The sequence below is a fragment of the Athene cunicularia genome (genome assembly GCF_003259725.1).
Source record: "Athene cunicularia isolate RWA chromosome 7 unlocalized genomic scaffold, athCun1 chr7_part1, whole genome shotgun sequence".
Taxonomy (NCBI): Eukaryota; Metazoa; Chordata; class Aves; order Strigiformes; family Strigidae; genus Athene; species Athene cunicularia.
Window position 1 is genome coordinate 4,225,645 of NW_020799107.1, and position 144,179 is coordinate 4,369,823.

Consider the following 144,179-nt stretch of genomic DNA (forward strand, 5'->3'; position numbering starts at 1 on the left):
ATTCATACATTAATACAAATATTCTCAATATTTGTATTAGTGATCTTTAGCTCTATTTCCATGAAAGCATGTTTGTTGATTTAAATGGGCTATTCTGCCTTTTTGTTCTCCCTTCAAACACAACTAATGATAACCATCAGAACAACTACCTGTCAAAACAGATAACTTTAAAAACATACAGAGAGTGTCAGCTATTCAAGGAGCAAACTGTCAAGGTGTGTAGGATAGGAACTGCTGGAGTGACCAGGAAAAGGGATGAAGCATTCTTACGTTTTGGTAGGAACCAGGCCAGGCAGGTATGTGGGCAGAGGTTGACATTTGACCCACGGACCCTGTGAATGAAAGAAAACTACAACCTCAGATCACACTAGGACAGAGCAGAGATGCAGAAGGGCTGACAGCTCAGCCCTGCCACCCCCCCAGAGCCTTCCTGCTCTCCAAGCGGAGGCATGGTGGGAGCATGCAGGAGGGCCGGAGCATCTCGGCTGCTGTCTCCCGTCTCTCAACTCATGGGGCACAGCTAGCCACCACAGAGCAGCAGATTTTCTTTAGCACATGACAATCTCCACCCAATGAAATGAGCTGCAGTCAGACATTTTGACTAGTTAATAAATGAAAAGTATGACATCTGAAATAAATTAATGTAAGAACTGACCCATTCATGCTCCAGAACACGCTCTGGAATGAGATAAACCTACAACAAAAACACTTCATGGACCTTTAGCCTTTGAAATGTAGTGCATCCAGAAGTTTAAGGATGTGCAAGTTTTGAGCTTTGAAAAATTTTCGTAATAAACAGACCTTGGAAATCAAGTGTGGTTTTTAATTCCATTGATTTTTATAACAATAAAATTATATATTTGAATATCAGACGAGAAACTTATTTTCTTAATGAGCAGGACAATAACAGTTATATTTTTCTGCAATCTTGCAAGTCTATTTGTATCTTTTTATGTTTTTAGCATATTCTCTTGGACTAGATTTTTTTTTCTTAATTGTCTTTGACTCATCTACCTGAACCTAAAATTCTTTATCTGAAAAACATTACCTCCCACCCAGTTTATCTCACAAACGATCTTTTACAAAAATTCAGCTTAAGGTGTACCTGTCCTTTCTGTTTTTAAAAAATCTTTTTATACATAACATATTTTAAAACAATATAGTCATATATTTTATTATAAACTGGCCTTACTTTCCAAAGGTTTGGTCTGTTTCATGAGATGGCTGCCTCAGAAAGCATATTTAGCTGTCTAAGTTACTTTAACAGTTGTTAGTTATCCATTCCCCAATCTCTGTGTACTTTGGGAAGTACAGGGCCTGGACTGAGTCGTAACTATTCAGCTGAGATTTTGAAAAGCAAAAGAACCACCCACAAAATGACCAGCCAGTTACTTCAGACACTGCTGCAGCAAAAGCAGAGAGATATTAATCTGTCTGCTAACCTTTCACTGTTCCACTCATATAAGCAAATTTCTGACAAGTCTAGGAACAAAATGACTTTACAGTGAATCTGTACGTTCTTCTGCATGTGATCTTCCTGAAGGACACGTGGTTATTTAAAAGCTGTTTTGATGATTTTGAAAAATTTATGGCCGATGTCTTGACTGAAAAACTGCCTGAAGATTTCTTTTATTTGGCATGTATTTTTGCAACATTTCTTCATAAATTTAACTAGAACAGAAATAATGTACATAAACTCAGGCATTATTCTAACTCACCTGGATAAATGGGTATTTTTGGAGCTGCAGACATATGCATATTCAGTAACGTGGAGAAACTTTTCTGTTGTGCAATGGATGGACGTTAGTTAATCCGAAAACAAATTAATACATTGGCTGATTAGTTACAGAGTGCCTTATTAAAATCAGGGTGAAAGCAGGATAGGAATTTGAATTGGATTGAATATCTTTGAATTCTCAACATTGAAAACCCCTCTGATAAGGGCACACAAAGCTGAACACTAATTATGTAGGGGAGTGTTTGCAAAAGTGGTTGCACATTTCTCTGGAATGTTTGGATTGCAATTCCTTGATCCCAGCCACATCTGCCTTTTCCATTCTGGGCTGAGCTTTACACCTCTGCCCTGTTCACTGTCCTGCACTGTTTTATTTCTGTCTTCAATGTTCCTATTTTATATTTTCTATTCAAATAACCGAAACAAAAATGTAACTGATATTTTTCAAGAAAATATTACTAATGCACCATTTCCTGCAACCTTTTCAATAAAAATATCCCTGGTATTTTCTAATTAGAAAATTTCAGACTATGGTTGACTGAGTTTTCTGAGCCAGTTAAAAAATCCAGGTAACTAGATATCTACACTGCATCTGCAAAATAAGCTTCTGACTATGCTGGCATATATAAAACTATGATTTTAATTACTATGCTTAAAAATTATTTTTTTCCTAAAAACACTCATAGTAGTATGTGGACATAAAGTTAGTCATAACTCCTCAGTTTCTGTTTTCATACTTCATCACTCTGATCTTCCCTAATACTGTAATCTTCAACTGGCCAAACATATTTTTTCTTACAAAACATTTCACTGTCTTCCTCTGCAGTGCTAATTATAAAATGCTCCTTTTAGTACCCTTATCTAACTCATTAACAACTACTTTCCAGGCTTTTTTTCCTAGCTTCTGTGAAATTAAGCAAAAAAGCAAGGTTTAGACACAACTCTTTCTGCATGTCTACAAACTTCCCACTAACGCTCCTCTCTTTTCTGGAAGTCTTAATTTCAGAGAATCACAAAAGTGTTAAAGTCATACAAAAGCTCTCAAAAAAGTAAGACATTTTTCTTAAAACATATTTTTTTCTTTTTCTGGAAGAAGTGAAAAACTTTTCTTCTTGACCTCTGTATTAAATAATATGCATTTTGTTATTGTACACAGCACCCCCTTTACTTTCTGAGTTCACATCTACTGAAACTATCATCAAAGCCCCCGCATAGTCAGCAAAACTGTAGACTGCATCAAAGAAAACAATGCAGTTTATAAAGTCCCATGAAAATTGACACACATGGAAAGTGTGCTGCAAATTAAGTTGGGAAGACTTGTGCAGAAAAAAGTTTGAACCTTCAGTGTTCTGTTTATCTGATACTGAGGCCTCAGTGTTTATATCAGTCTGTGTTTACAATGGATTTGTGGACATTAGATTAGATAGCAATAAGATCTTTAAAAGCCTGGGAAAAAAATGAACAGTTGGCTTCTAATTTCTAGAAAACATTTAAATTGTCAGTAACTTTCAATATTGTAATGACTACTGAATGTCTGTTATAAATAAGGTGAGGCAAACAAGTTGCAGCTGCCAAACTAAATCAGTTCAGAATTAATCACTTTGGGGTTTTTTAGGTTGGTTTTTTTTTTTTGGTTTTTTTTTTTCAGCTATAGGGTATTCTTTTTCCTCTAGGGCTTTTAAAATAGTTAAACAGAACTGAAATGGAAGATACAAGTGTTAATAGGACACAGTATGTATCCGTGTTAGGCAACTGATTTGGTGGATAAACAGCAAAACGTAGAGGAGAACAATTTCTGAGATCTTGTATCTTTACCAAGTCTTGAAACAAGGAAAAGTGGATCAGAATCCCCAGAGACTGAACAGACACTGAACAGCTAGAGAACTAATTTAATGTTTTCTATATTTCAGAACATATCAGTTGCAGTTCATTTACAAATATTTTAAGATGCAGTAAAGATGAAAGAGCAGACCCTGGGTATCTATGCAGATATTAATATACTAAAGCATTTGATTCCTCTACAACTTTGTAAGCATAGCAGCAGAAACTTTGGACCTACTATGTGCCTCTAGCTAGGAAAAGACATTAATCTTGATTATCTAGAAACCTTATGCTCAAAAGGATTTTAAGTAGCAAACTACCATGATAGTACTTACAGATCTTCTGAGAATCCTTAAGTACCGTGTACCTCACTACACTGATGAAAGGTTTACCAGAGCCTGGTTTTGAGGAACAAATCTCATTAAGATTCTAGAGAGAGAAACATAGTAATTATAAATCATTCAAAATCCAAAAAAGCTTCAAAAAGTACTTGTGCAGGAAATGAGAGCTTAATCATGATTGAGATAGTGTAGGAGATGGCCCATAGAACCTCATCACCACATTGTTATGACTTCTTGAAGACAAGAAATCTCTGGTCTTGGGACTATGTCAATAAAGACAAAGCTCTGGAAAAAGAGGGAAAAAACCTAACAAAACAACAAGCAGGAGAGAGAGAGAGATATCTTCATGTTTCTGAACAGTATAAATTGTTAATTTCACCCTTTACCGTGTTCTTCCACCTAGAGAGTGAACTATGAAAGTTCTAATGCAAATGAATTTGATGACAAATTGAATACCACCTTAGCAAAAGATTTCTTGGTTTCAATGTAATTTTAAGCCATAAATACTGTTTGTGGCCCCAGTCTGAAAGGATAGCATGCAAAATCTCCCAGTCTTTATATTGGCTACGCTGAACAAAACGTGCAGAATCTGCAAATGAGACACCTTTCTCCAGAAAATGTTTGTCTAAACTGATAAATCCTGCTTTGTTTTGTACATGGCACAAAACACTGATAGCCATTTTAGACTGTGCACTGTAGTGCACAATCATAAGCTGGCAGACGGGTAAACTAGATGACCTAATAAGCCTTTTCCACTTGTAGTCTCCAAGATTATTTGAGTATACCCAAGACAGTAGTCTTTTTATTAAAATGCCACCTGCGGATGAGCTTGTTTGGAAAATTATTAATTTTTTTAAAAGAGAGGAATAATTCTCCACGAAGGCTTGTGACCTGTTGACACAGCACTTGATGGCATCCAGAGTAGTAGGCAATGTCTACAACAGGCAGACCAAACCAGAGAGCTGTTTTGACTACAGCATTTAGCAAATCTAATAAATATTTCCTCTCTTTACGCCAGGGATGGAATAACAGAGAACAGCATGACACATCAACTTTTTCAGTATTCAGTAATCTGGGTAATATTTTGTAATGGTTCACATAATATTTGATGTAAATGCAATGCTCTCCTTTGCTTTAATATTTTTTATTATAAATATAGACTTTTAGCATACTGTTACATGTGGAGACCAGACAAAATAATCCTTTGCTAAACTACTTGAAAAATTCTATTAAAATGTTGCTTTCTACATCTCTTCTTTGTAGCACGCTAGCAAGATGAAAATGAAAAAGTATCAGATAGACCTTTCAGGGATTTGTGGACTATTTATATTTGGAGTGTAAAATCAAATTAAACTATGTGGTGACATTAGCTTAATTGTTTTACTGGAGTTCCTGAGCAACTGCGCTATTCTGACTGACATCCCCTCAGGATGGCTGCTGGTTGCGTTCTTATGGCCTGGGTTAGAATCCACTGATTTAATAATTTCTGGAACTATTACATGGTAGATGCAAGTCTGTTTCTTGCATGGTACATATTTTGCTTCTCAAAAGAAATCTAGCTTACCTGGAACTTGGCTCATGTTTACTTTGGATGTTTTTCATTGCAAATAGTGATGTGGAAATTTTTGTTAAATAATTTTGAAACTTTCTTAAATAAAATTCCTTCTGTCTTTTTGTGTCCCCTGATTTCTGAGTAGTTTCAACCACTATCATGTGCTGATGTGAGCTTGCTAACACTTAAGGAAGGCTCTGCCTGGCACACGTCTCTATGTGAAGTGGAGGCACAGCACTGAGTGAAATCCCTGAAAGTTTGATGGACATGAGCAGGCCACAGAAAAATGTGAACAGTGTTACCATACTGTGAGAATAATAATATTTCTTTAGGTAAACATGCACTAGTTCAGTCAGACTTTGTGCCATAGATGTTTTGTTTCTCTCAAGACTTCCTACCTGCTTCCTGCCTGGACTGCATGGTTGCTGAGGAAATAGTGCAACAATTCTTGTTCCAAAAGTCCAGCGTTTTACTAAAAAGGGATCCTTAAAATCTGCTTGTGTCCAGTACGTTCCACTGATAATACTTCCACTTTCTACTGCCTATGAAGTACTTGAAATATGAACTGGATGTAATGGTACTCCAACAGTCAGATCTTTCCTCAAAGACTGGGCAAAAGAAGAGCTGCTAATGTTAGGATATGCTAGAACTCATTCTGTACATGATTTGGCTCAAGTGAGTGAGTGAATAAATTATCCAGCACTATCATTTCCATTTCCTCCGTGCTACTTTTTTCCCCACAATACTGTAAACCAAAAGTCTGGTAGCATTTTTCACATGCAAGCTTTATGACATTCAATTACAGCACCATATGCTGCTGGCAAGAACAATAATTGTCACCAGTGACAACAAATGGGTTCCTTTTATTTTTTTTTTTCAGATCCTAACACACAACTGCCTGTTTTTTTAGTTTCTGTGCCATCATTGGGCCCTGTGGAACAGAATCTGGATTGGAAGAGGTCTGTGTAAAGCCAGTCTTCTCAGATGGGGCCGTTCTGCAGCTGTGAGCAGCTACAGATGATGATAATGCACAGTGTAGAAGTATCCTCCATGTAGACTGAGGGGTGGGTTTTCAACATTGAATACTACGAAAGAAGCAGCCGCTGCTGCTTGGTCTGGCAAGAAAAACATTTACTAACTTAAAAGATTTCTAAAAGATGTTGATTTAGAAATCAAGGCTCAAAGTTTCAAAGTAGTAGGACTATGTGATAAACTCATGTATCCTATAAATATAAACAGTTAAATTATGGCTGCTCTTGATGAATTTAAGGCAACATGATGTGGTCTTAAAGGATTGTAGTTCTTAGACCACATGTTTTCTTAGGGGATGTGAGATACTACCTAAGGGAAAACATATTTCCTGATGGCGTGGGTAGCATTAGATTTTATATTGAACCTTTTGTAAAGCTGTGTTGTAGAAGCCAGTAAAAAACATAACAACTCTTAGCTTTGCTAGACAGTACTGCTCCTTGAATTTGTATTACTTTCTTTGTTAGAGAATAATTCTCCACAAGGATGGTTAAGGAATAAGATTTCATAAGCGTATGTTTTACACCAGAGACCATCTCAGTGTTTCTTTATGATCGCTTAGGATGTAAGAGTTGTTTATAGAACAGTAAATGAAGTAAATGAACATTGTTACACATTATTACATGGGTACTTATGTACCTATACCTGCATAACGGGGTAAAAAGACATGAACTAATCCAATGGGTGATATTGCAAAGCGTTAAACTGAATATCAGTATGACAGAAAATGAAAGGAAATACCTCATCTCACTTCTGATGCTTGAGTCCAACCAGCATTACAGTACATGTGGGTACTTTGGGAGTAGATTTAAGCAACTCTAAACCAGAGGTGATGGTGGAATGACAATTTTACAATGGGAGAAGAGAATATGTAACCAGCAGGGAACGTCAGAGTATGCAAAACCCATTGCCTTAAAAAACAGCTGTTGTCACAACTCAGTATTAACTAGTTATTAAGCTTATGTCTGTCTATCAAAAGAAATGGACCTAATTTTAAAACACATGCATGACATAATCAATAAAAATGCCCAATTCAGTGCCTTCTCCTCAGGCAGTTTGGATATCAGTTTTAAAGCAAAACGTACCCACCAGTTAATTGGTAAAGAAACAGAAGAGACTCTTAACTAACTTGAAAAACAAAGGCTACGAGTCCTATGAGTGGTTGACTCCTAGCTTAACTACTTTTTTGGAGCAGGATTACTCTACTGTGAAAAATGCAGGGGCTTAATGTTTCCATAATCTCAACTGCACATCATTTAACCAAAGACTTGGTTAGAAACAAAGAAAACAAATAAAGAAAATCATCATTAGCCCTTTAGTCCTGTACAGAATGAAGAAGAGTATGAAATGGGTCTATTCAAATAAATTAAAAGAACAGGCTGAATTTTTTTTCTGAATTACAGACTTTGGAATGAATTAAAATAACATACTGTGCATATTTATGTGGTCTGCGTCTCGTTCCCTCTGTCTCCATAGCAAATTTTGTCTGCTGTTGGCTTCTATGCAGGCAAACTACTTCATGTCCTAAACTGATGACACAAAGTCATTATTAAAAATGAGTCTCCTATTTTCTCCAAGAGAAAGAGCTTCAATTTTATTCTGTTTTTACTTGTTCTGATTTCTGAAAATTCCTATAATTGTGGAAAAAAACCCCATGTGTTATTCCTATCTAAGCACACTGATAACAGTAGGAGCAACCTTTTAAATGCCCTGGTCTTGTTCTTCTCACTATTAATTGTGATGTATGCAAAGCCCTACAAAACCTATGAATTCAGTGCATGCTTTATTTTTGCAATCATAGATATATGGTTACTACATTATATAGTTACGTTCTATGGTATAGAAATATTTTTTTTTTCTGCATTTCCCTCCCAGTATTCCCTGAAACAATCTGCTGCCATGACACTTTAATTTCAATTTTAAGAACTCAGTAACAGGAGGGACTTCTTCACTGTGCTTGACAGACATCCAAAAGGTTGAATGCTTGTTGCAGTAACTATTGATTACTTATTTATATTTTCACGTAGTCCTACATTTGGCCAGTGAGGTTATTAACACTTGTAAATTTAAATGAGCTGTAAATACTAGATGCCTGGAGATTTACAAGAGAAATCTCCTGATTGATAAGTATCTCTAGCCAATTGAGGCTAACATACAGACTAGCATTCTCAGTGTGGCCTTATTTCATGAAGAAACAAACATAACAGGGAATCCAGGTCACAGATAAGAAAACTGTCCCTCTCCTAGGCAAAACAGCATTGTAAATATGTGATGTGATACATCCAGGTGATGCATTATGGTAAGAGGTGTTTCTACAGAATTATCGGGCAGTTGTGATTTAGCACTGAGTTACTTAGTCTGACTGCTGGCATACCCCATGTTCTTTCTCTCATTGAATAGGTTATGCGGTTAGAAGCACATTTAACTTCACTTAACGCTGCCCATTTAATGATGAATCACTGTGTATCAGGAATTGTCTACAAAATACGGTTGCATCTCTTCCTTAGAACAGGAACGTTATTTTCCCCATATTGGATCAGACTAAAGGCCTTTCTAGCCCCACAGTCTAGTCTGAGTGGTGACCAACAGCATATCCCTTGCAAAGAGTGTTAGAGCAGCGCAGTTACGGACTGATTGCTTCTGGTGATTTACAGCTAAGGGATATCCTAAGCCACAAGTGGTGCTTTGTGTTTAATAGCTTCCAAATGTAATTTTATATTTTCCTCCCTGTAAGTCCTCCAGGAGAATTCAATCCCATACAAACAGCATTCGGAGCATCTCATGGCAAGGCCCATGGCCTTGGCAATTTGAACTGTGATGTGTTGTGTGAAGAAATAATCCTTTTGTGTAGTCTGATACTGATATTTGCTATCTTCATTAGGTGCCCTCTAGCTCAGGGCAGCACAGAATCATTCCTTATTTATCTCTTTCATTCTTCTCATTATTTTATAAAACACTACAAAAACTTCCTCCAAGTAGTTGTCTTTCAGTAGTGTCTTTCACTGTTGGTCAAATCGTTCTCTAGACAATGTGTGATCTCAAAGCCTCCTCTGGCAACTGGAGACGAAGGTCAGAAATTGCTCTGTGCTCAGGCAACAGGGACCTAGAGAGAAACAGAATGTCCCCCCTTCCTTTTCCCCAAAAGAATCGAGCTTGTCACCATGGTCACTGCTTGATAGACAGAAAATTGATCATCATGCCAGGAATGAGAATTACCCTCCAACTTTTGAGATAAACTTAGAATTTATCCAAAGCAACAGTGAGGGCTGGGTCATAAATGAACACAGAAGTGCCAGAACATTTAATATAAATCATACCTGAACTTGTTCATTTCAGAATCATTTCAATAGTTCCTCATGACTGTTTTTGTTTTGTTTTGTTTTAATTTGGGTTTTTGTCTGTTTTGGTTTTTTTTTTTTTTAAATCAAAATATTTAAAAATTAGAATGTACAATTGCATAACCATGACTATTTGAAATCTTTATGTTGCATAATGGTTCTAACCCTTTAAAAAACGAAGTAAGCAGATGGACAATTACTAATTCTAATTACTAGACAGTCCCAAATATTTTCTTTTGCAAAAATTAGCAGGTTTGGTTATGGTTGTTGAAAATAATTGGGCTGAAAAGGAATCATCCAACACACTCATCAGAAGATACGAAAACACAAACAATAATTTTCTGAAAAGTAAACCTAACAAGATTAATTTAATTGTTGCCTGCTGTTTATTTCAGCATCATTTAACCAATTCTTTCATTCTGTTCCTTCAAAATACTTGCTAATTTTTCATTTTTTGCTCAACATTTAAACTTCAGACCAGTTATGAGCTAGAGCTTCAGGAAACTGCACTAATACCGAACGACAAAGCTGGGTTGTCATCCCTTCTGTTTGTGCGTTGCCTCAGATATGCTTCATCCATTAAAGTGCTGTGTTCATAAAGGGATATAGAGATTTCAGATCCAAGCCTCATCTGCTGTAACGCTGTTCCCCATTTCAGGCTGTACTGCATACGCTGGCTAACTGTTTTCTGAGAGGTTTAAACACCAAAATGATATTAATGCCATTAATGCCAAAAAATGGCCAATTTTAAGGAAGCACCAAATCATCACAGGCTGCAAAAGCATGACTCAACACAAACAAGTCAGCCAGCTCCACATCAGTTGTGCTAGATTTTTCTACATTTGGCAAATTAGAAATTAGGATACACAGGAAGAAGGATTTCAAAATGCTCAAAGAATAATCAGGCTCATATATCTGTTGGTACATGGGGGTTTTTAATTATATCTTAAACACTAAGATGTGTAGTTTTAGAATTGCTTGTTCTTCCAAGGTTGTCAAAAGTTCAAAGTTGTTTAAATGAGCCAGTGCTCCTGCATTTTGTATTGAGATTGCCTACAGAAAATGCAACAGAAAACTATGCTTATTGTTCTCAAAACTGAAAAATAGGATAGGAAATTATTTATAGCTGAGATTAGGAAAAGATGCCATAGGAATCTGACAGACAGAAGGCTTGAGCCTTGCCTTCCAAAATTGGAAATAAAAGATCACAATACTACAAAAATGATACAGGAAAGAAAATGTACAGAAGACCCCCACAGGAAAGGCATCATAACACAAGTCTTCCGGTTTTGTGTGTCTTAAACACAGGGAATTTATTTGCAGGAGCAAAAAGAATATTCAAGATTACTATACATTATATGAAAACGGAGAGCCCATCACCACAGGGTACTGTGGCAGCCTTAACTCCCACTTTTTATAGAGACACTTACTCAGCTGCAAGGAAGTTTAGCCTTACAGGTTTAAGCCTTAGTTGCAATGTGGGTAAATAGGGGCAGGGAGATTTTTGAAGCCTGTAATGCTAAAATAGTCCAAAAAAAAATTTCAAACCATCTCTTTATTCTATATGGGCTATTGGAATTTAATGTTAATAATGAACACGAAAAATGTCTCTGGCTTAAACACATTCAAAAGTTTTCTGTGTTAACTTTTAGGAGAAGCCTTTTACTCACCTTCGCCTTGAATTCTATTTCTCAGGTATAGCTTCTGGTTTTGTTTCTCTTCTCTGTCTACGGATTAACATAGCAGGGAAGTTGCACAGATCTTGTTTGAGGTTGTCTTGTTTAGCTTTCCCATATTTCCTCCTAATTCTGTAAAAGCAAGAGAGGTGTTATGGTTAAACAAGGTCCTAGTTCAACAAAGTTTTTACACTCAATATTAAAATACCTGAATAATCCCAGTTAGGTCAGGACAATCTTTCACAAAAGTGCTCTGCATAGTCTAAATCCCTACCTTCTGGATTTTCACTTAAACTATTTAGGCTAAATTTGACATAATCTGTTATGCTAAATTTAATACTCTACATTGAACTTGTATCAGAATGTGAACCATTCTATGCAAAAAAACCCCAATATGTACTGAAAGAATGGGATTAAAATACTGGTGTCATGATGTGGTTTCACTAAATATTGTTAGATGTATCAGTGACAAAACCTGCAAGAAGAAACACAGTAGCCCACAGGATTACTCTGGTTTTTGTGTGTAGATAGCACTTACCAGGCAACAGTGCTGGACTACAACATTAACAAGAAAATTATCCCTTTAAGCTCATGCAGACATTGTTTGCTATGTATGACACAGTTAACAGGAAAATACAAGCACATAATCTAACCACTAAAAGATGTCTTTTCACATTATCCTTTACTGTGTACTGTAACAACAAGAGACTAAAAAGGAGTCTAGGAAAAAGTACTGTGATAACTATTAGTATGGTAATTCATAAATGCACAGCGGACTGCATGGTCTAAGGGTCTTAAGGATTTCCCCGTGTTCCGGTTTAGTAAGTAAGTGAAAGAGAAAAACAATTAGTGGCAAAGACATGAAACCCTGTGGATTTCTGAATGGCAAATGAACACCTGAAGTACAAAGCTTGCTAACAGCAGACAAAATATTTTTCCTCTTCACTTAGTCCAAGGTTTTTTGGAAGCATGTTTTGTGAAGGCCTAGATGCTATTTGCAGAGACCAGAAGGAATGAATGGAAAGGTCAGTAATGTGCAGCAGCAATAGTTTCTTCTGAGAGCCTCCTGTTTTGGAGGACTCATTACTCTGCTCTCTCGATCACAGTCTTTTAAATCAACCTGTGTCAGCTGCATGGCTGCCTTCCATACATTCTGGCTCTGTAGGAACAAGGGTTGGTTGACTTGCCAGAGACATGAGCTAAAGTGTGGGAAGGTTTGTGTCCTATAAAATAATTCAGCTATGCCAGAGAAAAGCAATAGCCAAAAATCAGAGGAGTCCTTTTTTTTTTTTTTTTTTGGTTTTTTTTTTTAAGTGAATAGAGCAGTGAAATACCTATTGGACAGGCTAAGAGCCCTTTATAGCCTCATTCATACAGAACTGCAAGGCTGTGATATGGGAAACTCTAGCCACAACAGCAGTGCTCCAAATTATGTTGAGCTACTATCCTTATTCCCTATAGTGATGCTCCATTTTTATGCAGTGAAGGTAACAGCTAAAATTAAATCAGTCAAAAATATATTTTAATAATGAACCAAAACCTCTGCAGTATCATTAGCCTTCTATGTTTTATTAGAGGCTAAAGTAGAAAGGCTAGAACTGCCATAGTGATCTTGCATTGTCTTTCAATGTGACTTCACTGTAATATCTCAAGTATACCTTGCTCTTTATTTTGCACACAGTATGAATTTTGTCTTTGCAAGCTTGGAAAATATAAAGTATATACATATATGGATTCTTAAAGCATTTGAAAGACAAAGCTTATGTACCTCCTGAACAACTTCAAAAACTCAGAATTTTTTTCAGAATACCAGAAGGAGATTTATAAATAAAAATAATTTATTTCAGAAAAACAGGCAATTCCTTCTACTCTTTACTAAGTAAGGTAGTTTTCTCAGCTAGAACTCTGTCAAGACTCTTTCAGAATTACATTTAACAAGAGAGTTAACTTCCCAAGTTAATAACTAGAGTCTGAATGTGTCAGATACATACATCAAAGGTATGGTCCATCAAAAACTAGCCTAAGTTAGCTTAGGTTCCTGAAAAAAAATGCTTTCAGAAGAGCATTCTAAACATAAGGAGAAAAAGAGAACTTTAAGGAGGACAGATGTCTAAAAAAACCCCAAAACCAGAAACAAAGATAGAGCAAAGGAAAAGAGACAAGGAAGCCTGAATTATTCAGAGGACATATTTTTTTCCTTTAAAGACTTCCAAGAGTAAATTCAGTCTTCTACATTAGTAATCAATGGGACATCTGTTAATTTTTGGCTGAGAATATACAAAATCAGGACAGCAGAAAGCAAGTAGAGACAATAAGAGGAAACAGAACTAAAAAAGTTCACAAAATATGTATCTAAGTTTGAACTAACACTGTGGAATAAATGAATAAAACACGTTTCTTCTGTACTTTATAGGTGATGGGTGGACTATAACAAAGTATGCATAGAAGATACATTTAACATTTATAAACTGCCTTAAAGAATTTAGTAATGAAAAGAATTTTCTCATGAAAGTACAAAAATTACAGCATAGTTATTTTGAGTTAGTAACATAATAGTCAACTGTCCCATGAAACTCTGCTGGAAGTCCAATTTCACCTTTTCTTAGTCTGCATCTCCTCGTGCATGATCAAAAACTGGGAGAAAATAAGTAAAACTTTGTTGCATGCCAAGAAAAAGGAGATCGTGATAGGATAAAAAAAATCTTATTTGCACTCATGTCCTTGCTTAAGATATAGAGCTAACTTCCCAGTAAGGAAGGATGAATGCAGTACCCATCTCAGCCTGACAGCCAGCAATTCTGAGTGGCTCAAACTGAACCATAGTTTACTGTAAAAGTATGTAATGGCAGTGAGCATCTAGTGTCTGTCTCACTTTACAATGAAATGGAATACCTGTATGGCTTCCCTAACCTGAGCAGAGCCAAGCTTCTGCCTGCAAATCCTTACCTCTGCATGGATTTCCACTGACATCATTGGACTGCATAGGTAATTGTCCATGCAAACAGATTTATCTGCGAGTTATAGGCCAGTCTGCTGGGTTGTCTGGTTTGCTCTATTCATCTGGGAGTCTTTTCAGTTTTGGATATTAAACTTTGCTGCTCAGTCCCCAGAAATTTTCCCTTCTCATTCCTCTCTCCAACTGACTGCTGATTTCTTGGGATGGAAAATGCCGGAGAGGACAAGATTTTCTGACAGTCACACTTTGTGAAGCAAGATTTTGGCTTTATCCTATTACCCACTGAAATCTTGCAACATATGTAAAGGAAGACAAATACATAAACACAAAGAACTAAATTCAGATTTAGACTTTAAAAAAAACACAAGTTGAAGAGCGATGATAATCACTACAAAGGCTGTTTGAATACCTAGGTTTTACCATTTCTGTTAAAAATCAGCCCTGAAAGAAATTCTAGTCCCGTTGTTCCTTCCTGTGTTTCTAGTAAAGCAGTAAATCAGAATGTGCTACTTGGAAAGTTAGTTATAGAAGTCCAGGTTATTTGATGGCATTTACAGAGATGTGGCTCATACTTAAATTATATACTGTATTTAAGTATTTAGAAAAGAGAGATTAATGCGATGATAGGTGATAATTATAAGCAGTATTAAAAGAAAATGGTATTTGAAAACAATAATTCATTACGATTTCCATAAATTTGGAAATCAGTCTTCTAAATGACAAAATAAGGTATCAAGAAACCTTCGTATTTCATTTACGCTTAAAAAAAAAAAAAAAAAAAAACTTCAGGCATGCTTCCTTCTATTTACTTGCAGATAGAGTGTCCTAATGACAGAAAAGAGAATAGAAATGTTTGCCTTTGAAGATTTGACCAGTTTTACATTCCCAAGTATTTTGCATTTGATCTTGATTTGTGATTTTGGAGGGTAGGATGCTTCCAAAGTATTTTCTTCGAGTGCTTCATTTCTGCTCTAGTGGATTATCACCACAGAGTTCTTCTGGTTTCTCACTGACACTGATAATTAAAAGTAGGAAATTGGCGAGCAGTAAAACTAATGATACATTTCCTTTATGGCTGTACGTCTAGAAGGAAAGAGAGAAAAAACACTAGGAGATAACCAGAATCTGGTTCTGAGAGCCGCTTCTGTTGCACAGATCCTTGCACGTTCCTTGGATAAATACCTGGATCAATCCAAATACTTGCCTGGAAGCTATGACACTTTTGTCATTCGTGGAGACCCTGATTGATTCTTGTCAGCAGCTTAAGTGTTATGCTGAGTAGACCACTTTAAAGCAGAAATGTCTACTGTGTAAGAGCTGAAGTTCACCTCTTAGAGATAAAGCAAAGAGTACTTACATGTCTTCATGCTCTGGACAGTATCCAGAGTGTTGTGGGTGTGTGGCTGAATGAGGTTCATGCTCCCTGTGGCCGTACTGCCAAGGGCTGCTAAAGTAACGTATGCCTGCCCTGGTAGCCCTCTCTTTCTGGCATAAACCTAGATGACTGCTCTTCTGCAAGTGCTGCTGTTTCTGTCTCACTTCCATTTGGCCTACACGTTATAGAGACTCAGCTTGCCAGATTACAACTCTGTGCTGTAAAAGTGTGTTTTTTACATTAAGTTGCTTGGCCAAATGTGTCTGTCATTCTCCAACCACGATAACTCTTAAAGGTTAAAAAACCAGAGAATAAAGCTGATGGTTATTTTGGCTGATGTAAGAGCTTTCCTATAGCTTTGCAATGGTCACTTTTAATAGCAAAAAGCAGTAAGAGATGCAGTGACTGAGAAATCACGTGTAGAAGTGGACTTAAGCCACGGGATTCATGCCTGTACTATATTTCGGTTCCTTCCCATACAAATTTGAGAATATCTAGTTCTGTGATTCAGCTCATGAAGCAGAGGAGAGCAACAACTTCCAGCTCACAACACAACAGCCTACATGAAGATGAAAACTAGAGTCTGATCTCTTCTACCTTGCAGTGAAAAGGCTTAATGCAAACTAAAGTGGTGCTGCTAAGCATGAAGACATTGTGAAGGGTGAAGTTAATGTTCACATCTGTCCATTCCCACTTAGGTGGAAGTGAAAAACTGCCTCAGAACATCAGATCTGACAGAACTATGTTGTCATGAGGCAGCTCTATTAAAGCAGCCTGGTTTCTCCTCATGTTTACTTCTGATGTAAATTGGGGGTGGTGACCACTGAAAACAGTAGTATGAAATCTTAATTTGTTTGGGATACTCTCAGAAAAAAAGAATGTTTTTAAAGTAATGGAACTTCAGAGTATCCTTTTTTTTTTTTTTTCTTCCCAGATGCCTATTTTCACTCAGATACTTTAAAAATGTTGCTTTGTCTTTGCTCATCTTCCATCTTGCTTCAGAGGAATTCATAGGGCTGCCTAGAGCCAAACATAAGTCAAGAAGCCTCATTTCAAAGTGTCATTGTAATACCAAGGGACACTAGCTACTGCAAAAAAGTACAGTTGTTAGTATTAAAAAAAAAAAAAAAAAGACAGATTCTCAGAGAAAATAAAATTTTCAATTGGGTTTTAGTGGATATAAGCTCTGAGTATTTAGGACATGAAGCCTTTCTGGTTTCACACAAATTTGACCACCTAAATAGGATGGAAGTACTGAAAGGATGCAAATCAAAGCCCTTTTATTCCTTTCTCAACTACTTATCAAGAAAAGATAGAGTGAAAATGAGAGAGAAGCTTGATCACAGTGTCCAAATACACCAGTATATACACCAAAAATCCACAACTGAACAAAATTACTGAGACAATGTAACTGTCAACATCATATTGTGTAAATAGGCAAGAGAAAAAGAAGACATTAAGACAGAGAGGAAGGAAGAACATTTAGTCACACTTAGACACTAAGTACACCTAAACAATGACCTAAATGAAATGGTAGATATACATGTTTTACACCTGAAATGATAAACCCTTATGTATGAATGAAGTACACTTAAAATTATTTAGTAAAATTGACTTTTGTTCCAAGTAGAAGGATATGAAATATTTAAGTGTAAACAAATAAGAAATTATTCCGATTTATTAAAAGCTTGCATATTGTGAGAATGAACCCATGTCCTACATGGCAGCTTTGAAACACATACTTACAACAGAAAGAGCTCACTTCAAGGGGAATAAATAATGAAAAAAACTAAACAGATTTTAAATATTATTGGTTCTAGGGATGAATACAAGAATTTTATTTTGTGCCCCTGACGAGATCTTTTCCAAACTGATACATAAAAAGAATTGGTGTTTTCTTCTCATAGCTTGATTTACCTAACATAGACTTTAGAAAAAAAAAATCTAGCAAAAGCATCAAAAAAGCGCAGAAACAGAACATATATTGCTTGAGGGAAATGAATTGATGCTGTAACTCAGATCAAGTAACACAAAGAGCTACAAAGGATCTAGGCAGTCACTTCTTTCACTGCTGGGTAAGAAAAACTCTCAGTGAAACTCTTTGTATCGGTGGGAAATCAGGTCCTAGGCACTTTGAATCTTTTTTTAATATAAATTTTACTTCAGACACTCATAAAAGATTTCATTAGTGTCCATGGACACCACTGAGTCCAAAATTGGACAAAAGGCATAGTGTGCAAACAAAAAACATGTAAGAGCTTAAGACCTGTAGCAAACAAATGATTATAATTGAATTTCAGTGGCAATGTCATCTACAGAAAGGATTGCTTTATAGGGACTGCATGAATATTTCTTTTAAAGCAAACAAATTTTCTGAAAATCAAATTCACTCACAAAGCTGAATCTGTTTATTAAGACTGATTTGGGCTATTGCCATTTTAAATGCCTGACAGGTGGATCATAACAATATTATTTAAAACAAAAGCATTAAAAACTATATAACTTAAGACGACATTGCAGTAACTTAATGTTCTTTCTATAAATGTTATATACATAGTGCATTACTTTTTCAGATCTGCTATTCAGAGAGAACTACAAACAAAAAAACCTTTTTATGCTAATGGACATTAGTGTCTCAGCAAAGGTTTCCTACTTGCACAAATAGCAAAGTTGTGGAGACTGTAGTAGGAATCAACCAAGAACTTTTTGGTGTATAATGATGCTGATGAAAGGACTGAGAAGGCCCAAGGCAGCCAATGGTGGAAGTTTCCCCCTGAGGAGATAAAACATGAGTCCTTTCAGGCTGATACGGAAATGGTAATCACAACTACAATGGTCTACCTAACACTTATAGTGGAGCTTTCTTAGAGCTTTAAAAAATAAACCTGTATGAACAGAAGTCAAGACTGTTCCCCAGCAGTATGTAAGTGTACTGCACACACGTTCCATGTAGGGATAGGTAACTCTTTTGGCCTTGTTTAAGTTACCACAACTATTAAAACTGGAAAGTTCTCAACTTCCAAGGACGTGTTATATATGCTCCGAGAGAGTGTGCTGCATGGGGCTGCCTTGAGTTTAGCTGTTCAGCTGTCTTAGTTCTTGGATCAAAATCAAGTCCAGGTAGAAAATAGGCTCTGATTTACCAGATAAAGGCAGTTCTGGACATGCATGCGAGCAATGCCCTGGGTACATAAGGATTTATAATGTCAAACAGAAAGCTAACGTACGTGTTAGCTGGTTTTTTAAATAGAGATTTGGTCCTACAAGGCTCAATTTACCTCAGCCTTCCTTGGGGTGCTAAGCACTACTTAACGGTAAGACTTACATTTTGATGCATATGACTGTGAGCCATCAGCAGAGTCAGTCAAGCAATGCTTGACAAAAATATAGCACCAGGAGAAGTAGCAGCAACTTGAATTTCTGGCACTGTTTCTATTTAGCTGATTTGATGAAAGTTTGGCCTCCTCAGGTCCTGCCAGCCAGTAGGATTCAGTACCCCAAAGTCTTCCATTCTCCTGACAGCAGAAGGCTAGGTACTGTGCAACTGTTCCTAATGGATAAGTATTTCCTTCCTATTTCATACAAAACTCTCATTTTTCAATCTGAGCACTAGAAAATTAATTGCATCACCTTCTGTTACAGGGTCATACAGGTTTTCGTCATTTTTGCATGCTTTTTCCAACGTCTTCTAAATTCTCCTTGCAATTTTAAAAGTAATATTAGATACACAAGCATATATAATACACAAATGAAAGAGACAAAACAATCTATGTTTATGATTTTTCAGAAATTTTCATGTGCTATTATCATATGACTCCGAAAGAACTCTTGCGCATACTCCAAATAGCTTATGCAGCTGGAACACACGAACAGAGGAAAGTCCAGTGTCATGCTTAAGTGGTGCTCGTACTCAGACCAGACCTTGCAGTGAAATTGAAAAACAGAGAAGTTTCTATTAGAACAGCCCTCATAAATCATACAGCCCTCTCAAACTCTGTTACAAGAGTTGCTTGTTCAGGAAGCTAAAATGTTTATTTAAAGGTGCATGCACATACATGAAAAATTCAGACCATAATAAAATACCCTACTTTATATCTTGCTTTGCTAATCAGTTATCTATGTTGGATAAAAATAAGTGTTGATTTACTTGTTGAACTTTGCTTAAGACATTCCAGACTGAAGCTAATACCACAACTAATACAAAATATGAAAGGCAAACTGAACAGATTTAAAAAAAATAAAAAGTGCTCAAGACTGCATTTGCTTCTCAAAATGATTCATGCAGAAAGTGGTATGATTCTTGAACTATGTTTTTACTACTCCTAGCCAAATCAACAATTTGCATTACTTCCAGTGTTCAGCATGTGAAGCACAGCACAGATGTAAGCCTGTCAGCTTTTCCAGTGCAACACACAAATATTTTCCTTCCAAAGAGAACTAGGTTCTTGACTCTGTCTTAGTAAGCAGACGTTATTCATTATAACACAACACAGCTGTAATTCAGATTTCATTTACATTACTTACTTTCAATGAGTCAAGCTGGACGTTTAGATGAACATAATATCATGTCCAGAATATATTTTATAGAAAATAAAGGAAAATTACTCATGTTAAGGCGTTCAAAGGGTTACAGAGGTGGCTTTCTCAGCACGCTTAACCTAACTGTATGTACTTAATTTAAAGATACTAATAATATTGTTTATGTATATGTCTAACACTGTCATGGCATACTGATTATAATGTTGAAGATTTAAGCGTGTTACCCGGTACAACCTTTACTATCACTGTGCAAACGCAAGGCTATTTCCTTTCTCTTGCCTCAAGAACAAGGAATATACTGGGTGGGGAATGATTTTGGTTTTGTTTCTTTTGCCAAAGGCTTATAATAACGATGGATAAAATGCAAACAACAGCAGAATTAGTAGTGAAATAAGTATAAAAGCTAAATCAATCTTTGCCTGTTAGATAAAATTCTCTATATCCATCAGAACATTGGGGACAGGTTTGTTAATATTTTTAGTACCTTCTGTTACTTCTACAACATAATATGTTGATACCATACGGTGGGTTCAAGATACTTTTTAGCTGTCCTTGAAGAAAACTGGAGCCTCAGCTCCATTAAAGTAAAAGTAAACACCCCTACCTCCTGCTATGGACCTTAAGTTGGAAAATCTGAATGAATTAATGAGGATTTACCCTATTTGTTTTGCGCCTAACATGACATCAGTATTTAACATTAAATAACACAGATAGATCTTAGCTTTCAGCTATTTTTATAATGCTTCTGTGCTCACATGCAAGTATCAGAGGATCAACTTTAAAATAATGAAAGACATAAAAGGAACAGGGATTTGAAAACTGCTTCAAAAACAGTTCTGAGAAGGTAGGCTACAGCACCCAACATCAACATTAAAACATGCACAACGGGGAGCAGTGGACATTATCTAAACCTAGAGCCTTGAGGCTCAAGATACGGCATATCATCTGAAAAACAGCAACCATCACAGCTGGTTAAGACCATCTGAAAATCTTTTTGGTATGAAAAAACAGTTATTACTTTCAGCAGGGAATTTGGAGGTGAGGACCAGGCAGCCTCAGCTTTGCTGGACTCCCAAAAGCACATTGCGGTTGCTTGCCCTCCACCTCCTGCCGCTACCGAAGGTGGCAGGGCTGGGTCTAAGCTGCCCCCAAAGCGTATTCCTGCCCTCCAGCAGTCAGGGCTCCCACAGTGCACAAAGCTCTCTGAGATGAGCACAGTACCATGGCAAACTTCCCTATGATTCAAGATAAAATGCAATTTTCATTCTATTTCATGCACTACATGTTCATGCACTTTCAGAAGGGGATGGAAGCCCAGAACAGGTTGCAAAGTGAGCTCAACAGACATCGTACTGTACTGGCTTGAAGCACAAAAAAATTAGGATTTTTGGCTGAACAAGGTCTAGGGAGTGTCAACTTTTCCACAGTACATCAGGCACCTCTTGGACTCAGTAGCTGTAGTATAGCAGCTATACTCATGCTATAACAGCCTCTCCCTCTGAACTGGTAGACACCTATTAGGAAATGCAACCCCAAGGTCAAGCAGTTCCACTTAAGTATCAAAGATGCTTCATTTAAAGCAAGTGGCATAGAAGTACACCTTTAATCTCTTTATGCCAAGGACAGTAGCTGCAGGCTAAGAAATTTGAGTGATGTTTCAGAATTATTCTGAAAAGTGAAAACCTGCCACAGGATATCACCTTCAACTGCATACAAATGTGAGCAATGTGTACAATGCAACAGATGTTCCTTCAGCTGTTCCAGGTGAGGGAAAGACAGAATTTAACCAAGTATGCATTACACCCGGAGGCTGAAGATGCTGTGGATCATCTCATGCATAGCACTTGCCACAAATGTGAAGGCTCACTATTAATCTCAGGAGGGACTCAGATGACTCATACTATCAGCAAGGATGTGAAAAGTGTGTAAGATAATGGTAAAGCCACACAGTATTTAGGAGAGACAGTAACTAAGACATGGTGGAAGCACCTAGGTTAAAAATCCATATGGCGTAATAACTATAGGTCAGTGAACTATAAGCTGAACTTTCAACTGAAACCCAATTCATAAATGGAATGGAAAAAAGGGTATGAGAATGGAAAATGTATGAGAATGGAAAAAATAACCAAACCCACAATTAAAATACCCCAAGCTCCACAATAAAATAGGCCAATTAACAAATTTATTACTTCTGAAAAAGATAATTAATATATTCTTTAAAGAGATCTATCAATTTGCAGTTTCAGAGGGACTTACCCTAGAGTATATAAATATTACTTTAACAGTGTTAATATAAATTTATGGTTATCTAAACAGATGTAGTTACCCACAAGCTGCTAAAACTGACTGTATGAAGTCCCTACTTTTGTCTTAACTAAGCAAAAGAAATTAAACTCTTCAAGACAAAGGATTTTTACATTAAAATTGCTTATTTGAATAATGCTCAACACCTGGTCTGTGCAATTCAGTCAAATATATATTTAGCTTAAATATATTTAAAACAAATCCTGCGCAGCAAAACCCTGAATGAATGCCCCTCAGGAGCTCAAATAGACTATCCATCCTATCTCCACTTAGACCTTAATTTTAATTTAAATATTCAAAAAACGGGGAGCTAACGAAGAAGTGTCATAACTGGGAAGACCAGCCTAAATCACACCCAAAGTCATTACACAAAATGTGCTATCCTTTGAAATCGTTAGAAAGAGTATTTAAGAGTTATATTTTTACATACTAAAATGGAACCTGTAAACAATCAAGGTTATTTTCAGAGAAAAGATTTGATGTGACATTACTCTTTGGTCTTTCCTGGCACATATTTTGAAATGTAAGCCTATAACCCAGCCTCACAGATTGGCAAGCAAATGTAAAGCATGCGGATACCTTTTAGGATTTAATCTCACATGGCCTCGTAGAAAGGCATTTTCCTCCTCTATATCTCAGGACTGTTTATATTTTCTCAGGCAGCTTCTGCAAACATCCAATTGTGATGGCAAGAAGTTGTTCCAATCTTAGAATGTGTTTACTTTTCATTCTGCAACTAATCAGTCTATGGATTAGTCACAAACCGTAGGGGATCTTCCCTCATTCTAGAAATCTACATATTCAGGAAGATTTTTGGAGGCTTTTTAATTATAAAAATTAAACAGGCTTAAGATTTCCCTATTCTCATTTAATGAATTCATTTGGGTTAAGTGGTAACCATCTGACTTTTTGTGTAATATAAGCTTTACATTTCATTCATGAAGATATATTGCCCTCCTGTTGTACTCTTGCAGAGACTGTACATTTGGCCAGTGGGTCACAACTAAACATTATATCCAAGATATGAAAAAATGGGGAAGAAAGGGTTCAATCACACAATAAACCGCTGTATTGGATCAGAACTCTGAATATTCAGACTTCCATCTCCAATAGTAGCTGGTATCACTTGCTTCCAAGGAAAGCATAAAACATTCTTGCAGAGCAGCTACAGAATTACAAACCATAAAATTAATCCTTCCTCCTGATCTATCATCACCAAGGCTTTGTTTATACACAATTATACATAATACCTTCAAAACTTTGGTTCTTTTGCGCTGTACTGTAAATATTTTGATATCTGTAACTTGCTTCTGTTTATGATTTTGCAGTATGCATTGCTATTGAAGTTTGAAGTATTCTGGGAAGCAAATAATTTTAAATTCAGCATCTTGGAAATGCCATTAGTGGTTTTTCTTGCATACCATGCTTATATATCTTAACAGCAAGGATGTGGGTGCTCCTAACTGCCATTTCAAGCATTGCGTGTTACTACGTTAAGCAAGGCAATTCATTCACTAAGAACAATGTTTAGAGCATGCGTTTAACACTACAAAAGGTAAAAATATTAATAATTTAATTTTTGTAAATAGACAATTCTCAGTGACAATGTAATATTTACCAACCCTCTAAAATTCCCAGGTCAACTTCTTTCAACTGCTTCTCTTCTATTACAATAAGCAGAGCAGACATGTTGGTTTAACTCCACTCTCTCCACCTCAGTTATAATGCCGCTGCCTTCAGCGTGCACTCCAGAGAGGGCTCTGTCCTGCCACTTGCACAAAAGATGTTAGGCTCCACAACGTAATAGTTCCTCCAGTTATATGTAAAAAATAATTTCCTCAGACTTCTTATTCTGTAACAAAGATACTGTTGCAATACTCGTTTACACAGCCATGGTGGAGAACAGTGAATAAATTCTGCATGCAAGTATGTCAAGCACAACAAAATTTCATGAAAGCAAATTCAATTCTTCCAAATTCAGGCACATTAAACCTGGTGAAATTTTACATACCACAGGAAAGGATAAAAAAGAAATAAAAAATAACTAGTTGAAGAGTACAGCAGTGCATATCTGCCTCTGTATGTAATGGCACAACACATTGACTAAACTAATTTACTTTCAGAGTTAAACATCCCAAGGAACCTATGGAGGCTATCAGATTTACATACCTGCGTACTTCAAGCCAATTCCTGACCTAAAAGTTGTACCATCAATTTTGTCATAGAAACATTTGGGCCAAGGACCCACTTAGCAGGCAGGTAAGTTGATAGTAAAGAAAGGAACAGGTGTAATATTCACTACAGAATATCTTCTCACAGAACTGTGGATCTCAAAGATGAGCCACCCTGAGTTCCAGATACTCGTTCTGGGTCTGATCTGAATCAGTGCCAGAGGTACCCCACTGCTTAAAATATTTGAAAGCTACGGAAATATATGGACAGATTTATATTCCTAAAGCTGCACAGCACACTGGGATCTTTTAAAGTAAAAAAATCATGACATTTCTAATGGGTATTCCTTCATTCAGAAAGAAATCTGAATAATCTGAAGTAGTTAAGAGATAGGTATTCAGGGAAAAGGATGACTCACTGCAATGGCATAATGGTTAGCTACAGCAATTTTGAAACTCAGAAGCTCTTAGTGATAGAAATCTGAGTGGTACTTTGTTTTTATTTCAACATATGGGATAAAATATAACAAGTTCGGTTTTACTCTTGTGAAGTCACTGATTCTCTCTTTAAAAATATTTTTCTATACAGTGTCATCTTTCTTTGTTCACATGTTGTGGCCTTTCTTTTCTTTGATTGGGTCTTTTTTCTTTTCTTTTTTTTTTTTTTTTTTTCTATCAAATTCAGTTTTTTTCTCAACGCAAAAATGCTATAAACATCCTCTCTGCCGATGTTCTAACCTGGACCCTAGTTGTTCCAATGCTTCTTTCTTTGCCAAGCTGTTTAGGCTAAAATGGTGTTGTAAGGAAAGTGTCTGGAGAAGCAGGGAATACATGTAGAAGCTCACCAGAAGGGAAGTGTCCCAATGACAGGTCATGCAGTCTATGCTTTTATCACAGTATCCTCGAGAGGCAGCCAGTATGCATCACGTAGTGACTGGAGAGAAACAGGCTCCATTCTTCCTCCCCTCATAATTCTTAGGGATATTAAATCCAAGATGCTTCTTCACTTATTTCCTATGGTTTAATATTCACACTCTCTTCTGAATCTCTCAAAACACTCTTTCATAATACAAAACTCTTCTGCACTTCTCCCTAAAAATTTATGCAAAAGTTTTCAGTTGGATCTTGTGTTTTTGCCTCTGTTTCCCCGTACTTCAGAATGAAACATCTAATTGCATGTAGTACACAAGTGTAAACAGCACTCACTCAACTGTCCGACCTGTCAGAAAGCTTCTAATCTAAGTGGTTTTAGATCCCCACTCACAATATTTTGGTGATAATTGCTTCCTTTTTTTCTTTAGTGGACTTGTTAGAATCCAGAGATTATGTATTTATCTACATATATTGCAGTGAACTATGATTGCTGCTACAGTATGCACAGTTAAATGTTAAGTCATGGAGGTCATGAGAACTTTCATCTCTTAAAGGAAAGAAGATGAATTCTGAATAGTGTTTCTGCTTTGCCATGTGAAACAAATTGTTTTTCTCAACAATTCTAGGAAATTATCTTTATGATTAAAGCAGAAAAATTTGCAGAGGCTTTTTTATAAATTTTAAATATTCTTATCAGTCTCCAAATTTAACTAACAAATAAATGGTGACACTGATAGACCTCTTGAAAGTGAATTTTACCCAACAGTTACATAATACCACTTTCAGAGTTGAACTGAAACATATAAATGGAATCAGTCACCCACACTGGCTAATTCCATTGACCTCAAGGGAATACAATGAGAAGATTAATTTCCTCCTCTAAAAAGGTAGATATTGTCCTTTGCATATGATTTTTTTTTTTTTTTTGTGAGTTTGAATATATTTCTATTAATAAATTATGGTGCCACAGAAGCACTAGATTTGATGTAAAAGCAAAAACAGAGTCCCCAGGGAAAGATAAATGTTTATATTGCAGAAGAGTTGCATGTTTGGTACAGTAGCATTTTCCTATCAGTATGAGACATTGTTAAATTTATGCTCTGCCTATTTTAGGACATATCTATTTTTATAGTTGCTTAAAAATAAACACTGCTTGTTTTCTATGGTAGAGAGAAATAAAGTAACCCAGAATAAAAGAATAGTAATTAAAAAGTCTGGACAATTTGGATTTAAATGTGTAACACTGGCATATCAACATCTGCACAGTTGGTTTTTCTTTTCCAAATTTGAACTTTTGTGCTGGAGAATCATATCAGTGTACCATCTCATGCACAAATAAAAGTCTCCATTCCATCTGAGCAATAAGAATCATACCAGGTAGGATAAAAATAAACAACTATCTATTAGATCTTTTGCGTTCTGGATTTGTACTTATGTAGAGTGGTGGTTGATTATTGTAGTTGTAGATAAAGATGTGATTCATGCTGCCCAGTAGATGGTTGGGATTTAATTTTTCTTTCACTTAGTTTCTAAGCATCACTGGCTGCATTCTCATAAGCTTTTGTGTTTAAAGAGACTAGGATGAGTCTTCAGTTTTGCTGAAGTACTCTGCTTTCTTTGCATACATATGACTGTTTTGGTCCACTCTTTCCATTCAAGGCTGTTATAGACTATTTAGATTCTACATTGTTGTATTCTAGTTTCATTATGAAAAATTTAATGGTTTGTCATTGTTACTATAATTTTCTTTTACTAATGTTGTGATTTTTTTTTTTTTTTTTTTTTCAAACACCTGTAGATAGACAGCCATGACTATCTGAGGGGGATGAAGCCCTGAATTCCAAAGATGTGTACCACAACAAATAAAGTGGAGACAGGGATTTTAAACATCTCATTTTCTTCATTTTATGCTTGCACAGCACTTGTGTATGATGGTAATATAAATCATGCCAATGCATATGTATGTGTAAGACCAGTTGTTTGGAAATATTAAAAATTCCTAATGGTTGATTATCTGAAATGAGCTCATCACAAAGCTACTTCAGCTGCTTTTGGCTTAGGTAGAAATGAGCCAGAGCGCTGACTAATACATGGCTGAGTTAAGATAGTTCTGAAAGGCTGACAGTAATTAGCAGCAGCACCGATGCTTTGTTCTTAGTTGGATTTAATGGCTTCCAGCCATTGTTAGGTGCAAGACGAACTCTTCTAATGTTGGAAACAGCTATGCTCTGCTTCTTTGCATGGATGCCACAGTCCCATCACATTTATATTATTTGTCCTTTCTTGGGTGCCAAATAAATGGAATTTCTGACTCATTTTTACACAATACCCTCCCCAGCTGTCTTTCATGAAACCTTCTCAGAAGATCTGTATATGTTTTCTTTTAAGCCATTATTTCCTTCTAAACTTCCATTAGACTTTCCTTCAGATCAATGTATCATAATTTTCATTATTGCAGAAGCTGTGCCAGTTTGATTATCCTCTTTAGAAAAATCATGTTGGTGTGCATTTCTTTGACCATTTTAAAAAAAATAAATAGTGATAAGTTTTGAAAACTTGACTCATTCCTCCACTCTTGCCACCTATCTTTTGATGAACCTGCATAACAGGTTTCTACAGATTGTCATTCTAGTATTATTTACTGAGTTTTACATCTATTCTCCCTTCCCTCTGTATTTGTCTCTCCTCCTCAGCACTGTCTGCAGGCTACACCCGTAGAGAGGTTGTGATGCCTGCCAATCTCTTGTGTGATAAAAGTTCTTAAACACAGGGCAACGACATTACCTCATTTTAAATTTCTTTGGGAAAGGTAAAAATTTTGGTTTATTTCAATCCCACTTGATGAATTCTGAGACAGGATCAAAGTGCTTTGCTGAGTGACACAGACACATACAGAAGAATAAGTCTACAGGCACCTGTATCTATTTTCTGACTGCTGTCCTGCTCGTGGCTTCACGGTCCTGCTACCTCTCAACTCTCTGGATCCTTGCTGACAAGGTGCAAGTCTTTCTTCACTAAGTACAAAATCCAACTAGCTTGTGAGAAATCTCAGAGGATGGATTTCTTGGAAATAGGGATAAGAGCAGAAGCACAGCAGCCAACAGTCAGACTGACCTAGCTTTAAAAAACTTGCATTTTACATGTTGAGAGGCTCTATGAGGTCAGCAGTATGTTGACTGTCAGCTAGAAGTAAACCATCATCTATCCACAATGTGAGAATATCTTGCAAGTGCTCCATGTCTACCTCTAATTTTATACAGAGTGGCTCAGTTTAAATAAGTCACTCATGGTTTTTAATTTATATTTCTTAACCTAATTTGCCCTTTATCTCATAAATATTTATCTTACCATTTATAATGTGTCGCAACAATACTCTTCAAAAAAAATGTTAAGCAAGGGAAGATTTTGCTGCTTGTGGTATTCGCAATCTACACTGACTTTAATGACACGGTGTTGTTTCTTAGCAGCATTTGAGTTATGTAAAGAATGCATTTCTGCGTCTCATGCTTCCTTGTTGGAATCTATTACAAGCAGTCAATGGACACAAAAAGTACTTTCTCTTGATCAGGGAAACAAATACTGTTGATGGAATACTATAGGTAGCCAAATCCAGGGCTGGATTATTCTTATCAGTACATTAATCAGCTTTTTTTTTCATTCTTTAAATATCCCAAATCATGATCATTCCATCACTTTCTGATGACTATTCCACCATCACAAAAACAACCCAAACTGCTTTTAAAGGGTATAAAAATCAGTTTGCTGTTTGTAACATTTGTATTTGATTCCTGAGATTGAAGCATTGATTGAGCATGAATGCTCACCACACTTCCATAGCACTCATTTTACCCTTGCAGCAACCAGAAAAGAACTTACAGAATATGGTTTTTGGCTGGCCTTGTGAAGATTAAAGTTTAGCCCATTTCTACTCTTGTCTTTCCTTTGACAAACTACATTCCAAGAAGCATAGCAATGCTGTGATAAATAAGGAAGCAATCAAGAAAGCATAGTAGAATTTTTCAAAAGAAGCAAAACCCAACTAACCTGGAAATGAAGCTCATACTAAAGAAACTTTTATTTCATGCAGCTGAGTTATAGTAGAAGATCTTAAGTTTTAATTGATGTGCTTCTCTACTGTTGTAAAAAAAAACATTGTGCATAAACACCAACTTTGACAAACATCTCAAATCTATAAACATAAACACCATAAACATATAAAATGAACTTGATTAATGTCAAACACGTACATTGCATTTTGTTGACACCCTTCCAATTGTTTATCCCCTACAAGATTTTCTCCTAGAACAAGGAAGCTTTTTTTAAGCAAAAGCCTCTTTTGCATCTAAGTTTTTCTCCTATATCAAGTTAAAACAAAACCCAAAAACAACAAAAAACCCCAGATGTCCACACCTAAAGTCAGGTTTAAAAGTCAATTTAGTACCCGTTTCCCTCTGTGATGCTCCTCACAACACAAGTTGAATGAAACACTTATGCTCCGGTTTCTAAAGGCTGTCTGGATCTATTTTTCTCCTGTTTCACACTACGTCTATGTGAATCTCTTTGCATTTTGAAATCAAAAGGCCTGACTAAATCAAAAGAAAAATCTATCAGAATAACTGTTCCAACAAGGCACACCATTACTGTGCTGCCCTTTGGAAAACTGAAGCTGGCTGTGCTGACCACTAGAGAATATTAGCAGGCAGATCTCTGTAATGGGGAAGCAAGTTCGACTTCACTGCTCCCACCCCCAACCTCAGCACCGTGAGGACAAAATGCAGGAGAGTGCCGAGACTCCCTGCAACCCGTCATACAGTGTCGCCCATGTCACAGATCTTCCCACTTCCCTGGCAGAGCTGTCGCGGGGTCAGTTTCTTGTGTGAGTGGCAAGGAGAAAGTGGGCGGCCAAAGGTTAGAATCTAGAGTTCACCACAATGGGACGTGAAATCAAAGAAGTTTTATGTGTTTTGCCTCGCAAAGGTTAGGCAGCTGTGCTCATATAGACACCTTCCCCAGTTAATAGTAGGGCTTCTTTTTCAGGGTTTGGTGTGTTGTTTTTTTTTTGGTTTTTTTTTTTTTTTTTCCTGAAACAGTGTCTTGCAATATCAGTTTTCATCATCCAGCCTCAGTAGGATGAATTCAAAGACCAGCTGCCAGCAGTTTTATTTCATTCTGGCCCACACCTAATCACTTTTTCATACCAATCTGCAAGATATATTCCAGCCAAGAAATTCAGGCCCAGACCTCTTGCCTTGAGCTACTTCAAAGGTGATTTACGCTTGTGTTTACACAATGGCTTCTGAAAAAAAGTTATGTTCCCTAACGCTATTGTTCTTTGAAAATGTATTCCAGCTCACTTTGCTTTTGTACTGAATTTCAATGCACAGATAAGTAAATGATAAGTGATGCCTGACGACCACAGCAGCCAATGGCTATGCAGGGTGGCAAGTTAAACTTGAAGGGTCTTGTTTGACAGAGTTTTAATCATCAGTCAACAGCTTTCAGAAGCTCCTATCTATGTAATTTAGAATTATATATGTAACACTGCACAGTTTCGTGAACATTCTTATCTCCTTTGTTCAAGGATATTTTCCTGACAATATAATAGTAGTAAAAAACCAGTGCAAGGCATAATGCATTTACGATGCTGATGCAGATGTATACATAATGTCTGAACACAGACTCACGGACATACACACACTGTACACCATAACAGTAGCATAATATTTATCACATTTGCCCCAAGTGTGTTATCACAAAATTCCACTTCTGGAGCTTTGTACAACTCTAGATCCTTACACTGAAATTATCTCTCTCTCACACTGATATGGAAGCAGTGGAATTAGACTTGTCTTCTCCAGAACAGTTCTGTCGCTTCTGAAAACAATGCAAAGGAGGATAACAACACTTTTTGTTTGAAAACCTTTTGCATCTCCAAGCAAGGGAGGCAAAGTGCTGAAATTAGACAGGTCATGGCGTAACATATTTCTTGAAAAATATGTTAGAAACTGGTGAAACTTTTCTTGTGAAAATACACCAAAACATGCTGAACACATAAACATCTGAAATACTAAGCCTGCACATTCTTACTGGGATTTGTCTCATGGTCATTACTCCAGAGACTCCATCTGTCCTGGAATCTGGCCAAGCATTCAACAGGGATTCTGGAACAGGAGCTCTGGGTTGCACTGGTCTCTTCAAAGTCGTGGCACTGGAAGGAAGTTCCCTCACTCCTGTATTTTCAGTTATTAGTATTAGTTTCTAGTCATTGTACTGTTATTCCTAATAATTATAGTTATAATCCTATTAAACTGTTATCAACACCTCTGCAAGTAAGGTGGTTCTCAGCTTGACCTAATTGATCTTAGTCTGTGCAGAAGCCTGATGAAGAGGGTTCCCATGTGCTTAAAAGTAAAATAAGATAATAAGAACTACTGAAAATGTAAGCTTAGCCCTGGATGTTTCTGTCCACTGTTCTTCATGCAAGTATGAAAAGATTTACCTAGACCATCTGAACCTATACTGGTTCTTATCAAGCAGCAGAGGGTTTTTTTCCCCCCTTTCTTTCCAGTTCTCTTTAAGTGACTCATCCACTAATGTTTAGCCACAGCTTTTTGTCTTTGCCAGAATGAGTTTCCATTGAGCAGTACATCAATGGGAGGGTGGGGCAGCGGGGGGAGGGAAAAGCTTAATGGCATCTCCAGATTTGTGTGTTTCATGCAAAAAACCTCACTGTTTTAATAATGGGTATTGCAAAATGACTTCATTTAGTTCTTTTAAATAGCATTTGCCCAGTTTTCAAAATCCAGAGACATTGTTCAAGAAGAACAGAAATGGGTAAAGCAAAATTACTTAAGTAAAATAGACTACACCTTAGAACCTTTTTGGGGGGAGTGGGGGTGCAGGGGGAGCATGGGGGGAAGGGAAAATTCATTAGGAAAAAGAAATGGATAAAACCTGAAATTTCATCACCTTGATGAGGTTACACTTGATGAGAATCACAGGAATAAAGGTTTTGGATAGAAATGCACAGGAAGAGAAAAAGAATAAAAGTTAACTAGAAAGCAACCAAGTTAAAGTTAGAAGACATTTGCTCAGTAGAAAATACCAAATACTGTGTAATGGAGAAACTGCTATCCTTATACACAGAAAAAGTCAAAATGGCTCACCGTCTGATGGATCATCAGCCTTCACTTGCTTTGAAATGCTCATACGTCTCCCCAGTTAATAAAGTATTTTGTGTAACAATCACAGTAAATAAATGACCAAAAAAAAAAGAAGATAAATTTATATAGTATCACATACATAATGGTCTAGAAAGCAACAAACTAACATTCTAGGTAGTAAAATTTCCATAACAAACGTTACTAAAAACTATAAATAATAGTTATTGATGTCAACTACCTTTATGCAGAACATTGCAAAAGAAGGAAAGTTTGAGGTACTTAAAAATTTGCTTACTGACAGGTCAAGAAATCAACTAATTCCTACAACATATCAGCATATAGCTACAGACTTTGGTTTGTCATGAGAATTGGGTCATTCACATGCAGAGACGGGATGTACCATTCTCAATAGAGGGGTATACAAGATATATCTGTGTAGCTCCACTCACATTATACAGCCTGGTGGTTACAGATGGCTAGGGATGAAATGTTTGAATATTTTGATACAGCAGCAAGCTATGGAGGAAGCACGGTGAGTAATCCCATATAGCTGAATTGTTGATCCAAAACATGCATTATTTGCATTTTAAAAATAATTAATAAAAAGCACATTGGATATAGTACAAATGTTTTCTCTAAAGATTGAAAAGAAAAATCGTAAGTCAATGGTACATTGCCAAGATATTCCAAACTAACTGATCATGTTAGGTACCAAAGCTGACATGAAAAAAAGACCTTATTTACAGGAGATGCTGCCTCCTTGAAGGTCAGCTTGCATAAGACATGAACTTAATTTTCTTTTTTCTGTATTTTGGGCTTATAAATACTTGCAATAGTAACAATATGCTGAACTTTTGTTCTGTTTGCAACAATTGGTCTTTATGAGAGTTGATAAACAAATATTGATATCTTAAATCTTAACATTTTATTGACAAGAATCAGGCAGATTTCTCTGGTTCAAGACAAAGGTAGGTGATGTAGCCCAGACATGTCTGATATAACTGAATCAGATAACGTATCTGTACAATACATTATCAAGGTTTATCCTTTATGAATATATTTGTAGCAGTAACATATATTACTTGCCTTCCAAACAGTAGATGAACTCTACAGTCCTTCTAAATATTCCCAGTATTCTCTTCTTACCTTTTTACAGTTTATTCCTCTTACTCTCCATCTTAATTTTCTGCTAAGTATTTAATTTGTAATCTTTTTCCAGTTCAAATTCCCTTGAATGGAGCACATAGCTTTTTCAAGTGGCATGGTCTTTAGCAAGAACAGTATCCTTGCAGAATACTAACAACATAGATGCTCTTTACATCTGAAACCCTCACCTAACATCTAAGCAAGACTCTTTCATCACGTTTTCTGCTGCAGTTAGAACATCTACAGCCCAAACACCTGATAGGCCACTTTCAGGGACAGTGCAGAACTTCCTGGTATTAACACCAGAGAAAAGAGACTCCATGCATGCTAAAGCCTCACAGTACTTGGGCTCTATTTCTACCCTAATCCCTCAGTGTGGAATCAGTCATAACACTAAGATTTCCATTCCAGTCTAATCTCTTATATCTAACTTGTCTTGATTTTCCCATGGAGATATATTTTCACACATACACACAAAACACCACAAAAAACCCTGTATAGTCTGCAGCTGTAGTGGAACTGTTTTGGAGAAAATTAGAACTAAGCCAAGCTACTTAAATCAGAAAGTTTGAAAATTAACATCTTTGTACAGAAAGTGGTAGTATTGGTAAGAAGAGTTTGCTAAAAGTTGTTAAATCATGAAGCTTTTATTCACAAATTACTTGGCAACACTTGCTTATGTCCTCTAGAAACGTAGGATTTCCCATTTTGCTGAATGTGTGAGAACACAGTAGCTCCAATTCTAACTATTAAAGTTAAAAATAAGAGTCTTGATCTGCCATAACTTGCACCTGTGCCATCCAGCCTATTCCAGTGCAAACTGAGGGGGCCTGCTGACACGCTTAAGGGCAAAGCTGTGGGTCTGAATAACAAAGAAACAGATCTGGACAGGCTGGAGAACGGGCTCACTGCTCTGTATCAGCAGAAGCATAGCGTAAGGGACTGTGTCAGTTGTTTTGTCTCGGCGCTGCTGTTGCACTATCACCATCTCCTGAGCCATGGGGTGGTGTAAGACTGTCGGACAGTGTCAACTGCCTGTTTTGACGCTGCACCACTGCTAAACTGGGCCTCAGTCTTCCATTGCCATGAAGAAGTGTGCCCTGAAATTTCCTTGAGAAAAACACAGCGTCTGCCCAAAGCTGGAGCAACTACATCTTTTGTAACATCTACCAAGCTGTGCTTGCATGCAGGGCTGGGGGAAGAAGTCCGAACGAGGAGGACATGTGGAGGGTAAAGGCATTGCTGGTCAACCTCCCCATCCTCATACGACCACCATGAACACCTGGGCATGCACGCATGGAGGAACACGGGGGGGGGGCAAATATGATAGTGAGCTCTGTGGAAATGGGCAGACTAATTGTGGGGACTGGGATGATAAAAGGACTGCATACTCTTCTCTCGGGGGGATTCCCCCATCACCTGCACTGAGACTGAACCAATGAGACACCGCTGGATTTGTGGTGGTGGTAACCGAGCTTGCTGCATCTCTTCCATTTGTTTTCTTAGCTGTTCTGACCTTTTCTGCTTCCCTCTGTCCTATCGTTATTACCTCCTTTTACAGGAAGAAAGTTTGAAAGGTTGTACTGCCTTTGACCTTATTTGTGTCTTAATCTTGCTCTTGGGATTGTATCGAAACCTCCCCTGACACTGGATCGGGACACATAGCCAGTAGGTCAAGGGAGGTGATTATTTCCCTTTATTCAGCTTTTATTAGACCACATCTAGAAAACTACATTCGGTTTTTGGCCCTTCCATTTAGGAAAGACTTTGGTTAAATTGAGTGAGTTCAGCAGAGGGCCAACACAATGGTCAGGAACTGAACCACTTGCCCTGTGAGGAGAGGCTGAGGGAATTGGGTTTGTTTAGCCTGGAGAAGGAGCAGTTTCAGATAATTCAGAAAATGGAGCCAGGCTCTTTAGCAGTGGTATATGGCGGAAGGATGAAGGGCAATGGGTATGAGAAAGAGGTCAGATTGGGCAAAAGGAAAAGCTTTTTCATTATGAGGATGGAAACATTGGAACATGGTGTCTAGACTGGTTACACAGTCTCTATCATTGCAAGTTTTCAAAATCTGTCTGGATGAAGCCCTGAGTAAGGGAGAAGTGTTGCAGTTTTCATGATGATAAGGTCTCTTTAAATCAGTGGGGCCTAACGATGCTCACTGACACTGCAGAGGTTAGAGCCCTCACTCAGCATAGCAGCTGTTTCTATGAATTACTTGTTATTCTTTATCAGCTGCGTGATGACTCTGCCCAGGTCACAGCACACATTTTTTTAATTCACATACTCTGGCCTAGCACACCACAGCTGGCCTGAGAACACATCTTTTACTGCAATCACAGAGAAGGAAAATTGTCCTCAGCTTGGCTGATGCCTATAAAACTTTGGTTCCAGATAATTTCCCTGGCTTGAATAAAAATTCGTGATTGGCTTTTACAAATTTTGTTTAGAAATGTACAAATTTGGTCGGGCAAAAACATAATGTCATGCAATTCTATTTGTACACAGGATCCAATGGAGGCCTCGCTGTGTTGGGACACATGCTATGCAGTCACGGACATGCTGCATGTGTATTTATAAGTACACAGAGTTCATCTTAGGCATTATCAGAAGATACAAATTTCAGCTACCTGTATAGTGAAAAAGTATGGATAGGTTTTTTTTAGTCACTATGGTGGCCCAGTGGACAATGCACAGGGAGAGATGAATTATTTTGTTTTCTCCCAGTTTTCCATAACTCATCTTTCCTACTTCTGACTTCTCTCTCCAAAATAAACCTTTTTTTTCTTTTTCTTTTTTTTCCCCCCATTTTGGAGAGCTTCTTTATTACGTGTACTATTGTACTGTAAAAAGATTGTGATTAGATTTGTCATGCTTACAAACTCTGAAATTTAAGCATAATTTTAAATGAGCCATGCTTACATTTTCTTTTCAAAATTGTACAAGTTATATGTAAACTTTTTTTTAAAAAAATTGTTTTCCCTGCTTTTGGCTGCTTTGTAAGGAATATTTGTCAGGAATTTTTGACATCAAGTGTTACAGTGAGGTAATTTTTTTCCTTTTAGAAAATGTTAGTTTTGAACAGGTTTTGAAAGGATTAGACAGATGAGATTTATATAACTACACACTATTGATTTTAAAGATAGGTAAACAAGAAAATTGAGGCTCGCTTTGCTTACTCATGCCAGATAGAGTAGTAAAATATTTCATATGTACATACAAGAGAAATGTTTTTGACTCATGGTGGTTCCACAAAGAAGAAGAATTTCCTTTGGCCTTTGAGCAAGAGCTATATTAAAGGGTTTCAGTGACTCTCTGTTCACTTTTTGACTCGGGAAAATACCATCACTCTATCTGACTGGCCAGCCAGCATAAAAGCACTAATTTTATTAAGTACCAACACAAGTACTTTTCCATAAAACTGTACTAAATCATTTAAGTCACAATAAGTAATGATAATTTAGTGCCTCTCTCTGTATATTCCTGATGATTACGACCACAAAGTCTTGTTCATCTGAAATGCAAAATACAGCTGCATTCTTTCCTGGTAATGATTCATCACTGAACATCTCCCAAGAGGAAAAACTATAGCTCAGTGGAATCAGGAGTTATCAGTGTAATCATGAAAGATCACTGTCATTCTGGAGCTGTAAATGTATTCTGCCACATTAAAGGGAAGACAGTATGTTTTACTAGCTGCAAGCATCTTGCCAGCAGATCATCTGTAATGTTTTGTGGCACTGTCTTAAGAACAGCTCTACTACAGAGCCTGTGCTTAATGCCACAGGCATAAATCCTAAGGCCTCAGGCAAGTATTTGCCCAATTTGACAAATCTGCAACGGTTTGAAACAAGAGATTCACAAAACGGTCTTCTGAGATTCAGAATGTGTTTCAAAATTGGACCAGGTAATTAAATGGCAAATGTCCTCTCTGGGCAGGGTATCTTATGGATAACGTGCCTAGTCCCACCCTGAGCACGTCCCACAAGATGTGTCCCACTGGGTTCTCAGCAAGCATATGACCACCGTTACTTAGTGCCTGCAGTAAGACACAAAGTCTATGCAACTACATTAGTCTTCAGACAATGACCTCTCTATTATATGAGAATGTTGGAAAAAGAATCTAAATTCTCCTGTTTTTAATATATTTGTAATGGTTATCAACAGTGTTTAAATCTGCTCATTTTAGTTCAACATAAGAAATCATACACTAGTCTATTTGTTCACTATTTGTGCTTATAATTTCCAAAGCAATGAAATTTTGCAGACTTTCATTTATTGATCTATATCCATTTTAGGCAAAATCACCATCATCAGACTGTTATCACCACAGCTGGACACAAGCTGAACTCTTAATGATGTTATTCTGTTTACGGGATGAAGCACTGGGTTCATTCTGGTGAATATAACTGCCTTCTCCTGTCATCCAATGCCTATCTCAGTGAAGAAATAGATAAAAATTCTATTCGCGTTTTTTATGTCGGGATGCAGCCACCTATGGCTTAGGAAGAACAGAGGGGTTTTTGGAATAAGGGGGGTTTAAATTTAAATTAGTCCCTCATGATTTCAGAAATTCAGAAATATGGAAAGTCCATCATTTAGTTCCAAAATTAGATGTTTAAAAATAAGAATAAAAAGGAATTACACATTAATTTAGAAAATAAATTCATGAATATATGCTTTTTCCTCTTCAACTTTATCTGTATTTAGGACTCCGGGTCACTAGATTAGTTAGGACAAGTAAAGGTTATGGGAGAAAAAAAAAAAATAGTGACAACATAGAAGACTGGGTAATGCTAAAGGATATTTTAAACTTTTTTTTTTTTTTTTTTTTTTTTTAAAAAAAAGAGAAAAATTTTATGCACAGAACCTTAACATAAGCAAAAGTTGTGCTGGCACAAAGAGAACACAAGAGGAATAACAATATAAGAAGGCATCATCTCACTTACAAATCCCTTTAGATGCTGCTGAACAGTTACAGTGTAGAACCCCAGGTAAGATTAGTGTCTTATGCCAAGCACTAGACAAGCCCTAAAATACCATCCTGAAGAGCTCACAGCATGGATTCATGTAACTGAGAATTTGAGTGTAAGTGTACAATTTCAGTTTTAGACAAAATACTGCAATGTCCATTCTGCACAAATCCAAAGCAGAGAAACAACTCAAATCTCCCCAAATGCTTATTTTTTTTTTTTTTTTTTCCCTCTACACTTCTATTTTTTCTTTTCTTGGAGAACACAACCCCTACAGTAACTGCATAATTAGAAGGTGCTTTCAAGAACTGTTGGAAAACTGTTAAATTTATTTTTTTAAATAATAAATATACAATGTAGTTACCAAATTGCAGACAACCCATTACATTAAATGAGAGAGTCTGAAGCAAGAAGCTGTATTCCCCAAAGAGTTACTGGAAAACACAGGAGCTAGCCATATACCCATTTGGGATCTGAAAGGGTTTGAAGTCCTTTCCACTGCCAGAAAGGGACTATCTGACAGAACAAATGAGGTGTTCCCTAGAAAAGACAACCACAATTAGTCACTAAAATATTTTCCTCACTATGAAAGAGCAATGTGGTTTTAAAATGTCCAACTGATAACTCTAATAATGGTTTGCTATTTGGAATATAGTTGGTTTTCAGGGAAACAAGCACAATAATTCGGTGTAAATCTAAGTTTGTACCACAGATGTTACTTGAGCAATTGTGTAGCAACCTCACAGAAAAACATCAGAAGTACTAGATTTAGAAAAAAAGAGTCTGAAAGCTTGCAAAGAGATGTTAAAAGCAATCTTGAATGGACAAACACCTTTCTATAGCATGGTTTGAGCAGAACAAGCTGCTGCCTTCAGAGACAGAAGGCATAAGTTGCTAATACCAATTTAATGTTTTATACACGTGACACTACCCCTGTTGTATATGGGTATTCCTCTTATCACCATCCTCACCATTTCCTTGCTGTTCCTTTCCTTTCCTGCCCCCAGAATATGACTTGGCCCTAGTGGTTTTAGTGAGAGTTTTGCCACCGAATTTAGGAACCACTTGGTCTTTCTCACCTTAAAATCTTTAGTAACTTCAGCACCACCTTTTAGTACTAGTGTTTCTGATGTCTGTTACTGCCTTTCTTACGTTTCTATCTAGCAGTTCAGATCCTAGCTAATTTAGAGCTCATTTGTAGAGAAAATTTGTAGAGAGAAAATGAATTTCCAATATTTGAGTAAATCCACACCCACCCTTTTAGAAAATAGAGATTTTTAAAACTAAACAAACACACTTCACCCCCTGACCTCAAAACCCCCACCCCCTTCCCTACTCTTCCTTGTTCCCAGGACCATAATTTTGGTGGAACTGAGGAGTCTTCTCCCTTTCTCTTTCCTTGTAAACCGAACATATTCTTTAATCTTCATGCATTTCTCACTGTCTTCACTCTCTAAATCTCTGCCAGTTTGTAAGCCACCTTTCCCTCTGATTAAAAATAGCTTCTCAGTCTCATGCAACTAAGCCTCTGCAGAATGTCCAAGAGGAAAATACTAAAATTCATTTTTCTCTCTCAACATTGTTAACATTTGTCTTTTTCTAAATCCATTACCATATGTATTTCAACTTCAGAGTTAAGCTTCTTATGCTTGTATACAAAGCATGCGGAACATGCCACTTTCTCATTACAGCATGCATTACTGCATTTCTGAAATGTAAACTGATAGATTAATGTTAATAATTTTGAGTTGTTCATATTTTGCATTAACCATCTCATTTCATATTTGTTTTAGAAGTCTATTGTTTTGGTTAATCTCTTCTTTATTTTGGCAGCTTTTCTATAAAACTTCCTTGCAAGGGTACTGTGAGATATAATTTGACTCTGTAGAATTCAGCATTCATTTGGATACATACACAGGAATTACTGCAGTAGTGATGATCAGCTACATCTCTCTCAAGCATACTTCACTTTACCAAACAACATTTTGTTCTTTTACAAATCCTAATTATTCTTCCCTTAGTCTTTATTTTTGACTGCTGAAAATTACCTGTCTGACAAATACTGAAAGTACACAGAAAAAGGTATCATGCTTGTCTTCTGTTTATGTTTCTTTTCCTCATGATGAGGTTTTGTAGCATTAATTTCCATGTTCAATCCCATGAGGAAGACTGGCTTTTCATTCTATTTATGTTGTCATCTTTTGGGGATAAGGGACAGTTATATTTGTTATTTAGAAAAGGTCAATTAAATCTATAAATCCTCTTGAACTACAGTGTTAAGTCCTGTATCTATTGAGCCCATTGTGTTTTCATCTCTGCAGGAAGCCTACAGGAATAGCTGGCATATTTTCCCAGCAAAATCCTGAGCCTTGAAATCTTGAACTTGGGTCTTATTTTAGTGATGCAGAACACCATTTCAGGTTTTCACAAAGAAAGTCTAAATTTTTTACAGTCTTGGCAGCCATTCCTTCTGAACAGCTATTACCATAATGGGTGACTTTAAATTTAGATACATTAAAAAAACCTGATGGCAAAGTTGCTCCTTCCCCAATACTTCAACTAACTTGTAGTTTATAGCTGTTTTCTTTCTTGACAAAAGCCATCGTTTGCTTGATGTTAAAGACAATGCTTCTACAGAAAAGTAAATTGAACATCATCAGCAAAACTCTCAGCTAGGCAGCTGCCCCTTTGCTTTCCCAAGAAACATAGGAAGAGGAGGAACTTCCAAGTGCACTTGGCAACTTTCAGCATGGAGCTAACAAACCAAACTACAACTTATGCAACCATTCCAAGCAAATATTCAGTGCAAAGTCTCAGTGATGGAATTTATAAAAGTCCTCACATCCTACATTAATAATAAGAGGTGCCTATGATCTGTCATTAGCAAAAAACATACAGAGAACCCGTTCTCCTGAATCAACGAGTATTAGAAAAGTTGTGCAATATGATCTATGCAACAACCTTGGTACTATCTTTACATTGATCTCAATTCTGCCTCATGCAGGAGAAATTCTATATCAGAAATCTTATCAGAAATCTGTTTAAATGGTGTTATCCTCACTCCAATTAATTGTTATCCTCACATTGTGCCATGTTGGGGCTGTTTGCAGGAAATTGCCGGTATGGTACAGTAGTATCACAATCACATTATCTTTGGTAAGCACTGCCAGGAAAGACAGTATCTGGCACAGGATTAGATTCTTGTCCTATATGTGTATGTTAATCCACACAGCAAGCTGGCTGATGCGCTGCAAGGAACCCCAATCCAGCAGCTCTATAGCTGCATTAGCATAGTGCTATAGCTGAGTTAAGGTCACCTGCCAGGAGCATCACACAACACCAGACAGGCTTCTGGCCAAAGACAAGCTCTGACAGCCAATTTGAGTAAGGACAAAGGAGTTCATGCCTGTATTTGCTAGTGCTGACATCCCTGTGCCTGGCATAACAAGTCTTCTAACACTTTTTTAACCTGTGGAATACTTCTATCCTCCTATCTCTGTGCAGAATTTTCAAAGAAAGCTCAGAATATGTGAAATGTTATTTGAATGGGTACCTAAAACTGGGCTGCTTCTCGGTAAGGAGACCTAAAGTATTATGGAAATAAGAATATCAATATTCATTTCAAGATATGTCCATACTGAATCTCTTCTATTTTCTCCCTTTTCTCTCTACCTTTCTCCCACCTCTGATGTATGACCCACATTTACATCGGGCAGATGTTTATGACTTATTTTCTTTCAACAATACCACCAACATAATTTTTTCTCCCCAAATATGTAGCAAAGCTTATATAGAAGTCATAAGACTCAGTTACACCTCTACTTAATAGTGCAGAGCAGGAGTGAAAATCAGGTAAAATGAAATATTAAATGTGATGGCTTTTACAAATATATAGAAAGTGACACAAACTCTTTGTTTGTTATTGGCAGAGGTGTTATTAGCAAAATAGCCTCATTTAGCTCTGTATGTTAAGACTGTGGTTAGGACAAACATTGGATGACTGCTGCATAATAGTGTCAAACATGTCAAGTACTATAAAGATTTTCTCATGGTCTTTTAAAAGAATTTTCTCATGATCTTTTGAAAGAACATCTGGGCTTGCTTATGCAGAGATGTTCAGGAAACACACAATTAGCTGTGTGAAGCTAATGAGCATAAGTTAAAGCATATTCAAGTTCCAAATAGGATCATCTGCAAGAGGATTTAAGACGTTGCAGTTCATGACCACTAATCCTCCACCAATCACTGAGTCATCCATAGCTGTCCTAAATATTTCCACACAAAGCTAGCTACATTAAGAAGAATCTTTTATTCCCCCTCTGGATTCTACTGATTTCCATAAAACAAGCTAAAGTCTCATCAGCTGCACTACTCAAACCACAGAATTTCACTGTTTACACTGGAAAGACTTACTCTCCCCTCTTTTGTAAAAGAGAGATGACTCACCAAGTCTGTATAATACTACCAGAAAGTGAGTAACAAGACATTTTTTATTGTTGCACTACTATATCTAGTCGTGACCCACATCAAAACCATTTTTCATTTTCTCCAGCAAAAGTAAACTTCCAAAACGAGGAATAGAACAGTCTTTACTTATATAAAACAACTATTTAACAAAAGAAAAATATGTACCCAAACCCACTCAGACACCAAGATTTTTGGCCTGCATTTTTATTGATTTAAGGACATTTTTCTTGTCATGTTTTTCTCAGCACAGCAATCTCAACAAGCTGGACTCAACAAGCTCCACTGAAATATAATGTTAATTTAATTATTTAATTCTGTGAAAAAGTCTCATGTTTTTACAGGGACAGAAAGAAAACCAGAATGCAGCAGTATCATAATGACATACATAATGACTAGAGAATACAATATTTGACACAAAACCCAACAAAGATGATGAAACTCCCCCATTTTTTCCAAGAGCCACTGCTTGGTTTTTCCCAACATGGTAATGCCACAAAATGTGGGGTTTGTTGCTGTTTTGGTTGTTTGGGGTGTTTTTGGTTGGGGATTTTTGTTTGTTTGGTTGTTTTTTTAAACAGCATGACTAAACTTTCCAGTTTTGCACCAGACATACAAGAATAATAAGTTTCCAAACCTAGAATATTATTCTTCCCTTTAGAATGGAAAAAAGATTGCTCCAACAGACACCTACAGTCTTATTAGACTGACATCAGCAATATGCAGGACTCGGGACACATTTTAAGATAATATTTTAATATGTTGGCATGAATGTCAAATGAGGTAGAATGAAACATAGACCTCACAAAGATATATTGCACTAAATTAAGGGGTTATCTTTCATAAGAAAAATGCTATTCAAAAGAAATGAAAATAAATACATCTACTCTTTCTAGATTCTACTGAAATATTTAATATTGTGTCATATAGTATATTGCCAGTTGTCCTTGATTTCATATACAGAAGTAGTTAGGAGGAGAGAAGTTTGGCTAAATGGGAAGTAAATAGCAGTACTGTTAAACGAGGAAACAGGACTCCCTAAAATGGTTGGTTATGAGACACATTTTCGTACTGTTAGCACTAAGTAAACTATAGAACTCAATGAGTTAAAGCTGGGAACATTGTCAGCAAATATGCAAAGCGACCTATCAAATCTGATATCTCAACAATAGGTACAGTAGAAATTGGACTAAACTAAATATAAGAAAATGTAAACCCATGCACTTCAGCAATAACAAGAATGATCTTATTAATTAAAACCAGAGGAGGATTAAAACCTGGATGCAATCATCAATCACAGTAGGAATATGAACCATCAACACCAGTTGATGCAGTGTTGGAAAATTCCCCATAATATTAGACAAGCAGAGTGTGGATTGTTCTTGTTTAAGAAGGATGAATTCAAATAAGGATAGATTGAAAGATTTTAGAATTATAGGAAAGCAGTCCACTATCTTACAAAATGAAACAAAATTTTGCTTGTTCAACCTGATGAAATAAAGATTAGAAAGGCTGTAATTGCCATCTAGAAGTTTATCAAAGGGATTACATAGCAGGGGGTGGAAATGATTAAAAACCAAAGATCTCTTTAGATATAAAGTACAGGTTAAAGCTATAACAAAAGGAAATGGGTGGAAATTGCCATGAAAAAATGTAACCAATCAATTCCTGAAGATTTATAATCATTAAGGGAGAGGGAGGGGAAATTTGATCCATTTGGGAACCATTCATTCCATTTTATTCATAGCAATTGAACAAATACATCAAGACTGCACTCGCTAACTGGAGTGCTTTTCTGGTCCTATGCTACATGCGAACAGCAGCACATGGGACTGCACAGTTTTATAACAAACATGTGAGTTTTCAAATTAGGAAGAGGTCCTGAGTACAGGAATGAGGAAGATAAAGGTAAGTTTTCTGGTTTGGTTGATCAGGAAAGTTCCCTTTTTTCTTATTCCAGTATTGGCAGATGCTTAAGTCTGTGACTTGTGTTCCAGATGACTTTTTATACATGCTAAATCATAAATCTCCAGAGGAAGTTTGTACTTCTCAGACTAAGTATCTTCTAAAATGAATTATTAATGTAAACAGTTTTCTTTGCAGAACACAGGTTTGACAAAAGGAGAGTATTTTACTAAAGTGAAAGCATATTGAAGATATTTTGGCTAGCTTTAACTTTACTAGGCAAACCTCTAAATAAAAAGGCCAAATACATCTCAGGATTTATGATGATGGTGGTCAGGATCAAACCATGAAATGACACCTTGCAAACAGTTTACCAACTTTCACACAATGAATCTGCTCTACATTTGGATTAGTGAGATGACAAAATTGAGGTTACTGCATTGATCACTGTAGTTGTAAGACGCTAAGCTTGTTAATTTACAGAATATTAATTTTTACTGATTTCAGCTGAAAAAAAATATTTGACTAACTAAACAAGATTATATTACTGCTGGTTCACGAAGTGACCACAGCATATTCAATTAATTAACTCAGAAGGGCAATGCATATAGGAAAGCAGACACTTAATTTCGGATTTGGGAGGCTGAAGAAACTGAGTCATTATGCTGAATATTACTTGCCAGATTCCTTGTTATTATATATGACCCTTGTTATGACGAAGTCAATAAATAACTCTTAACTTACTCTGACTAAAGATCCAATCATCATAAGAAAGATTGATATGTATAATTATAGAACATCAAGCTACTTTTTCAGAGTAAACCATTCACATTTGTTCTCTCTATTCCCGACTAAAATATCTTCCCACTGTCCGTCTTACAGTGTTAATTGCATATACTCTTTATTTTTAGCCTTCTATTATTTTCATCTATGTTTACATGGAAAATCTGAAGATTTTCTGTCTTGGATGATGGGTGAAAACCAAACACAATTTTATTATGAGGCAGAAAACCAAGCACAATTTTATTATGAGGCAGAATCCTGCAAAGCCATAAATGGAAATCAAAGTGGCTAAGCATAACAATTAACAAAGCGGCAATTCCCCAAGCTCTTAGTGTTGACTTAATTCTTCTCCCATCAGAAGTCACTGGAAGACAATGACTTCCTCAAAAATCAAACTAAGCCCACAGCAAGTGCTTCTATTATAAGACTACACTGAATAACATAGAGGTGAGTCTTATAATAGAAAGTCTATTCTTTCTCTGTTTATCCTGTAGCATTGGCACACTGTTTTCTGTTTGTTTACCTGTTCTTTTTCTCATTAAGGCCTTTTTTTTTAAAAAAAACCCCCATCAACTACTTCTCCACACCTCAAGATGTATTTTCATTACTTAGAACTCAATGACTGACATTATATTAGTCCTGTTACTGTTTTTTAGGTAGTCAAGAGAAACTCAGATGCTGTCCTATGTCAAAAATAAATAAATATTTTTTAAAATGCAGCTGCTGTCTGATTCCACAATGGTCAGCTTTTCCCAATAACGCTGGCATCAACTGCACAGTCTTTAGGCCAGCTTTTCCTAGGAATTGGAGGTATCACTTTACTGTCTGTCCTACAAACATGCATAGTACTTTTTTCTTTTCTAACAAATAATGTGATACTATACTTCACAGATATGTAGTCTTCAAGAGGTAACAAATTTTCTCCAATCGTCTCTATATAAGCCCAGTAACCACACAATTATTTAATTTTTATTATTTTTGCAGTTAGAAAGCATAACAATAGTCTTTTATAATGTGCTCCTACTTCTCAACCCCTTCCTCTTTGAGGTATGGCAGTTCTACCAATTAATAGAAGCTATTCTGAAGTCAGATAACACTGAAGTGAAGGAATAGATCAATAACTATTTCTGCACTGGACTTTTTTTTTTTTTTTTTTTTTTTTTTTAAAATGTATTTACATTAATAATCAGTCAGTGTCTTAAGAAAAGGGTATCAGTGATGCAGGTATCTCCCAGAGTGGTACGTGACTGGTGGCACTACTCACTCATAGCAATGACTTATTGTTTTTTCCAGTCACATGAGGTGTGAAAACTACAATCACATTCACTTAATTCAAAAGTATTCCTTCTCCTCAGTCTAATCTTCTGACTACTCTAAAATAATTTGAGTACACTAAACAAATTAAATTTGATAATATATCAATACTACTGGAAAGTAAAATTCCTAAAGCAATTGGAAAAGCATACTAACATTCAGTACTCATGAAAGCATCATCTTTGACTTGTTTGTAATGGGAGTGAGAGGTGTATTTTGGTATTGAGACTGAGGACAGCACAGCCAGAGGACTTTTGTGTAACTAACAGAGAAGTGACAGCCAAGAAGTGATAGTACTAGCCCAACCTAGCAAAGACTTCCAGTATACTGTTCTTAAGGTTAATTGACCTGGTTCATGCCTTCAGAACTCCCCTGATTTGGGGACTTCATGTAAATTTTGTGCGAGAGCCTCAAAATTCCACTTGGGCATGAAAACACTATTAGGAATGGAAGATGAGCATTTGCCATGATGGTCAATTTAAGGGGTAAAAGTCAAAGCCAGAAATGGATACCTTGATTTATGCTAGTCATGCTTTCAGTCTTGCAGGGCATACATGAAGGAATTTTAGACAGACTAGCACCTACGTTTTGCTTCAGTCAACACCAGTGAACTCTACTAAGGTGTAAAACATGAGAGAAAGCCACTATAGAGATTTTAGGACCTCTGGAGTCTAGTCTGTGGGTTGTTTCCAAATCAGGGTTACATGACATGAAAGAAACCAAATGTTCAATGTGGTGGAAGGCAGTACATTCAAAGTGATTGCACCATTTTTTGCTTATTTATTTATTTATTAGCTCTCTCTGAACTAATAATATGCAATTAGTTACTTCTATAAACAGTGAGTCATTAACTACTTCATGTGAGGACAGCACTCATAATTTATGTATTTTTGAGCCATTAATGGAAATGACTGCATTAATACTATCCTGCAGCTGTTGATGAATGCACAATAAAATGCCACATCAACAACAACATGACTAAAGATCTGAAGCATCAGAAAATGTTTGCCTTAGAACAGGGAGAGGAGTGAGGCTTAGGAACTCATCACTAGTAGGTTAAAAGACAGCTGTATACTTCTGGGCTGCTTAGGCAGCTGTGTATGAGCTTAAGCATAATTTTCTAAACAAAGAAAAATCTTTGGCTACTCACTTTCATACAATGTCTTAACTAGAATAGTAGGTTCCTTTATTATATAGACTATTGTCTATATTGCACAATCTTTTGGGGTTTCTCTAAGACTACTAATAAATGTTTCTTGAATGTTGCCAATAGGGTGGACTAGGATACTATTGTGCAATTCTGAACACATGAGAGACTAGAATATTAACATGGATAAACTGAAGCCTAAACAGGATTCACAGAGTTTATGTGTGTTACATTTTTGGTAATGCTGCTCATATGATCATTCAATTCCATTAATCAAAGTGCTGAGTCCTAACAGACACAAGAATTACATTGCTACTTCAGAAACAAGTTTCCTGCTGAGTTATTATCTGAAATTAAAATTCTGGCATTAAATGTAACTGTGAAAACAAGGATGTATTCTCAAGGCTTATTTATGTTAGTCACCATAACAGTCATTCTCCGTTATCTGCAATGGACAAAGAATAGTTTGCTGATAACCCTGCCAAAGGAAAAGAAAATCATTCCTGTAAAAAAAAAGTAAAGTACTACAGTATACCAGTGTGGAACCTCACATCCCAGAGGATTGCCCCTGAACAGTATTAGAAAGCTTTCTGACAGTCAAATCCTGCACTGCAATCCACTGAAAATTAAACGTCATCTATAATCAATTGTTAAAAAAAAAAAATATTTCTGTATACCTTCTTCTAGTGGCTTCCAAAACAGTAAACAAAGTGTTAATGAAATAAACAGAAAATTTCTTCTATTATCTATTTTTTGATCAGAGTTTAAAAATCCAGTATTTTCCAGAAACATCACATCTTCCTATATTTGTTTTCTTTAAGCCTTCTGTATCCTTCTGTATTTTTACAGCATAACTTTGTGTAAAATATGCCAAATAGGGCATAATTGCTTCTCTGTATAGAATATTTTGCTTTATTTTTACCTCTGTCAACTTCTATGTTTGCACAAAAATATGATCCTAGTTATTTACATTAGAATTCACCTTATTCTGTAGAATGAAATTGATTATTTATTATAACATTCTAAGTTGCCAAGGTACTCTTTGGCTATCACAGATTTATCTTCAAAGAAATATAGATAACATTTCTTAAGTATTTTTCTCCTTGACCTCTTATTTTTACTTATGTAAAAAAAAAAAAAAAAGTATAGTAGCTCTTGCACTCAGGAAGCTAAACCCACTTCTCTGACTTTAACTTCCCAGTGGAGTTATGAAATAATGGTCAGGGGCCACTATAGCACAAAACCTCAATTTTGCCAGGCCTCTCGGAATAAAATACTTCACCAAAATGCTAAGGCAGGTAAGCTAAGGTTTAGGGGATCAGTATTTGCTGCAAGATGTTTCTCCCTTGCCTTCTTCCAGTATTTACCCTTTCTCCCACATAGGCAGAGGAGCACAGACAATGAACACCAAAGCAAGGTGAGATGTCAAGATTATACGGTTCAGCTTCTGCCTTATGCAGAGGAGGAAGAACTCATGTACACAGAATCCCTTCTGCATAAACACCCAACACAAACATACTGAATATATGGTGGTATATCGCATCGTATTCTTCATAGAGTGCAAGCCTCTGCTTAATACTGTAAATTTTTTAATCTTGGCTTTTCTGAACAGAATTAAATTTGTGCAACACAATACTTTTACAGTCCTTGCAGAATGTATTTGCAATGTAAGATGAACTGTATTTCATCAGTATCCTCATGGCTTATGTACCCCTCTGATTTCAAAATTGTCTTGCACCTCTATTGAAGTTGAAGCTCTGCTCCTACAGCAGAGTGGGAAGTGCACGTGTAGCACACATTGAAGTTCTCAAGATTCAGCATCTCGGTAGGGAAGACTACTCACGAAGGGAAAGCAGATATATGGTTGCATTACTCCAACTTCAGTGGTTGTACAGTGCAGTTACAAAGCTGACATAACCATAATCCAGTCTTGAACTGATCTTGGGGTGGAACAGAGAGCTTGCTGGAGCACAGTGAGCTCTAAAAATACAGCAATCTGACCTTGGAGTTGGCTGTGTTGGACACATTAATAGTGTGCAAATGCTGCAGATCTGTTCTTTCCTTTTTAGAGCTTTCATCAGTCAAACCTTCATCAGAAATAAATACACAGACTCCATGCCCAAAGAGATGACACCTGGAATACCAGATATTTGGTTTCAGGAGAGAGGGGTTTCACATTAAAACACTGATTGTTTTTTCCCTTAGTGTGGAGATTTCTGCCCTGAACTAAAAAGTTTGTTGATTAATGGGTTGCCTCCTTGTCACTTTTTTTCCACTTTTATTGGTTTTAATATACATTTTTACATCATGCATCTAAAATTACTCACAAAATGTAATATTACTGAGATGTTGCCAGTTTGAATAACCCTTTTTATTTAAAAGGCATATTTTCCTCAAGGACAAGTCAGGTAATCTTAACACATGGAGAAAAAATAATCGAAGAGACAAGGAGCTTGCTAATGCATTAAAAGAAAAATTAAGTTTTGAACTACTGAACAGAGTGGGTGACAAGGAAAGAATAAACTATTATTTAAAAACTTAGAACTATAATTGATATATACATAAAAATGGAAGAGTAAAACCAAGAATAAAATCAGGCGATATGTAAGCAGGTTTTCCTTCTTTCTTCAATGTGTGGGACTAAACCTCTACCTTTTCAGCTATAAAGTTGCTGGAGGAATCAGTGTTATTTGTATGAGTAGTTTTGATTTACAGGTGCACTCAATCTAGATTTCTCTTATTACATGCTTTAAAACTTTTTTTTTTCTAATAAATTATTTCTGTATATTTAGAAAGCGACCTGGACAAAACTGGCCTTCCAGTCTACCTCACTATTTATGCAATATTATACAGGTTTTGGTTTGGTGGACTTGGGGGTTCAAGAATAGTCTCCTGAACAGTTACTAGTGAAAGATTGGGTCATTTTCTATTAAAAGAGAATCCCGCCACTTGGTTCTCTACTACATTTCTAAATTACTAAATCTCAAGTTACTAAATCTCTTTAAAGTTTGATTTGAAGACATATGCTTGAAATTTGAATCTGATTTCCTTTGTACCAGTGTAAATCCTAAATAATTCGAGGTTATTAAGACATCATTATCTTTAATGCAGTAAATAATGTACAAGACAAGCTAGAACTATTATCTCTTTTTTTTTTTTGTTCTTTGGTTGTTTTTTTTTGAACCATAACTGTAGCTGACATTATTTTGTCAAATATAAGGAAAAGAACTGTGATAATAAACAGAATAAGCAAGTATTTGAGATTATATGAGGAAAGAAAATTTAGAGGACAAGTGAATTGAGTTAACACAGTATTATTGCAGTTTATCAATATGTCACAAAACACATAAATATTATTTTGTACTAAAAACTAAGTAAAGTACTTCACATTCAGTATAAATAATAATAAGGTCATTAAGAAAAGGATATAAAAATATTAAATATTAGACATTATTAGGGATAAACTAAGCAATTTACATACCAATTATACTAACATAATATATATATGATCTCAGAATTCAGTGAGTTCAATAGCAACAGCTTCATGTTTACTATTACCATCCAAAAGTTCACTAAGTTGGATAAAATAGAAGGATACATTTTCTCTACAATACGTATTTTTACAAGGGTTAATTTAAAAAATAAGTAATTCTATATTTTGTTCTCATCACTTCAGTCCTACTGATTTCTTTGACTTTTCTTTCCCCCGAAAGCATAAGAGAAAAATAAACTTATTGAGCCATAGTGATGCACCTGATTCCTCTGAAAACGTGTATCAACCTAGCACTGACATCCACAAAGAAAATTCTGGAGCTAACAAGCTAAATACTCAAGTTAAACAAATACTTATAAGATTCACTGAAATATTTCTGGATGTCCCAGTTAACAGTTAAACCACATATTCTATGCTGTGATTAGCTGCAGTGGAAGAATTCATATTGTATTTCCAAGAGTAGCTCACATAAGTAAGTTCAGAGAAATGTATGCATTAAGAGCTCACATCACATCAGGTGTTCATGCATGATGATATTTAGTCAAGTATTCCTTATAACTCACATGTCAACATTCATAAATGCTGAATAAGTGGGATTAATGCTGTTGATGCTCTTAGAATGGATCTATCAAAATAAATTAGTTCATTTTGCAAATCTCTAGGTTAATTTGATGCTTTAATGCCTTGGAATTCATAGTATTTCTTATTTTGGAAGCCTTTCTACTGTCTGTGGACTACCTGTTCCACACAAATGCTACCTGAACAGAAGCGTAAGGATACATTTCACATAACTGAACTACCAGAAAATTTTACAATGTAATCTTTTTCACAGCTTAAATTTAAGTTCAGTTTGCTTGAGAGAAAAAGTGAACAGGCAGGTTTTTTTCCAGCGTGAATCAAACTAAGTACTGTAAAAAATGTTTTTCTCTGTGATTTCTGAGATCAAAGATGAATTTTCCTGCTCAGACTATTTGCTGAAGTATAAAGGTTTTAAAGCCAGATAGCAAAACCGACTAGGAGCATCTGAAAAGAGTTTTAGTTACTTTTGTTAACAAAGCCTTTGAACTTATGAATGATTTACAACATGCTAATATCAAATAATACAACACTGTTAAAACTCGGGAAAGAGAAAAGCTGAATTTTGAAGCAATGTGGCTGATTTCTCTTTTCCTCTGCTATTTGACTCGTGGAAGAAGGAAAGGCACCTCAGCAATGGGACAGTGCAAATCAGAGATGAATACAACTGCAGAAGATGACACAATGATGGCATTAAATATGATGGTAGATTGGCACCTGGCAGTGTAATGACTCATAGTATCTGATTTATTTTTTAGAGTTACTGAAGCGACTTTTTTCAAATGCAATAAAAATACATCATATATTTATCACGACATCATTCTTTATCTCCGTGGGCCCAACTCAGATGGATTTATTCAGGTTAAATAACACTTTATGTTCCTAAGAGTCCTTCCAAAAAACATTTGTACCAGGACTCAGTACTGCTCATCATGTATAGAGTAGTCCTTTACAAAAAATTAAAGGGGAAGAAGAAATAAAAGGTGACCTTGAGAAAGGTGTCTGGCTCTCTGAAGTAAACAAGCATACTAGTCATTACAATGGGAGAGTGTATATGATCATTAATTTTTCATTTATTATTTTTCTAAAACCAAAATTTGCACACAGGTGTTAGCTTTCTGAACGGAATTATTTTCCTGCCAGTTTTGAAGGCCATCTTGTGGCCATGGCATTTCATTGTTGGGCCTCAAAACTGTTTTGACATAGGGACAAACCCTGATCTCACAGGTGCATCAGTCAAAACTAACACCATGGAAGACATCAGCACAACTGGCTTCAAGTGAGGTAAGCAATCAAATTTTATAAAACAAACTCTTACTCAAGCTGTACAGTCATTCTGCTTATATTATATCGAAAACGGGATTTTATTTTCTTTTTTAAATAGGTATTTGATTATGCATATAAGGAAGGCTTCAAAGCATAAGGGATTTCCACCACTAATGAAAGGCTGACTCCCTCTCAAGGCCAAGTGACAATTTCAGCTCTTCTGCACCTACTAAAGCAGCTCAGCACTCAGGGTTTATCAGGCAGTAGGATGTCTAATGAGGCAGCCTTCTGCAAGCAGTGAAATCTCTGAAGAAACCACCTTGTCATTTGCTACAAAATGCTATCTATGATTGTCTGCTGTTATAATTCACATCAATATTAATTTAATATGAATAGACTATTTTAAACACATTTGAAGGTTCTAAATGGAATGATACGTTATTGAAAGTCCATGTTAAATCACCTTTAATGTCTCATTTTATTTTATAAAAACTTCTTGACAAAATAAAAACTTCAGTTTATTCATTATGGCTTGCTGACTTTATGGAAACAACAGGTGATGTAATTCTGTAGATGAGACTCTTAGTCACCAACTATTTATCCTTTGACTAAAAAATTTTTTATATATATATATATATATATATATATATAAAATGAATGTTGATGCTCAGGGGGCTGGAGCACCTTCCCTGTGAGGACAGGCTGAGAGAGTTGGGGTGTTCAGCCTGGAGAAGAGAAGGCTCCGGGGAGACCTTACAGCGGCCTTCCAGTGCTGAAAGGGGCTACAGGAAAGGTGGGGAGGGACTCTGCATCAGGGAGGGTAGGGATAGGATGAGGGGTAATGGTTTTAAACTGATACTGGGTAGATTTAGATTAGATGTAAGGAAGGAATTTTTCCCTGTGAGGGAGGTGAGGCCCTGGCACAGGTTGCCCAGAGCAGCTGTGGCTGCCCCCTCCCTGGCAGTGTTCCAGGCCAGGTTGGACGGGGCTGTGAGCAACCTGGGCTAGTGGAAGGTGTCCCTGCCCGTGGCTGGGGCGTGGGTTTAAGGTCCCTTCCAACCCAAGCCATTCTTTGAATGTTAAATACACCAAACTTTTCTAATAATTCTAATATTTCAGTATTACACACACTGGCCTAATTCCTTTAACTGTAAATGCCTTTAGTGTTAGAGAATCTAGTACAGAAGGACAGTGACTAAGGGGTGATGTCCTTAGCCGATATTGCAATAGAAATAATTATATGCTATCACCTGAATCTTCAAAGTCAGTTTTAAAATTAAAATAACTCCAGAAAACAACAAATTATTTTTATCATTCTAAAGAAATGCTAATGAAGAAATAATATATATTCAGTGTTGAGACTGAGAGAAATAGTATAGCTTACTATTTATGTCAGTCTTCCTCAGAGTTTAACAAAGTGTGTATCAATTGGGGGCCTTAATTTGCAGTAAAAATATGTGGGCATGAAAAAGACACTTACTACAGGACCACGTGCAAGTGACTGGGCAAGAGCATCTCTGCTAGTAAGACTGGTCCTCAAAAAAACCTGGCAAAACTGCTATGTCTGTACCCTCTGTTTCCCCTCTCCTGTTGCCAGAAGACTAGCTGTATTTTGTCTACATCCGCCTGGCAGCTCTGAGCCTGGCTTCTGCCACATCCTTAGAGACATTCTATTTGTGTCCCCAAAAGTGAACCACAAACTGTGGGAAGTAGCAGCGTCTCCACAGTGGAACATATGAGAGGTGCCTCTGACAAAATCACATTGTGATACATTTATAAATCCGCTGAGATTAATTGAAAATGGATGTTGGGTGGGGAAAGAAAAAGTTCATTGTCACCTGGAAGTGATTTATAAGACTGTACAGAACTTACTAACAAAATTAAGATTTCCCAAACATGTAAACTTATCTGTGAACTGCTGAAGTCATAGGTTTCATTTTTCACATTTTTTGGGGGGCAGTCAGGATAAAACGAACTGATCGTCATCATGTCACCACAGAATAAAAAGTACTTTGTCTTGGCCACTGACATACTTACTGAGCAGGTAATCCATAGAGTGCTTTGAACAGGGACTGTCCAGGATGCACAATACTTGGTTAAATGTGTATTTTCCTCTTGACATTCAAGTTCCAGTAGTTTCCAAAACAGATTTTTTTATTCCACACACACACACACATCCCCCGCCCCCCCGCCTTAGGTACAGTTTATAGCACACCTGTATTTTACAGCAATAAGAAATGCTCAAGCAAGATGAAAAGGCAGAAAGCTGATTGTTTATAGCACTGAGAAATGGGTTTCAGCACCAGAAGGGCCAAGCTGCATAATTATAAATGGTAAGTGATATTTCTAGATTTAGCTCAGTGTAACTCATTCCATATACAATGTTGGAGTAATTTTATTGCAACTGCACTGAGAAAAATCACTTCCATGAATTTCAGCTATAGTAATAGTGAAAGATATATTTCAGTGGTTGCTTTACAGCTGGAACCGAATGTAGAGAACAGTGTTAAGTAGAAGAGGGCAGCTCTTTTTTAGAAGCTGAAGGTGTTGTGACCATGACCATTGGCACATTAGCTGTCTCTGGCTTCTCACTAAAACCCAGTGTGAGAAACCACACCTTTATTATTTCCAATTTCACTTGAAGCTTCAATTTTGTTTCCCTTGTTTTTATCATTTTCAGTTATGAGACTATAAGAAAGTATCTATATTCCAGTAAGGCTGTCCAAACTCTGGAAAAAAGTTTATCAATACATGCAAAGACCTTTGGAGAAGATTAATCTGAAAGCCGTTCTTCAATGCCTAATAAACAAAAGTAATGATAGCAGTGGAGGTTTGAGTGTTAGAGAGTCTTCAAACCAGGACACAAAAGACCATGGCTTGCAGCAGTACAGGCACAGTTCTGGCAATTAACATTTAAGCAGCATTAACTGTGAGAGACTGTCCCTCTTCTTTCTTTGAAAGCAACAATAAAAAAACCCTACCCTAGCTATTCAGTCCTTCAGAAAGCATCCTTACTGAACAACAGCTACAGATGTCTAGAGTCTTAAGTACCCAGGTCTATTTACCAACTGTTGAACCTGAAAACCACTACCAAGTTTACACACAGCATAGACATTTTTGTTGGCTTGCTGTACTGTGTCTGGTTGAGATGGAGTTAATTTTCTTCATAACAGCCTGTAGGGAGCTGTGTTTTAGTTTTGTGACCAAAACAGTGCTGACAGCACACCATCTTTTTAGTTATTGCTGAACAGTTCTTGTGCAGCATCAATAACTTCTGTGTGTCTCATTTTGCCCCATGCACGAGTAGTCTTGAGGTTGGGAAGGGACCCAGCCGGGACAGCTGACTACAACCGACCAAAGAGATATTCCATACCATGTAACATCATGCTCAGCAATACCTCCTAGGGGTGAGAAGGGGAAGAGTCCTTCCAAAATAACACAGAGTTTTCCCTGGGTGGTGTTGTGACAAATTCTTTGGACTGGCACAAACTGCATTTAGTGTCCTTCTCCACTATGTATTTCCTTTTATGACGTCAAGCATGTCACATAAGCAAAGTTTTATTGACTTAAGTGCACCAGGAACATGGGAAAGAAAAAGAAGCCCTACCAAAAACCTCTCTAATTTATGCAGCTAGACTGGCAAAAGCACTTGAACACAATTTTCATATACTTACTTTCACGGGGAAACCCAAAGGAAATCTGTCGTCATAAAGACACCTTTTCAACGTTGATCTTGCCTTACTCTTCCTGGCTAAATATACACTGTCCTGCTACTATTATTCTATCCACACCTACATGGGAGGCATCTTAACAGGTTTCAAAGCATCCCATTTTTTTCCATGGGCAAATAGATGTATTCTGGTTATCCCATCCACCCTTATGGCATCCTCACAGACGGCACGCCAGAACCTATACCACACAAAACTCCACTTACATAAAGTACATTGCGTCCCTTAAACTGTTATCCATGATGGCTTTGTCAAAAAAAAAAAAAAAAAAAAAAAAAAGGGAGCTGTAGTCTAGATCTCTGAGCCAATAGCATGCCATGCAGGTCCACCTCTGCAGCTGACAGGGCACAAGAGCCAACAGATGGGACTTGAATTTGTTGCTCAGAAGCAGCAAATGCCTTAGAAAGAGAGATTCCACCTCATGACTTATTCTCCTTAGTTTCTAAGCAGGCTAATAAGATTTTCTTTGGAAAGGCTTTGGCTAAGGGCACTAATATGAGCCTGTTTTGATATTTTTACGGGCACTCTACCAGATAAATTGAACAGCTGAGAAAATCCCAACTGGTTTCACACAAACACTGAACTCAAGCAGAAGAGTATGTGGTCTACTTAACTATTCCAAATTACTTCCTAAATCAAGATTAAGAGCTGAGGACTAAGACAACAGAGGATAAGATACCCTCAAAGTGAAATCCCAAATAAAAAGGAAGTCTGTTTGAATCTCCCATTAGGATCTGCAGGCCTGATCTTAAGGTAGAGCTTTTAGATAAGCTGCCTTTGGAAAAGGTTCTACAGAGTTTTAGAATTGCCTGTTAGACGCGTATCTGTTCTGAAAACTATGGATCAACCCTCCACTCTTTTCTACATCTTTTCAACCGAAATAATTTGAGGCAGAAGAGATGCATCCCCAGATTCTTTCCAACCTCAAAGTAACTGTGTTCCAGCCACACTTTGTACGTAACAACTTTGTACCAAGACCAGTGCTACTATAGTCATATGATTCTGCAAGAAAATCTAAAGCCTTTTCATGTTTAATACCCCCCTGTGGAATACTAAGGCTAGTCTGCAAAAGCTAGCATGGGAACTTTATACACCTCCCTCAGAGGACTAAGTGAACCTTTGGCAAGCTATGATCAGCCCCAACACAGGTAATTCTATTACTCCAAGAGGACTGAGATGCATGGCACAAAGACAGGACATTTGGCACTTTGCCATGTTGCTTTGTGGCATTTGTATTAATGCACTTGGGCTGTTCTCAACCAAGGTGAGCTTAGCTTTGCAATTCTGGGTACAGATAATTTTCTATAATAAAAAAATATGTCAAAGGATCATGCTATCTTGACTATTTTTACAATATTTACAGAAAAATAATCGCTATTCAGTGCAACTCCACGATTCAGTTTGGCCTATATTTTCATACTGTAATTTAAAGAAAAATAAGAAACTGCATAACTTTGTCCATCAAATCACATGAGAATAATTTCAGCTCATACCTGAAGTCTTGTGAGTGAAACCAATAGCTCTACTTGTCACGTTACCTAAACACAGAGGACCTGAATTTGGATCACATCCAGTCCTTAATAGATGACATCTTACCTTCCTCTTGTCCAGTGTTTTTCTGTTTCTTAACACAGAGAGACTTTAAAGGTAAATACATGTACAAATACATGTAGTAAACATGGTGGGGAAAAGGGAAAGTCACAAACAGATTTGGTTCTTTCCAGGAAGATCTCAAATGACTCTGCTACCAGAGTGTTTGGTGTCCTAGAAAGCAAGGAATAGTAGGAGGGAGCTAGTCCTTCGGAAGCTGAGCCTGTTTTCTCCCTGCTGTTTCTTGGAGTTTCTAGGAACTAACAACATCCTTCTTGCTGGGCTCAACTATTTTTATTCAGGGTGCTAAATTTTATAGCCTGAAGTAGAAGCTTGAGTGCAGTGAGTTTTTCAGCTATTTTAGCATTGCAAGCTATATTTTGGTGTCTTTAAGAGAAAGACTTAAATCAGGATAGCAGGGAGCCTTTATTAAAACTATAAATGTTGTCCTGTGCAATGATTTCCACAGGTAGTTCATCTGCTTTTTCATTCTACTTATACAAGTACTGATGTCACATTTATTAGAGCAAACGCGTACTTTTGCCTTTAATACAGCTGAAAGTTTTTTTATAGGGGTTTTTTGTTGGTTTTTGTTTTGTTTTTAAATTAGAATTGGTCACTATATAAAATTATTTCAGTAAAAATTTAGTTAGAGAACTTTATGGAGGAGGCTCCTGAGCCAAGGAATATTGCTTTGGAACAGAAGGGTGGATTCACCCACTCCCTGTGGGATATTGCAGACTCCTGGTCTAGAACAAAGGTAGGTAGATTCCGCAATATTCTATATGAGCTCCAAACCACAGACCATGGTATAATACAATGACTTTTCAATTAGATGCAATGCTAAAACGTTGAGAGTAAACCTAGAGAGCTGTCATGAGGACCCACACTATACATACAAGTCCCGGTGAAGCAAACACTTGTATTTGCTATGTGTTTTAATCATGGACTGTGAATTAATGAAACACTTCCTTCCAGCATAGTTACACTGTTACATTCTCATAAAATGTTTGTTGTTTCTCTGGACAGTTCTAAGATACATATTAATGTAAGATTACACAGAAAGAAAACAAAGAATATGAGAATATGACAGGAAAGCGACTTGAGCACAGAAGTGAAGAATATTGCTAGTCAACATTGAAAAAAAATTGCCTTTTATCACAAGAAAATGGATATGTTCTACCGAGCGAGTCACTTAAGTGTTTATAACATGAAGTAATTCTTCACAGGATTTTAGAACAGGAAATGGAACTGTAAACTGTGGGTTTGTGGAAACTTCCTGGGAGAACTTCATGCTAATTTTATCCTGAAAGTTACATGCTACCTTTTTTTTTTTTTTTTTTTTTTTTAAATTTACCACCTAAAATTAAATCACCATGGACCATTTTGAAAACTTGAGCACACATCAATTTGCTTTTACTTTGTTATTATTGATTATAATAGTTAAAGCTAAACTGGTTTATCCTCAGATATTATAATTCCCTGTCAAAGGATGGAATAAGGAGAGAATGGTAAATGACAGGCAGTAACATGAAAACAACTTGGTAAGAACCTCAACTTCTTGGGTGAGTGTTCACTACAGACCACGGGGGTATCCTACAGTAATCTGGAAAGTCTTGCTAGCAGCATAAAATGTAATTGTTTTTACTTCACTTCTGGAAAGAAAAAAAAAAAAGCAGAAGTTCCCATTTAAATTCAACATGCTGGATTATTAACTGTCAGAGGCGGATAGAAGAGGTCATCCACTTCAATGTTTTTTTGAGGAGTAAATCATCTTTTTGAGTGGATTTTTCTCTTCTGTGAATGAAAATAAATGCAGGTGCTAGCTCAGGTCACTCTCATTGCTCTCTTGTCTCCTGGTTTTGCAAGGATGTATGGCTCAACTTCCTCTAAAGACTTTTGGGGCAGGCTTTAGTTAACTATCCGCCCATTTGTGATGACTACAAAACACCCAGGGTTGTTTGTCTTATAAGCATGCTTTCTACTGCCATTGTTGGGATTGATTATTAATTTCCACGTTTGAAATATGTCATTTGAAGATTAGCAAGAATTTCCTGCAGTTGAACAGTGATTTCTCTGAGAGTCTTTATTTTCAGATCCTTTACAATGTACCAGTATGTGTCATTTGGCAGTAGAATCAGGGGATACAGGTCAGAAGGGGAAAACAGTTCATTTTTAGTAAAACTGCCGATTCTGACAGATTTTAATTTCTCCTTTCTTGGGTAGAAAATGAAAGCAAGACAAATAACACTGAAGCATGTACTATCAAAATCAATATTTTTTTTGCCCTATGCTATCATCTCTGCTTACTTTGGATAGCTTTTTTTACTCATTTGATTCCATAAACAAGAATTCCATAAGCAAGACAGGAGATGAGAGAATAATATGACTCCTTTCCCTTTGAAGTCTTCATGTTTTCACTTGTTCGCTTTCACATTTTTGTTAACTTTTTTGGGGGGGGGGGTGAGAGTGGGCAGGAAATCAGTCTTTTCTGGGTTGATTACACAGCTCTTCAGACCTGAAAAATTCTATGTATTGTCATAACAACAAACAAATGACTGTCTAGATGTTGCAGAATTTAAGGGCATTTAGTTTGAAATTGTGTGGGATGATCAAAGAGATTAAAACCCCCAAAACTCTGGGAAAATGAAAGTAGGGAATGGGGCAGTATTCCACTGGTCATACGCCTTATTTCTTTTAGACTAAAGTTACCTTATTTTATTAATGCATTACTACAGCAACTAAGGTGGCACAAACAGCAGGAAAAGATAGCATTAGAAACAGAAACTAATGGAGAAAACTATTTTACCCAGAAACTACTGTTACTTCAAAAAGAAAAATTGAAATAAGGCTTAACTGCCTATGAAAATTTTCAGATAACACCTGCAAATGTGCTGCAAGGTAAAGACAATGTTATCACAGTAATACTGATCTTTCCATACTTATTAATTCATTCCTACTAACTTATTTCCATGTATTCTGCACTTCCAGGTAGCAGAATCTGCTCAAGAATTAAGCTTATAAAATTTTTGGTGTTGTTGCTCCCCTTCCCTGGAAAAATATCATCCTTTTATCCAGGAAAGCTTACCAAAGCTTGCTTTTTCCACACTTGGATATTTTTATTGAAGAGAAAAATATAATCAGAAGAGCAATACACTATTTCATATCCTGCAAATATTCTATATTAAAACCCAAATGTATAGGATATGAAATGGATCTCTGGATTTGCAGATGAGAGAAAAGTATAATTGTGGAACATACTGCAGCATCAGTCAGAGAGAAGATTTCCATTTTCAGGGGATAACAAACACGCTAAAGTAGTTAAATAATCGGGTATTGGTTGTGTGGACCGCTCATTCCTGTGAAATTTTTGCAGACACCCTGACCCCACCATTGCCCTGAATGAAAACCTGAGACAGTTTAGTTGAAATACATACAGAATTAACTGTACAATAAAACACATCCATGACATAACTCTTCTTACCCTAAAAAAGTAAATATATTGAACAAGATTTGTCTAGAGTTTAAAATCCATTAGTAAGCCTGATAACAACCCGGTAGAAATACATCTTTAAGAGTACAGTGATTGCAGGCTTTTCCTATAATATACCTTCTCTTATACACCATAGGAAACATTCACACCACTTTCTTAAGGTGTTGTAATGTTATACTGTTCAGTATATTTTTCTTGTGGTGAGACTGGGTTCAATACTGCATTTTGGTTAGAACAGACACGACATCAGCACTCTTCTGACCATCCCAGATGTTTGTTCAGAGATGGTCAAAGTTTTGACAGGGCAAGTATTTGATCTTTGGAAAAGGTTCAGCACTAAGCCTTCACTTGTTAAAAAGAAGTTAAAAAAAATAAAATGAGCTCCAGAAAGATGTACTAAGTTTCCTGAGCTGCTGATTCATCTTGGTGGAGCTCCACGCTTGTGTTGTGAGTTCCAAAAACATCTTCTCTGCATATACAAACCCTGGCCAAAGGCATTACAGAATCCAAACTTCAGCTGGCAGCATCCAGAAGTGTTTTGCAAGCCTGAAACATTGCACCGTAGAAACAGCATTGCAAAATAATACATAGGCAATATGCTCTGCCCATAATGCAAAGAGTGGTCTATGTTTTGAAAAGGTAAGGATAACTTTCTCTCCCCCAGTTTTTGAGCCACTTTGGGGTGCCACAACCATCTTCTCTAACAAGGATTTCCTGACGGTGCTTACAGAAAATTCTTACAATATGCCACTGCCATGCCACAACCCCTGGGACAAAGAAAGGGTTAGTATACTGAAACTACCAGATAGTTTGGGGGGAACATTCCCTGCTACACATGCTAGAGCCAACCCAAAGTTATATTAATGTATATGGAAGTAAGAGCAGAGCTCAGCTAGGCCCAGCTCTAGGAACTGGCAGTGACTCCTCAGAAGATTGCCCTCCAGTTTTCTCTAGAATAATCAAGTATTTGCTGCTGCCAAGTTCCTAGCCCTGGTACCTGGTCTTCAACTGCTTTTTCAGTTATATGTACCGAGGAGCATACATAACTGAATGAAACTCAGCATGGCAAACCTGAAAAACCTGCAACACTGACAATAAAGAGCACTACTGAAAGAAAAAAAAATTACATATTCTAATTGTTCCACTTAAGGACCTTGCACAACTTCACCGTACACTGCTTAAAGCTACAGAAAGAAAATAATTTAGTTTGCATAATTGTACCTTGTTGATGGAGATAGCAGCCTTAGAAATTTCACATATAGGAAACTACCCAGGGTACACCCTGTTATGTATGAGACACAGGTTAAGTCAGTGCAGTATTTTAATGTTGCAAAAGCCTGAATTAAACCCACATTTTAATGACAGATGCAACATTTCTGCAGTGAAAATAGTTAATCTGTGATTAAAATGAACACTTTTAAATAGCTTAGATTATTATCTATAGGCCTTTTATAAAATGTTACACATTTTTCAGAGCCTTTTTGCTTGGTCAGTAGGTCTTTTGACTGTAAAAAGTTTGCCACTGGAAAACAAGTTTGTCTCATTCTTAGAGGCAAAAATCACTTATTGCATTATCCAGACTATGTGCTCAGGCTAGACCCAGAAGATTGCATTTGAAGGACTGTACATATAAAAGAGATTTCCTGATGAGTCTGTCTGCCCAGTTTATCTTCCACAGCTAATCCATTCACTGAGAACAGAGTTTTATAAGGGAACACTAGTACCAGTATTAAAACCAGCACAATAAACAGAAGAATGAAGTAAGGACCTCTTATACCATTTCTTCCTTAATCATCCTAGCACAGGGCTTTGGATTTGACATAGAGCTGACTAAAAAAATGGAATATAAAAAGGGGACAGAGGAGGTTGGCTTTAAGAAAATATCCTTAATAGTCAGGGGGAATCAAGAGATACCTACTAAATATTTATATTCGCATCTGATTCACTTTGGATTTTACCATTTAACTGTTTGATAATTTTTTAGAACAGTCAGCCTCTCTTCACATTATCTCCTCTTACCTGTCTACCATAATTTTATCCTTTAAAATGGTTCAGTCGAATTAATACGTGTTTCCAAGACACTAAATTCATGTGGAGTACAGAACTTTATCGTGAAATCTGGTACCAGTCTGTCAGGCAAGCCAAGAGCAGAGGAAGGTATGTTGGGAGAATTGCACTGCAGGATAGATTTGCTTTACTTTTCCCAGTTTGAAAACAACACTCCAAACCAAAAAACTAAGTGATATTTATCACTGCAGCAGGCTTGTATTTTGCCCCAGATCTTCCATTAAAAAACCCCAAACAGTAAAAGCCATACTCTGCACAGCAAATGGCAAATTTTGATAATTTACTGTTAGAGTTCAGTAGTGTCCCTTTTGTTTTCCATCAGTCTTTTATCAATCTCTTTCCAAAACATCATATCAGATTCCCAAATTACTTTCCTTGTATTCTGACGATTTGATGTTTCATGAATAGGTCAGTACTGGTCATTACCACAGCACTTTATCTTAGAGTACAATTCTGACTTCTGATATCATTTGACTTTTTTTTTTTTGCATATTCAGTAACTCCCTGGCATACTGTCTTACTGAAATAAGAGATGCCATTCATGCTTATTGTTAACATGCATACACGATTTAATCTAAAACAACCACTTAATTTCTGAGTCTAAGACATTACAGAAACTCCGAGTATAAAGCAAAACACCTTTACAGTTATAGTTAGGATTCATGTTTTATCAGCAACCAAAAATCACAGCCATCTACTTTAAACACCACCCTTGCAACAAATGAACTACAAGAGGATAACAACGCTGTTTAATTTTTGAACCTTACCTTTCAAAGATATGAAAACTGTATACCAGAGCTTTGCCACAGATTATCTTTGTGAATTTACAGCGACATCACTTTCAAGCATATTAAAACAGAATTGGCATTTGTTTACTCTAGTTTTTCCGAGTGATATATGCAATCTATGACTTAATTATGGCATTCTTCTCTTTTTCATGCAACTAACTTGGCCAGAATGTTATGTGTACACAGTATTTTATATTTAATTTCTCTTAACTAAAGAAACTATGTCTTTTTCTGCAAGTTCCTTCTTTTTTTGGCTGCATTATTCACCCTATACCTAAGAATACTTCATTACTTGGATTGCCTACATATAACCTTCTGTCCCTTGGCTATTTTCCTTGCTTGGAAATACCCTGCTAAGACATCTGGGCTCATGGCAGTTGCTTTCATCATCCGATCCATAAGGATAAATTAAGATTTTGTAACTTCATAATGGCTGAGGGTAACAGCCTTATCTTTTATTTCATTATTGCAGCAGACAATTAAAAGTATTATTGTTTTAGCATTGATATGAATGCAGAATTGTTTCAAATGGAAAATAAGTCTATTTTTCAATCTTTGGTATTTTTCTTTGCTATGTATTTCTGCAGTGTGGAAACTGGAAATCTTTCTTTGTAAAGGAGAACAGAGTAACATTTATAAAACTTACATGCCAGCAAGACACTTTTCAATGTGATGTTTAACTGATGACTAAACACCAACAGCTGAAACCTGTTTTTTTTGCAACAGTTTACCATGAGCTAGATATAACATATACCCTACAGTGAGTTTTTCCCTGACTGAAGAAACAAAGGCAGATCTAGAGTCACAGTATTGCTACACAGAACATGTCTGCACCTTTCTTGAGCAGAAATACATGTCTGGAATAAAATTTTTCTGAAAGTCATCAAAAAAAAAATCATGTCATGTCCCCCTCCCATACTTTTTTTTTTTTTTTTTTTTTTTTTTTTTTAGGTGTTGCATGAAATAAATGCAAATGGATAGAGTATGCTTTTAGTTAATAGTATCGCACCACCAGTTCCTCAATTGACAAAATAAGTGTTTTTCACTAAAAGGTGAGCAGCAAGTGCATGTAAGGATGTTTATTAAATATGACCAATTTGTAAAGAATTATGTAAGACAGACTTGGCATGATACAGAAGAAAAAAATGTATTTCTATATCACTCATTATTGTATATGATAAAGAAGAGGGATATTTTCTTTAAAAATACAGATTATACTAGTGAACACTACTTACACTATGAAGCTGTCAAACAAATGATTTACAGAAAATGGAAGTCTAATTAATTTGTTAATAGAATATTGCAGGAAAATAAGTTCAGTGTCATCTACAGATATCAAATTACCCAAACTCCTGGAGTATTTAATGCAAGAAGATAATTCATGCATTTGGACATATTCATACATTAATCTACTCTCATCTGGCCTGAAAATTGAATTACCTCACTTGTCAGAGATTCACAACATGCTTGAGGTCAAGGACAGTACATCAGTTTTGACCTGGTTTGTTGCAAGGTTATGTAAAAGATTGACATTAGGTTTAGACTCAGCTGAAAAATATATTTACCCAGGAAATTTTAAGTATCGGAAGGGACCCCAAAACACAGAACTACAAAGCAGCAAGCTTTAGGCACTAAAGAAGACCACCTAAAGGCTGCCTTAAACCTACATTAAGATTTCTATTTCAGAATATCATTGTCTAAAATGCAACATTAATTGTATTTAGCATAGCTTAGCAGACAAAACCAGCTGGGAGTTAGCCTCACTCTGTTTCAGAACTGTGCTGGGAAACAGACAGAAGATACTTAAACTGGTAAATGCAGTAATGCCATTTGCATTAGGGGTTAAACAACAGCTTGAGTTACTGGTAAACTGGTCATTGTTACTGCAGGTTTATCTTCCTGTTAGTGAAGGATGCAGCAAGAAAAGGGGAATTTCCTCAGAATGAATTAGCAGGTAAAGGTCTTCCAAACTGGAATGGTAGCTGGTAACTTGGCTGATTTGTAAAAAGTTAGCCATAGCAATCTCAGGCAAGAAGATTTTGCTGTGAAACTACCTAATGAATATGTCTTTTGAACTCCACATACAACTCCATTAAAAACAACTTTGAAATGCTTCTTTCATGGGCTTCCCTTTTTCAGATTAGATTAACTGAATTTATCTGACCTTTGTTATATTTAAAAACCAGACTAAACTTCTGCTGTCTGTTTGGGAGGGAACTGCTGCAGCAGAGTGGTTTGTACATAAAATAGAACGTCAAATCTCACTGTATGGTCAAATTCTGCTGTAACGAGGACACAAACTAAAACCCCAGATTCCAATAGTGGGTATAACGTGCAGCGTGTCCATAATCTTAAATCGGCTCCACACCAGATCTGGGCGGAAAGCACGTTCCTCAGTCACATGGGTTTGTATGCAGGATGTCTCCCTTTGAACGAGAGGGCAAAGAACCTTGTTCAAAGAAAAAACTACGTAACGAAGAGTGGTGAGTCAGATAAACCAGAACCAAATCATTCATGGCCGAAACATGAAAAATAGACTGAATTCCTCTTTGCAAATACAGCAGATCATAATGCAAAGGCACTCAATTCTCCCAAAGAACATATGCCCACGCTGAAGATGCAAATAAGATTATTTCCAGCACACCACACAAGCTCAATGGCTGACATGAGGAAAGAGAAAGCCGCTGAACAGGAATTTCTAGGAATGTCCCATCTGTGTCTTCTCTGGTTTACAGGATAATACTTTTCTAACACTCAGCTATGCCAGTTTATTCTCGCCAAGGGTTTTCAAAATAGATGATGTATTTCTTTGAAACTGTGCTTCAAAGCATACTGATTTGTTGCCTTCATTTGTAAGCCAGTGTGAATAGACCAGAAGAAAGTAAGCTCTGGAGGAATATAGAGAAGCTTAAAGAAATATTTGCAAAGACTTGAAGCATAAGTGTTAATATGAATATAGATTACACAGACAGTGTTCCCATGAAAACACACAGTTCAAGTGATGCTCACAGATTAAAAGCAGGGTGTAAACCACTTTATGTTCCTGGACTTCCAAACTCCATCCTTCCCTCCCCACCCAAGACTTTCAAATTTATCTGAAAAGCAGATATTTTTCAACAGTTAGTGTCCTATGAAGAAAAAGGGATCCTGAGGCTGGAGAAAATACATATACCATAAAGAGAATTTGGCAACTCTTCTACTGACTGGATCTTGTTAAACTCCCACTCGTGCTTGCATTGTACAATGGAACAGAAATGGTCAGGTGCATTCTTAAACAAAAGCAACACCAAAATTTCTTTTAGATATATTTGTGGCCAACAGTTTATGCATATAATTAATATGTTGAGCTCTTCCTCAGAATTATTGGAATTAGATGTCAGTTATATAAATTATGCAAAAAAAATACCTATGTCCTGCCTCTTACGTACAGACCTTGCCTAAATAGGAGGACTTGCAAACTAGGTGAACCGCCAAGTGGTCAAAGTTAAACAAGTGTGGTTTTAGTCAGTTCAGCACTACTGTGGAGACACTTGTTCAGAAGGTGAGCAACCCTTAGTTAGTTGAAGGATGTTAAGCTACAGCAAATTTAAGTCCGCATGTACTTTTGGTCATGGCCCATGTGTTTAGAAAAAAAAAAAAAGTACTATTTAAAAAAAATATCCATCTCTTGGGATGTCTGCTTATTTATAATTTAGAACAGACTTCTGAATCAACTGATTACCCTAAACAGCCTTGTAAGACATTTGCTTCTCAAAAATAAAAAATTGTCAAATATATTTGTGTAAAGAAAAAGATTTGACATTTTTTTCCCCTCCAGAAGCAAGATGTTTTCAATCAACGGCTTTTCAGAACTGATATGCCATCAGAAAATATGGATTTCTAAAGGCTTTAATTCTAAAAGATTTCCTTTTGCTATAACTAAAACCATGATAAAATGTTGAATTAAAAAAGATACCTAAAATTCAAAACATAACATTTTGGTGGGAAATTTAAGAAATTTTGTTACAAATTTTATCTAACATGATTATGAATAAAAACGTCTCTTTTTTTGTGTGTGTATGTCAAGGTTTTTCTTTATTTGGCAAAACTGTTTAGTTAGAATTTTGTTGATGCTCTGACTCTGAAGCCAAAAGCCGAATTAAGCAGGATTCAAACATTTTTCTCTTCCCAAACCAGTACAAAAGTCAAAAAGCCCTCAAGAGTTTAAGCCTATTCTTTCTCTGGAAATAGATGCTTCTCATTTCAAGTCTTGGACAGAAGAACGTGTCACAGTGGGTTTTTTTGATATTTACCTGGTGGAAAGCCAAGGTCAATAAAAGTTTGAGAAACTTGAGTTGCAACAGAGGGCAGAGGTGTAGGGCTCCAGATGAGCAGAAAAACCTGACAATAACGTCTTGCATTGAGTAGAATTGTTTCCAATGAAGTATTTAAGAATCATACTTCTTGTTTGGATGCGTCACTGTTCTCCAAAGGAGGGAGGCTCATTAAGAACCCCACTGTAGTTCTAATTTAAGCATATTCATATCTCTGATATTTAATTTCAAGTACAGATCTTGTTCAAAGAGACAATAAATGAAAAGGCAGTCCTTTTGTATGCTACAAAGCCATATACACTTGTCCAAACATCCAGAAATTAAAGGGAATTGGACCCAAAATTTTAGTAGCAACTGTTCTATGTATTCTCAGAACATCTTGGTGACAACTCTTTAGAGAACGTTAAGAGAAGGCATCTTGGGTGATAGTGGCCACAAGTTGCAAAGTTCAAAAAGGGAAAAGGAAAAAGAGAAGCTCCAAAATAAGTATCATTGATCTCCAGGAGGCAGGCTTCAATAAGCCCAGAGAATTAGCATGTGAGCTATCATAACAAGTAAATACAAAACCAGAAAAAAAACAGAACTGGATATTTCTCAGTGGCAAGACAGGTAAGAAAATAGAAGGTTGAGATAACTGAGGAGCCATGTAACAAACTGGGGTAAAACCTCCCAGGAGTCAACTACAGGAAGACCATTCGAGCCTGGTCCAATGTTTCACCTCCCTCTGTTAACATTCTCTTAATATTAAAAAAAAAAAACAAACCCCAAAACAAACAAACAAACAAAAACATGTATTTAGAAAATTGGCTGTTATTGCAAAGCCATTAACAGTTATATTTGAGAACTGGTAGAAATTATAGAAGACTGAAAAAGGGCAAATGTAGTGCCAAATATTTAACATGATGCATGCAAGAATGCAGTTCCAGGAAAATCAGGGGACTCTTTTAAACCTATAAGGACAAAAGGATCTGAGTAATAGCCCCAATCTGAATTTGTTGAGAACAAATAGGATATAGCCAATCCAGTCTCTTTTCCAGACAGTGTTATAAGCCATGTGGATGATGGAGAAATCTTGATTTTAATAAGGCTTGTCTTTATTTCACATGACAGTCTGATCAACTGAGGAAAAAAGTATTTGACAAAACTAGTAAATGGTAGGTGGAAAACTCAAGAGTTTTTATTACTGATCCCTCTGTCAAGACGAAAGCAAGGCTGTGTGTAGGGCACCAGGTTCTGCTCTGGAGTCAGCGCTTCTTTGCATTTCAGTTAGAGAACTAGATAACAGAACTGAGACTGTACTTACCCGATTTTCAGGATTCTACTGTGTTGGAGAACAAGATAAGAATTAAAAATTATCAGAGAATTTGGAGGTAAGGACTGAAAACGAGAATCCCATTCAATGGGAAGTGCAAAGTGCTGCGCCTAGAAAGTCACACTTGTTCCAGTCATGTATGAGCTTCCTCTGAAGAAGCGATGCATGGGTGTTTGCATCATAATCAGTGTGACTCATTGATGCCATACTACTAGGAAAAGACTAGTACTATGCTTGCAGAGAAACAAAAGGCTAGCTTATAAAACACAGTGGAAGAATTATTTTACTGAAGACTGAGAGCGTTATTTGAATTTTTAGCACTGTACTTCAAGAAATTCGTAGATTGTTTGAAAAAAGTTCAAAGGGAAGCAGTATAAATTATTTGAGATAAAGTACAAGTGGAATTTTCTAATCAATAGCTTAAGAGCATCAGGACAGGAACTATACTTTGCACAGTACTCCACAACTTAGAAAATAAAGCTGAAAGAAATTGAGATATTTAAAGGAGAGAAAATTTGTTTGAAGGGCAGAACATATAAAAAGGGTCTTCAAATAGGCAAAGACAAAGTAGAACACATTCTCCATGTTCACTGTGGATGGAGCAAGAAGTGTCATGCCTAAAGTAGAAAAAGGTGGGGAAAACTGAGACTAAGACAACATTTCCTAATAATAAAGAAACCAAGTCATGGAAGAGATTGCTTGGAAAGACAGCATGGTCTTCAACACCAGAAGTCTTTGCAAAGAAGCAGGGAAAAACGAAGGCTAAACCCAAACCTGTCCAGAATGATATAAATATGCTTTGGCTCAGGAAAGTTAGGTGATCTATAAAGTGACTTTCGTTTCTTTTTCTAGGATTCTGAGAAAGGTGTGCTAGAGACTACCTAATCACACTTTATAAGCTAATTAAGCTGGATGAGAACATAAACCTATAATACTGCAAGTACTTCGGAATGAAAAGTAATATTCCTATTGGATTTATTTAGCCACTAAAACAGAGCCAACAGAAATATTCCAGCAACAACAAAACATAACAGAACCTCAGTGTACTAAAAGTATATACATGCCAACAAACGTGCAAGGGTTTTCTTTCTCCCCTTTAAACATGTTGAAAAGTATGTCAAATGTTAGCAAACTCTAAGCGGATTCTAGAAGCACACCGCTAAGTAATTTACAATAAATTGTATTCCCTCAACATATAGACAAACTTCTGCTCTAAGTCCTTAGAGCTAGAGTCTTCCAACCATAAATTCATTGATCCTGTAGGATATCAAGAGCTAAATATTTTCCTGTAGTCTCTTCAACACTGTCTGGAACTAGCCCCGTTTTGAGGAAAGGAACTGGAAAAAAAATCTTTTTTAGTGAGGTCCTGGGAACCTCCTTCCTACTCTTGGACTCTTCATCTAGCCAGTTTTAAATTGTGCTGAAAGCTAAAAATATCACACTGACAACAGCGAACGTCAAAATGGAATTAGGTGGTGGGATTTGGCTGCACTCAGAAAGAGAATTACCTATCACCAAATGACTTTAAGGGGATTACAGAAGAGCAGGAACGTCTCACAGCACTCCTACAAAACAGGCACTGTTTTTTAAGTGTTGTGCAAGAAAAATACTGCTTTGGGATTAGGAGAGGCTACAAGCAATTCGTGTGTTTTTAAGAATGAAATCTAGAAGAAAAATCGTGCTGAATTTTAAATTGGAATGTCATTAGGCCTTTTGAAAAATCATTAAATTCTGGCTTCTAAACAAGCTATACAGACTGTTTAGAAACAGCCATTTTGTCTGATACAAGATCAGGATTTCTTTGGTATATTTTTAGGTTAACTCATAATAGAACTAAATTCAATCAATATGAGTATGTCAAGACTTAATTTTACAATAGATATCTGTGATGAGGACATAGGGTTGCAAACACTGTGTCCAAGAAAATAAAATATTGAACTTCTAGCCAGCAGGTCAGGTGTCAGTCTGGAGCTGCTCTTTGTCCTCTAAGTCCCAAAAGGGGATAAATCACAAAATTCACCCCACACACCATTGGGAAAAATGGAAAACATAGGTAAAAGAAATATATTAGGACTTTTAGGTCAAAATGTTTAACGTAAGCAGGGCATAGTGTCTAGAAATTTTTTGTGCGAACCTATGTCTGATAAAGCTTCTTATCTGTATTTCCCTCATTCCTATTACAGTCTATCAGTCATTTTTACCCTAGTGATAGGGTTGAGAAAGAACTATTAGATTTTACATTGCAAGTTACACAAAAGCAACCCAATGCAGGTGCAAAGGTATGGGAGAGGGGTAAGAAAAGTCAATACCTCAAGGCTGCAACCATTTTAAACTGATGACTCAAATACTATTCTGGTATTTTATCTCCTTGCAACAGAAAGTACTTTAATATTAGCCTGTAATATTAACTTCCCATTGCTGCAACTAGTCCAAATCGTTAGACTGGCATCATAGAAAAACAAAAAGACTCAGGCTATTCCAATGTCAGCATTATGCAATGCTATTCTTTCATTAACTTGGAAGAGCAAAATTGTTGATTTTTATATCCATTTCAAACTCCACTATGTGTACTTTGGCTGCAGTAATAAACATATTAAAAAGCATTCAATTTTCTATTGTTTTCAGAAAGAGAAATTATTTGTTCTGTAATTCTTAACAGCGGACCCCAACATCACAACAGTGAGAATGAAAGAAAATGCTTCTTTACTTTTATAGTTGGCATACAATGACACAAATGATAATTTTTTGTTTCCCCAGTTCATTTTTTTTAATGGTGAATTGTTATGTAGACTACATCATCTATCACCCTATCCCCTATCTATCAAATGATTTCTCTCTTTGTTCAAATTAAGGAAGTACTTTTTGAATCATATGACTGTACAAACAAATAAAGTATGATTTTTTTCCCCTTTGAGGAAATCTCCTTGGCTACTAAGGTTGACTTCACTTTAGAAGTCTCCCAGATCTGTAAAAAAATACATTCCAGAATACTTTAGTCCTTTCCTCATATTTTGATGTCCAATCATCTATTGATGAGAAAAATGTCAATTCACAGTTGACTGAGTAAATCCTAATTCACACCAGGATGACTTAGTGCCAACTGCACATTTTGAATATGGTATAATTCTTGAACTTGATAGTTGCTGCAGAGTTGAAGTCAACTTCAACATCATCTTCAGTTTTCATGTGTTCTCAAATATTTATGATAAATAAGTCTCTGACTCTAGACAAGGCATTAGCCTCCTCCATACTCATTAATGAAGTAAATTTCTTTTGCCCCCACCCCTCCCCATCAGGCCTTTAAATAGACTGGGTTTGCAATGTGGGCTCAGTCCTCTATTTCCAGTCTCAGATATCAATTTTACAGACTCTACTGAATGTACAGAGAGAATAGCTGGGATAAAACCAGAATATATTTCTTCAACGGATATAAAAATACATTTGGTTTTAATTGACTGAGAAATCCAATCATTTTTAAAGCTGTTGTTATGCTTAAAGTCCTTCTCAATTTTGTGTGCAAGGGTCCTATACATCATTTTTTTTCCTCACTGTACCAAGGGTTGAAAGCTGTCAACAAGCAATACAATAAGCATCATATTCACTGTTTCTGGCTTAAAGCCTTATCTGACTTGTTATCAAGAAAAATAAAAAAAAAGAAAAAAACACAATGCTGCTTTTCTTTTTTCATATAGCAAGATAATTCAGAAAATATTAGAAAACTAATAACTCAAGGGAAAAAGTCATACATGATTAATCCCAATGTTTCTTATTTCTGAAGAAACAGAAAGACTTACTTTCCAGAGCTCAGAGCCTTAAGTGCAAAGTTCATCGTTTCGCTTTTGACTTCATTCCCTCAACACTGATTCTCACTAATGACTGTCCCAGTGTTATGCTCAACAGATGAATAGTCATCCCTGTGCCAAGATATTCCACTGGGGATTGTGGTACATGCTACAACACGAACTTCTGCACTAACTTTCATGCATACAGCCTCCCAGAATGCCTCCATCTTGCATGTAGCATTCCTGTGTTCTGGTTCAAACTACATCCTTCTGAGCACCAGCATAGATACAAAAGTCTGTAGAGACCACAGTTAAGTATTACAGGATTGCTGTGGGAATCATAAATATAATTTAACAGATACGGTTCCCTTTTTTCTACATAGGACAACATTGTGTAACCTGATACAATGCAAAGACTCAGCTGTGAGTAGGGAAAGGTTCCTAGTTCCAGAGCATGAAGGTTTTGATGGAAGACTCTTAGAGAGCTGAGCAGCTTACTGAATCCAGGCTAGGCCAGAAACATCATGCTAGAAGCTGGTGCATGTACATAGAAAAGTTGTAGGAAAGAATCTAAATTCCATCTCTATCATGCAACAATGAAGCAGAAGCCTGAGGAAAGAAGTGCTGGAGGAAGAAATCACTTGTGTTTTTTAATCTCTGTGAAAGCTGTGAAATGCAGAACAGGGTGAATTCAAGGCAAAGGTCAAGATAATGTCTCATTTTATCTCACCAGAACATATACTGCTCTTCAGGGGAAAAGTCTTATTCGAGAATACATTAACAGCAAATGAATTTGATAATTTTGTTTTCACATGAAGATATTAAAAAAGAAGGAAAACTATGAAAAAATGAATACCCTGTTACAAGAATCTGACAGTTCCAAGAGGACTGTAAATTCTATCTTAGATTTAGCCTGATAGAGCAAAACTCTTCTCTGCAGCTCCATTGGTGCAAATATCTACACTCTTGTCAGGATAAGTACACCTCCCTTTCATTGAACAATATTTCTTAGTTTTCTTCTGGATAACTTGAGGATGAAAAAAAAAATACAATCCATTAGAAAAACCTGAGTGAAACATGGGATAAAGACAGGCTAGAAATACAGACTCTAGAGATAAAGTAAATGAAAAATAGGTGGATTTGAATTACTTGTGAGGGAAAAGGAACATTTTACTAATTTTAATTAGATTAAAAGTTAAAGAATAAACTTGGATTAGTAACTATTCAATACATTTAAACAGAGATAAAAGAAATATTAAAACTGCATTATATTTGGGGATGTTCCTTCAAAAGTAAACCCCACCTTTAATAAAGTGAAAGACAGCAAATAAAAAACATACAGTGTTTATCATCTGAGTTTATCACATTGTCACGGTAGACCCCTTCACTAAAAATTGCAGCATGGTTGGATCTTCTGCCCTACAGCCCAACTGCTTCTTACATTATTAAGGACTGTGTTCCCATAGCATGAGCACAAATGAATTACACATAGCCTATAAAGAAAAGCTTTAAATTACAGCTGTTCATGAGAGCTATTGCTCAGACTTCATCCATCACCTAGAACTTCATGCAGCTGTGGAATAACCACGATGTAAGAGTAACACCAAGGAACCAGAATCCTACACAGGTATAAAAAAATACCGTACTCCTGCTTTGAGTACCTAAAATACATCAAGTACCATATACTGAACCCAGAGTTACATCACTGGAGGCAACTGATGCTGATGTCTCACCCACTGAGTAACTTGCCATAGAGAAAACCCCAGCCATGCTATCCTAGAAAAAACTTGGAAAAAAAAAAAAGAAAAAAACAAAACAAAACAGGAAAAGCTCCTGCTAAGTAAACTACCTTGCTTGCTCACATACAAAGGCAGAAAATCACCCCGTTGTGAGAGTTTAATGATGGTAGATTGAAGCTACAAGGATTTAAACCTACAGAAAACAAAGGAAAGCATTAATTTTTAGGTGCTCATCTTTACTGAGGGTTAACTGGTGACATTTTAAACATCTTGCAGCCCACACAGACATCCTTAACTCCTGATTTTTAACTCAAACCAGCCAAGCTCTCGCTGGCATAGCCCAGCACAAGCATACACTCCAGGTAACATCACTCGATGTAGCTCAGACATCACTTGGCATCACAGCACCTTTTAGCCATTTTCATGCTGCTTGTCACATAGGTAAGTTTGAATCAAGACCACAGCAAAAACACATTGCAAATTATAAAACCAATTAAAAGTAAAACATTACCTCTAAGGGTGAGGAGCCCACTCAAAAACAGGGCCAAAGTAAACAAATTTAGCCTTACTTCATGCTTCCTGACCCACAGTCCTCTCTTCCTGGGATCAAAGCCATTATCTTAGCCCCAATTCCTTCTCTTCCCTTGGCAGTGGGCCCTGATTGCTTGATAGATCCCAGCTGCTTTGATCTCCTCTTCTCTTAACTCATTCCTCCCCAGTACTGAAGCAGTGACAACAAATATGGGGAGGGTTTGTTGTTCATACATCTGACAAAACTGGTTCCAAGTATCCTTTCAATAGCAGACAATAAATAAATGTCATGGCAAAAGACTGCAGGAAAACTTTCAGAATATTTTAGTGTAATTAGACCACTCTAAACTCTGAGAGGTCAAAATCTCTGAGAGGCATCGTTTTACATAAATCTGGATAAAAGGAGCACACATTGGTTTAATCCAGCAGTCAAAAGTTTCTAGAGCAGCTATTTGCCCTTCTTTTTCCCCAGCCAACCCTTCCAGCATTATTATTAATAGCAGAGATTGCTTGTCTAGCCCACTCCTTACTTCACTGTCCTTCCTCTAGCAATGGTGAGAGAGACACAGAGAGAGGTAAAAAGCAGGGAGGGGATTTTCCTGTTTCCATTTTCATGGCAGGTAGTTTGAGATTCAGAGAAACATAAACAGGCAAAAATCTAGAACAAATTAAACACATAAACTAGCGTAAAGTCTGGAATTGCAACAAGAGTTGCCACAGTATGTGTCATGCAGAGAGACTGAGTATGATGCAAGTTATCTTCTAGCTGATATGGATACACCAGTGGATTATTGTCCTCAGGATGATAAGTCTGTAACACAGTCAACATTTCCTATTTACTGCAGAACTATGTGCTATACAGTCCTACTGACTGCAGTGGGGTTATGCAGAGTTGAAAGACAGCAATTTGGGCACAAACACGGTATTAATTACACCAGCTTTTGGCAGCTCTAGTTCTGCTGCTGCCTGAGAAGAATGATTTAAAGCCTCATTATTGCATAAATCACTGAGTAGGTGTTCGGACAATCCATGCAGAAATACATGCTGATGGTTTTGTCTCTCCATTTTTTCTTCTATGCTATATTTTTCCTTTGAAATTTGGAAGAATATAAACTATTTTTGCAAATTCCTTTCCAAGATGAAAGATCCAAGAGCTCCATTTTTTTTTCCTTTTTTTTTGTTACCATGAGATTTAATTTTCTTCTGAAAAACCTGGATTAAAAGTGACAAGTATTATGAATTCCTAGAAATAATAACCTGTTGTGGAGTTATTAAAAAGCATGTGTCATATTCCCTCTTAAATCCAGAACTCAAGTCATGGGGAACAGATCCTCGGTAAGATTTGAAATGCATATGACACATGCAATGCCCATCAGTAACAAATACCTCCTGTGGTCTGTTACTAGACTGGTATTACACTAGTGTCTTACTGTGAGCTCTGAAGTGGACCCTTCAGGGCAGTGGAAGAATTAGACCTACCTGTGCTCAGAAGTTACAACATTTCTCCAAGATTTCTTCAGTTATTTAAAAAGACCTTGAAATATCATGGGAAAGAATTATTGAAGGGACTAGAAGCCTGCTTAAAAGTACAGAAATGGAGACAAAGGTGCAGCTGATGAAAACTGAACCTTGCCCTTTGACTCTGTCATCAGTTCTGGCATAAGAAACAGTGAATTCCAGAAACACTGATATTATCAGAGTCTGTAAATACACAAAATATCATCAACAGCACCACCAGAAATCTCAGTAGAACTAGAGACAATGCAGCAGTACATGCACCTCCATTTATACCAAGCGTTCATTTCTGGAGGCAACTCCAGAGGTGTGAGTATTATTCACTGTGAAGGAGAGTTATCATAAAACTACAAGATTTTTAAAGATGATAAATTTTGCATTTAAATGATCATGACATCTCAAAGATCAGATGCTTAGTAGCATAATTCTAGCGTTCCCTCAGTATATGACATATAAGCATTTGCGCTTACAAATAAGAAATCTGGTAGATAATTCTTCCCTCTAATGTAGTATAATGTAGTTATGGGTGGTTACATACTTTGCAATAGAACAGGCTTAGAAATTCAAGTGTCTCCTACAAAACTACGAATTTAATTATCTTTAGTTTCTACTGGTTTTCATTTGTGGTTTTTTTGCTTTACTATTAGTATGTCCTATTATTATGTTATCTATTATGACAAAGGTTGGATTAAAATGATGCGCTTTTTTCCCCTTTTGTTCTGTTAGCAAGTTATACAGACAACATATGGAGTCAAAATATCTAATTTCACTCTTACCCAAGGCTTATGTTTCAATAGGGATTGCAAATACATTAACTGACATCTTGGCCTACACACTGTAGGTCAAGGAAGTTTGAGAGCAGTCAGATTTATTGGAGGCGCTCTTATAACATATAGTAACTTCTTGTTATGCAGCTTACTACTGTAAGCATTGGTGTAAGCTGAACAGTGGCTGTAAGATTTCATTTGAAAGTAAAGAAATCTACATTCCAATAAATTGTTTCCTGCAGTAGTAATTCTCAGGGGAAAAAAAAAAAAATCAGCTATCACCACAGAATATAAATATGAACAAACAACAAGTAGAAAAAAAGACAGCCAGCTTACTATACATGAAATAAGCTAAAATGGCCTTCGTCCTTTGCCAGTAAACAAGTCTGCTGTTTAGAGACTGACTAACTCTTCCCCAGCCAAATTTGAGTAATGACTGCTGCAAGGGCCTGATCCCCCCGCTGCTTGAGGGTCCTGCACACTTTGGTATTTTCTCCTCCATTCCACAGTAACTCCACAGAATTCAGAAATACAAACTGAGATGAAACGCATACAAGAATAGGACTCGCATCAGTATCCTGAGTAGGGAGTTACATAAAACTAAGCACGGGAAATATTAAATGTCTTAAATCCTACTCCTTTCAAAGTTCCTCCTCTCACCAAAGATTCACAGATGAGAGGCCTCTCCAGGGTGACTTCTAACATGAGATTAAGTATTTCTGTACAAAATTCAAATTTGATTCTGCATTTTCTCCTTACTGAATTAAATACAACAGCAAACAACTCATAGGCATATGACATTTCAATGATGTATGGCACTGACTACTGCTGAGTCTTTGGGAGAGAACATTGGAATGAGTTTGGGGGAGGTAAGGACAAATCAGTTTTGTGAAATACACAAAACTGACTTATTTTTGTTTTAAAACCTTAAGATTGACTTGAACATGAAATAGCATTATAGTAGTTCTAATTTATATAGTCACGTTGCAGTTGCAATTGGTGTTTTCATTAAAAATGATAAACAAAATTATATAGCCATGCTATGAATTAATTTATAATTTACCATAAAACCACAATTGACAACTCCCAGCACAGAATGTTTAGTTCCTAAAGATAGTAGCGGATCACAGTTTACAGCCTAAAGCAAGAAAAGTTGCTACCTAATCTGATGTATAAACAAGTATGATGGGCTTTGTATGGACTAACCACTATATTATTACAAAATTACTGGATATAACTTTTAAAGCAAAATGAAAAGATTACAGATACTTCATAGAGTGTAGGGAGATGGCTATTATACTAATTTCTTTTATATAAGAAAATAGACAGCCTATCCAAATATCGTGTTACTGGAAAAGTGCACCAGGGCAAACCCTAGAGATGAAGTAATAGGGTAAGCAAGCCAAGGTTTCTCTTTCCTTGCCTGCTTTAAGTGATGTTTTTGTCACAGATGTAACTAATGACACACACTGTTGGAGTGAATGTGGAAAAAACTTCGCACAAGAAATGTTATACTTTTATTTTCCTTGCCAGGCATAAATTGATTCCATATACTGTTACCACAGATCCTGTGAATACTCTGTTCTGTGCAGAAACATACTTTGTTGGCACAGATATTCTGTGTTCTAGTTTTGCTGGATCTACTCAATATTAAAACTACTCTTGATCTGAATTAAAACTGCTTGAACTTTTATTAGAAGCGTAGGGTTTGTATGACTAAGATGAAGGCTTAGCTTGTACCACTATAAAAGCTTGAGAAAATCACTGCAGCTCCCTTGTCATTTTTGTCTGCCCAGTTTTTCTTTAGTTTGAAAAAGAATTGTAAACTCAGCTTTCTGAACTGACAACCACTTTTCAAGAAACTCTCTCTAAGATACTGGTCGTTTGAGGGTGTATCCATTAATTTGGAAGATATTTGAAGAATAATGACTAGAAAGGGAAAAATGCAACAAAATAACCACTTTTTTCCCCTTTCAGAAAGCCCTTATTGTTCAAAGCAGAGTTCAGCATAAGTGCATGTCAGTGCTCTGTTTTAATACAGAGGGATTGATGAAATCAGGGTCAAAATTTTTACCTTGTTTTTTGTTTCATTTTGGGTTTTTTTGTTTGTTGGTTTGCTTTTTTGGTTTTGTTTCTGGTTTTGTTTTTGTTTATAACACTCAACTGAGCTGAAATGCCTCCTTGGCTTCCATGTGTGCTCAAAGATGCCCTCCAAAGCTTTGCTTTTCCCTTTCCCTTTGCCTCCAGGTCCCATATAATTGATTCTGACCAAGTGTTAGCAGTTACATCCAACTCCCAGAAGTTTTTCCTGAACTATGGTTATTCCTGGTGATTCATATGTCTGAGAATCTTACTGAAAAATAAACTATTGGAACCTTTAAAATAATTAACTTGGCTCTTATAATGCACAGGATCTTTTGAAGAGATTGCAAGGAAGAGAGAAATGTAAGAGAAGCGGAGAGCTGGACCATGTGCTTGTGGAATCCTGGCATTGGGAAAGCATTTGTCTTTATCTACTTACACTGGGGCCAGATGCAGAAAGCCAAGGGCAACTTACCTCCCAGATGCAATGACTAATGATGTGTCAACATATCAAAGAGATCTCCTCTTTTCCAATAAAACTGAGTCCAACATCATTTTTGCTTCAAGATTGTTAAGGGGAAATTAAAACAAATATCTAGACATACAGAAGGCTTGAACTCTTATCTAAACTGGTCAGTACCTTTCCAGAAAATCTTGGTATGTAATTTTCCTTTTCCCCATTACATGTGAACATAGGTATTCAGTCTTGTCCACACAGAAAAAGGTTTTAAGCAGGATAATAATCAATAAAGATCGAAAGACCTCCTGCTAAGCTTCCTGCTGACTCACTCAGGGAGGTTAGCAAGCTTCTTAATCTATTCCTAGTTCTGTTTATTCACCTGGAAAATTAAGGAGTAAGTCATAATTAGTGTTTATAAAGCACTCTGAAAAAGAATATAATTACTTCCTCATTAAAAATCTGTATGATTAATTTGACTCTGTACATCACTAGTACCCTTGTGCATCCTTCTACCTCAGGGACTTGCTTGTTATCATTTCTGGAGGACTTACATTGTTGTTTTCTGGAACACTTTTAGACCTCTGCTTTCTCTGAGGTTTGGTATTTTCCATGCTATATTGTATACTGGCCTGTAAAAAGTGAAACCAAAGGTGAGAACCTGCTTTATTCCTTCAAATGCTGAAGTCTACATATTGGGGTGTTCAGAGGGGAAAAAAAAAAGAATCTGTACTTGAGTCATGTGCACAACAGACATTTATCAAGGAGAAAAGAAACTTGGATTGAGCGATATGAAGTGCAAATGTTGATAGCATGAGGTTTTTGACTCTCCGAGAACTGGCTTGCATTGCTCCAGGAAGAACTAGCAACTGATTTAGAGATTATTGAGTTAAATCAATAGCCTTCAAGTTTCAGAAGAAGTCAGTCTTGGTAATAACAGGAAAAGATGAGTTGCAGTTCTTCACAGAGAGTAACTCATTTTCTTATCTCCTAATAGAAATGCTGTTCTCTTTCACAGCCTCAGTAGACTTCCCTCTGGCTGGACATGCGAGTCTGTTATGTATAGAAGCCAGTACAACAGCCAAGGGCTGTCCTAATAATAGCTTTCAGCTCCTGCTTTTCCTGTAGCATGCACTGAGGGGAACAAGTTCCCTGTTTGTTACCGCCACAGGAATTGCATCCCCTGTTCTAGATTTCCATTACCCATGCTGGTTCTCCCCATTTCCCAGAACCTTGAGCAAATCTCCTCTCAGATCTCATTAGCTCCAGTACTTAACAGGAATACATAGATTAGATTAATGAGTTCTGTCCTTCATAAGTTACATGGAGAATATCTGTGTGTGCGTGTGTGTATTCAGATAGAGAATTGTATAAAAAACAAAGATCTACTCTGTGCTTCCTTTGCCTCAATACTCCTGAGCCTTCTTTTGGCTGTGGTTGGGTACTTGAACTTTTTGCACATACTCTGAACTGCGTTTCTTTTTCTCTCTATCTTTCTGACCTTTGGGGTCAGTGCTCTTCCGAACTCCTGGCCACTGTGCACTCTCCCTCTAAGTCTTTATGTATGTCCTAGCAATTAGACATTATGTCTTTGTTTCCCCACTAGGGAAATTCCATCACTCCAGTTCCTGGCTCTGAGGAGGCCAGACTAAGGCTTCCTCTTTTTTCTTCTTTTTTCTTCTTTTTCTTGTCTTAGGCACATTTATTCACTGTTAAGAATGGACTGGTTCAGTGATGTGCCTGTAAGAAAGCTCCCCTGCTCCTTAACTCAAAGGGCATGTGAACACCAAAAGGCAGCAGGAATGTTCACATATGCTCAGAGAATCTTCCATGTTTCTGTTTTGTTTCCATCTTAACAGAAAACTCGATTACAAACAGTGAAAACTAAACTAAATCATCTCTTCTCACCAATGTAGTGAGTCACCAGAACTTTCCATAATATGAATAAGAGTAATTTTGAGGCTTTTATAGTTGACCACACTTAAAGAAAAGGGAGCTTTGACACTACTTCTGGACCTACAGTCTTCTGCTCCTAGTAAAACATAGTTTTACATCAGCTTTTTGCCCCATGAATGATAAAGGAGTTATGCACTTTTAAATCAAAACTGAATATTGTACATCTTGGTCTTGTGAGTCAACACAGCTTTTAAACTAAGCTGCCCCGTAAGCAAGATAGCATCTGCAAGACGAAAATGAGAAACAGCTGTATCCCAGGGCTTTGCAAAATAAAATCTTGTTTACACACTGTATGGATATGCACATGGTGATCCAGGGATATTCCAAAAAACCACACTAGCCTGAAAATTAAAGGCTACCATCTCTTTCATTAATTTTTGTGTTTGTTTGAAACAAAATGCAGTAAATAGTCCAACTGATCTGTCAATGGTACAGACACAGCATGCAGTGAAAGCCCACAGAACTGCAGAAATCCAGAAGTTCTCTCTCTGGCAGGACTTTACAGAGATTTCAGTGTATTTGATATCACTGGAAAAAATGACAAGTGGAAATCTTAACTTTGCTTAAAGGAGGTTTTCTCACTGTAACTGCAGAACTTAATATATCTCTGGCTTTCATAATATAGTATTTCTCACAAATTGTGAGATGATTATGTTCAAGCACTTCAGACAAATGTAGTTTCTATAACAATCCGATGAAAAGAAGGGAATCCATCAGTTGAAGGACTTAAATCATATATAACAAGGTTTTTCTATCTTTATATCAACATTCTGTAAATTAACAAGGAATCAGTGAAATTAAAGTCCTAACACAACACAGTCTTCACTACCAAGAGCAATGAGTGAAATACTCTTTGTACATGTTGTCATTAAGAGTACTGCAGTCAGGAGGGGAAACACCATGTCACTGGGATACAGAAACTGATATCTTCTATGGATTTGAGAGCTAGGCTTGCTTTCAAATATTTTCAAATTTGAAATCCAGCTTGATAAATTACCAAAGTCCATTGGAGGGAGGCAGACCTCCTGCTAGGACTAATCAGTGATGCTGCCTGAATTCTAAGGGATCAAATGATAACTAGACACCCTAAAATACCTTATGACTGGTCATTTCATTACATGCCACATTCAGAATGTGGTCATTTTAAAGTGTACGAACCAGTATGGCACATTGGAGCTATCATAAACTACCTGTTACTTTGTCCTCATATTCCTGTTTTAATTTACAGTGTGTTACTGTCTGGGGCACACCAGATTTTATAAGTCAGTATCATTTTTGCATTTCATCATTAAGATGCTGTTTACTTCCAGTTTACGATAATGTATGAAGTTGCTAATGGAGGCATAATATTAACTGCTTTTGTTTCTGAATATTCACTCTACTAACTCCCCACACACATTCTAGTTTATTCGTATTTATTATTATGCCTTCTCCTTGTAATTTTTATAATCCAGACAGTTTAGACTGGGAGTAGAATTTAAAAAGGTACAGTATCAAATAGATTGCAAAATAATGAACTCTGTAATGTATTCCATAGAGCCATACTATGCTTATAATAAGCATACATAAATTCATTTTGATGTATCATGCTTAGCGCAAAGTTAAGTGGCCATGTAATTACCTCATTTATTTCATGTTTCTTCCTCTAGTAATACTGTTGGGGTTTTTTTTTAAAGCAATCAAGTTATTACAGCACAATTTAACAATTTAATTTAAACCTAGTGTATGATTTACTGCACCAGATCTTGGGATTCTGTGAAGGCATAGAAATTGCTCCTACCCTGGTGCCTCAGCCCTCCTATAATCTGCCCCATTTCAGAGAGGTGAAAAGAAGATACATGACATACTACTATCAAAGTCAGACTGAGCAAAGCTCTGGAATGTACAGATGCGTGATTAACCCTTTGCTGTGGAGAGGGTGTATTAGTTGATGTAAAGGAGTCACTGGGCTTCCCTTTGGAAATCTCTGTTTAAACAGAGAAAGAAACAGGAGACTTCCACTAACTAACTTCATTGGATTTTGGCTTAAATCTTGCAATGACAACAGAATACATATTCATTTGTAAGCTATCATTCAGATTTGTTTTTCCAGGATGACCTATTGTCTTCTTCTACAAGGATTTGTTTCTTCACCTGTTCCTATTTCCTTTTACTCTGCTATGTTATAGAACATCACTGTCCTGTGAGCAACAGGGAATTATTTTCTCATTCAGTACTGAGAAATGACCCAATGCTCCAGATATGGGGAAGGGCAGTGGGAAAGACGAACCATTTCTGAGCCATGTGAACATATGAAATCTGTATTTTAAAAAAAAAAAAAAAATTAAAAAAAATTTCCTTTTGCTCCATACCAAATCTGCTCCTGAGAGTTCATATTTTCCTGCATAGGTTTGGTATTTTGGCTAAACACATCTTAGATATGTGTTGGATATTAAAATGGAACACAAATCCAAACTCCTGAAGCTTGTTGTGCTCCCAGTAGATGTTTTGGCTGGATAGCTGTGTAGGTCTTATGAAATGCAGAATGACCAGTCTGCCTTGAAGACCAGGGATCCTTCAGGGTCATCTTGGCTGGCTGCTTTTCTGTGTGCAAGGAACTTGGCAGGTTGTAGAAAATCCTGTCACATGTGACTCTCAGCACATGAACCTGAGTATTTGCACTTTAGAAATACATTTAAGCCATCATGCCTGTGTGGTTCAGGAAACTAGTGTATCCCCAGGAGTATGAAGTTGCATGGAAGGACTATTCCCTTTCTGTGTGGGAGAGATCTTAGCTGCATATTCCAGGGAAGCTCAGCAATGTTTAAGAGAAAAGGACCAGTCAACATTAATCAGCTGACAGAACTGAACTCTCATGAACACTTAAAATACAAAGAGTAAAAACATCGCTGCATAAATTTGCATTCTTTGAGAAAATGCTGTAAATGCTGTCTATCTGCCTTAGACAGAAATGTCAATGTTACTTCACTTGCTGTCTGTAGAAATCAGCTTAATCCACAGTGTAGTTGAAGACAGGGCATCAAAACTGGTCTGTGTAATCAAGGATGTAATTTTCTCCTGTGTCTTTACAAAAACTAATGCAACCCCCCCAAAAAAACCCCACCCACTTTGTTGTATGTAAAAAATATGGTGGTGATGTTTTATATTGTATTCTGTTCCTGTAACAGACAGTTGCTCAAGAATCCTTTCTTTTCCAGTGAGAGGTACAAAGGTTGTCTGTCTTATTACAGTTTCAGAATCAAACTTCAAGAGGTTAGAAATCTCATAATTTATTCTGTTGGTGCTAGCCTGCTTTTCATTCCTATATTGCAATACAAAACTTTTATTCACATGTCATACTTGCTCCTCCCACCCCTGCCAGAGGTCTCTTGCATCATTCTGTGTTCTGTGAAATCCATAAGGAAAATGTGATTTGTTTGCACTTGCCTCACCCCTGGCAGAAGCTGTATGGTATCTACTGAATGAAGCACAAGATTACCTATCTCCTGGATAAAATCCAGAAAGGGTGGTGTAAGTTAAGGTCGTACAATGCTGCCCTGAAAAATAACATAAAACTCACTGTCACCAAATGTATAGCATCTGTGGCTGATGCTCTAGTCATCTTATCCCAGGTGTCCAATTAGGGCATGAGTGTACCATACAATCATTTAGGTTGGAAAAGACCTTACAGATCGTTGAGTCCAAAATCAACTGTGCAAAACTGCAGACAAGCCACAGCTGAACCTCATCTTGCTGAAAGCCATGCTTTGAAAATGCGTGCCTATGCTTTGAAAAAAACCTGTGGCGTCTGAGACAATCAGGTGCTTTTATGGTAAATTGCTTAGTTCGTGGAAGTATGAGTAATACTTCTGCATTCCATCGGCTTCACAGGAGGCAGTCTGCAAATACCTGAATAATTCCATATTTTAGGTAGCATCTGACAAGATCACAGTAAATAAAGTGCAGGTCACACATGGAAAATTGCTTTTTAATGAGCAAGCTCAATCCTCGAAACATAATGAAAGATCAAGTATATGACGTTGTAATCAGAGACGATATAAAAATGTATAGGCAAAAAGACTAAATGAGAGTTGGAAAGGCAACGACTTCACCTGTAACTTAAAACCATGACTTTGCCACCTCATAACCTCTTTCCAATATACTTTTAACATACAGTGTGCAATTTTAAAATCACTTCTTTGCTATCCGATAAATCATTAGTCTCTTCCAAATAACAGGTGTAGGTGCAAAGGTAGATGATAAAAACCAAAGAAACATCATGAACGTGATGCTTCTTCACTGTTTAAAAAACTAAAAAAAAAAAAAAAGTAATAATTAACCCATTAATTTATTAGGGAGAAATTACTGTACTTTTTTTCCTTTTAAATGTGATAGCCTCCATGTGTCTGCTAAATGCATGGAAATGTATATAATAATGCTGCCCATTTGGACAATATTCAATACAGTTGTATAGCAGTTTAAATCGATTCAGCAAATAAAGTCTTCTGACAAAGATCATGTTTCAGAAACTGAAATCACTGGCAATAGGAACAGAAATTCAGTCACAACCTGGAGGATAGCTCTTCTCCCACTTGAAGCAAAAGGATGAGCACTGTATCTGGCTGCTACATAGAACATTTCCTCTTTTCAAATATCATTTCAGAGTTACAAAAGTGATTTCTCTTTTAAATTGGGGAAGAAAGATGGCAGCGTGGTTGCCCAAGTCACAGCATTTAAAGACATGGAAAGACACCAGTGCATTTTGTTAGACAGGCATTGTGAAGGTTTGATTATTCCCTCCAGTCACAGGCACCCATGCAATAAAGCAGCAGGAAATATGGTCCATTTTGCTGCCCCCCCTGGGGCGTGACTACAGGCACAGTAGTAGAGAGAACACACCACACGCTCCATATACCTGCATAAAAGAAGCTGACATTTTTCAGGTTGGCATTAAGTCCCTGTGTGTCAGCCAACAGATGTGGCCAGATTTATGATGGAGAGTGTGCTAAACTTACAAGAGAGCTGGAATAAATTACTCTGTTTTTCCAACAACAGCAGAAACAGCAAAAGAGTTGTGCTCAAGTCACATTTTTCTCCTGGTTCTTCTCCTGAAATGATACAAGTTATAAACTCTCCATTACTGTGTTGATGAGTTTATCATTAATTCCACTGAAGCTCAAAGATACAAGCTCAGTCTATGAATATTAATCTTTTCTGTGTGAGAGCCATGTACTTATGTATTTTGTCTCTTCCATAAACCAGAACATCTTTTTATGTCAGGAACCTTACTTCTATGCCAAAACTGTTCTGATTCCTCTATGCATCTGCTAGATTTCAGATTAAAATAATACAGAGTTTCACTGATGTAAGAGTTAAACAGTGTCTTCTCAATAAAAAGGAGCATTGCATAAACCCTTTCCTTTTCCTAAAACTACCATAAGTAATTAACAATATTTAATACTCAACATAAAGGTTTTATTTTCTACTGACTGGGATTAGTCAAGATTTATTGGGATAACTCAGCCTAGAATACTACATAGAGATTTTAGCTTTATCAAACAACAACAGCTAATGAGAACTTTAAGCAGATCACATGTCTCTTCTTCCTCTGAGAACACAAAAATTAAAGCTGAATCTTTCTCTATGGATCTCTTCACTTCAGGCTGTTGACTTCTGGCATGTCTCCCTGCTTCAAGGGACTATGGGCTTTTGGAAAGGCAAAGAAGGTTTTCCTTGTGGAAAGCTTGATGTCGCTATTACGGGTCTTCGGAGTTGAGTGGACGGATTTCCAAACAATTAAACACTTCTGCATCCAGTAATGAAAAAGACTCTCACTTCCAAAATATGCTCCCAGTTTCAGGAGTACTGTACTCACAGTTTCACAGAAGGAAAGCGTAATGTACAGTATAGCACTGTTTTCATACAGTATTTCTGGCTTTTGTGACATAAACCCTGTATGTTCAGCAGTCACACATATTAGAACCTGGCCAGGCCTCAGTTGCTCAAGAATTATAGTCATTGTGTTCTTGGGTATTTACTCGAGCAACAGCAGTCGTCTTGGCTGGCTGAGCACAGGTTTCTGAGAAATTATCTGTGTGTCTAATTCATTGGATGTCATGTATTTTTTTCTGGGAGGAAAAAAAGTGTTCAGGCATAAAGATTTTATTCTATAGGGTATGACATGCGCAGATAGATTTAGGACAAAGACAATTTAATATCTTTGAATACAAAGGCTTGGTCATTTTTCGGCCACAAACTTAAAACTTGTTTTCTAATTTTTCCTCTAAGTGAACATTATCCTTTTGCCGGTGCTTTTAAGCTTGAATTCTACTTTGAAATACCCTGTAGTAAGGGCTGGTTTTCACTCTTTCACTGTGTCTGAGTCAAGACTCGGTTTTCTCATTAGAGGACAAAAGAAACTGATTAATTCCCAAGTGGGTCATCACAAAATGAGGAGTCCAAGGACTGTTTTTACTGAGTGTCAAAAATTAGTATCTTCAGACGGGCAATGCTGTTGTCATCTACCTCTGCCTCCAAACTACTTGCCTGAATGAGGACAACTTTTCACTTTAGCCACAAGTGTGCAACAAAATCTTATCCTTACAGCAGGATCTAATCTGGTCTGATTATTCTATATAGAGTCTCTAATTCTAGAATAGATCTCTTAAAGCTGTTTTTCCAGCTTTTCCGGTATTTTTTCCACATTTTGCAAATATGTTGTAAAGCTTTGCAATCTTTACTCTTATATCAGCTGAACACTCCAGCTGACTCCATGACTCCATGTTTTCTTTGAAATTGAATAAATTTGTTGATTAAATTTCTATCTTTTCCATTAGATGTATGATTCTCAGAAAGTTTACAGCAATTTATTTATTTTATGAGTTAGAGAGATAGAAGTGACATGCTGAACACTGATGTCTTCCTCAAAGTAAATAAAATAGAAAATAAAATTTCTTTAGAGCAATTTGCATTGGACATTAGCTTGCCTTACCTTGCTTGTCTGAATTTAAGTTCCAAACTGTAAAGTATGTCTTAATCTCCAAGCTAACCAAAATGTAGTTTCTATTCCTACTTTCATGCTTCCCCTTCATTCAATACCCACATGTGGATTCAGTGGGTTCCCCAAAACTCAATTACAGTAAACTACTCATTCAGGAAGCTCAAACCTACAAATAGCTTCCTACAGCTCTCCCCTCTTTACCTTCTTGACGTACATAATTGTCAGCTGTAGGCAACAGAATGATCAAATTTATGAATAATTTCATAGTAAGCAACTAGACTGAATAATTCCTCCACATGCCTAATTCTCTCCCCTATCCTCTTGTGCCTGATTGTGAGCTATTCAAACCCTAATCGGAGCTGCCCGCTCTCTAACTCAGTTTAACAGAAATGATGAAAATGCCTGTGGAAATGATGCAGAATTGTTCCATTTTCCCTGCTATGTATCTGATTATGCATTTAATGAGCATATTCAAATAAAATGGTACTATTGCTGTCTGTCCAAATATGTGTGACAAACATGCTATTTTAAAATGACTTCATGTTATTTGTCATACATCAGGTTTTGCTTCATTTTAGATGAACCAAGAAGTCTGCATTCAGCAGCTGAGAACAAAGTTTTCAAGGACACGCCAAATAACTGTTTCTGACTTATAAAAGCAATGAGGTCTTTATGAAAATTATCTTTGAGATATACTTCATAATGTATAAAATTCATCAGTTTTAATTGGTGTCAGCATTTTTTGACTGATACTTCATAACAGTTATTTTGACATTTTTATGACATATTAACTCAGCACACTCTGATGCATCCTGAAAAAAAGAACATTTTCATTTGGGTCTTTTAGAAAGCCCGAGCAAGAATAACAAAAAAATGAATATTTTTTTTTTTTTTTAGTTGATGAATGGAAAATTATATGTAAACTTTTCATACACATTCTTTGAAATGTTTATACTTTTATGTTTGTGTTTTCAATAACTGAAAAGCTGACAGTTTAGTTAAATTTTAACTCTAAATTTTAACTATAAGAAAGTCTGAATTTAGGATTAGATATGGAAATTGCTCTCAAACCAGTAATTATATATACACCATGTCTTAAATATGAAAAAGCAAATAAAATCTGATTGGCTCATTGTAGGCCAAAGTTATATAAGTTCCAACTCATATTTTACAAACTTCTTCAGTTTAACAGGTTTTTAAACTCATACTTTAAATACTATTGGTTTTCATTCATTGAGATTTTCTTCATATGAAGACTTTTTACTAGCTTAACCAGAAAGATTTAGCTTAAAGTAATAAAAATTAGCCTGCACTTAAATTGAATATTAACATGCACAGAAATTTTTTGATGCCTAAATTGATATCTAGGTTTACCTGATCATTCTGTTTAGCAAATTGTACTATGAATCAAGCTGCTAAAACTGCTGTCCTTGATTTGATTTTCTTGAAGTCTAGAACTGGGAATTTCTGGTCTATACAAAACTGCAATCTATCCTGTAATTTAAAAAAAAAACCCCAAAAAACAAAAACTGACCTTTGATTTCCTATCACCCTGAGTACAAAACTGTGGTAGCATCAGAAGCAGCTCAGGGGAAGGAAGAGAATAGATACCAATATTCTGTAAGAAAAAGGAACAGATTTTCTTTCCTTAGACTAAAGTCAAGTACCATCTGCACATTGCCTTTGAAGAATCTCACCTGTATGTCTGTCTCATACCCAGAGCTATCTGTGTCAGGGTAGCAGCGTCAAGGCAAAAAACCCAGCAGGAGATAAACCCAGAAATGTAAATATGAAGGGAGCCTTGAACTTACCATTAAGATGGTTACACTACAGAAACAGAATACTGACTGAGCAAAGAAAACATTAGTTCCACATAGAGTGGTATCTTTCTAAAATCCAGAAAAATCTGGCTTAATATTGTAAGTGTTATTTATGAGGGAGATAGGTAGCTGAAAAATCTTACCATGAAAGAAAATAGCTGCTGAGGCAACAGGACTAAAATTAAATACAAATTCATTTTAATGATGGAAATCCTTTAATGATTCTTCAGTGATAATTAATCTATGCTCGATTTTCCTGTTATTCATCAATTTAAAAAAATTTCCTTTCCAGTCTGCCTATAGTCATGTGCATGATTTTCTTTAACTTGCTGCATATATCATCTTGGAATCAAAATAAAGTTGATTTAACAATGAAAATAAGGTTTATCTGCATCCCTTAGAAAGGTTTTGTTTCAATGGTGTGGTGAATGTTTCAGTGAGAGAAGCATCTATTTTTATAATGGTTTGCTTTTCTGGAAACACTGTGATGTTGTTACAGAGAATTTCTTTAAACTTCAGTTATCCATGACCCTCCTGCTTACCTTAAGAATCACACACAAACTGTATCTTTTTCCCCTCAAGCACTTCAGAGGTATCGAGGGTCTGTCCAGAGACAACAGATCAGAAGTCTGCCCATGCCTGTTCAAATCTCTATTGAATTGGTGCTAACTTTCAGGATCATGGTGCTCTGGCGCAATTCAATGTCGATGCTGGACAGCATATGAATCGTGAGGGTTTAGGCACAGAAGATTAAGCATAAGAATTGGAAATACTGTCTTAGAATTGGAGACCTACTGAGAGAACTCTTAGGTCTTTAATCTAACACCAACCAAAACTAGATAGTATCAGCAATGCAGCACAGCATGAATGCTGAGGTACCCATGTAGGTTCCCAAACATGGCTTCTTTCAAGAAGGGTGATGTCAAAACTGAAAATAGATGCTTTTCAGCATAGCTAAATAGCTTGCAAGCAGCATCACAACCATGCATCTTGACCATTTTTAGTCATCTTCAGCTTGGAGATCTCTGCCCAGCTTTCTCTTGTGAAGAATGGCCGTGAATACATGGCACACAGATTCAACATGGATCCCATGGCGTCAGGGTGTCAGGGGACGGGAAACAAAAAGAACAGTAGCTACAGCTAATATTAAAATATATTCATGTTCACCTGACTATGTCTGTCAACTGAGATGTAATTTAGACAGCTCAAAAGCCATGGCCACGTTTCAGCCTGTGCAAGCAGGTTATAGTGCCACTCCAAACATCTGCACTACAGTAATCCAAAAGCTGTGCTCTTAGCATGTTCCTCCAGCCTCCATCCTTGGCTCCATTCTCTGTTGGTGTGCTGGAGCCTAAAAGGGGCTCTCTGGGGAGAAGTCTGCAGCTGTTTTGAAGAGATCCTATGCCAAGGCAATTTTCTTTCAACAGAAAGCAGACTTTGAGAATACCTTATGCATCTTCAACTTTCTACTTGGTAGAAAGATACTGGAACAGACTTGGGGATATTACTCAGCCACTCTAATAGCACTGCTTCCCTTAATACTATATTAAAGGGTAACATTTTAGCACTGGCTTGGAAAGGTGATTAATATTTATTGAACTGCCAATGTTTCTCTGCAGTTTTCCCTCTAAATGTCCTTTCCAGGCATGGCCTCTTGCTACAGGTTGACAGATTGGAAGAGATTATGGAGTTGAGTATAGAGACCAAAGAATATCCTGTATGTATGACATCCTAGATGCAGTATAACCATATATAACTATTAAATTAATTACTGGAAAGAGGGTGTTTTTTCTTTATTTCTGCTGCAACAATGTTTATATACAGAGTAATAATCAAGAAAGGACATAGCATAAATCACAGTTTACTTGAACAGCTTCCCTAATATTTTTCTATTTTCCCTTCATGTTAAGACAAGATACTCTAGAGTAAATGAGTTATCAAGAGGCTTAAAAACTATCAGTGAAGTGACTAGAGTGCAAAGTAATGGGTGTATCTATACCACACAATGGAGCATTATAGAGAGACTCCTGAGTAGGGACAACCAAGCTAATGTAACATTTTGTTACTTCAATAAAATATTAATAATCTTGCTTAATAGAATATCTTTTCAGATACATCTTTCTTTTAAGGATAGACCGATTATCATTCTTGGTTTTAAGGAAAAATTATGAAGTGATTGGCTTGGCTTTTCCTTCTCCTCCACAACTTTAATTCCTGTGTTTTTCCTGTTGCAGTGCCCAAGACCATTCCCTAGCTGTTTAAGCTCCTATGGTTGCTAAATTGAAGAGATTACAAGAGAACATACATCATTTGCACACACCTAAGTGGATATATTTCATGTTAATTAGCAACAAAAGCATGGGCACCTTTCTATAAAACAACAACAAAAAAATCAAAGTGCTTCTTTCTAGAGTGACTTACACTGACTTATCCATTATAAATTCATATGAAAGAAGTCTTGGAGATTGGACTTCAGCATGCTTTACTACAGTACTATATCCTCCTTTTCACAGTGTTTCTCAAAGACTCTTGTTCAGGTGTACTTTTACTAAAAACAGAGGAAAATATTTCCTCCAAATTCCAGACTTCTCAATTATGTTTTTCCAGGGCCTTAAACCTCCTTTAGAATATGAAGCATGCACATACTTCCATCAAGCAGCAGTGGCGGGGCACAGAAGAAATGTCCATCTTCCCCCAGAGCAGCAAGTTGCCTACATATCCCCCTGCCCCTTGAAGCTAGGTGTTTTCACTGATATCTGAGGCATTTGATAAAAAATCCACTAATTAATCTGATAAAATAGTAATGATCTTGTTCCATTTTAATTTAATGCCTGTGAAAAACCTTGCCTTGTTCTAGTTTAGTATTAGTTTCAAGGAAAGGTAGTTTACTAGCTATTTATTCACTGTCTTTAAATGATACACTTGTGATGGATTCTTCTGCATATTCGATGAATGACAGCTGAGAGTATGAGAAGCATTTCAAGTCATACACTTTTGAAAGTAGTTCTCCGTATTTTTCATGCTGATAATCCAAGCCAAATATCATATGACTGTTAGGACTCATTTATTTTTTCCCTCCATACCATCATTGTGGGTATTATTCCAGAAAGTAAAAGCAAAATTCTGCTCTGCAGTTCATCTTGCTCCTGTCCCCTTTCTATAGCGTTTCCTTCCGAAAGAGGAAACATTACGAGTGCATGGATTTTTTTTTGAGTCCAGGAGGAAACGACATGATGCAGCTTTCCTGGAAATCTATTCAGGGCAGACTGAACACGCTGAGCTAAAAAATGTTAGGAAATATGCTTTTCCTGTCTTGAGAAAATGAACCAAACAGCTTCCTCACAAATATTACATTTAGAGGCTGGAACTAGAAGTATTGTTGAATGGGATGCACTGTGAGTAGCAATATTTAGGCCTTCAGTCTATTTTTGGGTACTGGTCACTGATAACAATAGACTGAGATCTCAAATTGATGCTGCAGGTTGCCAAGTAGTACTCTGTAATGCCACTAGGCTGTGATGGTTTTTGCATTACTCTTAAAAGCACTGCTGGGAGAGATACCACACTGCTGGCTAGTACTGTGATTTCTGCAAATACTGGTTCAGAAATGAAGCAAGCTACAAAATGCCTCCGAGCATGCCAGCACTATAAAGTATTTGTTTTCCCTGCCTTTTTGGCTCCCCCATTCCTCCCTGAAACCCTACTTCACCTCTAACAACAGGAGTATACACACTTCGTGTATCTGAATTTCCAGTTGCTCCTACATGTACTTTCTCTACAACACTCCTGGATGCCAAGAGATTCTGGGGTCAGGGACATAATGCTACTCCTACCCATTCCCAGATCTCTTCCCTATTTTCCTCCCCACAAACAAGTTAGCTGCCTATTTTCAGGGAACATGGCCTCTTCACATTTTGCAGAATGCACTAAAGATAAAAATGTTTCGGTCACAGCAGCGAGAGTTCGGGAGCCAGTGGTGTGCTCCTGCACCATGGAGTGCTGTGGCTACCTTGATTTCTCCCTGTCCTATTGTACCTTCTCTTACTCAGAACTTGTACTGGAATATCTCTGATTAGCACAGCACTTTTAGCACAGTCTGTGGTGAATAAAAGTTTGACTTTTTTTGACTATTCTGAGAGGAATAAATGTTGTCAAAAAGTCTTGACTCGCTTGTTTTGAAGTGAGCCTCCAGCTAGCAGGACTTCTCACCAGATTACCCAGGTGGGAAAACTCTTACTTATCCCCAGCAAACCGAGCTGCTTCTCATAGGTTTATTCAACCTGTACCCTTTGACAGAGCAGTCTCTTCAAGTTCTGTGGAGATGCTGTGCAGCCTCAGAGCTAGGCAGGGGTTTCCAGCCTTCTGGGGCAGCTCTGTTTTGTGGTGGCCGAGCCGGGGAAAGCTGCGGAGCAGCAGTACAGCCAGCATCGGTGCCCCCACCCAGGCCAGATGCTGGATATAAGGCAGCAGCCTTCATGCACAGGGGCAGGTTCCTGCTCCGCAGCGGTCAGTATAAGGCAGCATGTCATTTTAGGACACCAGATGCTCATTTTTTAAGACTTAATATCTGACCAGCCCTCTCATCTACTGTTGCTTGGGTTTTTTCCTTCATCTGTTTTGGCCATGTAATGACTCTATGCAGATTTAAAACCAAACTCAGTTGTCTTCAGTTATTCAGGCAATGAAACAATGAGATTAATTCACAAGAAAAAAAGAGGATCCTGTTCACCTCCTCACTCAAGGATGTCTCACCTCCTTCCAGTGTCAGAGATGCACACCCGGGAGGGCCGCTGCCTGCAGCAGGGACCACAGTACCTCCCGCAGGAGCCATCGCTGCTGCTCCGTGCCTCAACTCCACTGCTGCCAGCTCCCAGCTGAGCCCTCGGCCATGACTGAAATTCCTGAAGGTTTAGGCTTTATGCCCTGTTGCAGCGAAGACGGTGCGGGTGGTAGCATTTTTTTTTTCCAAGAACAGAAAAAAACTTCAAAGGCCCTGGGAACATCACGTGTTTAAAATTGTGGTAAATAGTTGTTGGTTTAGGACTTCTTTTATGACATAGCATAAAAGAAAATAGCATCAGTGAGAGATGCTGCAATTTGATATGATGCAATGAAGAGCAATTTATTAGTTTGTGAAACATAACATTGCCTTTTTATCTGACACTGTGCTCCTCACATTAATCGTGGATTATGTTACAGAGTATTTTATGCTGACTGTGGAGCTCATGTTGCTTAGGACAGACACCATTCCTGCCCTGTTGTTGCCTTTCCAGTTTTTCCAACCCTTTTATGGAGGAAGATAAAGGTATGGTGAAGAGAATAAACACCATTTCTGCCCATTCTGTCAATTCAAGCCATGCCATTTTCAAAATCTCAATATTTCCACTGTGCTAAAACTGCTTTTCCTTTCTCTCTCTTTTTTTTTTTCCCGTTAATCTTTATAAATTCAGAGCTATGTTTTTAATCTCTGTAATTAAGTTTACATGTTTGGCACCTGTGCAGTTCTGCATAGTTGAAATGCATAAAAGCTTCAAGCATAGCTTTGTATGACAATTATTCCTCACCTGTGTCTTAATTTCTGAGGAATTTGGGATTCTTCTCCCAATAGTTATTGACATCAAATCCAAACAGTAAATGCAGCTTCAAACCACCTCATCCAAGCACTCACAAGGGTCTAGATATGTTATAAATGGTAGAGAAAATAGAAAATTATACAAACAAAATGAGTGTTAACTTCAATCATGTCTTCATTTTAATGTGACTTGAGGGAATTGCATACAGTCCAAACCCCGAAAAAAATCTTGCATTTATTTTCTATTCCAGGCTTAATAGTCTGTCTTTAAAAAAAATGGACAAAATAAATTTATTCTAATCATTGATCTTACATACAGTAGAAGGGTGTACATTCATCAATAAAACCCTTCACAATTATAAACCCATTAAAATTTTTTAATCGGGGATTAAATTTTATAACAGGTTTTCTAGCTGGGAATCTTAGAGCTCCTGGTTATACCGAGATAATGGCCTGGAATAAAGGTACATGGCATGCGATCTTTGTGGTAAACTCAGTACTGCAAAAGGCTGACCGCGTATTTAGGAAATGATCTGGCAAATCCGGTCTTCTCTTTTGGATTTAGAACAATTTACTCCCTTTTGTTGTTGTTGTTGTTGAATGTATGAATGCCAGATATGAATGTGTCTGAAAGGTTAATCTAACCTTACTTGATCCATTTTTTTCTTAAAGTTGCCTTCCTTTCCGACTGTTTTAGACAGCTAGCAGACATGAGTAAGCAAATACTTTCGCTTACAGAAAAGTTACTTTTATGGCTACTTATGACTTACATTCTCTGATACAGTGAGTCAAGTATTCAAGACCTGGTAGCACAATACAACGGATCCAGTGCATGCTGCTCTGGGATGAGCATTCCTTGTTTTCCCAGTGTGCTGTAGCGAAGAAGTCACTAAGATGGACTGATAACAACTAAATACAGTGGTGGACTACATTCTGCATTTAAGAATTGAGTCCCATTGAATTCTTGTCCTTTTGATTATGAATTTTTTTATTTATAAACACAAATACAGTATCAAAAGAAAGAAGAAAGAATCTCTCTAACCACTCCCCAGGCTCAAGTCTTGACATTAAGCCTCCCTACTAGGTAATAAGAAGCGTAATTTCAAATTCCCATATCGGGCAAAGAATTTATGAATAGATTCATAAGATAGTTTCAAGATGAGAGAAAAACTTTTAGTTATTCAAACCAGATGAAATTAAAAAATTTTCTCAACTGTAGCTGCACACTGTTATGCCAGTTTTGCTTACCCATATGGAGTAGGAAGCAGAAAATAAATGCCAGTTGTTATTCATCATATGCTTTGGATAGTTTAGCACTAGTTTACTTGTAACTTTAGAGCTGATCAAGATGCACGTTTGCTCTGACAGGCATGCTGATTGCTTTCTGTGTCAGCAGAGCTACTAGAAATATCTTTTTAATTTTACCACCTCTGCAAACCTTACCACAGATGTAAAGCAAAATTTATGCAAGAACATTTTTAGTGCTTTATTAGGCCCACTGAGCCAAAAGGCTGTTCTTGGTGTGAAACAGGGGCAAAGTTGAATGAGAGAAGCCCCCTTGGAGCCTAGAAGCATAAATAAAATAACAGAGGAGAACTGATGTGCGGGGTCAGGGCCCGAGTCTGCAGTGGCACGCTGTATTTCATTTCAGTAATTGCTGAAAGCAGGACAACGTGAACCGAGTGAATATCTACAGGACAAGTTAATTCACTTTTGAACTCTATGAAAAACCTTAACTTGACTTGCATTCATTACTTGCTTAATTTTGGAATATTGGGCCAAATGCAGCTGAGATCTTGGCACTTCACATCATCCTGCCGGGATGTAATAAATAACAAGGATGAAAGTCCTGAGGAAAAACATTTCTCATCACGCTCTGTATATGCAAAAGAGCAGAGCTAGGGGCTAAGCTTATGGAAAAAATGCATCTATCTTTTGCTTCCAAATACTTGCTCCCTTCTTTTACCCTTACTGACAGCTCTTTCAACTTCAGAGACCTCTGTGAATCTATGAAACCTTTCTGTCAGGTTTTTCCTATTTTCTAGACATTCTTGATGTTATCTTTCTACATTTGCTCAGATTCACAATGCCATGGGGGGAAGGGATGTTCAAAACAAAGATCAAGAATGCAGAGCCCATATTATGAGAAGTGCTGGCTTTCAAAGAACTATATGACTTAAAACAAGTGGAAAAAACCTGAGCAGAATATGATCCCAGTATGCATACAAGAAAATGGATCATTTGACATTGATAACCTGTGACTTTGCGTGTTCTGAGCATAAATCAGGCCTTTAAGCAGTGCCATAAAATGGTTAAATGTGAAGATAGCTGTGACTAATACAGTATTACAGAGTATAGTCTTAAAAAATAAGTTTTCCAGACCAAAAAAGGAATAGCATGAAAAGGAGCATGCTGTAGACAGTTGGCCATAAAGATCTTGGAAGTAGCTGTATAAAGCAAATAGGAATGCAAAGAGATAAATAGGAAATATTCTTCCTTTGTGGAGGAGACAGTGTTAGCTATCCATATATATTTTAACACCGAATGCTTCAGTCAGTTCCAAAACATTGTCTGCACTATGAAATAACAAGCTAGAGGGAAAGCATCATGGCAAATTTAGAGGGTTAGAACATATACTTATGAACTTTGTAACACAAACCTGCTGGCAAATCCTTAAAAATATCAGCCCCCTTTTAAAAACAAAACAAAACAAAACAAAACAAAACAAAACAAAACAAAACAAAACAAAACAAAACACAAAACAAAACCCAAGGTATAAAGTCTCATCAGTGACTTGCAGCATTGGGCCTGATAAGAAAGCATTGCATTCGTAAAGGTATATGAGTCTTTAGAGAGATGCCTCGGAAGTGTTTCCACATTATGCAGCAAACTAACCTCCCTTAATTTTAGTACAAAGAGGCATTTACTATTTCTAGATTCCTTTATGGGATTTTGATTGTCTCCACAGCTCATAACAATCTTTATTCCATCCAAACCAAAATAATGTCATTTCCATTTCCCTCAAGGCCCTTGGGTCCTTTCTAGAGGAAACATCTTTTTCTGTTTTGGCTTGTCTATAGATATTTATTTATTATTTTAGGGCAGAGATTTTATTTGAGGCATTGTAGATGGAAAGGACTTAGTCATTTAGGACTGATTTAGTCACAGGCATGGTCTTGCAGTCCGGCTCATTATCAAGTGACCACGGTTCTTGCTATATTTCCCCATGTTGCGGTCTCCTGGCACTTAGAGTAGCTGCCTGAGACCCTATGATGCAATGAGGATTCCTATGTCTTGAGTAGGGAAGACTGAGGCCTTCAGTATTGTATATGAGAAGCTTTTATATAAACAGGTAAATTCAGAGGGAATCATTCTGAGATGTCAGTGTTTTTTCTCTTCAAGGAATGAAAAATGCCTTCAAGTCCTCAAAATTTGTCTATTAAATTCTTGCAAATATATAAGTCTGGAATTAGTGGTGTGGAAAGAGACTCGTTAACAGACAGTTTGCAAGTTATTGCTGACTGGTGCATGTTTTCCAAAATGTGGGCTACAAGTGGAGCTTGACCTTGACTGAGTCATCAGGATAGCACCGACACACTAGTGCTAAAAAGCAGCATAATGTACCAGTGAGCAGCAGTACAAAATCGGTCTCCAGGGTGATGTTTAAAGACTTAAGAAGTTTTAAAGATAACTACTTACTGTGAACAACACATGAGCATTTCAGTCTGTCTCTTTTGCTTCTTGGTTGCATATTTTGGGAACTCTCAAAGCCTTTATTGATAGATCTGAGAAGGAAAGTCCAAAATTAATTAATTCAGAATTGAAATCACAGTGAACAGTACCTTATTGGTCCAGTCAAACAAACTTTGTCTTTTATTGTCTACTGTTTTAGAAAAAGGCTATAGCTCTTTAAAATGCAATTTGATTTTATCATGGCAGGCTTTGATGATTTTAAAATGTATTTCCAACACTGAATAAATGGTCTAGGCTAATACTTTGCTTAGCTAACTTTCTCTTCAATGGTCTACCTTTTTAACTAATTCCTGTTTTGTAACATGTTTATTAATACAACCCTCCTTATTCCTTGAGCAGAAATTAAAATTTTTGGTATCCAAACTAAAGACAGTAGTTCCTATCTTTCACTTCATTAGTGACCCTGCATAGGATATAATTTGGATTTCAGACAGAAGTGAGGGTAAGATTATGGTTTTAGTTTTGTGTTTATCAATTAATCCCTTTCCATTAAGTTTTAAGTATGGTATGAGTTCAATTTGTTCTTCCTTTTGCACATATGTTTTAAAAATCCCTGCTATATTTTCCTTCCAAATGACATAATTACTTCAGGATGTCTTTACTTCTCTCTTGTTATTTTTGCTGGAAACAGTGAAAATATACTGAAACAGCTCTTTGGCAGCCATATATATCATACTGACCCAATTTATAGCATCTGCCTTGCAACAGTGTGTACCATAATTTGCCAAACATTCTGTAACTGAAAAATAATAAGAAAATAATATTGAAGTGTTCCTACCCTTTCATACTCTCTATTCTGTATCCCACATGTCCCACAGAGCCCGCATAATGAAATGTTTTGTTTGATAGGCTGTTGAGTCAGCATGGAGAAACCGAGTCAAACCCATGCTGGAAGTACTCATTGAGCAATGCTCATGGCTCCCCAGGCCAAGGTTCCTGCATCAGCTGTTAAACATACAGTGCTGTATCTGTTATTAAAGAAAGCTGTTGAAGAGTAGTGATTAACTAACAAAGTTTAATGGCAGAACAGAATATCCATCTGCAGACATGAAAAACAAAAGTGCAATAGAAAACAAATATATAATGGTACCTAATGGTACCCAAATGGTACCGAAATCCTTTGAATTATGTCTTGCTTTGAGGTATATATATATATATATATATATATATATATATTGCTTTCCTTTGATTTTTAGCACACAGTAATTAACACTGTGGGTTTTCTTGACTTATAAACCTGTATTTGTGAACAGCAAGGATTTAATTCACTCTACTCAATTTACTATATAGATGGCACTTACGCAGTCTTCTAAAGCCTTACTGTGCAATTTGTAACATTAAAGTAATAAATGGGTAAAGTATTCACTGAACTGTAAAATTACCCTTTTGTCTTCTTTTTAGCTCCAGTTCTGGAAGATTAATGTAAAATGAATTAGTACGTTTCTTCCTGACAGCTGTAGATAGTATACTTCCTTTTCTTCCTCTGTTCCTCTTACACCTTCCCAGAGAGAGACTGACAAGATTTTATTCTGAGATCTGCAGAACAGAACTGAAGAATTACACCCTACTGGTTTCTGAAAGCTGACTCCTTCATCTTCTCAGCTGTTAGATTCGTTTTGTGTTTTTTTTTTTTTTTTTTTTTTTTTTCTAGTATAGCTTCCTCCTCAAAAAGTTTCTGTGATTTTTTCCAGTACAAAATGTGTTAGCCAGATTCTCAAGATTTTCTTCATTTCCCTAGACATTCTGCAGCATGGCTATTTTTGCTGGGGCATGTTAAAAATAATGTTCTGTATGGCCTCAAACAGGAATGATCTAGTTGAAGCCTCAAATTAATTCTTTGGAGGATATTACTTGTCCTTATTTGGGGTGATACCCTCATTGCATAATTTATGAGAACCAGCTATCTGGAAGAAAGAGTGAAATGTAAAAACTTTAATAGATAGGAAAAACTCAATAGCAGAAAAAGTCTTTTGAAAAGGGCAAGCTGCAGGGTAGGCAAGCAATGATACCCTAACTTTCTTGTTCAATATATATCTATTTTTTAAAGAGAGATGAGTTGCAAGAGGTGAAGGAAAGAATGACAGAATTCCTATAATGTTTCTGCTAGTAGAAAAATTCTTCATTTCCAGTGCCAATCTCTTGCACATGTCCCACTAATAGCCAAATCATTGAAGAAGGTGCAGAAAACATCCTTGAGGCTGAAGCCAGCCCAAGGCTGCCCCTCTCACTACAATGGTGAGTGCCACCACTTGTGGTCCACAGAAGCACAGTTAGCCAACCTTGCCCTTTGCTTGCCCAGATATTGCATTCCTTCTTGAAGTGGTGTCACTTGAAACAAGAGGGATAAAAGAGCTTTATCCCTCTGGCTTAGGAGGGTATCCAAATGGTGTCTCCTACTTCCTGCATCTGATTCCTTGGGCACCTTGCTAAAGGCACATTGCTCCCTCGCCACTGCTGACCAAGCTGCTCATACCAGAAGGAATGGCTTCAGGCACAGCGCTCAGTTTCCCAGGTGGCTTGTGTCTGCCTGCCATTTGCATATGCCCTAAATAAAATCTGTTTTCTTTTCAAGGGGGCCTGTGTACACCATAGCTTATACAATATAAGCTTGAATGTTAGTCCTACATTTTTCAGAAGGATATATCGGATTCCTTACTATTTTAATAGAAAATGTTTTGCCATCCAAATTGTATCAAAACTTCACAGCACATGCTTAGCAACTTGAACAGTCAAATAGGACATAAAATGCTTGTATAATCTTAATGGTTTTGGTATCCTAAGTTAGCTGAGTCATAACAGGTGTGGAGAGGTCACACCAGTAGGGCCACTAAATCAAAGTTAAATCATCACGTTACCCTGAATACACAGAAAACAACATAACATTTTAAGTCATGGACCTGGGCCTAAATAAATGTACTTTTCTTTTTCTACTTGAGTTGGATCTGCAGCTGACTTGCTTGCCACAGAAGCCAAGATAGGGTGGGAGAAGTTGGCGTCTTGTAGCTCTCCCACCCACACTTCATCTCATCTCTGCTCTAAAATTGTACTCAGAATAGTCTGGCACCTCATATAATCAGGAATTGTGAAGTGAAGAAGGACATATGTAACATATTTTATTACCAGCATTTTTTTTAATCTGTTCTTCACATTTTGTTTCCATGCACAGCTGTGTCTGTTTCCCCATTCAAAGAATTTTCAAAGAAGAGTTTCCCCATTCAAAGATGCACCATCTGATAAATACTGAGGAAATGGATCCATCATTATATGACAGTCAGAGCAGGGAAACTGATTTCTGCAGTGCTAAGGTGCTGAAGTAGTTTGAAATCAGTTTTGTTACATTAAAGTGATCAAATATTTGAAGCTATAATAGATGACTGAAACCACCCTTTAAAATTATGGCTTTAAAATCACTGCTTACTAAGTGAAACAACATATAACTACTTGGTAAGAATGGATAAAGCATGCAGAATGTATTTACATGCATTCTCAAAAATAAAAACAGTTAACCCCCCCCCACTTTCCATAATGTAATTTTTAATATTTCAGTTAATAAGAAAAATACCATTTTTGTACTTAAAGAAAAAGTTTCTAATTAGTTAACTCATGGAAATTCTCAATACTGAGACTACAGAATTAATATAACACTTCTAAAAATGAACAGAACACACAAATTGACATGAATATATCTTTCAGCATACAGTGTTATAAAAAAACTAGTGAAAACTGCCACGAACATGAGTCATGTTCTGCCATAGTTTTGCTTTGGAATAACGAGCACCCATAGCTATTGGTGCCGTTGCCTTTAAAGCCGAAGACTCTCTACACTCACATTACAATTACTTCTGCTGTATACCTGTGAAGTTTGAGAGCCTTGAAGAAACCCTTGGCTAACATGTGTGCTTTTATTCTACAGTGCCCTGCAGTTGCGTTTGGATTCGGTATCAGTCATCAAGTATTTAGACTCTATACAAACAAAAAGCACATTTTTGGATGTATTTCTGTGAATACGTCACTGAGCTGGAGAGTTTGTTTACAGAGTTGCTCAGCAGCTTCACTTTCCATTGACTTCAGTTGCTGGTTCTTCAGGTCCGCAGTTTGCAAAGGGAGGAGTGATGGAAAAGAGAGTATGTACACTGTTTCAAGAACTATACTGCTAGACTTTCATAACATTTAGATCCACTGAGAACAGGTGTTTCAGTTAATTTCTAAACACTTCACTTAAAAAACCTACTATATTTACTTAGTAAAAGCAAAGAAAATTATAAGCCTTTTAGGATTTTCAAAGCAGATGAGCCAGTTCTGCATCCAGTATCCACTGAAATTTATTGGGATTTTTCTAATTCCCCTAAAATTTGCCAAAAGTACCAGCTTTCTGTGCAGCTATGGAAAAACTGAAGTCATTACTATTAGCCATGCCATCATCTTAAAACACAATTAAAATAAAAAAGGCAGGCCAAATGCCACAAAATTTCTCAGGGAAGAAGGGAGCTCTGCATGCAGGGAGCTTACATGGCTGGGAGTAAGAGAAGGAAAAAGTAAGTCAAGTCCTAAGGCAGACAAAAGTATTTTAGCATCATCTGAACCATTTTGCACGAGAACGAAATACAGAAAATTCTAAACAGTTTGATTTTGATGAACCGGTCTGTAATATGACCTATTTTGTAATGATCATCTATACGAACTTCTGCAACATTACCATTATCAGCCACACTAATACTTTAGGAACAAATTCTTCTATACACGAATAGTTTCACTATTGTTAACAGGAGTATTATTCATGCATGTATCTAAAAAATCTTATAACTTACTTCTGCATTTCACTGTCAACTTTCATTTTTACCATAACGTCATCCCAATAAAAGATTTCATCCCAAATGAAGCAGAACAGAATTATTATAGATGCGGTAAAAAGTTTTTTTTCCACATCCATCAAATTTTTCTAAACTCTGAGGCTACAGATACTTAGGAGTATTCTGGACATCCTTAGGTCTAGAAACTTCATATTAGAAGAGACCTTTAGAGAGTGACATGTGGGGGTTTTTTTTGGTTTTTTTTTTTTCCTGAAATAATTTACTCAATGTTTGGTGAATGTTTTGAGGACATATAAGAGTGAACACAATCAGAAATGCCACATTGAAATTGAAAACATGAAATACATAAGAGTTTGCAGGAGTTGAAGTTAATTTTTTTTTTTATAGTTTTTTAGGCAGAGAAACTGTAGCCCAAAACCTGGTTCAAACTGGAATACTTCAGATTCCACTCTCTGTTTCATGAATTAACATTGCCTAGGTAATATCAACTTCAGGCTTCTTGGATAAACATGAAGATCTACCCCAGCCCCAGCGCTACACCTGTCAGGAACATGTTTTCCGAGTGAGAAAGAGGCCCCAAATTATGTTGCTACTAATTTAAAGACATTCATGTATTCTTTTAAACTGGATGTCATAGTAGGGAATCTTTTGCTGCTATCAAAGTTAAGTGTGTGATAATGCAATATTTTACTGTCAGATGTGAAGATTCAATAAAATGGATACAGTAAGGCAATGGTGAGCTGCTTGGCGACATTTATGAACCCCAAACTGTAGAGCCCTGATCTCTCAGAACTTAATCAGCAGAACTTGTGCTTTTTATCACATGCTTCGTAAGAATAATAGGTTTTGCACATGAAGTCACTTAGAGATTTATTTACCTACAAGAAAGCCTCCTTCTTCCCAGAGTCATGTTGAATCATCTAGAAACCAAGCAATCGCCAAAATTCCTCCCCATTTGGTGCTTTAAAACAAGGCATAGCAATTTATAGATTTATGAGTTTCCTGGAGTACATAAGCACAGGGAGGCAATAGTCCAACCCTTCCATAAAAGACTTATAGGACCAGTTACAAACATCTCTCAGGGTAGTTTGGATGACCTATTGCTCTCTGAAGTCCCTAGAGTCCATTCAATCCAGAACATGATTGATTCAGTCTTAAACACCTACTATTTCTGTGTATTTGGACATAATACATGTTTTAAGGAAAAGCAAAGACAAAAAAAGAGTAATTTATTTACAAAACATTCATGAATTTGCTTTCACCATTTTTTTTTGACAATTAAACTTTTAAGCTTAATGGCTATAAAATTTCAATTTCCCAAGTGTAAAATCATAATAAACACTTAAGAGCACCTACAGCCTTGGTCTAAAGTGAAACACTCTTCACAGGGCCAGTTGCAGAATTATGTGAAAATTTTCTGTAGTATGAGAATTATTATGATTTATAGTCTTGTTCATTTGGGATGGGAACAAAGATTGAGATTAAAGAGAGCTGGAAACATATCATAGAAGAAAAGGACATCATTTTTATGGAGTACCATAAAGATTGCTTTTGATCTGACATCTTCTGTTTGTATTCACTTTTATTGAACCCGGCAAACTTTACACCTGCCTGTTATTCAGTAACAAAAGTGAAGCTTTCTGTAGGGATGAGACACTCAGGTACCTTTTTCAAAAGATCTGTTTCAAAATTTTGCTCAAAAACATGATACACAACAGATAAAACACTATAGCTGTGATTTAAGCAGGACACATAACATTAACAACATAACAGAAAGCGGGCATGTATTAAGAAATAGAGATCATGTGCTGGTTACTGAATTAATTAGAAGTAAGTGCAGGCTGGTGTTTGTAGCAACAGGAAAAGTAGATCTTTTTTTGGGGTAATCTCATCCCATTCATTTAAAAAAAGATAGAAAATATTCTGAATGCTAAGGCAGATTTCAAGGCAGGCAGCAAACTGCATCTATTTTCACTAGTGCATTTGAAACACTTGATCCACACCTAGTTTCAATGCAACCTACCACCAATACTTCCATTAACATGCTTCAAGAAAGAGCTGGCATTAAATAAAACATCTTTATCACCCCTCCCTCCTGAAAGGTCTTGTACTGATTAAAATTAAAGACAATTTGGGCATACCTTTTTTTTTTTTTTTTTTTTTTTTTTTCTTTTTTTTCCCCAAAAAGGAATTTAGGCTTTAGGACATGTACAAAGAACTCACAAGGTCACTACTGCAGGTCTGATAATTCCTGTACTCTGGGCATTTTTCAGATAATTTTTAGGATCATTTTAGACTGTGGAGGACTGCCTTGGGCATGTTCTTGTGGGAACTCATAGTCTGTTTATTGGTGCAAATTTAACTCATGAAACAAGATAATTTTGTTTATTGTGAGAAGGGATTATGGTGAGAACTCTGCTGCTTCTACTTTTTAAATTACGTTGTTTCTCTCTATTCCAGGAATAGGAAGAGGGTATACATCCAAACATCTTTCTCAAAGTTGCTTCCTGAGCCCATGATTCTTCTCATCTGGAGCAAGACAGTGCTCCATCTCACCCTTCAGACACAATAACTCTAATACATCCACAGAGAGAAACACAGTACCCACGTAGAGAATCTAGAAAAGAGAAATTTTTGTCTCAGTGTTAACCTGCCCCTAATGCTCTGTGTTAATAGCTAGTATCTACTCTTATAGCACAAATTAACTCTGCAAAAACCGTAATACTAGAAGTCATAAATAATTATTTTATACCACAGACATTTTTCACGTAATTCTGCAACCAACCCTGTGAAGACTGGTTACATTTAGATAAAAACTAAAATCTCTGTTTTGTGAAGGGAAAACCACATATCCAAACCAGCAATATTTCTAGTGAAAACACTAGGGCACTTTCTTCTAGATTCACTGGAGAAATTATAAAAGTTGGCTACATGCATAAAATGGCAACTTTTGCTAGCCCAGTCTGACATAAATATGCTTGGCCCTTCTCAGCACTACTCCTAAATCTTTTCACTAGGACAGCATAAGCCCATTGCCTAACATTAGCCCACATCATCCCCTTTACTCCAGTTGAGATATCCCTCTAGATATCTGAGACCAGTGTGAATCACAGAAACTCCTTCCTGCATGAAATCCCCAGTGCTAGCTGCCTAGTATGCAATGCTGATTCATAAGCCCTTCTAGGCTACATTCCAGCATTACCTCTAGCCTTGATTTTAAGATTTCTGGTCAGCCAGAAATGACCAAAAAGAAAACCCAAGGAGCTATGACTAAGCCTGCATTAGGAACATCTTTTTCACCCATGCCTTGCTCCATAGCATCAGCCCTTACTGACACTGTGTGTCAGCCCACATCCATCACCACTTTAAAACTCATTAGCTACAACACAGTGTTTCTAATTTTAATTATTAGTTCCCCTACCCAATGAAATTCTGACCCATAGATGTTATCCTGTATTTATGCATAAACTAGTTACTCCGTCTGTCATGAGACCCCGTTTCAGCACTAGCTCAAATCCACCTCCAGTGGCTCCCCGAGTCTTTTGCAATACTAGCATAATCTGATATGGATTTAATGCACATGTTGATGGAAAACAGCATCCATTTTATCTTTCAGGCTTTCACTGTCATACTGAGCATAAATTAGAGACTGGATCTAGTCGAGAGTTCCTTGCCTGATTTATCTGTGCGGAAAGCTTTTCTCTTTCATGGAGTTATGGTTCTGCAACACTCAACACATCTGAACCCTAATTTCAACCCAGCTATAAACTGATTTTCCTCTAATCTGAAATTCTTGGCAACTAAAAGAACCTAACTAGGGTGTTTCTGTTGGCACTAGTTCTTCTGTGAGGGTGAAACATATTTCACTTGTACGTAGTTCAAGCTCCTTAAACACCGCCAGATAAAACACAAATTTGAACCTAATTGAGCATCCTCTCTGGGCAATGGAACTAATTTTAAGTCCAACATTTTGACACCGTTAAAACTAGGCGAGCAGCTTCATATGGAGCTGCTTATTGTCTCTTTGCATTAAACTTATCCCTAACACTAATTTTAGCCTTAACCTTAATCACAGGCCAGCAACTGCTACCACTTCAGACAGAATAAATTCATTGGGTCCTAAATGAAAGCTCTAATCCCATTCTGAAAAAAAAAAAAAGTAAAAAAAGAAATCTAGTTTTGAGGACCCTGTCAGTTCAAGCACTGACTCTGATCTGATCACTAGCCCTAGCCTGAAGCTTTTTTTCACTAGTCCTCTACTGGACATAAGCTAGAACCAGGAGAACCAGCCCTACAATTTTATATTTGTAAACCTGTACAATAACCATGTTTATAGTCTCCTGTCATCTGAATCCAAAACTTCAGCAAAATTTCACCTGCATTCATTGAACAATGTGTGTTAAACATCTTTACTCTTGGCATCTCATTAGAGCAGCTGAATATATTGACTCAAATCAAAAGTATTATTTGTTTTGAAGAATCTGCCTCTCAAACTCAAAATCATAAACAACCTAAGCAGAGGGAGCCACAGTAAATTTGCATTTATCTTATGAGTTCCCCTTATCCCAGCAGGTTTCCACCTCTGACTGAAAGACAGGGGTTGTCCAGCTGGAACAAAGCTCTGCCTGCACATCTCAGCCTGCCGATACTTCGCCTTCAGCCAGCTGACAACACGCTCATTGCTGATGCTAAGCCAGCACTGGGCAGCGTTCAGATTTGCCTTTGAGCCTTCGGCAGTGCAGCCTTACGAAGAATAAACAATACCAGCTGGTCAGGGTCAAATAGGTAATTACTTGGCAATTTTGCTTGCTGTGGTAACTTTCTGACTTAAGGTGATTTCTCACTGGAATTTTTTCTCCCACTCTTGGCAATTTGACTAGTGCCAAACAGACCAGCTGAGACACACATGGCTGTATTTTTTTAAAAATATAAATACAACTACTTTGTTCTTCATACAAAGTAAAAATCCATGTTAAAAAAAGGTCAAGTGAATCATTAAACAGGAGAACCACAAAATATAATTATTACTGCTAAAAGTACATATCCTAGCATATACAGTGTCATTTTGCATGTTTACCAAGAAGCTTTTAGGTATAAAATCTTCCAGACAGCTGCACTCACTAAAGTAGAATCAACTTCAGGCAAGTATACAATCATTTTGAAGTGTAAGATCACCCAAATTAAAGAAAGAAAAAAAAAAAAATTAAATAGTAACAGTCAAGACATGTCGATTTGAAACATCGAGACTGGAAGAAGCAAAACTGTATAGGTTGGACAACTATATTTGCCAGGGAGGCATAATACAGGGCCTGGCAGAAACTACAAGAGCATTTAGGTGTTCCTAACTACTGCCCAGCTCCCCATAATTAAGGATGCATTTGGACATCCCAAGGTACAGATACATTTTGCTCTTTCTCTAGGAACACTGCTGGTGATAGACTATCTCCTGGATAGTTGCAGTCATGGGAAACACCAGAACTGAGGGCATTACAGGTTTTAGTGATACCAGAAGAGAGATATCTAGACAGGGAAGGTACCAGTATCCTATTTGGTCAGTATATGGGACCTATAGCCTTTTCATAGGCGGGACTGTTGCTCTCTGCATCTGATGCCCAGCTGGTTTTTGAGGTGTACCTTGTGGTAAGGTAAGAGTTGAGCATTTGTGCCATATTTCTTTTGCTGTAGTTTCTTTTCTTTCATTTGTAACTACTCCAGCCATTGACTCAAAAATTAATAACCATTGTACAGAGATAGTCTAACACACACCAGGTTCAGACTACTCTAATAAAACATGGTGAAATGGTTTATTATGATAGCAATGCTAAGTTTACTTGGACCTAGTATCATTACTGAGAAATGCACGAGGACAAATTCCAGTACTATTTATGACCATCCAACAGAAAGGTGGTAGGGAGCACAAACCTGAAAGTTAAGTAAGACTTGGTAGAAGTGGAACTTGGTAGAACTTGGTCATTATGGACAGCCAATCTATTTAATGGGGAGTGTTCTTTTTGGTACCTCTTACATCTTGGAAGTGGGAACACTTCCCATTGGGTTCAAAGGGGAAATGTTCACTGACATTCACTGTATGTACCTAACATCAACAGAACTTCAGGGTTTAATCGGAGGAAGAATTTTGTCCATCTGAAAAGCCAATAGTCATTCAAACTATGGTGTGTGTCACTCTCTCAACAGGTTCCCAGACATTGCTGAGATCAGCAACCAAAGCAAACACTTAGATAAATACCAGATGCCAGGTGTTTGGTGTCCCTGGACTTAATACAGTCCAACAATATTCTCTCACACAGGGTGATTTTTTGGTTTGTGGTTTCTACTCAAATAGGGTCACATTTTAGCTTGCATTAGGCAATACATATGTGACCAGCTCTTAATAAATAACTCCCATTTGGAAAACTGCCATCATAAAGCTCAGTCACCTCAGTTTCTCCTTTCTATGGAGAACAAAACATAGGATAGGAAAGGACCTATAAGATGCCTATTAAGCCAAACCCCAAGCAATAGTTTTTCTTGTGCAACAGTCAGTTCAGAGTAATTGTTGTGATAGACCCCTTAGAGAAATGAAAGATCATCTCTCTGTTGCATTGAAGCAAGCTATGTACCATGAATGCCACATTCCAGTTTTAAGAGGCAACAGATATTTTAGGTCATATTACATGCCCAAGAACACATTCATAACATTGCTCCTTTTCAAAACTCACGGATTGACTTCTGGCTTATTCCAACACATTATTTATTGCCATTCTATTAGTAAAGACCGCAAAAGAGATTTTGCATATAATGATACAACGAAGACTGTGCGTGTGAATATATATATATATATATGTATATATACAACTGGCACATCTGACTTTGGTGCTAGAGAGAGCTTACATTTCCAAAAGGAGAAGTATCAGGAGATCTGCCTACAGGGAACAGCCACCACGATTGTTTAACTGCCAAAATATCAAAATATGCCCAGGAATTGTTTGTGTACAGCACTGGTTGGAAAAGGCTGAATTCATGCCAGGTAAAATTCTGTTTAGTAACACAGACATTCAGAGCCCAGCACTTGGAAATGTTCCCAGAAATGCTTGGATTTACTCATATAGACACAGCTCATAGGTATAACAGCATTTCAAGGGGGCCCCATGCATTAGAGATGTGTTTTATGACCCATATTTAATGTAGATGATCTCTTACTGGTGTCCTAGAATCTCCATGGGAGTAATTAAACCCATAATAGCGCTGTTCTGTCTTTGTCTAATATGGAAAGGAGAGAAGACGTGGGGTATTTGGGCTTTTTAATAAATCACTGTGTGTTCTAGCTAAGCTACACAGGGGGGGCATCAGAGATTTGCAAAGAAAAAAACATTTATAGTGGATATTAAACAGGTCTTTTCACTCATTCAAGTAATAAGATTGTTCATGCTCATCTTCAAAGCATTTTTAAAATTTGTCATATGTACAAAAATTTCCTTTCCTGGATCAAGAAGCCACTCATGCCACACATACACTCACAGACACACAGCCCAGACTCCATAAATTTTGGAAAGCACAAGTTCAGATCCATTCCAATTGCCAGAAAAAGGACACCAAGAGAGCAGCAAATATAATCCAGAGCAAAAATCTAAATAAAATACTTCAAAAGGTTCCCCTACCCTGTTGTATTCCAGTAAATTATGCATGCTTTCCGGTGTGTTTTGGCACTAGAAAAAAATACAAAGCTGCCTCTTAATTCTGCGAACATGAGGAATATACATGTCCTTTACAAGTTACTTTTGCTCTGCTCTGAGACCTTTTAAGTAATCATGTTATTCTGACACCCTGTCACTGCAAAGCAAGAATGTAACATTTCATCACAAGAATTTTCTAGTATGAACAAAGACATGTGTGTATATATATATATATGGTTTGTGCCTGAATGTGGGACCTATGGGAAATGGCTGAGGAAGAAACAGGATTTGCTTAGTGGGTCATCATACCTAAGATCACCACCAACAAAAATTTTCTACCTGCAGTCTGGTCGATTTGAATGTTCTACCAAGTGCAGTCATCAGGACTATTGGCTAATTTTTGAAAAACACAGGCTGTAATCGGTTTGGCTGCCATTCAAATGTATATAATTGTTTCAGAATGAGCAAATAGCATGATGAGGCCATGTGAGGCCAGCAAGAGGCGAGGAGGGAAAGTTTGGATTAGAGGCTTCCTGTATGGAAAACATCTGCACTGGAGCTGGAGATAATGTGCTTTCACGGTAGCGTGGCTTAGATATTTACAGAATTACACAGGCAGTGCAGCACCCAGTGCTCACCCAGCCTCCCGAGGTACGCTGCTTTGGGTGGTCCAGGGATACAAGAGCATGTTCAGAAACATGTCCCCTTTTCCAAAGGCAGCTACCCTATTTAGTGGTGGCTACTCAAAACAAACTTTTAAAACAACTATATTTTGTCATTGGCTTGAATGTCAGCTTCCCCCTGAAAATAAAATCTTGTAAATTATTCACTCTGTATTTTATTCAGAATGGTTGGATGCTTGAGCCATGAAGTTCTGTGTTTTCGCAAGATGAAATCTTAAACTGAAAAAGAATTTTTGTGACTATAAAGTGTACCCTGTCAGTTCTAGTCACTTTCTATGGAGAATGGTGTAATTAAGTTAACATTTTTAAGAACTTGTTGCATATAGGTCTCACTCCCAAAAAGGATCAGCAAAAGTCAACTCACCTAACCAAAAACAAACAACAGTAATAGAGGCCATAAGAATAAGACATACAAATCCACCAATTTTCCAAATTTCTCTTAAGAAAGTGTTAACTTATTTTAAAAGATGACAGTGCGTATGTTTTCCATTTCAGATAACAGATTTCTTTAGTGGTACAAACATTACTTAGTGAGCATGCTTAGGAGGAACATCTTGAAAACCAAAGTGATTATACATTATACCTCATTCCGTTGACATCCTGCATGAATATGTCCTCCTAAAGATCATTTTAATGTATATCTCTCTATAAAAGCAATTCTCAGTCATGCACTCTCCCTCTTTCACCCCTGCACCTCCTCTACACCCCAGCCACCCCAGCACCACCCTCTAGACACAGGTTTCCAAAGTAACAGGAACAGAAGGCCATTTGTTCAAAGTTATGCAGCACATAATTTCCAGAAGACTATCCTCCAATTACATAATTAACTATCAACAGAATAGGCAAGACACTCCTATGGTTTAGTAATTACATTAGGAAAAACATGACTCAGAAAGGCTTATGGTAATAAAGTTAACAGGAACCCAGGCATAGAAAGAAATACAGAATATTAGGAGAAGCTCTTTCTGTGGCTGGATATGATAGTGTTCCACTGTGATATTACCACTCTACATGCAGTTCTGGTGTTTATCCTAACAAAAAGATCCATAAGAGAACTACGACAACGTTTCAAGCACTGGACAATCTACCTTACAGAATGCTAATGGAGATCCAGTCAGTTGACATACCAAAAATATGCTTAGCAAGGAGATTGATCATGGTCTGTAAGAAAGGAAGTAGGAAAGCATTCTTAATTTATCAGAAAAAATGCAAAATAAGATCTAATAAGTGACTGTTAAAGCATAAAAAAACAAAATAGAACAAAAATTAGTAATAAGAATTATCTGTTAAAACTGTTTTTCATTTTATGAGGTACATTCAGGTTCTTGGAGACATTCCAGCAAGGCTCAATAGCTATTAGAGTTGATAAAGCTCTAGCACAAATCATGGACTTGCTATTAAGCTGACTCAGAACAGATTGCAAGCCAGAATTATCCCACTATTCTCTTCTCACCTTACCGTATGCATAGACAGTGAATCCCACATAAACAGCTGGATGGAGTCTGACCAACACATGGACCATATGAGCCACAAGGAACACTACACACCTATGAAAGGACAAGGTCACACCGTAAAGAACAACACTAAGAGGGAGGAGGACAGATGTGACCATTCCTGCCCCTTTCTATCTTCCCGAGATCTATTTCTTAATAAATAGATGTCATAAACAACAGATGCCTATTGTCAGAGGGGATAATAAAATGGTGAGAGGAAGCTAAAGAAAGGATGTGAACAAGACATTTCCCTCAGATCCACAGGTCACAGTGGAAGGTTAGCTGGTTTCTCCTATGCAAGCAAGGTACTGGAGGGCCTCTCCACTCTTTTTCCTGTTGCAGTCAAGTGAGGCAGAAGCCTGCTCTGAGCCAGCTTCTTCTGACCTCGTGTGACCCTGGTAGGAGAAGACGCTGAGAAGAGCCTAGCTAGACACAGCTTGCCAGTGGGTGCAGTCACTGAGAAATTCCATGTCAGAGTCAGTACCTTGACTGCCTGCCAGTGATCCAGCATGCCTGAACACTGCTTCAGACACGCATATTACTCAGTGACTTCAGTGTGTTAAGAAATAAGATTGATGTCCCAAGCAATGCTATAGTTCTCTATATCAAATTTAATTTACATTGAACAAATATTCTTCTAATGCCACTGAATTCTTTCCAGTTTAGACAAACTATTTATATAAATTGTATTGTTCTGGCATAATGGAGCTACTAAACCCTATTATATTCTATTTTGTTATGTATGACACTTACATACTATACAATTTCTGATTAGTAGCATGAAAATAAAATCTAAGATTAATTTCTACTACAAATCTTTATTTCCATTTGCCATTTCGGGATCCTGATTCTACAAAACTGATACACATGCTCTCAGGCTGGAAGCAATTTTGTTTATATGGCATGAATTGTTGTTCTGAATCATAAAATCCTGTGAGGAAACCTCAATTTCTGCTATAATTGTTTCCACTTTAAAAAACAGGTCATTTCCAATACATAAACATTGACTCTGACTTTAGTATTGCCTTGTAGGATGAAATAATTCCTTGTGTGTTTGGTAAGAAAAACACTTCAATTTCAAATAAAGGACAGAGCATCATGTTCCTCAAACACTGGATTACTGGAGACCAAACTGAAATCCCCACTTAAATTATCTTTCCATTTGAATTAAAATTTATCTTCTTAGGAAGACACAGTAACAAAGAAACAGAGAATTGCATCCAATTTTTGCTTTATTAAGTATCGATACACATTCATTTGTTTCTGGGATCTTAAGACCTTTCTTCATGTGTCTTAGCACATTACTTCTACAAATCTAGGGACTTTTTATTGTTTTCCTGGTGCATAAATTATAACTCGTCTCAAAAAAAAAAAAAACCCAACCCACAGGAGCAGACAAAACATCATTACAGAACTGCCTGATGATTTGGTAGAAGTTTTATTTGCTCTACAGCTCCTCCATATTCAGCAAGTGTAACTGTATGATTAGATTTCCTCTTCTGGCAGACTCATAAATTGCAACCAAAAAGGAACAGAAAGTTCTTTGCTACCTGTACTCTACAACATATTATATGCACTACACAGTTTTGGTTTGCTCTGACTCCTCTTAATCATATCTTTCCATCTTCTCTGGGGTGAAAAACATGATCTTGGAGAAAACAGATCGGTAAAACAGGAGGAGAATATCACATCTGATAAATAACTGTTTGTGAGTTTAAGCATGATGGGATGAGAGTTGAAACTTCTCGACACTAACATTATTTCCTTGATCAGAAAGAGAAAGACTGAAGAAATAAAACTGGATCAGTTTTTGTAAAAGCATATTTACATTAATTTACCTTAACTATAGAGAGATGCAAATATTCTTCATTTCTTTCTCTGACAAAAGAGGATAGCCAGCTTCTTTTTTGAAGTTTCTTTATTTACTAGCATCTCTTGTTTTCCATGACAGATATTTCCCTGACTATTTCTCATGGAAACAATTATTTTCTGCAGCTCACTCTGTTTTGAACGGAAGGCTGAAGGGGAATTGTCAGTGACCAGCAGACAGCAGCAGGAGGGAGATCTCTACGTGCTCATTATCCATCTGTAAATCAGACCTATTCATTACAGTTGCAGCCTGGGAGTGGGGTGCACGGGACTGAACAAAATATGGTTTCAGAGTTAAAACAAAATATTGTACAATCTTGTCTCAGTTCTTAAAGAAGCAAAGTCCGTAAAAACTGACAATTGTGATGATAAAATTCTTGCAGAGATTATTTCTTAGAACTTTTCCTACCAAATCAGTCATTAAAATGCATTGTTATCTTGGTGAACCTTTGCTGCCTGAAACAAATGCAATTTGTTAAATAGGGCATATACAGTAATGAATAGTTGGGTAAATGAAAAAGGTTTTGCAGTAGAAGGGTCCTATCCTAATCATTAGGAATAGGCTATAGGGCAAACAGCTAGTCCATATATGACTACATTTCTTAAAGCTGGCCTTAAGTAAAAGCAGAGAATGCATACTGGGACACAAAACACACAGACAATTCTTTCCACCTAATGCAGCTTGAGAAAAATATTTCAGCCTTCTTACAGTTATTGTTTTAACGAAGCAAAGCAGGGGGCTCTCCCTGTGCTAAGAGCAGACATTGAGAGTAAGGGAAAGCAAATGCAACAAATCAACAAGATGTCGAAATAGCCCTTCCAGTGAGGAAATAATGTGACATAGAACAAGTTAATCTGAGTGAAGATATCTGCTGCATTTTCATTCTTGGCAGCGGACAGTTCAAGCTAAAAGCATCCTTGACTCAACAGTAACTCTGATCGGCAGCAAGCATCAAAGTGAAAAAAAGTTGCCGAGTCCCGACAAAGCCAAGCCATGTGTCCCACCTGAAGGCCAGCACAAGGTGCGAGGCTCACAGCTGCTTTGGACTGAAGCTAGCACATCTGATGCTATTGCACGATACCTGTCCCAGCTCGGCTCAGAAGCTGTACTACTCAATTCATGCAGTGCTGTGCTCAAACTCTGCCTTTTGGCTGCCTGAGGACAAAGCTGTACTTTGTCCCCCTGCACTTCATTTGCTTGTCTGGAGCCACTGCACAGGTCACTGCATTCTCACTGAAGCTGCATCCTAAGCCTCTGAAGACCTCTGAAACCCCTCTCGATGCAAACACGCTGGGTATTTAAGGGACTGGGAGAGGTGTCTGTCACATGGCAATTATTGTGCTCAGAGAACTTAGAAATGTTCTTTGGCATTCATTTGGGTTGAGGTGGAAACTTCTAAACCCAGTTACCACAGAAAGGCTTGGGAGGCAGGGCAACTCTGTTTTACTACAGAACTGGGCTACTCACTTTCCTGTTTTACAGGCAGAGCACACCTTACCTACCAAAAATCTACTAAATTTCTTTCAGATAGAAGAGAGAGAGGAATAAGTGTATCCATTACAGTGTCATCTGGCACTGAGTGGACAGAAAAGCCTCAAAGTGAAAGAGGAACATTTACATTATCTGTGTGCTTCACTGTTTTCAGAAAACAGGGACTATCGGAGTTCACATCCTCCGTAGGCTGTTACAGAGAAAAATATCGTTAAACACAATACAATACAAAGTCCTATTCACAGTACAAAGAGGTTTTTTTGCTTGTGTTCAGCACTTTTTGTGCTGATATGAATGGTTGGATCATATTAGTTATTTAATAAGATGAAGCTGAGTTGGGATTGAATGTGTCTGGAGGGATTTTTGGTTTCCAGGAAGTGTCAACCCTATTCACTCTTCAAAACTGAAAAAAAGCTGGAAATTGTAGGATAACTCAAATCCTTAATAAGAAATTGTAGAATGGGGAAATAAATGAAGGACTAGGGAAAAAGAATAAGGCATGCTTTATAATGAATATTTGAATTCATGATCTTTCAACACATCATTCAAAAATTCTCTACCAGGAATGACAGAATCTGTGCCACATCATTCATTAAATGCTCAGAGTTACTAATTGATTCATCTAAAAATAAGTGCTCTTTGACTTTACTTTTAAAGAGTGCTAGGAAATGCACTTCAGCCATGGACCACTTTACTGGATTAAATTAATTTACAATGTATATCTTCAAGGATTTTTTTCTTCATTCAAAAGGGGAAGTGATTTATGCAGTATTTATGTGTTTTCATGAAATTAACTGAGATAGTTCTCGCTAAAAGGTTCATGCGAGGATTCCTTGTGGATGTGTACTTTTACCTGATTGTGCTTTAATGGAGGCAGTCTGGTTTAATATGCAGAGACAGTTTCAGTAAATCTGAAACACAAGGGGAGCAGTAAATGTCAAGACATGAAATATGGTTTATATACCATATATAGTGCAGATGAAATGTATATGGTGTATATAGATTTTAACTTCTTTTATATATATATTATAAATATAACTTCTTATATATATTACTTATATATATATATATATAACTTCTTATACATATATTTTAACTTATTTTGAAAATTACTTTTCAATTTTTTAAGCATGGACTTCTGTTTTGACTTAGTGTGAAAAGCCTGATTTACCCTTATAGCTCCCTTTTTACTCTTTTTTTTTTTTTTAAATTCTATTATGTCCTAAAACATAGAGCTAAGGATACCCTCCCAAGCTGCTTCTTCACCACTTTCTTATATTAGGATTCATCCTCCTCAAAAGCATGTACTCTGATATCTCACTTATCTGCACCTCAGAATACAGCTCCAGTGCCCCTCCAGCAACACCACACATGACTTCTCATACAGGTTATCTGGCTAGACCCATATGAAGGTATGTTAACACCTCTACCAGTCTACCAGCTGACAGCTCTGAGGTTGTTGAGGCTTAAGTAATTGCGTCTCTTCAGAGTAATTTGCTTGCTAAAGGCCATCCAGGCTGAAAACTATTTTTCCCTTGTTTGCATGACTAAAATTTCCTTGTGAGTGGGAAGCTCCTGTGCTATATATAGCCTGTGAAGGTACTTAAACCACATGAAATGTCTTGCATCAAAAAAGGTCCTAAAGAACGAACCACGCCGAAAAAGATAATATCTATCTTGCCTATATATTCCTCTTGGATGGTTTTCATAGATTGTGTCTTGGCTTCCTGTCTATGTTCATACTATTAAAAGATGTGTCGTAAGTGTGTTTGGGAAGTCACATAGGTACACGGGGAAAAGATTAATGTCTTTTAGCATTTATATTCAGATCACATTTTTCTAATTCAAAATATACTGTATATCAACACATGAGGCAGAGTTAAGTGTTTCTTTGCAAAATCCCTGCTTTTATGAAGGTTGCCAGACAGTCCAGTAAATAAGAACAGTCGCACTGAAACAAATTAACATTTTTCTTTTTCTGTGCAGAGGGCTATCATATCGTCAGAAGATTGTCCTAGCCAGAAAGATCCCCAGGGCTTGAAAGCATGTGCAGGGATGTTAAGGCTAAAGGGAAGCTTCTCTGATGAACTGTTCTGATTGTCCAAGAATTATTGTTCATCTCATAAAGTGTAAGATCAATAAAGTTGTCCATCAAATGTAAAAATGAAGACTAGCTTTATCTGGGATGGCTGAACAGAAGAAATGATGTAAGCCAAGTGCCATGAATTCTGTTTTAGTACCATAATTGCTTCAAACAGTTGAACAACATGATTAAAAGAAATTCATAGGATAATTTTTTATAGATATAATTTATCTCTGAGATTAATCTCTGATGTCTAAAATATCTGTTCATTTTAAGAGGAAATTATAGACTGGAGAATCCCATTAACTACTGCTAAAGAGCTTTGTGAAAAAATTTTCTACTGTGGTGGCAGAAAAAAAGACAGAGCAAGTGCTCCCCTAACTGAAAAGTTCACAGGGGACAAAGAGATCTCATAATCTACAGTTCATAGACTGAAATTTTTTATTCTTTAATGAGTACACAGTTTGCAGGATTAACACTAGGACAGAACTGTCAACAAACAGAACCCCTGGCATTATTAGATAATGAATTTGACTGTCTCACTCTTATTAGGAAAGAATTGGTTTTTAATTAAATTAGGCCTTACCAGAAACTGGAGAATGTCTGGAGAAACTAAAATCGCAATGAAATGTTATTTAGAGAGGAAACTGCGACAGTGATCTAACCAACTGCACACAAAAATGTAACATTTTGGCCCTTCAAATGCTCTGGAAATAGGCAGACATGTCTTGTGCTGATTACAGCATGATACTGATAAAACTATCACAGATTTACACCAGGGAGTGGAATGAGGCAATTTTTCTCATCTAATTAGGCAAGCAAATAGCAAAAAGTACTCTGTAAAATGACTGTCGGTGGTTGTGATGGGTTCTCCCACAGAGCATGACCATATTCCTGGGACAAGCAGTTCACCAACAGAAGCCACCTTGTGTTTTACCTCTAGCATTGCCAGGAGGATGCTGCATTGGATGTATGGGGCAGTAGGCAGCACATTTCTGTCCCAAATAGAAAATCCAAGAACAATCAGCAACTGGTACAACCCCCCCACACCTGTTATATTGCAAAGTGCCCTGCAGATGAACAGAGAATATTCCCACTCTAAGCATTTCTCTGCCATCGGTCTGTAGCTCCTGCCCCTGTATGCAGTGAATAACTTGCCATTGCTCCCAGCAGTCTGGCACACAACTGTTTGCTAGATGTTTTCACACCTACCTGCGTAAGACGTTGTTGACTGATTTAAATCAAGACATTCAGGATGATAAAACTGCTTTCCAGGTAATCATCTTGGTTTATGGAAAGCAAAAACTCCCAACATCAGGACTTATTTAGTTATATGAGGTAACAGCACGGGCTGATTCACGGTCATCTTCTTGGCCTCCAGACACCCAATAGAAACACAACTGCTGTGAAAAACTCAAGGATCATACAGAATTTAGTTGTCCTATGCACGTCTTTGAGCAAAATATCACCCAAATGAATAATAGATTCCTTCTTCAACTAGTAGCCTTGTGAAAGATGTTGAAGACCTCAGATGATGAAGACCTCAGAGGCTCTGGAATGGGATTTGTAACAGCCTAATGTTGTAAATGTTGCTGGCAGCAATTCAGTGTGCAGTGGCCATAGTGGAAAAGTAGCATACAGAACAAACTCAGGATCACTGCAGTGATCAGTCCATCCTATGGGACCTCAGAGGTGGAAGACATGATACCTGAGGCTAAAAGGGCCATTTTAAAGCATCAGTTCTAGCGAAAAACACGCACAAGTTTCATGGGTGAAAGCATGACATCTAACCACTCAACAGGTGACCTACAAACACAAGGAATTTAAATGTGTCCTCAGACTAGCAGTCACTGCTAGAAACCAGAAAATTCAAGTGCCCCATCGAGTGACTAGGTGAATGAACCCAAACCATCTCTGTGGGGACCAGGAGCAGAGGTCTAGCACTGGGGCACTGACAGCTCTGCTAGTCTGTGCTCCATCTCTCATGTTAGCCAAAGCCAGCATCTGCATGGGGTTTCCAATGTGCATCTTCAGGGGAATTGCACTTTTAAGCCTTATTTTTGTACCTACAAAATGCAAAATCTGTCACACACAACAAAGAGCTAGAGTAACAATAAGCCAAATTTCCTATAAATATGCCAACTATTGTTCTGTTCTTATACTATTATTAATTTGGGTTGGTACAGATTATCTGAGGAACCAGATTACTTCATCACACATTATTTGTTACATATTCAGCATTCAGCAATCTGCTCATTGGTGCCGTCAGTCAATCCCATGTTCACCAATTCCAGGAATGAAAACTCCCTTGGGTCAGCTTGTAATTCTGGCTATAAAAACTTTGCCTTTCTAGATACCCTTTTCTCCTAAGAGCTTTGGACTATATATAAGCTATGGAAGATTTCCTGAAAGGTGGGCCATCACAGGCCACAGATGGGTCCACTGATCCATCTTACATAATACCTCTTACCCTCTTAAACATTTCAGATTTGCTGCTGCATGTCACAGATCTATGACAGGATTCAGTCTGAAATGGGAAAATGTTGAAAAAATGACCTGTTCTCTCACTGTAGTGCTTGAGCAGGTCCCACAAGGGCCCTCGATGTTACAGTTAGCATTTGCTGTGCGTAATGCTTCTTAGTCTCTTCTCTGAGCTGAAAAGTGTGTGTGGGGAGGCCACTGAGTGCATTTGTACGCATCAGTGTTTTGCAGTGTAATTTAATCACAAGTAATGCATGGGATTAATGAAATGTTATTTTTCAGGACCAAAAGCAAACATCCTGATGTTCTGCTCTACCACACGATGGAAGCAATGGCTGGAATACCCATTTAGATCTTTATAGTTTGTAATTCACATTTCTTTGTGCTTCTAATAAAACAATGAACAGGAGAGGAACATGTGGATTTTATCATGAATGGAACACAAACATCTAGATTTTTTCATCACTAGTGAAATCCCTTATACATAAGTGAAGTTAAGTAAAGGAGATTCTGATTTAGAGGTTTTAGTGTGTAGCCAAGACTTCTCTCAGCTCTAGGACAAGATTTAAACAAAAGAAGCATCTAATTGACTCTTACTGCAATAGACTACTTAGATTGTATAAACAATAATAATCATGTCCCAGATGGCAGGTTTGTTTTTTGCTTTTTAAGGTAAAGAATAAAGCTGAAGTATTCAGTTTATTAAGAAAACGCAGTTCAAATAGAGTATTTTTATATCTATTAAATGTGAATTAAGTAAAGCATAAAGATGAGCATAGATGAAAAAGAAAAACACAGGATTCACTGCTTCAGGATGTTTTGTTAAAAGGGATCCATATATATCCCGAGCTTTCAATAGGAATGTTGTCTGCAGTGAACTGTGACCCTTAGAGTAATATTATGACAGCAATAGCTGCAATATATGCAGGGTTCTGGTGATGAAGAGGATTTTCTGCTTATCAGAAGATGTTGCATTTGGTGTCAGCAACCCCAGTTGGCACTAAGTAACTTGTCTTTCCCATTGCCAGGTCTGGCCTCCTATGCATTGAGGAGAATTATGGGTTTATTTCTTCAAATTCTTGCCTCTTTTCCATAGGACCTGACTCTCTTCCACAAGGCTGGAATGTTTAGGGAGGAACTCCATCAAGAGAAACTTCTTGGATGTTTATGTATGTCTACTCATAACAAGGCTTAGTTGCCAAAAAAGTGGTTTATATTTACTCCATTTGCCAGTTTCTATAAAAACCAAAAGGATCTGGAATTAAATTGCCTGCATTCAGTACAAGCCATTAACATATCCAAACACTGTTGGATGTTGAAGCAGAAAATAATAGCTTTGATAATTATGTCTTTCACAAAATAGGCACCATATTTTACTTAGCTGTGGTTTACAGGAATAATTGTTATTGTGAATATATTCAATCTCTCATAAAAAACATTGCCTTTTATCAGCCTTTTTGCTTTTATCACACTTTGAGGAAAAGGTTTTCCTGACCAACCTCTAAGTCTTCATGTAGCTTAATAAAGTTAATTAAAGGTTTTAATGAAATTTAATTAAAGCTACAGACTTATGATCATGGAATCACTATGTTCAGCACAAGGATAAAATCCAGTCACTTTTTGGTCACATAATTCTGATTTACAAAAGAGAAATAGCCCATTTAAAATCCTTTACCCACATAAGCTGCACAAATGCAAGTGAACAGTCCTTTTACTTATTCTTAGTCTTCAATGGAACAACCTCAAAACTTGGAGAATGTTTTTCCAAACTGACCCCTAAGCCAAAAACTTTTGCCTTAATCCTCCAAATGGTGTTGATGCGAGTTGTGCCAGTAATAAAGGTTTGGACTAAGCAAGAGTCAAAGATGGAAGCGGCTACAGTTCACAACATGGAATACTACAACTGAAGACAATAAACACTAGCCTATTTTACAAATAGGAACATATATGTTTAAAAACTTTTCTATTCCACTAACAAAGAAGGTAAATGTGCTGAAGAACTACTTTGGCTTATGAAATGAGAAAAACAAAATATAGGAAAGAAAATCAGTCTTCAAACAAAACACAGTTAAAGACTAAGACACCAAACCATGCTGTCAGAAAAGCACTGCATAGCATAAAAAGCTTTTTGAATTACTGTCTGAAAGTGATACACATGTCATTCAAAGCATGTGCACTTGATAAACTATAAAGTATGCATGTGCTCTCGAGATGGCCATGTCACTTAAGGTTAAACAAAAGCATTAAAAATTTACATCTTGAGTATTTTCCAGAAGAAAGTATAGCTGAAGGGGGAATAAAATGAAAAAACAAACAAACAAACAAAAAACCTAAACAAAATGGAAGAGGCTCATTACAGATTCTTCTTGATTTTCTCCTTTAAAAATATATATAGATACAAAGCCACAAATTGTAAACATGCAATTTCTAATAATTTTATCTATTTTTGGTAAACAATAGACTAAATACCAATGAAATAACTGAATACATTTGTGGCTAGCATTCCTTGGACACATTAGAAATTGTCTACAGACAATTTCTACATCTGCACTTGTGTCCAGAGTAGAGCCAAGATCCTATTTCGGCTTTCCATAAGCAAACACAGAGATACTGTAACAAGAAACCTGTAGCACAAATACTCAGATTATTTAAATATTATGTATTTGAATTTTTTTTCCCCTTAATTTTTGCCTAACTAAAGCTGGTGACCCTCCCCTCAAAGCTGCCTGATCCCCATTTGAAACATAACCAGAAACAGAAGCAGGTGGCATTTAACTTTGTAGTTAAAGATAAGGGTGGTTTATTTCTGGTATTGAAGTGTAAAAATAAGGCAACAACTGGCTTACCAGTAAATATGACAAATTTCCAAGTGCTTTACTCCTCCTGCCTTCTCTCTGAAGCGGGACAAATGCAAACCTCATCCCAGCTGCTGAGACATTCGCCCCCTTGGCTACCACGTGTACTGAGGCTCATTCCCCATTTACACACCGAGGAGTGTAGTACAGGAAAAGTGTTTAGTGAATACTCTACTTCACTGGGCTCCATGATTTTCTCAGCCGAGCATTTCTTGGTACCTTTTGTTGCTTTCCAAGTGGTGCATGTCCAGAACCAGAATAATTCAGGCTGGGAGGTCCCCTGGAGGCCATATGGCCCTGTGAGGTGCTTGGGGCACAGATAACTTTTAAGTTAGGTCAGGCTGCTCAGGACCTTGTCTAATACAGCACCAAATGCCTACAAGGATGAAGAGCCCACAGACTCTGTGGGCTATCTGCTACAGTGCTTAATCACTTCAGCTGCAGGTTCATAAACAGCAGGGTTTCCCCAGCTGAAATCTGTGAATTTTATGTCTTTTGCTTTGCACCTCTGAGAAAAGTCTGGCTCTGTCCTCCCTTTAACATTCATCCCAAGGGAGCTGAAGGCAGCAGTGAGGTGCTCTCTGACTTCTGCTCTCTGTGCTGAACAAACCCAACTCCCTCAGCCCCTCTGCATGTGACACGGTCTGATCCCAACCATCTTGGTGGACCTCTGCTTCACCCCCACCGTATATCAGAATCCCTCTTGTCATGGGATGCCCAAAATGGGACACGCTACTCCATATGTGACTCCACAAGTGTCACATCGAAAAGAATAATCACGGCTCTTGACCTGTTTGCTATGTCTACGCTCCAAAAGTTGACTGTTTATTTTAGGGCCCCTTGAGTATCTGGGAGTCAGCCTGGGCCACTGTCCAGCTTCTGTGCTCTCAGCCTTTCTTTCACATTGTCTTCCAGCGTTTTGAAAGAAAGAATCTTCTCCCTATCTGTCTCCGGCCTTGAGGTTCCTACAGACTTTTTTCTTCTTCCAGCCTGACCTCTAGCCTATCCATTCTGGAGTCACTCCTCAACTACACTAGTTTTTAGCTTTCATCTGTCAGGGTCCCAGCTCCATTACATACTTCATAGTCATGCTGTGTAGCCCAGAAACTATAAATTACTGATGTGCTTGCTTTATGGCCACACAGCACATCCTTGTGCTAAAACGTGAAAGAACTTAGTTCAAAATCCAGACATAATACAGAGATTTCCAGTGCAAAAAGACTGTCAACAGCTACCACACAGTCCCCCTGTGTTAGGAACTGGAAATGCTGTGGTATCTCAAATATTACCATGCAAAAGACTTCGCTAAGCTCTTAATTTTTAATACACTTGGACAGTCACCAAGCTGCTATATTCATCCTGGCAGCAAACCACAGAAGTTCCTTTAGTCTGGCACATCTGTTTTCTTGTCAATATGGAGGACCAGAGGAAAGACTGACAGAAAATATGTACCGTGCTCATACGTGGTGATGTTGCTTCAGAAATGTCTTACAAGAAAAACAGATTAAATGTATTCATAGAATACAATGCACAAAGTACATCTCAGTTGTGTAGTAACTGCAGAGACACACAACCTTTTTGTTACGCATCCTTGCTAGTGATACTGAGATCTGAAGAAAAATCTCCCCTGCTCCACCAGAAAGGCATGTTTCTTTATTAGCTAAAACATGCTGCTTCTAAATGGGGAAGCGCAGCTATGCAAGCTAATTGTAGTTTTCTTGTTAACATTAATGTAACAAAAGCAATGTCTATCTATTTACCCCTGGGCTATGGACAGAAAGGCTAGCCCAGTCTTTGGTGAAGCTTCATTTTGTTCTGCATGGGATGGACATGTTAATCCTAGTTATATGTCTTTCCTTTACTAAGGTTTGCAGTTATTTTTATACAATGCTGTCACTGTAAAGTGTTGCTGATGGTATCTTAAGCCACTAAAATTTTGGTTTATTTAGAAAACAGGGATGTTTATTTATAACTATGCTGTTGCGGTAAGCTCTTGCGCAGACAATCACGCTGGCTTCCTCCACCAGATTTGACATAATAAAACTACTTTTGTCTGTCAGCTATATCTGATACCTATGCTCAAGTTTGTAAACAGTGAATATTCTCCTTTGTACTACCTGCCTTCATGTTGTGTAGAAACATAGATGTTCAAATCATTTTTAAAGTACTCTTTGTTCACAGACATAAGTGTGCCATTGTATGGCTCCATACAGATTAGAGACGCACACGCTTGAAGCAGAAGCTGCTTGTTCACATGATGGTATTTGAGAACTGCCTCCTTTGTACATGTTTTGTCTGTTGTTTTCCAAAAGCAGCCGGTGAGCGAGAGGGACCCAGGCAATTTACTTCTCAGTAATTAACCCCCAAGAGGTCACATGACTCACGCCCTCCGCTTTCCCGCAGATGATTTCCATCAGCGGTCGGCAGGGATCTGCCTTTAGGAAGGCTCCCAAACAGATGCTTCGCACAGACGGTTTCTGCTTCTCTGTCACATCTTTGCCTGGAAGGGTGCTTTGGGCTACACAAGCCTAAAAGGGAAAAAGGGGGCAGGGGAGAGAGAGCTAGGAGAATAAATCAAAGCCTCAGTAAACTACTTCTTTAAATTAACAGTTAGCAGATCTTAGTGGAAGGAAGAAGAAATCACAGGTTGGCTTGGAGAGACTGTTGGGCTGCTGGTTAGAATCAACGCTCCAGGGATATGAAGACTGTCATGAGAAAACTGGAGAATAATGAAAGATTTCTTCATTGCATTAGTCAGAGTCAGAATGCCTGTACTGCAAATTTTACTGTTGTTAATGCCAGGTTTGGTTTTGGCTCAGTTAGAAACAATCTCCACTCATTACATATTTGAGACATGATTATATATATCTATAAAAAAAAATATTTAAAAATGTATTTTGTTTGACCTTTGCTATAAAATGAAACTATAAGATATCAGAACTGTACCTCAAGCTGCATGGTTTGGAACAACCCGAACAATACAAAAGCACAGACTAGTGCAATCGGCAGTGCCACCTAGAAAACCTTACATTTCTGCTTTTAAAAGTTAGACTTCTTGCTTTGCTTAACTTGCAACAAAGGAAGCATTCTGTTACAGTTTCATAAAGAGAATAGGATGCTTCATGGATGGAATAAATCAATCTAATGCTGAAAATACATATAATGTGAACCACTTTGCATTTCTGCATTTTATCTAACATTACGCTATAGGCTAGGCTTGCTCATTAAGTTCCAATAGTAATACACTTTCAAAAAGTATGCTACATAATTTAAACGCCTATTGAAAGGAAATAATGTCAATATGATATTAGCTTTTATATTCCTATATACCAATGTTAAATTTTCCCCTATTTAAGATTTGCAACTTAAATGGTGCAATAGCAAATATTTACCAACACTAGTTTTTATATTAAGACCATTTCACTCAGGTTTTTTTTTTTACTCTCTAATGAGTTTCACTAGATTATGTTTTAATGTTATAATTGATTGCTTTAGCTTTAATCATCAGAAAGCAAAAACTTCTGCATCTAAATATAAGGCCATAAAAAGTCAATAGAAAAAGGGTCATGGAATGATTTAGGATCAGCGCCATTCCTACCTTTTTGTAGACAATTGAAAGCCTTAAATTTCCTTGCTCTCAAGTAAGACTACTTACAAGATTTGTGTCAATATGCCTTTTTTTTTTTTTTTCTTTTTTTCAGGGAGTCAAGAACTGATTTAAGCCTGAATTATTTGAAGGCATTTGCTTGCTGCATTTGATTTTGACCTCAGTTCCCCTATCTGCCTCATAAAGAAAATTAGAAACTTTCTCATGTCTAATGACCTCACGTAAGGCCAGTTTACAGTGAGTTGCTATCTGCATGACAGCACTGTCATAATTCAGTTTATTTGGCAACACTGGTTTGGACAAGTCCCAGATGAACTTGATCTTTTTATGTAAAGTGACTACTTTCTTGTAAGAGTTAAAGTTGAAAGATAGGCCAGTGTGGTCCAGACAATCTCTGTGCTATCACACATGTCATTAATTATGCTTCATCCTTTATCTCATATGTGATACGTTCATTAGGATGAAGCATGTATTGCTTAATGAGACATTTGAATTTATTATTGTTTCCCAACTGTTCAGGGAAATTTATATTTGTATGTTTAAAGCACAGCCAAATTGACAGTGATAGACGGTTTGACATTAGCCATTTTTTTCCGAGATTTAGTCCAACAGTCTCTTATTGAATACAGCTGCAAAATTTAGATCTTACAGATGGTCACCACAGTTCTCAAAGACTAAAAAGCCAAGACATTAGTGCCAGCTTATGTAATGACCCTTAAAGTACTGACATGTACAAGAAAATCCACGTGTCTTTGCTGTGACTTTTTTTGTAAGTAGGCACGGTTGGAAAGGGGACCTTAACAGTATGTTGTTCACTAAGAGGTTGGTATTATCAGAGATGAACCAGAGGGTAATGCTTTGATTCCCTGACTGGAAAGTAACAAAACCAGATTGTTAATGATGGCTTTCCCATGGTGGTGGGAAAGAAGGACGGCAGAAAATCTTTGCTAGCTTAGTTTCCCTCCAGGACATATTGACTTTCTCATGGCAAATAATGATCATTTTTTTGCATCCAAACAGATAAACACTGCTTTTATTTTGTGTGGGTTGTTCTGCAGAAAGAAAGAAAAAAAATTTAAAAAAATCAAGCTGCCGTCAGTAAACCAGGAATTTTCCCTCCTCTTTCTGCATGCCTAGCTCCTATGACTATGAAATGTGCTCATATTTCATGGAAGACATAACTTAGCCTGTAACAACAAGTTAGAGGGGAGGGTGTTCCAAGGCTTCTTGGTTTTGTTCACTACAGTATGGAATCCATCTTCTCAGTTTTAAAGAATTGTCTAAAGCTAATAACAAGTTTTAAAACATTACATAGAGTTATGATCCTGTAATTTAAATACTTGCCTTCCAGTCCTTGTGGTCCCACTTCTTACTCAGCAACTGACATCTTAACATGCAGTTGCTTGCTGATTTTGGAGACACAAAGGGACAGATATGGATGGAAATAGGAAATAAGAATTGAAATGCATAAACTTCAGTTACAAAAAAGAGATCCTATTCTTAAAATAAATAAATAAATAGTAAATAAATAAATAAAAAGGGTTGCTGAGTGTTTGAAAGGAACAGAACTGCCTCCTGACAAAACATAACGATATTATTTCATCTGATACGTCTTTAAAGCATCAGCACCTCCCTGAGGAGGAAACTGCATGATATTTTGAAGTTAAGCAGCAGTTACACTAATGGCACAACCCTCTCCTACAACCCTGTATAACACTTTGTCTAGATTTTGGCTAAGCAAATTGTATGAGTGTAGAATTTATTTCAACATGATAAAATTATATTCCTTCTTTTGCCCAGCTGCAGAGTTCGCTTGTTACAAAACTCAGAGAACTTAATTTCTTGAAGTATTTTGCATTAATTAATTATGTGCTTTAAACATGATTATGAAACAAAATTTGAACTAGTCTTAAAAGTTATATTCTATTTTAATAACAATAAAAATAAGCAATAAAAAAGACATAAAAATTAGATGGTCTCTTTCATCTTGATCTTTTTTTGTCTATTAATTGGAAAATATACAATTATATATATCTACATTTTTACAGTTTAATGTTTTGATAGCAGGAAGCAGGATGTAGAGTTCTAGACGCAGTTTAAAACTCAGTTTAAAACTCAGTTTAAAATAAAACCGTGCCAATTCAGCTGCAAATCTGGCCTGTGACTATGTTGTTTTCCATTTGGAGAGAGGGATGTGCAATGCATCAACTGGTCATATCCAAGAAAAATGGTCCAAGAGTTATTCAGCCAGAGAAGTCATTAAGCTGTTTGATTTTGCACCATGTCCATGAACTTTACACACAATTGTGGGTGAACATACAACTTTTCTTCCCATATAGAAAAAAACTGGCCTAAGTGCTATATCCTTCTCCTCTGCCCTATGTAAAAGAGGTTAGTAGTATTAAAAGGTCACCATTGAACTAGGAGTCACTACACTATGGTGCAAAGCTGAAGGTTTTGAGGAAATGACCAATGCCTGGAGAAGTGGAGATAGTTTGGGAAGGGAGAAGAAGGGAAGTGGGAGCATGACCATTCAGGACAAGGGTAACCCAGGCAAGTGAGAGGGACATAAAAGCACTGAGACACATGAAGAAAAGGAATGAGGGTAGATGCAGAAGCAACACACTTTATAGATAATAAAATTAGACCTTAGAAGAATGTGCATTCAAGAAATGTTATTCATATACTGACTATGTTTGGGTTTTGTTTTGTCTTTTGTTTGTTTTTTTTTTGTTTGTCTGGAGGAAGTTTTTTCCAGAACTTGAGTGCTTTCTGTTCACCTTGCTCTCCCACTCTCTTCCTCACTTTATCACCTCTAAGCTCGCTAGTTCCACCAGCAACCACCAGCACAGGGAAGCCTGCAGCACTTTGTTATGCATCTAGTCACCCTGTGCCACCTCACAGATGCTGCTGAAAAATAGATGTTTCCATGTTGTGCCTTCCAGTGCTACTCAAAAGGCCCAGATCCCACATGTCCTGGTCCTTGCCAAACATCACCATAAAAATTTGGGTTACCAGTGTACCATAGTTACCACAGTAAATAATTTAAATACTTGTACACAGACTATTAATTATGAATACCCCATAGCATGAAGTACTACCCGATGCACTTCCTACAAGACCTCCAAACATCACTGTGAGCACCTCACTACAAAAATTACATTGAATGACTCAAGCGTGTCCAGAGAAGGGCAAGGAAGCTGGTGCAGGGTCTGGAGCACAGGTCGCACGGGGAGCGGCTGAGGGAACTGGGGGGTTTAGTCTGGAGAAGAGGAGGCTGAGGGGAGACCTCATCGCCCTCTACAGCTCCCTGAAAGGAGGGTGCAGAGAGCTGGGCATGAGCTGCTTTAACCAAGTAATAAGTGACAGGACAAGACATAATGGCCTCAAGTTGCACCAGGGAAAGTTTAGACTGGATATCAGGAAGCATTTCTTTCCAGAAGGGGTTGTTAGGCGTTGGAATGGGCTGCCCAGGGAGGTGGTGGAGTCCCCATCCCTGGAGGGGTTTAAGAGTTGGGTTGATTTAGTGCTTAAGGATCTGGTGCAGTTGGGAACTGTCAGTGTTAGGTGAACAGTTGGACTTGGTGATCTTCAAGTTCCTTTCCAACCTAGATGATTCTGTGATTGTTGACAGACAGCAAGGAGCCCCTTAGCTCCTTGGGGGCCACATGCCATGGTCCCACCATGTCACAGCAGCTAGTGCCTCAGGCTTGGCTCCAGGCAGCCTCTGCAGGGATGTGTATCACTGTTCCAGGGCCGCATTCCAGGTGAGAGCTTCACAGCTGGTAGGCTAGCCCCTGGGACAAAGCACAGCTGCTTCTCACTAGGCTAATGCAGACTAACACTTCCATAAAATTGAAAATGCTCCTGTACCTCACTCTTGTATTTTCTTCTGCCTGATCTGTCTCTTGCTGCTGCCTGGGGACCATACAGAATTTTTTTAATAGTTTTGGCACCGTGACTCAGTACTGAACAAAATATTCACATTGCTTGATCATTGTTTTTTTGGTAAACAATTATTTCAACACCTTTTTCTTACCAACCTGCTAGAATTGAAGATAAAAATACTTAGTATTTACCCCATACTACACAGAAAACTGTTGAGGTGTTCACTAAGCTACTGCCATCTGCCAGACACTCATTTAGAGCACATCACACCTAGCAAAAGTGTGTTTGATTAAATGAAAAATGAGATCTCACAACTGTATTCTTACTGTCTGAGATTAAGCCAAATATTTTTTTTCCCCCTAGTTTAAGTTTATCTGTACTTATTCCAAGGAGTTGATTTTTTGATTTTACTGACATGGTCCCCTTTGAGATGTTTTTTATAATCTTTGGCATAAGCAAAAGCCTTAACAATTTCCTTGATATCTGCTGTTTATTTAGGGCCAATGTAAACTATATATCCCAATCCTTAAATAACCTTTAAATGTCAATTTAAACACATTTTTTCCCAGAATTAATACCGTTGATGGCAAAAAATCCATCTAAGATTTCTAAGGACTAATATTGTGCTGTAATGACCACTCTACTAATAAAGTCAATCCATTTTACTGGATCTTATCCTTCACAGGAGTTCCAGAAATTGCAGCTCATACTCTTTTGGAGTACAGACAGGTTTATATATTTTGTATAAAGTTGAAATATACAGCTTCTTGCTCTCACATCCATGCATCTTTTCCATACACCTGGAACAGTGTTTCCTTAAGGCATCAGATCTCTCATGTGTTTGTATTCAACTCGAAATTGCCACAACTGTCGCTAGAAAGCAATCTTTCTAAGAGTTGTTTGCCAGGTGCCTGTTGCTTACTAGGTCCTGTTTAAAGTCCCTACTTCTGTTCCACTGCTGCAAAACCCTGCTGTATCTGATAATTTTCTGATTGTTTTTGTCCTCTTGCCTCTCATTGTTCCCTTCATCACTGACACCACCTTGGGTTGCAAGCCTCTATTCAGTTTAACATATAGAATCTTTCCATTTTCTTCTGGAATTATAATTCCATCATGCTCTAGAACTCTTATATCCATTGATCCCTGCAGATACTCCTGTTCCAGTGATCCTGGTCCCTCCAGAGGTGTGGATGTGGGTGCAGCCTGCTCGCTGCTTGCCATCAGCCACGGGAAACCCCAAGAGCCCTGGGGAAGCCTCCGAGCACAGGCTGGACAAAGAGCGAGCCCACAGCTGGGCCAAGTCAGAAGACACGTGGCAAAAGCAGGATGCTGATCCGTGGCAAGGCCTCTGTGGGGATAAGGAGAAGCTTTTGCCCCTGGGAGACTACATAAAATTTGCTGCTAAGTAGAAAGCAATATACAGTTTCTTGACTGAGAGCAAGAAAAGGGAACACATCCTCTCTTTCAAAGATAAAGAGGACTGGCCAAGGTTTTGTTCAGATCCTTTTATTTTCATTTGCTTTCTTTTCAGCTTTCTCTGCTTCATAAGTTACCTTCCTCAGATATTATGCAAACATTTTTTTTTTTTTTTTTTTTTTTTTTTTTTTTTTTTTTTTTTCCTTCTGTATGTTTGCTTTGAACAAGGGTGCAGACAGATCTCAAAATCTTGGCTGACTTGGGATCCTGTCATCCTTCCTAAACTAATAATGCTCTTGTCACCCTATCTGCCAATGCACTTATCACTCTTCTGGCACTCTCAAACCAGTGAATGCTTCCCACGGAGGCTGAGAGTTGTTCTGTTTTGTATATGTTGTGACAAAAACATGACAACATGATATGCTTTTTCTTGTGTACTCAAGTTTCTTCAATGGAACTGTTTTAGATTCTCTATCATCCTCTGGATGTGAGAAGATAATTCCATCTGAATTGCACTGAGTGGCCATCCTCTAATTATTTTATCAGGGTTTTGTACTCTCCTGCAGTTGTCTCCAACAAAATTTTGTCCTGGATCCCAGTTCCTGCCTTTTATTACATTTTCAGCACCCGCTTTTCACATGACATTCGGAAATCTCTGACTGTATTTCATAACTTCCCTCTTCTTTCCCTGCCCTGATCAACACCACTTAATTCTTGCACAACACACAAAAACCCAGTATCAACACACTTAGAAGACACACTCTAAAAGAACAGTTATTCAAGAAGAAAAATGGGCCAGATTTCTTTGCTAAGTAAGGAAGTCCTACTTCTGAAAGATAATGGCTTTCATAAGGAATTAGCCTGATGACTTTCATGAACATAATTTTTTAAGAGACAAGAGAAAACTGGAAAATAAATTATTTAAATTGTACCATGAGAATCAGAAGAGATAAACCATGATCCAGAAACTGCTGATTTTCTTTACAGCTGTATAAAACTCCCAAATATTCAGGCTCTACATAGAGATCTGAATGATGATGAAGGATTACATAGGATGGCTATTATTATCTATGGATATCTACAATAATCTATACAATGCTATGGATTTTTTCTAGAATTGATCTCCTATGGCATCTTTCTACAGTTTTATCAAAAAAGTTTAACAGAAATGTTATAAGAGACTAGAAGATATAATTTAGATTATTTCATTCTTGCATCTTTTTACTTATTCAAATACAAAATTATGCAGCATTCCTGTTTCAGTTATATTACCCCATAAAATAGATATAGCTTAACAAGTACAGAACAGTTTTCTAGAAGCATGGAAAGGTTAAAGGTCCTGGGAATAACTGTATTTATTCTGATTTGCAATATTATTTATTAGTCTAGTTACAGTACTTATAGTTACATCTGCTTTCAACTTAAAACTGCAATCATTATATTATCTATTTTTACATCATCTCTATTTTTGGTACTTTCTAGATATTACTCATCATTGCACATGTTTTCTGTTCACGTTTTTCCCAGTACGTATACTCTGCCCTTCACAGAGTCACTCACGATATCGCAGTCACAGGAATTTTAAAGTGAATTAATGGGACATCAAGTCACATTACTTACGGTTTTCATTTTCTCAGACTGTAAAACAAAGAATGGTCATGCTGCAGAGAGCTTTTAAACATAATAGTTCATGAGAATGGACTGGGTTAGCAAAGGGACTGGTAGATGGAAATGGAAAACAAGAGTCGAAGTCCACACACAACCTGATTCTTATTATCCTTTGAAAAGAAGCATCAGCAGAACTGCCTCAGCCTCTGCCTCATCTCTACCTTTATTCTTGCAATGGCTTTTATGTAGGTACATCCTCACGAATAATAAAGAAAGCTTTATATTTGAACTAAGTCAGGCTTACAGTACAGACTAAGCCTAGAGCGGGGAAGTGAGCCCAGTGTTACATATAACCAGTATTGTTTGTCATGAAGTCTAAGAGGCTGGGAAGAAAAAAGGATATTCATAACAGATTCAAAGGAGGTTCAGGGAAAACTTAAGATGAAGAGCTGGACACTTCAGGTGATGCATGCTGAATTCAAGCTATATGGGAAACAAGATATACAGAAAATAACAAGACAACCTTGAAATTATTTAATGGCTACATCAAATACTGCTAGAATCATGCAAGTGATTGATACATTGATGTAAAATGGTACAACAAGTTCATTAAGACAACAGTTTACACTGTGAGATTCACTATATACAGGGAAGACAGAACTGCCTGAAGCCTTTGAATAATGATTAAGAAAATAAATTGGGAATTATTGTGGTGGATTCTTCTTCTGCAGACCTCCTAACCAAAAAAGTCACTGGTTAAGTCTCTCTCAGCATAAGGATTATATGATTACACTTTTAATTTTTTTTTTTTTTTTTTTTTTTTTAAATTAACTGTTACCTTTAAGGAAGATTTTAAAATCTCTTGTTTAATAGCAAGGTGGCTTAAATTACCTTGTTTACAGTTCTATTTAGAGGTATAGATGAGTGGTGATGCTGTTTTTTCAATTACACTTCAGTAATTTGATTTGTGGCATAATATTCCATCTCTGCTCATGACAGAGGGAAAAAAAAAAAAAAATGTTTTCCACAATAGATGTAAAAAGACCCTTTCCTCAGCATGGATTAAAAGCAAATAAATATTTTTTTTTTTTTTTAAAAATCGCTCTTTTAGTACAATCAGGAAAATTTCACTCTTGACACCATAATACCCAGTAAGGCTGCCCACAAATGCGTCTCAGAAGACTCCTTATTGCAGATGACTATATTTTCTGAAGTTTTCACTCAAAATCAAAAATCTAAGTGTCTAGTTTTATCTACTCTCAGTTGTATTCTTCGCATGGGAACTAATTTTTTTTTGTTTTTTTCCATTGGAAAGCATGCATCTGACACAGGAGAGTTTACGCCACCTCCAGCAGCCTTAGGGGAGCCTACATATCCTCAATTTATAAAGTGACCCTCAAAGCTTTTGTCCAAATAAAAGGACCATTCCCTCTGTTCAAACATGGAGTGAGATGGCCAAAAAGCTGATCTGCAAGCATTTCACCAAAAGGCCTGGCATGGGATGTGTAACTGGAGAAGAGGATGATGGTTAAATCCCCAGCACAGAGCATCAAGGGAAAAGACTGAGAATGATGGGAGGCTGTGCAAGGGGATTATTGAGTTGGTCAAATTAAATCCAGGGATCAAACAAGGACTAATAGAGTTCAGGTGGCTCAGAGTACACAGAAGTACTCAATTCCTTCTCGGCAGACCTCTGAATTGCACCTCTGCCTCTCCACTGCTGCTATCCAAACTTAGTGGGTTGCATCGGCTGGTATTTTCCACTGAATTTCTGTGGAATCTGGATACTGAATTCCTCCTGGGTCCTGAGACAACCACTTTAAGAATGTTGGCAAATCAATCTGCATCTAAAGTGAGGATATCTAAGTGAGTTTACACCTACACAGGGTATCTTTTAATGTAGTTTTGATGAGGTTCAATTTTCTCAGGTTTGTAATGTAAGGACTCTTGCAAATAGAAAATTTTCAAAGTAAACTACAGAACGTGGTTTTTCACATCAAGAAGAAAAGTGTGTCATTGCACCTTCTCTTAACAGATGGAAACAGCAGATGAGCTCAGATAATTTAATAATCTCTAGCAATATTACTTTTTGATTCAAAACATTTTGAGAAAAAAAACAATGCTGGATTTTCCCCAAGGACTTCAATAAATCCAAAATCAACTAATTCCCAAATAAAGCAGTCTAATAAGCACATCATTAAGTTTTTCGCTAATTCTTGCAGTGATCTGGTACAGTGTCACCTTGACACACTGTTGCAGCAAAGTAAACTGCACAAAGAGAGCCATCTGCATGTAACAGAAATCAAATCAGCTACGCTGTGGTCAGCATTTCATCAGGCAATCATTTAGAAAGGCTGTTAGGAAACACTGCCGGCTCCTGCTGGGATTGGGTTTCTATAAATACATGGCTCATGTAATTGTTTAAAATCATAGCTAGCTGTGTGATACACTTTACTGAAGTACAGCAATGGAATGAAATGGGCAATACATGCAAAGCCATAAACAGAACCAAAACGAAGAGCCTTGTCCTGTTTAGGGTTTAGCAATCAATACTTCAGCAGTCTGACAGCTACTCCTTCCACTTCTTTCCCTGCTATCGCTCACAACTGTATAGACCGTTACTGAGCCTCCAATAGAGTTTCAGCGCGAAAATAAACTGCACTCAGCTCACATATTACATGGATTTTGTATGCAGTTTAAAGTGGTAGGACAAAGTGGCCTATATATATTTCAGTGTTTTGAAAGAACCACAAAAATATGCTGGACTCTTCTCATAGGAGATATTTCTTACTAATTCCTGTTCTGTTTGCAGTAAGAAAATGACAGGAAGTACAAGTATTTTAAAACTGTGTAAAATAATATTTCATTATTGCACTTTTTTCTTTCTTTGCAAAAATTTAACTCCACTAGCTGTTGCCTTTAAAAAATTTAGTCACTTGCTTAATAGCAAGGTGGTTTAAATTATCTTATTTACAGTTCTAGTGAGAGGTATAGATGAGTTGCAATGATGTTTTTTTTCCAGAGCTCTCTCCTAGCTATCTTCTCCAACTCTAATCATTTCTGTCCTCCCTCCCTGTAAAGGAAACATTCCTGCCTGACTATTCTCCCTTCAGAATGCTTCACTCCTAATACTTCTTCCTCATCTGTTAAAACAAATAAAAAAAAAAAAAACAAAAAACAAAAAACACCCCAGACTCCAAACCATCCAAGCAAACAAACCCCCCCCGGCAGCATCAGCAGACCCGAATGACACACAGCATCACTGCTTCCCAAGAAACCCTGAGGCGCTCACAGTCATACTGAGCCACCGAGGTCACAGCGCCTTCCCAGGTGACACACTCAATGCTAGTGTGCAAAGGTTGGGAGCCACTAAAGCTAACATCTTTACTCATCCCCCTTCACTTTCCCAAAATTCCCCTGTGATTTTGATCACTGTTGCTGTGCTCTGGACTAACACAAAGCTGCCCAGGTTTTACATACTTGCCTGGGAGGTCTTCTGTCCTGGCTGAGCCTGGGAATGCCACATGGAGGTGAGATGGAACACTTCTTCCTTGGCTCAGGCAAGGTTCTTTCTGCCTCGCAGACGTTTGAAGGCACAGACACTGTGGCACCTATGTGGTTTGGAAGGGTTTCTGCTCTCTCTTTAGACTCTCGCTGTATACATAGATAGGGTGGGACATCCCAAACAGTAACGAATCACTGCTGTTATGGTATGGCAGTAAAGTACATGATTACCAATTCAATATGAGCTTCTCTCTCTGCCAAGCTGCTAAGAGGACAAAAGTTGGACAGCCCTGATTCAACTTCCCTGTTGTGCCAACAACAGTGAAGTCAGGCCAATGACTAAAATTAATCTAAGATTTTTGTTAATAAAATGAAGCAGATGACTGTCAAGGTTTTCCTAGCAGAGCAGCTGAGATTTGCAAACTGTATGCTTAGACCTAGATCAGAACTACAGAGCATGTTGGAGATTAGCTTTTCCAGATACTATGGAAATTTGGTATCACTTCAGATCGGGGACAAAAATAAAGAAGTAAAATCTTCATTGCAGAGTTCAGCTTGTGGTCACATCATGTGAAAGAAGGTCAGGTTACTAGTGACCATGCTAAAAGCTTTACTCATAAATGAGTTAAGATATGCTGAGAAGTAAAAAACAGCACACTAGTATTTGAGCAAAAAAACATTGCAGCCTAGTAGTATGAGTGAAATTAACTTTAGCTAAAGTTTGCTAAATAGATAGCAGGAGATAGTTAAAACATCAATTCAGATAACAAAGTAATTCAGCTCAACAGATTAAGCAAGGAATTCCTCCATTGGTTTTTTTTTTTTTTTTTTTTTTTTTTTTTTTTTACTTGAATGCTGCCTGCATATTCATTCACATAATTTCATTATATTGTTCTAAGTGAGATATTTATTGGATTAAAAAACATATTTGTGAAGAATAACTATATGATTTATCAATAAACATTTTTACTTATTTTTTTCTTATGAAATAAACAGGACTTGCTATTTCCACTTTAATGTTTGCTACCATGGCATGTGCTAGGCACATAAAAACTTTCTTTATAATCTGTTGATTTTGATAATAAACTGAAGGCCAGAAAATTGGCTAAAGGCTGCATCAAGGATTATGGAATTTCTATCCTCTGAAGTGTGGGTCATTTCTTTGAGAGGCTGCAGCAATTCCTGTGAAATTTGATTGAGAAACTAAGATAAAATCTGAGTGAGCCACTATGGCCTAACCTCTCAGCTAGTGACAGTTTTATCTGGTAAAGAATGGACAACCACAGACCCATTCAAAACTTCACATATATAAGAAATGTCTTAATATCAGAATGTCTGTAACTATACATTAGCCGCCTTTCTTGTTCGGAGAAAAGCTCTGGGCTTTGTGGATAGGTGACAAATATTGGAAAGCACAAAAATAATAAAATAAAAATTATGTTAATGTCCTTGGATTTAAAACAAAAATAATCTTCTGAACAATTTTTAACCCTTTTTGTGGTGGCTTTGGATGATGTTGTTCTTTATATGTTTGAAGAAAGAATAACACATTAATCATGTTATTTCCCAGTTTTCATCCCATTTCCCAGGAACACTCATTCCTTCCTTTTCCACCTCTAATTTTCTCCATAATCCTGCCCTTTCAGTGGCAGCCCTGCGTGAATGAGAAAGAGCAACTTTAGTTCGGGAGATCTACTGCTTACAACACGGTACCTTTAGAAAATGGTTCTGGCAAATTTAAAGGCCATGCTGGGTAATAGTCTTCCACAGAGAAGATGGTCTTGATCTACGGAGGCTTGGCAGATGTGGGGAAGGGATAAGCCTGGACTCCAGAGGAGTGTACTTGCTTCTCTGCTGCAGCCCATTGCTTTACTGCAATGTAGGGTAGTTGGAGCATCCAACCCACAGGATGATTTGGGTGAGAGAGAATGCATCCCACACGTAATTATAGCTATCATTGCTTAAGTTCTGAAATGCGCTGATTTTTCTTCTAGCAAAACCTCCTCAAAATGTGGTGTTTATTTTGACAAGACTGCCCTTTGACTTTAACTCTATGACATGTTGTAATATTTTTTGTTTCTACATAAGACTGCCTTAGTCATTTTAGAAAAACAGCATGTCACACATATGCAGTATCAGGAGACATCTAACTGTAGCAAGTCAACACTTTTTTAATTTAACAAGAACTTTACATTCTCGGTGACTTTATTTGAAATTCCTCTTTATGTTTCACTGAAATTGCTAAATAAAAATATTCTATTTTTTTCCTACTCTTTTCAGATCCTCAAAGCAAAGTTGGTATAAACTATATAGAAATTTTAGAATACGTAAACATTTAGATTGCAGTAGAAATCTGGGTGAACAAGTGTTTCACAGGATCCATAGCAGCATTAATCTGGCAGTGTTGAAGACCACAGCTCTTACACCTAATTCATCTGGTTACTTACTGTGCTATTGGGGACACTTCTAGAATATCTTTGGAGATTTTTATTAAAGCCCAGAGCTGGAATTTAATGTATTGTTGACAAGCCA